General features: G+C 38.8%; 1 pseudogene; it reads left to right on the plus strand.

The window, feature by feature from the left end:
* Positions 1–1,210: 1,210 nt before the first annotated feature.
* On the plus strand, positions 1,211–85,537 carry LOC129041528 (protein C-mannosyl-transferase DPY19L1-like; annotated as a pseudogene).
* The last annotated feature ends 17,174 nt before the right edge of the window (positions 85,538–102,711 follow it).

Raw genomic sequence — 102,711 nt, forward strand, 5'->3', positions numbered from 1 at the left:
ACTTCCCAGTTGTAATCCATGCGGTTGTAAGACTTTGTGCAAAGAATGCGGGGGTGGAGAGAGAACTGGGATCTACTTGGGTTTCTAAACTTTCCCGGGTTTAATTTACTCGTGCATTCTGCTATGTAAAAGAAAACATATTTTCGACTAAAATCTCCTATTTTATCAACGCAAAGTGTTCCTGCTTTCTATTAAGCAACAAGGTTACAGCAAGTGTAACAAACTGAATGTACTTATTGATCATCTTTCCTGCTCCAGCCAATCCATCCTATCACCTTCAGCCTGGCTCCTACCCTGGTCTTCAGTTTACACTTGTGCCTCGTCCCTTATCAGCTCCCCACGAGATTCCTGGCTGCTATTTTAATACTCTGTTACTATTTTAAATCGCGTCGCACCCGTTCTTCTTGTCGGTGAGTGAGGGGCTGCGCTCCAAATTGCGCGACCACACAGTGGGGAGTAAACGGAGACGGTGACTTGATTGCCATCCGCGCGCTTCACAGCGGCGGGGCCGACCAGGCGCCCAGGGCGCACGCACAGCGCTCCTAAGTGGCCGCTCCGGGCGCCTTCTCCCTGCCCCGCCGCGTCTCGCCCGCGCGGTCTCCACGCGCAGCCTTCATAGGCTCCGAAACTTGGATCAGCGCCCCGATCCTCGAGAGGGCTCTTCCTTCGGCCCCATGACTCCCACAGTGGAAGGGCCGCCGCCTCCGGAAGGCTGTCCGCGCCCGCGTCCTTGCCCCGGCCGAGCCCCACGCGGGCCACGAAAGGGTGTGGGTCGCCAGGCGGCAGGGGGTCCGGCCCTGCCCGCGACAGAAGTCCGCGCGTGTGCGCTAGCCGGCCTTGAGCGCGCGTCCGGCGCAGAAGGGCGGCGGGGGCGGGGCTGCGGCCGCTCGCAGGGTGTCCCCGCCCCCGCCCCCGCCCCCGCCCCCGCCCCCGCCCCCGGCGTTCCGCGGTCGCCGTGACAACCGGAGTGGCGGCAACGGCGGCGAGCTAGCGAGTCCCGCGCCTCCTCCCGGCGGTACTGCCGGGCCCGCAGCAGCCGCCCGGCCTCCGCAGTCTCCCCGCCTCCCGGCCCGCGGGGAGGGACGGGCCCGCCCTCCGCCCGCCCCCCGCCCTCCCGCTGGAGAGTGAGCACCGCCCAGCCGCCCAGCCTGTCCGCGGTTCTCCGGCTGCCGTTCGAGCGCGCGCAGCGAACCGGCGCGACTATGCCTAGATGGTCCTGCAGGCGCGGGAACAAGCACCAGGAGGCGGCTGCCAAGCCGCCCCTGCAGCCCCGCGCCTCGCAGTCGCTGCTGAGGGTGCGCCGGACGTCGGCACCGGGGAGCCCCGGCCCGAGCGCGCGACCCCGTCCCCAGGGCGCAAGGGCGCAGCGGGCAGGAAGAGGCCCCGCGCTGAGCCCGGGGGCGCCTGGCCGCCCGGCTGCGCTGGACGCGGCCGTACCGGGACCACGCACCTGTTAGGTGAGCAGCCCGAGCGCCGGCGCCGCCGGGACGCGGAACTTTGAGGCGCGGGCCCCCTCCCCTCCCCTTCCTTCCCCTCTCCTCCCGCTTCGGTCGCGCCAAGCCCTGCCGGCCGGACCAGCCAGTTTGCAGCCCTCTCCGACTTTTTCTCTGGGACGTTCTTACCTTCTCTTCCCCACAACTTCCCGGCTCACCTCTCCTCGCACTCTTCCCACCTGCGCTCCGCCTGAGCTTTAAAAGAATGGCCCGGGGCTCAACAGCTGCCCGGCCTGGCCGCGGGCGGCAGATCTGCGCTAACGAGACTTGGGCGCTGCTGATTGGTACGACCGGCTGCTTTCCCGTTATCTCGGCCTCTGACCGCCAGGATGGTTTGCTTTGGCTTGGAAAGGATTCCGTGGAGCTCAAAGCAAACGCACGTTCCATGTGCCAGAGAGTTGCTTAAACTTATAAATTTTAGCGTGCTTTTTTTCTTCTTGGCCGCAAACGCCGCCGGTGGCACTTTGTGATTCCCCTCCGCACGTCACTTTCTAGGTTGTGTTGTGTTTGGGGCGCCCGAGCGTTAATCCTCCCTGCTGTCCTGGGAGCCTTTGGTGAGGAGGGCTCTCCTCCCCTCTCTCTGCTATGCACCAAGTGGATGATGTGTAATGATGTCCTGAAAAAAATAAAGTTGAAGCATTCATATGTTTCGGACTGACTTCAGGTTTCCTTTGTTTCCTGATTGACATTTCGATAAAGCAAGTTATAGCAGTTTGGATAACAGGCCTAATTTTTCTAAGTCAACTAGTGAAATGCTGTAACATTGCTTTTTCTGTATGCCTCAGTGGGCATTTGGCTACTGAACTGTTTATTTACTGTTGATTTATCCCTTAGTATATTTTCAAATTCCCTTGGTGACCCAAAGTTCCCTTAGCCAGGAGTTGGGGTCCAGTATAAGTCGAGGAATAGGACACAGCAACTTGGCTTCCCCTGAGATCACAGCCACCACTAAAAGCCACTCAGTCATAAAAAGCCAGACATCTCTGTGAGTATGTTTTAATGGGCTCAAGAAGGTTGTTTTTAGGGTACTTTTTTCCCCCATTGCAGATTCAAGCCTAGAAAAACTAGTTGTTGTTTTTTTTTCCCGGCACATTCCCACCCCCGCCCCCGCCTTTTTTTTTTTTTTTCTCGGTAGCTAGCTTGAAAAGCTGGCTAGTGTGCAGGTTAGAAAAGCTCACCTTGGGGAGGCAGCACAATACAGTGGATGAGGCAGAGCCTTCAGATCTAGTACACAGCGGTTCAGTTTGGTTTAAGTTTCAGGTTCCTTCGTGAGTCTTTCCTTCTCTGCTAGTGGGGGGTTATCACATGGCGAATTTACTCCACAGAGATCCGCAGGGATCTGCTAAGGATCATAACTAAAAGTGGTGGGTGATACATGGGAAGATACTTTGTGTTTAGAGCACTTGACACATTGTAGTTGTTGTAATAAAAGCAAATGTGTGATGCTGATTTGAGATCTGATCACAGAATGGAATTGCATTTTTATTGAATGACTAATATAAACATTAACCACTTTGTAGTAAAACAGAATGGCATTGCTTCTTCAGGGATGTTACAATAACAAATCTTAGAGTAATGATATTTATTGCTATTTTCTGCATATTTTCTTTTTTGATTGCATTTCGTTTGAATCTTCTTTGGAAGGATGCATGACTTATATTTGGATGGCTTATCTTTGGATTTAGTGATGCCCATACCTAAATACAGTTTCGTATTAATGTAACAGTATAGCACGTTGCTTGACTTGCCCCTTTGAGCATTGAAAGGAGGTACAGTGAATGTGGTAGACCGTATTCTTGGGTGTACCCTGGACCATGGCCGTCAGATGTATGGAAGTTGGATGAACAGACCCAGGTCTAGAGACTTTCTGTCCTTGTTAACCCTCTGCATGAGGCCCCAGGGCACCTTGAGAGATGATTCTGCTGAATGATTGGACCTGGGTTGCTTCTTTCTCTGGCTCTGTACCGTCATAGATTGATGTCAGACCTATTTCTTCCCCACGATTATGCCCTGCCACAGCATCAAAAAACCACTCAGATCCTGCAGAGAGGAGCAGAGTTTAGACATTTTTGAAAGCTGCCTTATTTCCTGTTTTCTTCCCCCCTCCCAGAATGAGTGAGAGTTGAGCTGACATTATACAGTATTTCAGTATGGGACTTTAAAATAGCTGTTTGGTTTTCCACATTGCATTGCATATTCTTTCGTTCATCAGGAGTTCATTTGTAACAGATCAAAAAAAGAAGAATTATAACAGCTAAATATTAAGCTAGACAGAAATGGATTCATTTCTATTTAGAAAGTAATTTTGTAACTTGAAGCTCCGTGATAGAAACACACATTTTTAAGAGTTAGAAACTGAGTGGGACTTTCCTCCATAGGTTCTAATCACTGATGAGGAACTCACTGCCTTCCAACATGGTCTTTCCACCGTTGGGCAGGGTTAAGCATGGTTGAAAAGTCTCTTTTCATAAATATGTGTTTTTCTTATTTTGGGGCATTATTTGCTACTTATTTAGTGGTAACATTTGTAAAGAGGGGTTCATGACATGTTTGTATTTAGAAGTTTCAACCTGAGAGCTTCCTCATGCAGAGGTGGCTGTGACATAATAAGAACCTTGACAATGTTTCCCAAACTTTTTTGACCACAGCCCACATTATAAACAATACATTTTATATTAAACCTGTTCACAGCTCCAAACTGCAACTCAGTACATATATGCATAAGTCTGTATGTCTGTTGATCTATTTATGTATGCCAGTGCTCCGTCAGGAAACAATGGAGTATTGTCAGAAGTGTGGGCAGGTTTAAAGAACCTACAAAGGATATTGAATCACCACCCAAGGATTGTCACCAACAGGAAGGTGCTACCACCTCTGGGTCTGAAGGGAAAGGGGAGCTTTATCAGAGGCTGCACTCAGTGAGAGCTGTGTTGTGGGAGCGAGGTCACTCCAGAAGAGTGACCTCAAGCACTTTCCCTGCACCCTCTGGTCTCCCTCTAGTGTGTCTTACTGGCTGAAGCTACTAGAAACCCTTGGGTAAGGGGCACAGCTGAAACACTCTGTAGGGTTAGCGTCTTGGGGCTGAGAATAAGGTAGAGAAGGGAGAGGAATGGATTTGAAGAGATAAATAGAGAATAACCAGCACTTATATGCATATATTTAAAACAAAAGTTTCATGTCACAATATATTTATTTTTTAAATCTGGAGCTGTATCTTTTTTTCTTTTTAATTATACTTAAAGTTCTAGGGTACATGTGCACAACATGCAGGTTTGTTACATATGTATACATGAGCCATGTTGGTGTGCTGCACCCATTAACTCGTCATTTACATTAGGTGTATCTCCTAATGCTATCCCTCCCCCCTCCCCCCACCCCACAACAGGCCCCGGTGTGTGATGTTCCCCTTCCTGTGTCCAAGTGTTCTCATTGTTCAATTTCCACCTATGATTGACAACATGCAGTGTTTGGTTTTCTGTCCTTGTGATAGTTTGCTGAGAATGATGGTTTCCAGCTTCATCCATGTCCCTACAAAGGACATGAACTCATCCTTTTTTATGGCGGCATAGTATTCCATGGTGTATATGTGCCACATTTTCTTAATTCAGTCTATCATTGATGGACATTTGGGTTGGTTCCAAGTCTTTGCTATTGTGAATAGTGCTGCAATAAACATACGTGTGCATGTGTCTTTATAGCAGCATGTTTTATAATCCTTTGGGTATATACCCAGTAATGGGATGGCTAGGTCAAATGGTATTTCTAGTTCTAGATCCTTGAGGAATTGCCCCACTGTCTTCCACAATGGTTGAACTAGTTTACAGTCCCACCAACAGTGTAAAAGTGTTCCTATTTCTCCACTCTCCAGCACCTGTTGTTTCCTGACTTTTTAATGATTGCCATTCTAACTGGTGTGAGATGGTATCTCATTGTGATTTTGATTTGCATTTCTCTGATGGCCAGTGATGATGAGCATTTTTTCATACATGTCACGATATTTAACCCTATAATGTGCAGTAATTCTGATATTCTGTTCTTTTTAAAAAAATATTATTTATAAACCATTAAATTGATTTCATGATCCAGTGTTGTGACCCACAGTTTGAAAACACAGGAACTATTTTCAGGTTCTGTAACCTGTTTTAAGTTAGTTAGGTGCCTGAGCAAAGTGTTTAGTTTTCTGAGCCTAAGTTTGTACACATGTAAAAGGAAAGACCTGGACCAGAACAGGGCTTCTCAGTCTTAGCTGTGTACTAAAGTCACTTGGAAACTTTAACACAGTTTCGTATCCAAGCCAACATGAAACCAATTAAATCTGAATCTGGGATGGGGAGGGTAGTGGCGGCAGCGGTGGTGGTGGTGGTGAAGGGAAGTATCAGTAGTTTTTAAAATTTAATTTCCTGCCTCTTTTTAATAGTAGGCGTCTAGCATCACTGAGCTGATGTTCCTACATGGCAACAATCTGCGAGAACTATGTAAATCTCCCCACCCCCCATGAGGACATGACACATGTCGGTTTGCCACAGCTTCTCCTAATCTCTACAGTTTCCCCAAAACTGGGGCTGTCATTTGCCATTTATTATCTGATTAGGCTGTTATTTTAATTAAGAGTTAAGAGTGGTGCATTTTTTATATCTGTGTCCTTTATGAAAAGAGAAAACAAAAGGGTAGCTGGAGAAGGCTCTGTGTTTCAAGGGAAGATGGCAAAGTTGCTTTTCTTTGTGGTAGTAAAAGATATACCCATTAGACATGCAAACAGAGCATGCCTGTGGTGAAAGACTAACATGAGATACGATTTACAAAACAATAAAAAAAGAACCTGAGTGTGGAAAAAGTGGATGATAAAAACTACCTTTCCCCCGCTTTGCATCGGTCCTGTTTGACTCATTCCCATTACCCACCTGGTTCCTGTGGTCAATGGCAAGGGTACCTCTGCTATAACCTGGTTCTTTATTGACAAGGCTTTGCAACCTCAGCATTGTGGCATTTTAGGTGGGATAATTTTTTTTGTTGTGGGGGCTGTCCTGTGCACTGCAGGATTTTAGCAGCATCCTTGGCCTCCACTTACTAGACGCCACTAGTACCTCCCCAGTAGTGACAACGAAAATGTCTCCAGATATTGGCCATTGTACCCTGGGAGGCAAAATTGCCTCATTTAGGACCACAGCTTTTATTCTCCACAGCTTACGAGAGCCTTGAAGTCCATATGATAGGAAACGCTTGTGACTTCTTAGAGGCAGAAATGATCAGAAACTGGGTGGAGGCAGAGAGTTGAATCTAGCTGTTCGGGACTAGATAGGGGGAGCAATGTGGTGTGGCGGAAGCAGCATAGCCATTTCAACACTGGCCTGCATTTGAATCCTGTTTCTGCATTCAGGCTGTTCTACACTCCCTTAATATGTCTCACCCTTAGTTGGCTTGTCTTTAAAATGGGGATAATAAATGCTTTGTCTGATTATGGTAAAGAATAAATGAGATAATACCTGTAAAATAGCACAGTAAGTTCATTCATAGTCAATCATACCATATCATTGAGTGTCTACTAAGCCAGATGCTAGTTGGTTGGGCTAAAATGTAGAATGAGACTCTGTCACCCCTACCTTCATGGAACTTACATTCTAGAAGGGGGGATGGTAAATAAATGAAAATAATTGCACATTGTGAGTTAGTGCACTGCAGGAAAGAAACAAGCTGAGATAGAAAAAAAAAAAAAAAGGAAATACCCACTTTAAGTAGGGTGAGGAAAGTCCTCTGGGGAGGTAGCCTTAAAGCTGAGACCGATAGAAAGAAAAGATGTCAGCTGAACAGAAGAAGAGACAGTATTGTGAATAGCATGCGCTAAAGGTAGGACAGAGCTTAGCATGTTGAAAGACGAGAGGGTGGAGGTACATCAAAGTGAGATGGGCATGGGCCAGATCTTGAAAAGGAGCTTGGGTTTTATTCTCAGTGCAACAGGAAGCCATTGAGGAATGCTGAACAGGAGGAGAGTGACATGATTAAATTTTTACTTTGAGAAATCTGCTCTTGGGAAAATGGGTGGTTGCACTACAAGGACAAAAGCAGAGAAACCCATGAGGAGGCTGTTCAGGCACCTAGCAAGAGGACCCATCAAGAGGGTTGCTGGCCTGGATGAAGGCAGTGGCTGTGGAGATGGAGAGTAATTGGTCAATTTGAGTTGTATTTTGGAGGTGAAAATGATAAGACTTATGAATTGGGCTTGGATTGAGGGAAAGGAAAGAGTTATGAATACTTTGTACATTTTTGGCTTCTCTAATTGGGTAAATTATGCTGGCATTCACCAAGATAGTGAAGACTGAAGACTAGAGGTATGGATGAGGGAATGGGTTTGAAGGAAAAGGTCAAGAATTTCATCTTGGACATGTTACTTTTGGGACATTTGTGAGATGTCCAAGTAGAAATGCCAATCAGTGGTGGGGTATGAGAGAAAAGGTCTGAGTAGAGACATGTTACAGGGAGTCATCAACAAATAGGTAGTTTTCACATTAATGGAAATTGAATTCGTATTCCCATTGAACTTCTGTTTCCATGCTTATGGGAACAATAGCATCTTATACTGATATGGGGCTTACTCTTTGCCAGGCTTTGTTCGAAGTGCTTTAGATGAACTCATTTAACTGTTTACTCAGTCCTCACCATGACACTATGATTACTGTGCTTGTTTTACCACGTGGGGGGAATCTGAGGCACAAAGATATTAAGTAACTTGTCCAAGGTCACCCCTAGAATGTAGAAGGGCCAGGATTTGACCCAGGCAATGTGTTTCCTAAGTTCATGTTTTGTTTTTTTTTTTTTAAGGAACAAAATCTTTTTTATTTTATTTTATTATTTTTATACTTTAAGTTTTAGGGTACATGTGCACAATGTGCAGGTTAGTTACATATGTATACACGCGCCATGCTGGTGTGCTGCACCCATTAACTCGTCATTTAGCATTAGGTATATCTCCTAATGCTATCCCTCCCCCCTCCCCCCACCCCACAACAGTCCCCAGAGTGTGATGTTCCCCTTCCTGTGTCCATGTGTTCTCATTGTTCAATTCCCACCTATGAGTGAGAATATGCGGTGTTTGGTTTTTTGTTCTTGCGATAGTTTACTGAGAATAATGATTTCCAATTTCATCCATGTCCCTACAAAGGACATAAACTCATCATTTTTTATGGCTGCATAGTATTCCATGGTGTATATGTGCCACATTTTCTTAATCCAGTCTATCATTGTTGGACATTTGGGTTGGTTCCAAGCCTTTGCTATTGTGAATAGTGCCGCAATAAACATACGTGTGCATGTGTCTTTATAGCAGCATGATTTATAGTCCTTTGGGTATATACCCAGTAATGGGATGGCTGGGTCAAATGGTATTTCTAGTTCTAGATCCCTGAGGAATCACCACACTGACTTCCACAAGGGTTGAACTAGTTTACAGTCCCACCAACAGTGTAAAAGTGTTCCTATTTCTCCACATCCTCTCCAGCACCTGTTGTTTCCTGACTTTTTAATGATTGCCATTCTAGCTGGTGTGAGATGGTATCTCATTGTGGTTTTGATTTGCATTTCTCTGATGGCCAGTGATGGTGAGCATTTTTTCATGTGTTTTTTGGCTGCATAAATGTCTTCTTTTGAGAAGTGTCTGTTCATGTCCTTCACCCACTTTTTGATGGGGTTGTTTGTTTTTTTCTTGTAAATTTGTTTGAGTTCATTGTAGATTCTGGATATTAGCCCTTTGTCAGATGAGTAGGTTGTGAAAATTTTCTCCCATTTTGTAGGTTGCCTGTTCACTCTGATGGTAGTTTCCTTTGCTGTGCAGAAGCTCTTTAGTTTAATGAGATCCTATTTGTCAATTTTGGCTTTTGTTGCCATTGCTTTTGGTGTTTTAGACATGAAGCCCTTGCCCATGCCTATGTCCTGAATGGTAATGCCTAGGTTTCCTTCTAGGGTTTTTATGGTTTTAGGTCTAACGTTTAAGTCTTTAATCCATGTTGAATTGATTTTTGTATAAGGTGTGAGGAAGGGATCCAGTTTCAGCTTTCTACATATGGCTAGCCAGTTTACCCAACACCATTTATTAAATAGGGAATCCTTTCCCCATTGCTTGTTTTTGTCAGGTTTGTCAAAGATCAGATAGTTGTAGATATGCAGCATTATTTCTGAGGGCTCTGTTCTGTTCCATTGATCTATATCTCTGTTTTGGTACCAGTACCATGCTGTTTCGGTTACTGTAGCCTTGTAGTATAGTTTGAAGTCAGGTAGTGTGATGCCTCCAGCTTTGTTCTTTTGGCTTAGGATTGACTTGGCGATGCGGGCTCTTTTTTGGTTCCATATGAACTTTAAAGTAGTTTTTTCCAATTCTGTGAAGAAAGTCATTGGTAGCTTGATGAGGATGGCATTGAATCTATAAATTACCTTGGACAGTATGGCCATTTTCATGATATTGATTCTTCCTGCCCATGAGCATGGAATGTTCTTCCATTTGTTTGTATCCTCTTTTATGTCATTGAGCAGTGGTTTGTAGTTCTCCTTGAAGAGGTCCATCACGTCCTTTGTAAGTTGGATTCCTAGGTATTTTATTCTGTTTGAAGCAATTGTGAATGGGAATTCACTCATGATTTGGCTGTTTGTCTGTTATTGGTGTATAAGAATGCTTGTGATTTTTGTACATTGATTTTGTATCCTGAGACTTTGCTGAAGTTGCTTATCAGCTTAAGGAGATTTGGGGCTGAGACAGTGGGGTTTTCTAGATATATAATGATGTCATCTGCAAACAGGGACAATTTGACTTCCTCTTTTCCTGTTTGAATTCCCTTTATTTCCTTCTCCTGCCTAATTGCCCTGGCCAGAACTTCCAACACTATGTTGAATAGGAGTGGTGAGAGAGGGCATCCCTGTCTTGTGCCAGTTTTCAAAGGAAATGCTTCTAGTTTTTGCCCATTCAGTATGATATTGGCTGTGGGTTTGTCATAGATAGCTCTTATTATTTTGAGATACGTCCCATCAATGCCTAATTTATTGAGAGTTTTTAGCATGAAGGGTTGTTGAATTTTGTCAAAGGCCTTTTCTGCATCTATTGAGATAATCATGTGGTTTTTGTCTTTGGTTCTGTTTATATGCTGGATTACATTTATTGATTTGCGTATATTGAACCAGCCTTGCATCCCAGGGATGAAGCCCACTTGATCATGGTGGATAAGCTTTTTGATGTGCTTCTGGATTCGGTTTGCCAGTATTTTATTGAGGATTTTTGCATCAATGTTCATCAAGGATATTGGTCTAAAATTCTCTTTTTGGTTGTGTCTCTGCCCGGCTTTGGTATCAGGATGATGCTGACCTCATAAAATGAGTTAGGGAGGATTCCCTCTTTTTCTATTGATTGGAATAGTTTCAGAAGGAATGGTACCAGTTCCTCCTTGTATCTCTGGTAGAATTCGGCTGTGAATCCATCTGGTTCTGGACTCTTTTTGGTTGGTAAGCTATTGATTATTGCCACAATTTCAGATCCTGTTATTGGTCTATTCAGAGATTCAACTTCTTCCTGGTTTAGTCTTGGGAGGGTGTATGTGTTGAGGGATTTATCCATTTCTTCTAGATTTTCTAGTTTATTTGCGTAGAGGTGTTTGTAGTATCCTCTGATGGTAGTTTGTATTTCTGTGAGATCGGTGGTGATATCCCCTTTATCATTTTTTATTGCATCTATTTGATTCTTCTCTCTTTTCTTCTTTATTAGTCTTGCTAGCGGTCTATCAATTTTGTTGATCCTTTCAAAAAACCAGCTCCTAGATTCATTAATTTTTTGAAGGGTTTTTTGTGTCTCTATTTCCTTCAGTTCTGCTCTGATTTTAGTTATTTCTTGCCTTCTGCTAGCTTTTGAATGTATTTGCTCTTGCTTTTCTAGTTCTTTTAATTGTGATGTTAGAGTGTCACTTTTGGATCTTTCCTTCATTCTCTTGTGGGCATTTAGTGCTATAAATTTCCCTCCTTTGAATGTGTCCCAGAGATTCTGGTATGTTGTGTCTTTGTTCTCGTTGGTTTCAAAGAACATCTTTATTTCTGCCTTCATTTCGTTATGTACCCAGTAGTCATTCAGGAGCAGGTTGTTCAGTTTCCATGTAGTTGAGCGGTTTTGAGTGAGTTTCTTAATCCTGAGTTCTAGTTTGATTGCACTGTGGTCTGAGAGACAGTTTATTATAATTTCTGTTGTTTTACATTTGCTAAGGAGAGCTTTACTTCCAAGTATGTGGTCAATTTTGGAATAGGTGTGGTGTGGTGCTGAAAAAAATGTATATTCTGTTGATTAGGGGTGGAGAGTTCTGTAGATGTCTATTAGGTCTGCTTGGTGCAGAGCTGAGTTCAATTCCTGGGTATCCTTGTTAACTTTCTGTCTCATTGATCTGTCTAATGTTGACAGTGGGGTGTTAAAGTCTCCCATTATTATTGTGTGGGAGTCTAAGTCTCTTTGTAGGTCTCTCAGGACTTGCTTTATGAATCTGGGTGCTCCTGTATTGGGTGCACGTATATTTAGGGTAGTTAGCTCTTCTTGTTGAATTGATCCCTTTACCATTATGTAATGGCCTTCTTTGTCTCTTTTGATCTTTGTTGATTTAAAGTCTGTTTTATCCGAGACTAGGATTGCAACTCCTGCCTTTTTCTGTTTCCATTTGCTTGGTAGATCTACCTCCATCCTTTTCTTTTGAGCCTATGTGTGTCTCTGCACGTGAGATGGGTTTCCTGAATACAGCACACTGATGGGTCTTGACTCTTTATCCAGTTTGCCAGTCTGTGTCTTTTAATTGGAGCATTTAGTCCATTTACAGTTAAAGTTAATATTGTTATGTGTGAATTTGATCCTGTCATTATGATGTTAGCTGGTTATTTTGCTCGTTAGTTGATGCAGTTTCTTCCTAGCCTCGATGGTCTTTACAATTTGGCATGATTTTGCAGCGGCTGGTACCGGTTGTTCCTTTCCATGTTTAGCGCTTCCTTCAGGAGCTCTTTTAGGGCAGGCCTGGTGGTGACAAAATCTCTCAGCATTTGCTTGTCTGTAAAGTATTTTATTTCTCCTTCACTTATGAAGCTTAGTTTGGCTGGATATGAAATTCTGGGTTGAAAATTCTTTTCTTTAAGAATGTTGAATATTGGCCCCCACTCTCTTCTGGCTTGTAGAATTTCTGCCGAGAGATCTGCTGTTAGTCTGATGGGCTTCCCCTTTGTGGGTAACCCGACCTTTCTCTCTGGCTGCCCTTAACATTTTTTCCTTCATTTCAACTTTGGTGAATCTGACAATTACATGTCTTGGAGTTGCTCTTCTCAAGGAGTATCTTTGTGGCGTTCTCTGTATTTCCTGAATCTGAATGTTGGCTTGCCTTGCTAGATTGGGGAAGTTCTGTTGGATAATATCCTGCAGAATGTTTTCCAACTTGGTTCCATTCTCCCCGTCACTTTCAGGTACACCAATCAGACGTAGATTTGGTCTTTCCACATAGTCCCATATTTCTTGGAGGCTTTGTTCTTTTCTTTTTTTTCTTTTTTCTCTAAACTTCCCTTCTGGCTTCATTTCATTCATTTCGTCTTCCATCACTGATACCCTTTCTTCCAGTTGATCGCATCAGCTCCTGAGGCTTCTGCATTCTTCACGAAGTTCTCGAGCCTTGGCTTTCAGCTCCATCAGCTCCTTTAAGCACTTCTCTGTATTGGTTATTCTAGTTATACATTCGTCTAAATTTATTTCAAAGTTTTCAACTTCTTTGCCTTTGGTTTGAATTTCCTCCTGTAGCTCGGAGTAATTTGATCGTCTGAAGCCTTCCTCTCTCAACTCGTCAAAGTCATTCTCCGTCCAGCTTTGTTCCGTTGCTGGTGAGGAGCTGCGTTCCTTTGGAGGAGGAGAGACACTCTGCTTTTTAGTTTCCAGTTTTTCTGCTCTGTTTTTTCCCCATGTTTGTGGTTTTATCTACTTTTGGTCTTTGATGATGGTGATGATGGTGATGATGGTGTGGATGTCCTTTCTGTTTGTTAGTTTTCCTTCTAACAGACAGGACCCTCAGCTGCAGGTCTGTTGGAGTACCCGGCAGTGTGAGGTGTCAGTCTGCCCCTGCTGGGGGGTGCCTCCCAGTTAGGCTGCTCGGGGGTCAGGGTTCAGGGACCCGCTTGAGGAGGCAGTCTGCCCGTTCTCAGATCTCCAGCTGCGTGCTGGGAGAAACACTGCTCTCTTCAAAGCTGTCAGACAGGGACATTTAAGTCTGCAGAGGTTACTGCTGTCTTTTTGTTTGTCTGTGCCCTGCCCCCAGAGGTGGAGCCTACAGAGGCAGGCAGGCCTCCTTGAGCTGTGGTGGGCTCCATCCAGTTCGAGCTTCCTGGCTGCTTTGTTTACCTAAGCAAGCCTGGGCAATGGCGGGCGCCCCTCCCCCAGCCTCGCTGCCGCCTTGCAGTTTGATCTCAGAGTGCTGTGCTAGGAATCAGCGAGACTCTGTGGGCGCAGGACCCTCCGAGCCATGTGCGGGATATAATCTCCTGGTGCGCCTTGTTTTAAGCCTGTCGGAAAAGCGCAGTATTCGGGTGGGAGTGACCCGATTTTCCAGGTGCCGTCTGTCACCCCTTTCTTTGACTAGGAAAAGGAACTCCCTGACCCCTTGCGCTTCCCGAGTGAGGCAATGTCTCGCCCTTCTTCAGCTCGCCCACGGTGCGCGCACCCACTGACCTGCGCCCACTGTCTGGCTCTCCCTAGTGAGATGAACCTGGTACCTCAGATGGAAATGCAGAAATCACCCATCTTCTGTGTTGCTCACGCTGGGAGCTGTAGACCGGAGCTGTTCCTATTCGGACATCTTGGCTCCACAACCCCGGTTCATGCTTTTAACTAGTATGCTATATTTCATCTCCTCTACGGGTACAGTACAGCAAAATAAATGAAACCCTAGAGTCCAATTCTCAGAAACCCTAACATTTTGTGCTCAATGTTAGTTTTCTTGTTTCTGCCTTCTCCTGGAAAAAGAGGGAAAAGAGGGTCATACTTAGAGATACAGGAACAAGAAGTAGAAAGAACATATTAGGGGTGGCATAGGGGCTAAGAAAAGCTAAGGAAGCATGAGGCACAGGGACACAGGCCATCTTGGTGTGCTTGCTTTCAAACAGACACATAGACCCAACTGAGCACCAGCTGTGAGAGTGTATTTATGTTAATTCATAGAGGTCATGCCAATGGGAATTTGGGATTTTAAAGAATTTCTTTAATGTTTACCGGCATTTTTTTTCTTTCTAAAATAGACTTCTGGCTAACTCTAAAGAATGTTTATAATCACCTAAACATTTTATTATTAAAAGATACAGTTAGAAGTTTTCTGAATACATGATGCTCATTAGCATCCAAAGAACAAATTTAATGAGTTTGGTTTATAGAAATATAAGCATGTTATCTATTTGTGATTGATTTTTGGCCAATAATATGGCATCAATACTGAAAGCACATACAATTTTATTTATGTACCTATGGGTATTTGGATGTTGCTAATATTTGAACAGTGGCTGTTTTGCATTGTAAATACTTACCCTATTAGGCTGTATTAATTTCTCTTAATGAGTGTATTAGGTATATTAATGTTTCTTAAAGTTCATGCTAATGAGGCACAGTTGTTCTTTAGTATCCCCAAGGGATTGGTTCAGGGACCTCCCTCTGATATTAAAATCTGCAGATGCTCAAGTGCCTAGTATAAAGTGGCATAGTATTTGCCTATAACCTACACGCATACTCCTGGATACTTTCAATCATCTGTAGATTACTTAGAATACCTAATAGAATGTAAATGTTATGTATATATTTGTTATACTGTATTGTTTAGGGAATAATACCTGTATGTGTTCAGTACAGATGGATTTTTTTCCCCCTACTATTTTCAATCTGAGGTTGGTTGAATCCACAGATGTGGAACTGACAGATATGGAGGACTGACTAAATCTACATTGTCATAGAGACTGTAAACCTGTGTACATACTTCCAAATGGAGTAGCTTTAGGCTTTATTATTCATATGTTTAATCCTAAATTCCTGTTTTGCTAGTTCTTCTGCTGTCAGTTTGTACTTTAGTCAAACCATTGGGACATTACTCTTCCAGGGGAAGAGGCTGCTAGTTTTATGTAGTCACTGTTAGAACCGTTTAGTTATAATGGTTACTAGTCATCAAAGCTAGTAAAAATTATGTCTATATCTAGGTCCAGATGTTGTTTAATCTCATAAAGGGCAGTCTCATTTCATAGGGAAGATCAGTTGTCCATGGAGGACCTTTCATAATTCAATCAAGAATCATTGAATATAAATACATTTAAAAAGCAGAATAATTTATTTTCAGAATACATAAATCTACAACTATCATAGCATGTTTTTGTGCTTTAATACTGCTTTCTATTTTCTCAGCATTCTCACTATTATTTTTTTCCTGAGGGCCCTTAAATGAATAGCTGTTTCTGTTTTTCTGGCATCTTTCTCCATATTTGTGGCTGATTGTCAGGTGTGTTTTTCACCACAGTCACTATCACATAAAGAGTGTTTGGATGGCATTTTGTAACTTTACCTTTATTAAAATAGCAATTGTTAACATAATAGCATAGCTGTCACCAAGACCACTTACAGAAGTTCTAGTGTGGTTTATTGTACTGATCATGAACGCGTGTGATTTTATCTACTAGTTTACAGTAGCACTAATTGTAAACACAGTTTATAAGTCACTTGACCAGTTACTTTTGAAAACTTGCTATCTAGACAAATTATTAGTTTAGGGAGATTGTTGTAATTGAGAAGAGTGAGACTTTATTCATATTTTTAATACTAAAATTTGCCCAAAGTGCTACTACTCTGCCCTGCATTTTCCTGTTTCCTAGTAGTAATTACTACTTTTTATAATATAGCTTTTCAGTGCTGGAGTTGTCAACAGTAGAATCTTTTTCTGCAGGTTTTCATATTAACCATAAAGTTCTTATGTAATTGTTTTTCACTAAGTTTAAAAAGTTGTTGTTTTTTGAAAATGAGACCTTATTTCTCACTCTTTTCTCATCTTTCATATCCATGGGAATGTTATAAAAATGTAGAACTTAAAGGTTAGCTCTTGGAATTTTCTTGGTGAGAAAACTAAAGTAGGGCCAGGTGAATGGCCCAATGTAATTATTGAGTTCAGCAGGTGAAGTTTGGGATTGAAATTGAGGTCTCTTGGCTTTGTTAATTACATCTGTGTAAAATTGTAGGTTTCAGATCTAAAGTCTAAGGCATCTGTCAAAGGCACATTAGTGGGAAGTTGACCTCATGTGTCCCAAGACCCTGGAGCTCTTTTGACAAGAGCACTGCTTTACTGGCTTCTGGTTATTTGGGGGAATCACTCTTTTGTATCTTTATGGTCAACCTGTAAGTCTTTTTTTTTTTTTTTAATGTAATTATTTTTGAAAACTAATCTGAATTTTTTTATTGGTTGGTTGGTTTGGCAATGATGTAACAACACAGTAAAATAGTAAAAACTGTCACAGTTTTCTTAGTCACTTAAATTAAAAGATAAGCAAGATTTGTGATACCCAAGAGAAGCTTGCAATTTGAGGGGAATGCATATCTTACCATTGGAATGGGTTATCAGTTAATGAACTTGTTAAATCTCTCACTGAATATCATGGGCCTGGATGTGTGTGTGGTTCTCTTTTTACTCCAGTGGAGAGATGCAGCTTCTACTTAAACTTTTTCCATTAGGTTTACTAAAGTTTTACAGCTTCTGTATGCATGCTCAGAAGCAGATCATATTATCTTGGTTATGTATCTTATCTAGCTATTTGTTCTTAAAACAATAAAATGTATTTTTTTCAATAAGGAGAAAGTTACTTTATGAAAATTACTAAGGTAGATTACTGTTTGATTTTGAAATGTTTGTGTCAGAGTCATTTGAATCAGAGCAACTCCATTTCGAATGGAGGCTGGGTAAAATAAGGCTGGGACCTACCAGGCTGCATTACCAGAAGGTTAGGCATCCAAGTCACAGGATAAGATGGGAGGTCAGCAAAAGGTACAGGTCACAAAGACCCTGCTGATAAAACAGCATGCGGTAAAGAAGCCAGCCAAAACCCACCAAAACCAAGATGGCGATGAAAGTGACCTCTGTCATCCTCACTGCTCATTATACACTAACTGTAATACATTAGCATGCTAAAAGACACTCCCACCAGCGCCATGACAGTTTACAAATGCCATGGCAATGTCAGGAAGTTAGGATATATGGTCTAAAAAGGGGAGGAACCCTCAGTTCCAGGAATTGTCCATCCTTTTTCTAGAAAACTCATGAATAATCCACCCCTCGTTTAGCATATAATCAAAAAATAACTATAAGTATCCTTAGTACAGCAGCCCAAACTGCTGTTCAGCCTAGGGAGTAGCCATTCTTTATTCCTTTACTGAATGAACTTGCTTTGGACTCGCCCCGAATTCTTTCTTGCACAAGATCTAAGAACCCTGTCTTGGAGTCTGGATCAGGACCCTTTTCTGGTAACATTTGTATTCATACTATGTGAGGATAAGACTTTTATGGTAAGTTAGAATTTATTGTCTTCAAAACACTTATGTTGAGTGGTTGTTGTATTAAGTATTGCCTACTTTAATATCTGTACATATATATATATTTAAAATATGTGAATGTTTACTTAGTGTATTTCTCTGTTTAGAAGCCTAATTATATTCCACTTTGGGATGGTGATATATACTTTCCATGCTCTCCTGTTTTCATATACTGTATTCACTTTAAAATAAACCATTTTGTCCTTGATGCTCTTGTGATTTCTAAGGCATTTCCTCCTGTGTGCCAGTGCATCCTCTTCGTTGAATGTGCTTAACATCTTCGAGCCTGAGCTTGGAGTGAGAGAAACCCAGCTCTCCTCCAGGCCTTGCTGTATCCCAGTCATGTGCCCCTGAGCCTCATGGGAAAATATGACCCATATCTGCCTCAAAGGCACCCCTGGATCATTTTTGCTTAATAAGTGAAAGGGCTCTCTAAACTGCAACTGACAAACAGATGTTAGACATTTTCATTGTGATTAAGTTTTCTAATTTTTTCTTAACTGTTGAAAAAGCAGTTTTGCTTAATGCAAAATACATGGAGGAGATCTGATTAACTAAAGTTGTCCTTAAAACCATCATCACGTAGACCACTGATTTCTAGATCTTACTGGGAGCAGTAGTTTCTTCAAATCATGACTGAATTTTATTTTTATTTATTTATTGAGACAGAGTTTTGCCCTTGTTGCCTAGGCTGGAGTGCAATGGTGCGATTTTGGCTCACTGCAACCTCCGCCTCCCAAATTCAGGTGATTCTCCTGCCTCACCGTCCCAAGTGGCTGGGATTACAGACATGTGCCACCATGCTCGACTAATTTTTTTTTTTTTTTTTTTTTAGTAGAGATGGGGTTTCGCCATGTTGGCCAGGATGGTTTGGAACCCCTGACCTCAGGTGATCCACCTGCCTCGGCCTCCCAAAGTGCTGGGATTACAGGTGTGAGCCACCAAGCCCGGCCTTCATGACTGAATTTTAAAAGCAATCTTGCTTCTCGCTTTGAAACTCAATATCTGTATTAATAGAGTGCATTCCTTCTTTTCCTAGTCAAAATAGATTTCTTTCCCTATTCAAAACAGAAACAAATTAAAAGTGCCAAACCTACCAAGGCTTTGTAGTTCGAGTAGCAGGAAAATCAAAATGAAAACAGAAAATTGTCAGAAAATAGCTGTGCAGTCACCTTGGAGGGTGCAAAGTCCAGTGTGTTAGTGATAATAGCTGTAGGTAGCTACTCAAGATTGTCTAGTGCTAGGGATGGAGACGACCAAAGAGAAACCCCTCCTTTTTTTTTTTTCAGACGGATTTTTGCTCTTGTTGCCCAGGCTGGAGTGCAATGGCGCAATCTCGGCTCACTGCAACCTCCGCCTCCTGGATTCAAGCGATTCTCCTGCCCCAGCCTCCCGAGTATTGAGTAGCTGGGATTACAGGCGCCTGCCACCATGCCCAGCTAATTTTTTGTGCGTTTTTAGTAGAGACGGGGTTTCGTCATGTTGGCCAGGCTGTCTCGAACTCCCACTTCTTTTTTCCTCCTCCTCCTTCTTTTTCTCTTTCCTTCTTTTTTTTTTTTTTTTTTTTTTTTTTTTTTTGAGAAACAGAGTCTCACTATGTTGCCCAGGCTAGAGAGCAGTGGCTGTTAACAGTCACAGTCATAGCACACTGCTGCAGCCTTGAATTCCTGGGCTCAAGAGATGCTGCTGCCTCTGCTTCCCCAGTAATGGATACTACAGGCATGTGCCACTGTACCTGGCTTGGGTTTCATTTCTAAGAGTATTTTCATAGTTTGATTCCTTAGTTAAGAGTTATTTAATCAGAAGCCTGCCATCAGCTGTATCTTGTGAGATAAGAAAATTGAATGGTGTCTTCCAGGTTCATCTTAGTATGTTCTTTCTGCTTGGACAGATAGCAAGGTATTCATTCTCATATGAGACTGATTTTATTTCCAGCTTGTTTTCTCTCTCTTACCTTTTCTTCTTTTTTTCTCCTTTACTCGTTTCATTTTAAATTTGTTTAAAAACACGGGTAAGATTGGTCATAAAATTTCAGGTATTGCAGCAGTATATCAGAAGTGGTAGTTCCCTTTTTTCTCCCACCCCCAATCCTGTACCCCTCAGCCACCATATTTCTTTATTCTAAGTTATCCTTACCTGTTGATTCCATTCCTCTCTCAGTTCTATTAGCGAGAGTTTCCATCTAATGGTTTCTATTAGAGGATACTAGGCCCTCATATATTTTGTTGAATGAGTGAGTGAATGAAAATGGTGGCTGTATGCTTAATTCCCTTATGAGCTAGTTAATCACAATTTTAAACGTAGCCCTGGGGCTTTTCTTGAAGAGCCAGTATTCTTTTTTACAGATTTCAGTATTTGACATACTTATCTTTGAAATGGCTTTTCTATAAGATGAACATGTTTATGTTAAAATTCTAATTTAAATTTCTTTTTTCTTACAGCTTTTGCAGCAGCGTTGGCACTGGTAAGATTTTTTTTTCCTTTGGTATTTTATGCAGATGTTTATAATTTACTAAAGCTATTTCCCATACATTTAAAGGAATAATTTCAGCATGATTAGTATGAATATATATTACATGTAACACAATAGTCTGTAAAGCTAGTTTAATTGATAAATCAGGGTCAGAATAATATAATTGTTTAATAAAAGAGAGATTCATTATTAAAGAGGCTATATTTGAGACTCCACTCAACATTAATATGTTCATGGTGAAAGATTAATTTTTTTAATCTTCTAGATAGAAATATGAATTTCATTAGATGTTTCTAAAATGGTAACCCAACAACATTTACAGTTTAATCTATACTTTTATTGTACTTCACTTAAAATATTCTGGTTCATTTTAATTTTAAAATCTAATTTGATTTTTTATAGAGGGAAATTTTAATATAAATGCAATGCATACTGAGCGGAAAACAAATATAGATACTATTGTATTTGAGTTTTATTACAAAATTATCTGCAAGTTAGTTGATACTTTTATTTTTGCTTTTAGCTTACCTTAAAAAATAATACTTACAGTGTAAGTTTTAACACTGTTGCTTTGTTTTGTTTTTCCAGGAGCCATATAACACACCTCTTTGAAAATGACCATCATTTTTCTAACCTCTCAACATTGGAAAGGGAGATGGCTTTTTGCACTGAAATGGTTAGTTTTTATTTGGCATTTCATCATAGTACTTTAGGAATTTAAAAACATTTAAGATTTTTTATTATGGAAAATTTCAAGATGTTCCAAAGTAGAAAGAGTAGATGCTCCAGTTTCTACAGCTGACAGCTACAGCCAGTTTTCCTTCATCTACACCCCCACTCACTATGTCTTTTTATTTTTTAATTTTTATTTGTTAATGTTTTTTTTGAGACGGAGTCTCACTCTGTCACCCAGGCTGGAGTGCAGTCGTGCCATCTCAGCTCACTGCAAGCTGCACCTCCCAGGTTCACGCCATTCTCCCGCCTCAGCTACATTTTCAGCTACATTCTCCTGAGTAGCTGGCACTACAGGTGCCTGCCACCGCACCCGGTTAATTTTGTTTTTGTATTTTTAGTAGAGACAGGGTTTCATCATGTTAGCCAGGATGGTCTCGATCTCCTGACCTTGTGATCTGCCCGCCTCAGCCTCCCAAAGTGCTGGGATTACAGGCGTGAGCCACCGTGCCCGGCCAACTATCTCTTTTTAAAGGGAATCCCAGACATTATATCATTTCATGCTTCCATACTTTCATAAGTGTCTCTAAAGATAAGACTTTAACCATGACACAAAACCATGGCACAAGACATACTGGAAAACATTTAACAATATCCTTAATATCATCAAATAGAAATCAGTATTTAAATGTCCTGTTTGGCACCTTTAAAAGAAAAAAAAAACAGTTGATGTGTTTGAATAGGATCCAAACAGTGCCTACACATTGCATTTAGTTGAAGTGTATCTTAAGTCTTTTAATATGTGAAGTGCTTATCTGTTTTTGTTTTGTTTTCCTGCCATTTGTTTGTGGAGAAATCCAGGTGATTTGTCTATAGAATTACCCACAATAATCCACATTCTTCAATTATGTTCCTGTATCCCAAGTTTCCTGAACATTTATGGATCAGAAGATTTGATTTCTTTTCTGGCAGGAATACTTCCTAGGTGGTGCTGTATATTTCTCTTGTATCAGGCCAAGAGGCACATCATATCTGGTTGTCTCACTTTCTGTGTTGTTAAGATTGATCACCGGCTTTAGGTATTGTGATGCTGATTCCTCCTATAGCCTAGCCATCAGCCTAGGTTAGTTATTTCATTATCCTTCTCAAACTGTGATACCTAGTCTATCATTTTTTTCCCTGCACTTATTAGCTGTAATTCTTCTATTAAGAACTTTCACACAATACCTTTTGATTTCTCTCTGAGGTATACTTCATAGAGGAAAGACAGGAAAATGCTTTATTCTTTCTTTTTATTTACCAGTTTTCAGAAAAATGAGTAGCTTCCCTAGCATCTTCGAGTAGTGATCAATGGAGTACCTTCTTTTGGAGTATCATTATGACATGATGGATTTTAACATATTTTGTAAACTTTCCTGTCTTTAGCTGTTAAAGCCCTTGCAGCTCTCCCTGTTTGCCCTTGATGTGACCTCACTAGTATCCATAGCTTCCTTACTTTCAGGTACTACAAGACATTTTCTTCTCAGATCTGGCATCAGCCAGTTTTCCCATGAGCCACCATTCCTGTCAGTGGCAGATGCTCATTGCTACTAGATTGGCCATTGTATTTTGGCCTTTTTACTGAACAGAATTAGGCTACAAAAATTTTTTTAAAGAGAAAATAAATCATGAATTTATATTAATTTTTAAAATGGAAACAAGATTAGATTTTTTTTACTTATTTGATATTAATCTTTTAGTTTGAGAATCTTGGTTTCAAATTATTGATTTGTTAGGAATAAAAGTACCAAAGGTATAATTAAAAATGTGATTACTGAAAAGAGTTTAAGATTTTCTTGCAGTTTGGTTCTTCACAGGGCAACCCCCAGAATTGGGGCTGAGCCCGGGAGGCCATGTGGGTTCTTGGATTTTGGGCAGGAAGGAATTCAAGAATGCTCCAACATAGTAAAATGAAAATAAGTTTACCTTAAGAAAGTAAAGGGATGAAAGGGTGGCTACTCCACAGGCAGAGCAGCTGTGAGGGCTGCTGGTTGATTGTTTTTAAGGTTATTTCTTCATCATATGCTAAACAAGAGGTGGATTATTCATGAGTTTTCTGGGAACAGGGAGGGGAATTCCTGGAACTGAGGGTTTCTCCCTGTTTCAAACCATATAGGGTAACTTCCAGAGGTTGCTATGGCATATATAAACTGTCATGCTGCTGATGGGAGTTTCCTTTAGTATGCTAATATATTATAATGAGCAATAAGGATGACCAGAGGTCACTTTAGTTGCCATCTTGGTTTTGGCGGGTTTTGGCCGGCTTCTTTACCGCATGCTGTATTATCAGCAGGGTCTTTGTGACCTGTAACTTGTGAAACTAGTCCTGCCAGATTCCTGGGCTCCATTTTAACCTTAGGATATAGTCCACTAGGGATATACAGTAAAATTACAATATCTTAATGTTATTTGAAATCTTCTCCCAAGTTGATAAATAGTTCATTCCTTTCTTTCATTTTTATTTTGATATTTAGGGATTTTAAAATTTTTGATATGTTTCCAAAAGCAAACCTACAAAAGAAGGAAGATATAGTGTCCTAGGGCTGTCATAAAGAAGTACAACAAGCTAGGTGGCTTAAAACAGCAGAAATGTATTCTCTCACATTTCCAGAGACTAGCAGTGGGACGTTAAGGTGTTGATGGGCATCTTGTCTCTGAAGGCTGGAGGGGAGAGTCCTTCCTTGCCTCCTCTCAGCCTCTGGTGGTTGCTGGCCATCCTTGGAATTCCTTGGCATGCTGATGCCTCACCCCAGTCTCTGACCCATCTTCACACGGCCTTTTCCCCTGTGTGCCTGTAGATTTGAGGCCAAATATTCCTCTTTATTTAGATTTACCAGTTGTGTTGGGTTTAGAGTCCACCTTAATCCAATATGACCTTATCTTGATCATGTCTGCAAGAATCCTATTTCCAAATAAGGCCAATCCATAGGGTCTGGTGGACATGAAATTTTAGGGGACACTATCCAAATCAGTTCACAAGGAAACATAATTTTAAAAATAGTGATATCAGAGCTAATACATCAGAGTATCAAGACCATTTTTTTCTTTTTCAATAAATTTCTGGGTAGGCGTATCACTTTTGTATTTGTGAGTCTTAAACCCGGTTTAAACTTTGGCAGCTACTGGTACTGGCTACCAGGGCAGCTCCAGGCAAAACTGAAGATGCAAATATAAGACGTAGATTTATCTTGTGTTTCTCTGTCTTCCCTCATACTGCCACTTAGACTCCCTATTAGGCTTCTAGTGTTTTCTTGTTTTTTTTTTTTTTTTTTTTTGTCTCATGTAATTTTCCACCCTTGCTATCTTTCCAAAGTAGTGTGCCAAGCTAAAAAACTATCTCTTCTCTTCAAAATAGGACCACTCCCCACCCTCATCCCCAGTCCCACAGGGTTCTTACCTTATGCTGACTTGATAGAAGGGAAAATAATCTGTAAAATTAGGTGGCACCCAAGTGAAATTCATATGTAATAATACATCAGTGAGTAGCCTTCTCAACACATTTGCATTTTTGCATGTAAATCCAGAGGAAAAATGATTGATGGTGTCATTTTGGGGATTAAAATAAGCAGTTAGAGGAGCATTTTTGGCTTAAGATTTCTTGGTTAATGATAAATTTTAATTCCATAAGAAACCACTCACTCTATTCATAAGATAGCATTTTCTAGCAGTTATATTAGTGTGGGTAGTAGGATTTTCTAAGTTGAAGTATGCTGAGTCATATTATTTTTTAAATGCTGAAACTATTGTTGAAGCTATTTTGCATTTAGTTATTTCAATTAAGACAAGTTTATGTGAAAATATGTAGTTTTTTCGCAACTTTAGGATTTATCAATGGTCAGAAACCTGTGAAATTCATTGTATTAATAGCTATTAATTGCTTAATTGCTTTGTTTTTCAAAAACAGTGTATTTACTTAGAAGAGGCATCATAATTATGTACCTTTTGTTATTTTAACTGAGCATATCCTTATTTCAGGGACTGTATTATTTCTATTTCAAGACTATTGTGGAAGCACCCTCATTTTTGAATGGAGTATGGATGATCATGAATGATAAACTGACTGAATACCCCCTTGTTATTAATACATTAAAAAGGTTCAATCTTTAGCCTGAGGTAAGGTACTTTTTTCAATTGTGATTTTTCACTTTCATAAAACTTTTTTGTATTAAATGCTGATTCTAAATCTAAGATGTAATTCAATATATTAAATTGTATTTAATTTTTTAAAAGAAAATATGTATCTTGGGGAGGAATATGTAAAAAAGATCATTACTGATTTTGAGGAGGGGGAACTGTTGTTGTGATTGCATTGTTTAAAAAATACAAAAATTAGATTTGGTGAGCTTACAGGGATTATACTAAGGGAGCTCTGTTACTTTTACAGGTCATTTGTTAAATGTTTTCTTCCTTATCCTCATTTAATTGAGTGCACTTTCTTGAGTGGGGGTGGAGGGAAGGTGAGCCCAATCCAGCAAGTGGAGATGACATTTGGCCTTTCCTTTATCCTCCTTGCAAAACTATAAATTTGTTGATGTGGAACTCTTTAGTTCAAAAGAATATATACTTTAATGATTTTGTCAGAAGGCCTTCCAGATAGATATTCAACTATCCACCAGCAGTGTTTTTGAAACTATTTATTTACCTGCATCTTTGTTAATTGGATAGACAAAGAAATTGAAGTCACATGATGTATTTCATTCATTGATTATATATATATATTTCAGTGTTCTTTATATATGTATATATAACACACATACATATACATATAATGCATTTTTACTTTTAAAATTAATTGCCAATTCATGCCTTTTATCTGTATTTATATTAAAATTTTATAAGAGCTTATCTATTATATACTGGATACTAATATAATGCTATATAATAAAACATTTTCCCCAGTTGTTTGCTCTTTAGCTTTGTGTATGATGTCTATGTATTTTTTTATACAGAAATATATCTATGAATCTTTTTGTCTTTTATACATACATGTAAAAAACTTCATTTTTATAATTATGATTTTTTTTTTAAATTTACATTTTTAATTTATCTGGAATTGGTTTTGATGCGTAGTGTGGGGTAGGAATCTAACCTTGAATTTTTCTTTGAAAATGGTATTGTGTGTAACCTAACACTGATGAGGTGTCCATCCTCTCTCCACTGATTTGAAGTAAGCTTTCTTCTTTATGTGCAAAATTATTATACATACATGCTTTCATGTGTTTCTGGATTTTGTGCTCAGTATTGCCTTAGGTTGAGGTCATGGGAAGTGGACTTTGAGATGGAGATTTGCATGCAGGAAGTAGTTGAGGGAGTGTCCTTAGGGCCAACACCTGAAGGGGGATGAATGAAGCAGAATGAGGCAGGAGGAAGAGGAGAGCTTTGATGCAGTCACTGTGAAGGCCTCATCCAGTCCCTGGGCAGCTCTGGATCTGGGATGGCCTTGCAGAGTTGTCCTGCCTTGACATAAGGGCCCCTAGTATCTTTCCCTGTTGACTAGTCTGTCATTGGATGCAGATTGCCCTTGGGTAGGGGGTGTCACTTTGAGTGAATTTACTTTCTTCCCAGGGAGGGACACAGCTTTGAGCTCTCAGGCACCAGTCTTCCAACCAGCTGGAGGAATGAGCGCCTCAGCCCAGAAGAGGGAATCTAGGGTGGCTTACCACCACCTGTACTACGGCTACATTGATCTGTCTAGCCATTCTTGTGCCAGTATCACACTATTTTAATTATTAAAGGTGATAAGACTTAATATCTGTTAAAACATTCCCTTTAATTTTCTTGTTAGTTTTCTAGATAACATTTTAGGCACTTGGAATTTTGATTAGAATTATTTTATGTTTATGAATTAATTTGAGGGAGAATTCATATCTTAAATAATTTGGTCTATTCCAGTAGACCCAGTATCTTTTACTTGAGCAAATCCTCTCTTGTGTTTCTTAGTAGAGTTGTATAGTTTTTGAAAAACATAAACTTAGCACTTTTTTTGGCACATATTTTGTCCTTATCCATGGATGAACAATTGAAAACTGACAAGTGAAGAATCTGCCTAGAAGATTCTGAGCCTCGTTTTACTACATTTAAAGGGAGCCAAGTGGATGGTATAGAAAGGGAAAATATGGCAATTGTCACAATATCTCAAAAGTATTCTAGTAATGAAAATTGTTTAGCATATTTTCTTAAGATGCCACTATATTTTTAAAAAATAGGTAATTTTGGCCAGCTGGTACCGAATTTATACCAAAATAATGGACTTGATTGGTATTCAAACCAAGATATGTTGGATGGTTACCAGAGGAGAAGGACTCAGTCCTACTGAAAGCTGTGAAGGTAAGTTTCTTTCTGTAATATTGTCCAGTTATCTGTTGTAATGTAATAAACTTATCCAGCATAATAAACTTACACTGTAAACTTAGTGGTGTAAGCAACACCCATTTTATTATGCATATGGATTCTGCAAGTCCAGAATTTGCGCAGGCTTTAGCAGGGCTGGTTTATCTCCATGATTTCAGGGACCTCTGCTACTAAGATTCAAATGTCTGGGAAGGCTGGAATTAACTGAGAGGCTGCATTGCTCACATTTTGGCTCCTGGGCATGGAGGACTGTGAGGCTGAACTCAACTGCAGCTGTCAGCTGGGACACCTACATGTGGCCTTTCGGGGTGACTTGGGCTTTTTGAAAGCAAAGTACCTCAGAGTAGTAGTAAGGCTTTTCCTATGGCAGCTGAAGGCTCCAAGCTGGACACTGTATGACCTCTTATGACCTAGCCTCAGAAGTCACATAGTGTTGCTTCTGCCGTACTCTGTTGAAAGAGTCACAAGCCCAGTGAAACTCAAAAATGGGGGCTGTAGACCGCATACCTCCAGAGGAGGTGTACCCGTGAATTTGCAGCCCTGTTTTAAAACCATCATTGCTAATTACCCTGATCTCATCTATGTTCTGCAGTAGTGTTGGGTTTTCATGTGGGAACCAAGGCAACTATTTAATATATCTGGCAACCATTTTCAAAATGAACACAATTTAATATAAATTGCTAGACACATAAGGTAATTTGGGTTAATGTGATTAGAACATATGTTTTGTTTATTTTTAAAGGATTGGGAGATCCTGCTTGCTTTTATGTTGCTGTAATTTTTATTTTCAATGGACTAATGGCATTATTCTTCATATATGGCACATATTTAAAGTAAGAATATTTCAGTATGTGTTTATAAGATATACTAAAGTAAAATAGTTGATTAGTTAATAGTTAATCATTGATTAATTTATAGTTCAGTTTTATGAAAATATCCTAAAATATCTTATTATCATAAAATCATTCATTATTTGCATGATTTCACCACTGCCATGGCCCATCACACTTAAGATAGTTTTAGAGATGTAAATAGAATTGGGAATACTTGATAAATTTAATTACTATTTTTTTTGAGACAGGTTCTCACTCTGTCACCCAGGCTGGAGTGCAGTAGTGTGATCTCTGCTCACTGCAACCTCTGCCTCCTGGGTTCAGGCGATCCTCCTGCTTCAGCCTCCTGAGTAGCTGGGACTATAGGTGCATGCCACCAAACTCAGCTAATTTTTTGTATTTTTTGTAGAGACAGGGTTTTGCTATGTTGCCCAGACTAGTCTCAACTTCCTGGGCTTGAGTGATCTGCCCATCTCAGCCTCCCAAAGTACTGGGATTACAGGCATGAGCCACAGTGCCTGGCATAAATTTTAAATATTCATAGACATTTGAACATAAAAAATATATATTCCATATATTGTTATGGAATATCTAATATATTGTTATGGAACAATATAATCCATTTGCTGTATGTATGTGTGTATGTGTGTGTGCTGAGATGTGTGAAGTCTTACTTCTTACTGTAGTTTTGTTGTAAAAAAAAAAAAGTCTGTAGACTACTGCTTAAGGTAGCATGAGGGAGCAGCTTTTACCTTAGAGCATTTGGGTCTTTCCAGATGGCTGTCTCTGGTTCTTCTTCCAATGTCAATGGCTGTAGATTGCTTCAGCTCCATCCAGTGTATATTGTTTACATAAAATATAAGGGAAAAGACCACTCATTATCAAATGATATTAATAGCTCTTTACTAATGTTAAAATAGAAGTATCTTCTATGCAATATTTAGAAGTGTCTTCTATGCAATATTTAATATCTGACCTGATTTACTTTATAGTTGAGCAGCATTCCTAAAACTAAAAGACTAATTTTTAAGGCTTTTTATGTTTACTTTTCTTCTTTCTTATTTGTTTTGCCAATTTACTATACTGTATATATGTTTGAAGTATTTTGCCTTGAGATTATCTTTAGAATTTTCTTCCTTGCTGCTTATTGATTCTTTGTAGTACAGAATTATGAGAATTGTATATGATTTTCAATTCGGGATAATGAGTTTGAATTTGCTATTATTGCATTATCTCCTTTCCTTTGGAAATGTGGCATTTTCAGTTTAGTACCTCAAGGATCTGTTGAGTTTCTAGCCCACTGTTTGAGTATCTAGCAGTTACTTGATAAGCATTTATCAAATGAGGAAGCTATAAGAAGATTGATGTAAAATATATTTGCATATAGATTTAAGACACTTTGAAGTTAATGTTTCTGACTTAGGTCTAAGAAAATTCTTTTGTTTAATTGGGGAGACTAAAATAAAAATGCATGATTAAAAGATGATGTGAAATATTTTGTTTTTGAAACAAGATGCAGGGAAATAAGTTAAAAATACCAAAAGAATATGGTAATGAGAAAAGGAGGCCGACTTGAGGGAAAGTGGGCCTGTGTGCTTGCATCGTAATGAGCCAGAGGGAGAGAAACTTGGTGGTGTCTGTTCATTTTGCTGAGTACTGCCCGTCTGTCTATGGGTAGCTTTATTACATTTGGGAGATTAGATTTTAAATAAGAGAAGTTAAAATATGAAACATGGCATTATTGCTAAGCTGCTAATCTGCACTTATGCTACCTTTTTTTAAAAAAAATACGGGGTCCTGCTATATTGTTGCCCAGACTGGAGTCCAGTGACTATTCACAGATGTGGTCACAGTGCACTACAGCCTCAAACCACTGGCTTCAAGCAGTCCTCCTGCCTCAGCCTCCCAAGTAGCTGGAACTACAAGTGTGTGCCACCATGCCTGGCTACTTTTTTAATTGAAAGAAGAATTTGTAAACATCTGTTAAAGAAAGCATTCATATTTTCTTGTAATGCTTGTTATAACTGTTTTTTCAAAGGCAGAAGGCACAACATCTATTGAAGAGAATAGAAGGTTCTGGTTTCGGTTGAGGGGTTTTTGGTGGTTTTGGCCCTGACCTGATCTTTCTCAGTGTTTAACCCCTGTGGTGCCTGGTAGGCAGTTTTTTGTATTCAGTTGTTCAGTCAACACAAACAATTCATACCAAGTAGTTTCTTAAGACTGTTTGGGCTCTGAGAGCATGGGAGCGCGGCAGGGTGTGTGTGAATGGAAGATAGAAAGGAAGGAAAATTAAAGTGCTTAGAACTCCAGAGGCAGGAGAAATTTGTTCTGCATGGAGGGGCTACTTTAGTGTGACCTTGTAGAATCAGAGGTATTTGGATAGGTAGAAATAAACCATGAGGATAAAGGCATACCAGGGAGAGGCAAAGACCAAAATCTAGTATGTGGAAAGTAGGTAATAAGCAGATCAGTTTCGCTGGGATGCATGTTCTTCAGGGAGTGTTGTGGGGGATTCAGATTGGAACAGTGGTTGTGCTGGATGATCAAAGGCCTTGATAACTGACTGGGTTGAAACCTATTCCAAAGCAAGTGAAATAAATACAAAAATTGACCAGTATAAGAGCAGGATTCAAGCTGAAGTCTGATCTCATGGAACACTTGACTTTCCCCAGTCCTCAAAGTCAAGCAGTGACTACTTCAGCACAGTGTTTGTCAAATTGTGGGGCATCACTTATTAGAGAGTTTTAAAATTGATTCAGTGGGTTGAGCCCATTTCATTTAAATGAGAAAAAAATACTACAAAGTAAATAATATCATCTACCACACTAGTAAGGATAGATACTACTTAGAGAAACTTCCATTTGCTGTGCGTGTGTATATATACGTGTATATACACGTGTGTATATATATACGTGTATATATACGTGTGTATATATATACACACACATACATGCACACACACACACACGTATGTGTGCTGAGTTGTGTAAAGTCTTCTTACTGTAGTTTTGGTGTAAAAAAGTCTGTAGACTACTGCTTAAGGTGGCATGAGGGAGCAGCTTTTACCTTAGAGCATTTGGGTCTTTCCAGATGGCTGTCTCTGGTTCTTCCAATGTCAGTGGCTGTAGCTTGTTTCACTCCGCCCACTTGACTGCTTTGTGCTTTAGCTGGCCCCTTCTGTGTTACCCAACTCTTGGACCCCATGGTGGTCTGCACTAGCAGCACATGTTTTCATTTTTCCAGCTTTCCTTTTGCTGTTTGTGTTTTTCTTAACCTGGAACCATCTTTTTAGCTCTATTCAAAGGCATCCTAAACTGAAGGTTCTTCCCACAATTGATCCTGATGTATATTATTTTGCATACAGTCTCTTATCACTTCTTTTCTGTCAGTGTTTTTCATTGCATTTTTGTATGTTTTTTGACCTGAAGTACATTTAGAGGTTTCAAATTACTAGTTAGTTCTTAATGTTTCCTTCCTTGATGGTTAGTCACCCTTGTAATTTTATGAGAGGGATAAAGCTGCAGACTTCTTAAAATATGGGTTAAAAATAAAGAGGAGGATATCTAAAGTTGTTTTTAGGATTAAAAAAATAAATTGTATTATATACTGAGAAATAAAAGTTGAGATTTGTCTAGCAGATTAGAAATTTGCAGGCAGATTGACTGTGACGTTTTAAGTTCAGAAGTATATTTGTTTTGAAACAATATACATACAAGTTTTTAGAAGCCAGGAAGCCAGTCCATTTCACTAGAAATGGAAGAAGGGAAAATAGAAAACAGCCAAATGGTGAATGGAGCCAGGCTGCCAAGCTCTAACTTGAGGAGATGAAGTGAGATCTGTTTTGCAAACACAGCCTACTCATGGTATAATTCTTTTTCAGTATTTTAGTATTTTTAAAAAATACTCATTGTTAATTATTTTTTGAAGCTGTATTGATTTATACTTACCGTTATTTATTTCATAAGATACCCTGATATTTCTTAGCCACAGACTAACAGTTTCTGAAGGCCAGTTTCTTAAGACCCAGTGTGTGGAAATCTCTGTTCTTCAAGTAAAAAGAAGCATTGGTTGTTGGGCAGTTAGAACTTTCCCCATAGTTTCTTCTGGAGGAAATTAATGTATGCTTAAGGTTCTCTTATTGATAAATATAAAAAACTTTTGGTGTTGGACTCTAAGGCAGATATCAAGCGGGTGATACTAAAACTTTTATTCTTTGCACTTTAGTGTGATTTTAGTATTATTTTGGAGTTCGAAGTTAGCTAGGTTATGGTGCATTGTTGAGGAAGAATAGATTGGATAGTATATTAAGCTGTTAAATAATGTATATGTTTAACAGTTCTCTGGAAAAATACATATGTATATAAAGTTTATTATAAATTTTACTGCTACGTAAGGATGAGTGCAAACAATAACAGGGTTTCTAAGCAGGAGTTTTTTCTTTCTCTTTTGAAAAGGGTGCCAGAAATACTCTGACTAGCTGAAATAAAAGAGGGAGTACAATGCTGGGATACAGAGGCCTGGTGGAATCAGAGAATCATAAAAAAAAAAGCCTTTGTTTAAGGCTCATTCCTTTGTAGGTGTTAGATTTATCCCTACTGGCTGCCAGTTCTTCTTTGCCTGTCGCTGTCCTTCAGGCTTGCTTTCCTGGTTCCTTCCCATCTGCCTCAGAATGTGTTCATCCCTTACCTCCCCTCTCACATGACAAAATTAAAACAAAATTTTTTTTTTTTTTGAGACGAAGTCTCGCTCTGTTGCCCAGGCTGGAGTGCAATGGTGCTATCACAGCTTACTGCATTTTTCGCCTCCCGGATTCAAACGATTCTCTTGTCTCAGCCTCCTGAGTATCTGGGATTACAGATGCACACCACCACACCCAGCTAATTTTTGTATCTTTTTTTTTTTTTTTTAGTAGAGGCAGGGTTTTACCATTTTGGTCAGGCTCGTCTCAAACTCCTGACCTTAGGTGATCCACCGACCTCGGCCTCGCAAAACGTTGGGATTACAGGCGTGAGCCACCGTGCCCGGCCAACAAAACTTTTTAATTGGACTTCCCTTGGGTCCCCTTGCTATCCCCATCTAGTCTCCCACCCCTTCCTCCTCTCCCCAGCAGCGAGGCCCTGGTCCCATTCGCCTCTCCCACTGCTCTGCTTGTGCAGTTGCTTACTTAGCAGCCCTGCCTTTGATTGCTTGATTTGTTTTGAATCCTAGGATGGTGAAATGATGCATGAAACCACCCAGGGTTTTCACAGACCAGGGCTGTGGCTGGCCAAAGAGGACTCTGGTGCTTTTGAACTTCATTTTCTTTGTAGCGTTCTCCCCTGATTAATGCTGCCTCTGTCTTCAGAGTTCCTACTACTCTCCTTAAAACTGGAGCTGAAGGATAGACAAAAATTCCTTTGCCTAAGATAAGAGAAATATGGTAGAATTATAAAAGTACTTAAGTTGATTTTTAGATCTCATGTTAGAATCTTTGAGTTCTTTCCCATTCAGTATCTTATCCGAGGTTGCCCCCAAAATACCCCATTAGGTTTTTAGACTCTTCAGCCTTTGATTCCATCTAGATCAAGCGCCGTCTGAGGAGGTCTTCTGGAGAAAACAGTGGGCAGTGAGTGTGGCTGATGAGTCATCCTGGGGCAGACAGAACAGTGCCCCTGCGGAGTGTCTCATTATTGACTGACAGCTGCCCAGTCACTGCTGCCTACTTGGACTTTTGTTTATTGTATCCCATGCAATACTTTTACTGGAACTTTACTTTTAAATTATCCCTTCAGTTTATGTTGAGGATCTTGTCAGAAACAGCTGTGTGAAATTCCTTACTTTATTTTATGCATTGTTATCATATGAGTGTATTATCTGTGACCCAGCAAATAAATAACTAGTAAAAAAATACTTTTTTATGTGTAAAATGTTACGACTATGGAATTGTGTAAAATCTTTATGTAAATTTTTAAAGATTAGTAAAATGAATACTTACATACCCATGACACAGATTAAAAAAATAAATAAATAATCAGAGCTTTCATACCCTTAAAATTCCTTCTTAATGCATTCTCTTTCCTTCCCTCAACCCTCAGAGGAAATGGCATCCTAACTTTTGGACCAGTGTTTTCCTTGTTTTTCTGTATGATTATGCCACTCGTGTATATATTAAATATGGTGTGTTTAGTTTTGAAAAACTGAGTATCAGGCACAAACCTAGCTGCTTAAGGAGAGGACACTATTGCCCTTGTTAGATGAAAGTTCCCAGAAGAAGAGAATTTCTGAGTCATGGTCTTTAGGTTCCCTGAGGGAACTTTCTGAGGCTGTCAGGAGGCAGCTGAGCTAGGGGAGGGAGCTGAGCTGCCAGGTATTGGAGTGGCTGGTTAAAGTGACAAGCCAAAAGTGAGAGTTAAGCCTTTAATCATTTACTGTAACGGTATAAGTGAGATGTGAGGATCAGGATGTCTCACCCCCGTCAAAAGGGATCAAAAGGCTCCTGCAGTTTATGGTTCTTGAGGTGGTGGGGCAAAGGAGAAGGGCTAGGAGCCAAAGAGTGCAGAGTCTGAGTCAGAGTGGGGAGCAGCCTCTTCAGGGAGCCCCTCTCCGCCAGCAGAGAATGGGACCAGGAAATAAAGGTGCCTGGGCTAGGAAGGCAAACATAAGAAGAGCTTTATCACCCAGAAGTGGCTGAGTCATTGACTGCAACTCCCCTGAGAGACTACAGTACACTGGCTCTGCACCAAGCCTGGTGTGTGAAGGGCTTCTTTTCCCTGTGAGACCTGCCAGGCAAAGCCTTGCATCTGGCCAGGCCTGAGAAATCCCATATAGGTTTTCAACCAGGAGCCTGACTCCTCAGGACATCAGTAGACAAGGTCATGAGCTAGTCCTGGGATAAATGTCGGACTCAGTCGGTAGGGACATCTGGCAGAGATGTAGTGGCCAGGTACTGAATATCCAGCAGAAATATCATGAGGGGAAGAGCTGTTCCCTCTTTCTAAATTCACCACTGTTTTTACCCTGGCTCTCGGGAGCATATCAAAGCAGAACAACTTCTGTGAGTGACATAAGTGTCTTTAACTGATGCCAGCAGTAAAGTATGTGGAGCCAAGATAAAATACAGACAAGAATCTGGTCCAGGCTCATCCAGGCTCACACAAATAAAATGTGGAGATTTGGGGCATGAGTCAGTACTTGGTTCTGGACTGGCCACCTTCCATGGTTTGTGTACATCTGTCCTCTTGGCATCCCATTGGGATTTCCTTGACTGCTGTCCCCTGTTGGATCTCCTGTGCCCTTTTCCTGTTTGTTCCTCTTTCTTGGTTTATTTTCTCACTTTGGTAGACCTCATCTAGTAAGTAGGTCTTGAGAGTAGATAGCTGGGAGGTAAACATTTATGAAACTTTGCATATTTGAAAATGTCTTTATTGGCTTTCATATTTGGTTCACTGTTTGGCGAGTATTGAACTCTAGACTTGAAAACATTGTTGGTTGCTTCAGATGGTGCTATTCAGATGTTCCTAAGTTATTCGGATTTCTAAACCTTTGTATGTGACCTTTGCTTCCCCTTCCTCTCTCTGGAAGACTGTAGAATATCTTCTTTGTCTCTATGGTTCTGAAATTTCAGAGCAATACCATCTCAGTGTAGATCTGCTTTCCTGTGTTCTCTTAGACACTTGATGGGTTGTTTCAATCTTGTAGCTCATGCCTTTGATTTCTGAGAATTTTCTTGAATTATTTCTATATTTATTTCATTCCCTTTGTTTTCTGATTCAGAACTTTTATTGTTTGGATGTTCATAGTTCCCAGTCCTCTAATTTCATTTTATTTTCTTTCTTTTTTTCCCCATTTTTAAGCTCTTTGGCTTTGTTCTACATTCTAGAACATTTTATCAGCCTTATTTTTTCCAACTGTTCTACTGAGTTTTTATTTTTCATTATCATGCTTTTAATTTCCAAAAAGTTTTGTTTGTTCTATAAACATTCCTTTTTTAAAAATAGTATTTTATTTTTGTTTCATGGGTTCAATACGTTTTCTCTCTAAGGGTATTAATGATGTTTTTACCCTCCCAGAATAATCTTGGCATCTTCTAGCTTGTGTTTTTTGTTTGTTTGTTTGTTTTTTTTTTGAGCTGGAGTCTCGCTCTGTTACCAGGCTGGAGTGCAATCGCATGATCTCGGCTCACTGCAACCTTCACCTCCTGGGTTCAAGCAATTTTCTCTTGCCTTAGCCTCCCAAGTAGCTGGGACTACAGGCACGCGCCACCATGCGCAGCCAATTTTTGTATTTTTTTGTTGAGATGGGGTTTCACCATGTTGGCCAGGATTGTCTCAATCTCTTGACCTGGTGATCCGCTCACCTCAGCCTCCCAAAGTGCTGGGATTACAGGTGTGAGCCACGTGCTTTTTAGTTTCCCAGCCTCAGCTGCTTCTGCCTGTGGCCAGAGTCCAGGAGACATATCTGATTCTTCACCTCAGTGCAGAAGTGACACCCAGTGCCAGTGACTCCTCCTCCCCCTCACCCCCGGTCAGATGCAGACACTTATGCGTGAGGGCTGAGCACACACTCACTAAGGCAGGGTCAGTGTTCTCTTTTCCTTACTTCATCCCCTCTCTGGCGATGAGGTTGCTTTTTGAAGAGAACTTAAATGATCTTTTTCATGAACTTCTCTACATTTAATGGGGGCTGCCCAGAGTCCCTGTGGCCGCTCTGATCTGTTTCTGATCTTCTCCCCTACTTTTGAATATTTGCCCTTATCTCTACCCAGTTCTCCATTGTTTCTGAGCTTTTGTGAGAAAAGCCTGGATGTCGTTTTGTAGACATAAGTAGTCAGCAGAAAATCCCTTTTCTTCCACATAAGGAACGGGCTCGTCAGAGGACAGTACCTTCATCTTCCGATTTTCTGTTCTCTGTTATCTTCTTTGGTCATTGGAGGTTCAGAGTGGTTTCTTTGATACCTGAGAGATTTTTTTTAAAGCTGCTTTATTTCTAGATATGTTCCAGAAGCCCTGAGGGCCTGGATGATTAGTCTGTATGTCAAAGCGCTTTTTAATTTTGCTTGATGTCCCACTTTACATCTGGAGTGAATAGTCATCATTAATACAGTTAATCTTCCTACCTTCTCTTCCCGTGATCCAACCAAGTTGCCTGTGAAGTATTCTTAGGCTCTGTAGCAGAATGGAATAGCGTTTTGTATTAATTTTCCACTCTTCCACTGCCCTCCACCTGTTTTAAGGAAAAGAAAAGTTGAATTTCTTAAATTTTATGCCAGTTTTGCTTCCATTGTTTTACATGATATTTTCTTATTCTTTATTTTCAAAAAATCAAGCATTTACTGCTTATACAGGCTGGATTTTTGGCTAAAAACACGTCTTAAATAGGCTGTGAATTCTACCATCTCAAACTTTTCCAGCTACATTTTTTTTTTAATGTACTGTTAACTTGGTCTGCTAACACATCTTTAATCAAACCCATTTGGTCTAACAGTTGTGTATGAATATTTAAAAGATAAGTATTTTTATTTAGTATGCATAAATTGATTAAAGTTATTGGTTGGCAATATTGGCATCTTTTCTCCAAAACCTTCCCCTTTTTATGCCTTCACTCTCTCAGCAAATGACACTTCTGTCTACTGTAATGCCCAGTCTGACCTCTAAGAGATAGCCATGACTTTCCTCTTTCCTCTGTAATCCAAGGAGTCACAAAATCCTGTTATTACTATCCTGCTTCAGAATATCTCTGGCGTCCTTCCACTTCTCTGCCAGCCCATCCCCCTGGGATGACTCTGCATCAGCTCATGTGGCTCTGCTCCCCACCAGTCTTGCTCCCAGGCTGCTCTGCACACTGTTGTCAGTGTGGTCTTATCATCTGAGGAACTGTGATGAGGACAGTGCAGCTGGAGAGCAGAGTGTGGGTAGGAGGAAGAATAGTGAAAGGAGTCCCCGAGGTGTATGCAGGGGCCAGATCCTGCAAAGCATTTCGGATATGTTTTGGTGTTTGGATTTGACCTTGTGGGCAGGGATGCCATTGAAGGGCTGTGTGGATGGAGTGGGATTGGGTCCATTCATTGTTAAAGACAGCATACTCTGCAGTGTAGAGGGAGCAGGCTTTGGGTGGGGGGTGTCGGAGGCTGTAGCAGCCCAGGGGAAGAGGATGGGAGCCTGAGCTGGTATGACGATGGTGGGATGGAGGGAAGTGGACAGACTCTGGGTTACTAGGAGGGAGGCTCCAGGGGGAGCATTTGTTCAGAGGAGAGTGATATTTCCAGGCAGGAGAAGGAGGAAGCATCTGGGAGGAGGCTGCAGTTGTTGGATAGGTAGTTGTTCACCATGGAATGAAGGGCCTGGAGCACACAGTGGAGAGGTCTGCATAGGAGTTGAGGAGTGTGGTGGTTGGGTCAGAGCAGAGGCTCACCTGAACACATGGTCCTGCCTGGTATTGGGGCCAGTACCAAGAGCAACAATGACATGAGGTGTGGTATGTTTGGCTGCAAGCTTTCAAAAAAGGAATGCCAGCAGTCTTTTGATTGAATAGTTCTGTTTTCAGATACCCTTTCACTCTCTTTCATGGACAAGGCTTGGTGCTAGGCACCATGGGTGAATCGAGGAGTTCACAATCTAATAAGTAAATAACTTCTGTTAGAACTGGCAGATAGAGAGTTAAATTAATGGTGTTAATCACTTGCTTGAAACAGACTGGAAAGGACCAAGCTGAGAACTTTTCTCACCCTTCCCAATTCTTATCCTCATTCCTCATCTTTCTTTCCCCATCTCTTTACTTAGTAACCAGTGAATCCCCCCCACCCCCCACCGCCACCGTGAGTATAGGGGAAGGTTCTCAGCTCTGCACCAGGCCTGCTTGGCATTTCTTCATTGGGCTAGGAAGGTGCTCAAGCCTTCAATCTCCAATTTAAGATTGGGAATTATCTTAATTTGGTTATTTCCAAATTTTTCTCCATTTTCTCTTTCTTAAGCATTTATACAACAATAAGAAAACTTAACTCGTAAGAGTTATTTAATATAGTTTTGAATGAACTCTGATTACTTTTTTCTCTTCAAAAGTTTAACTTTGGATGGTTCATCATTTTTGTAAATAGAGATAAAAATCTCAATGATTGATGAAACCTATCAAAACTTGGTAATTGATTTAAATCTATACAACTGTAGTAGGTAGGAAAGAAGAGAATTATAGAATTCTTAAATTTTAGAACTGGAAAGTATTTTTAGGTCCTTTTTAGCTTTATTTTTTATTATCCTCTCATTTTATGTCTAAGAAAAATCAAGGTTTAGGTGAATGAGATGTATGAGTAAATGTGGTAAATGTTTAGCAAGCTTAGAATGTTTTAAAATTTGCACAATAGGAGCTTTCATATTTTCTGACAGTTGGTGGTAATATTGCAGAAGAGTTTTTTTTTTTTTTTTTTAACCACTAGGGAATGCTAAAATATCAACTGATCAACTATAATGGGAAAAATTTTTTTAAAAATTTTAGGTATTCTGATTACTGCATCTTTTCTGTTTAGCAAAATAATGGGACTTACTTAGTAGCCTCTATGCATTGGGAGAGGGTGGACATCGAGAACACTAGTTTAGATTTGTTTCAAGTCATACCATTTCACAGTGATTCTAACTCAGAACATTCCTTGTAGATAAACAAATTTTATTCTCCTCCTCTAGCTTTGCAGTTCTCAAAAGTATACTAGAAAAAATCTTCCTCTTTTGTTAGTTAAGCCAAGCTGAGCCCATATTCATGGAAGATGTTGGACCATAACCTGTATTTTAGTAATTTGGTGAAAAAGGAATGTTGTTACAGTGGCTCTGCCCTCAGGAAATTGTCCAACCTCAGAGCCTCCCAGGTTGTATGGCAACTGAGTGAGGGTATGCGACTTCTTAGGCAAACCTCATCCTGAGATTTGGTCAGGGAATTGGATTTGTGAGTCTTTTGTTCTTTCTCTACCTTTACTCTGCCATTTAGAAAATTAAAGTTATTAAATTTCCATTTGTATTCCTCGTTGTTCCAGAGAATTTTTAAAAGGAAATTTTACATTAAATTCCCCAAGTATCATTTTTTAAAAAACTCATCTTTCTTGTGTTTTAGGTTGTTTTAGCTTCTAATCAGAGAACGAAGTGCCTTTGCAACTAGATGTCCCAGTGACATAAGAAAATGATGTGTAATCTCTGTATAGTCACAATATTGAGCTTGTTGATTATCTCCTTCAGATCCCTAATATGTTTCCTTTAGCTTACTTGACCTGTCAGATTATGAAAGAATTAAAATTGTCCACTGTGATCAGATTTTATCATGTTCTCTTTGTATTTCTAGAAGTTTTAACTTGGTACTTGACTCTTAACATTGGTTGTCCAAAAAAAATTTATTATTTTTTGAGACAGTTTCACTCTGTCACCCAGGCTGGAGTGCCATGGCGCAATCTCAGCTTATTGTAGCCTCTGCCTTCCTGGTTCAAACGATTCTTGACTCTCAGCCTCCTGAGTAGCTGGGACTACAGTCATGCGCCACCACACGGCTAATTTTTTTCTTTTGTAGAGACAGTGTTTCATCATGTTGGGCAGGCTGGTCTCGAACTCCTGGCCTCAGGTGATCCACCCGACTTGGCCTCCCAAAGTGCTGAGATTACAGGCACGAGCCACTGTGGCTGGCCCCCAAAATTTTTATTTAAAGGAATACAATTAGAATTGAGTAAATGGAAAGAGATATACTGTGCAACTGAATGGCCATCATATAAATGACAGCCTTTCCCAACCCAAATTATATACAAATTTAATGTCATTCTGATCAGAAGCCTGACAATTTTTTCTTGGGTTGGGGAGCAGGGTTGGGACTCTGGTTCAGATGTTATATGTAAGAATAAGTTGGTAAGAATTACCTAAAAAATCTTAAAAATAAGAGTAGTTGGGGGTGGGGAGCTTTTTAAAATCATGTGTTAAAATTACCATAATGCTACAGTAATAAAAATAGTGTGATACAAAGAAATACAGAATTAAGTCAGTTGAATAAAATAGAACAGAGTCTAGCATTGTAAGGAATTAATATAAGATAAAGGCTGAATTTCATTTCACTGGTAAAAGGGATGTTTATGTGATAAATGATTTTAATATAATTGGGTATTTCAAAGAGAACAAAATTAGGGTGAAAGAGCTAAGTGGAAAATGCAGTTAATAATATTAGAAGAAATTTTAGGAGACTATAGTTTTGAGGTGTGGAAGACTGACAGAGACAAGACAGGAAGTGCAGAAGAAATAAAGGAAAATATCAGCATATTTAAATACATAAAAGTTTAAAAATTCTTTCTGACAGAATACACCACAAATTATATCAAAATACTTTGTCACACATATGTGTTAACTTAAAATAATCAAAAGGATCAGAATCTAAATAGTGTTTATTCAAGCACAAAGTGTGAGGGTAGACCACTCAGGAACACCAACTCCAAAGGAATGAAGTCAGCCTTTGGAAGGGGAAATTTAGGTTTCATTTATATAGGCAGAGACACAGACATTTTTAGCAGGAATACAACATTATTCATACGGATTGGCACATAGTCACAGCAGTTTGATTGGTTATAGGTGGTATTTCTTTTGGGGAAGGGTACATTTAAGTTTTTTTTTTTTTTAAACAGAGGGTATAATAATGATGGGTTTTCTATAGTCTGATCTAAGCAGAGTAAAACAACACAGGGAACGTTAATCTTTAACAGGGGTTATTAACTACGAAGGCAGGGTCACATCTGTAGTTTCAGCTACTCTGGAGGCTGAGGCAGGAGGATTGCTGGATCCCATGAGTTCGAGGCTGCAGTGAGCCATGATTGTGCCACTCTACCCTAGCTTGGGTGACAGAGTGAGACCCAGTCTCTGGAAAAAAAAAAAAAAGGCAGGAAGTTTTTGTGCCTGATATTGTTTAATTCTCTAGTCATTGTACTGAACAAGAAAAATAAGAAAACAAGTTAATCTATAATCTGAGAACAGAAGTTGCAACCATATGTGACTCAGATCACAGTCACATCTCTCTCAAGGCTTAAAGGGGTTGTTTTTTTGGACAGCTTTTAAATGTTATTTTCACATTTGACAGTCAAAGGTTTGATAACCTTAATTTTTAAGTAGGGAAATAGTCTAATAGAAAAATAGACAAGAATATGAATAAGCAGTTCATGGAAGAGAAAATACATGTTGTCAAAACAAAACACTAAAATGATCCTGCATACAAGTAGGCAGTGAGAAAAGGGTTTTCACCTGTCTAGGGACAAAATTTGAAAAACACATGAGGTGCTGCACGAGGGGTGGAGAAACAACCTCCTGCATACTCTGTGACAAGGGTGTGGACTGCTGCAGTGCTTCTGGACACAGCTCACATCCTTTGACTCATGTGTCTCACAGTTAGGTCCCTCCTGCCGAAACAAACGCGCCAGCGTTTACATGTACGAGGATGTTTACTTTAACCATTTTTTATTATAGCAAGAAATTGAAAAATATTTATATGCCCAGTAATATGGAATGGGCTAAATAAATATATTTGTACTATACAGTATTTGCCATCTATAAAAAGAATCCCTTTAAGTTTACATATATTGATTAGGAATAATCTTTATGCTAGAATAATTAGGAACAAATTTCAGAGAGATGTTAATATGATCACATAGAAAATATATGTTTGTGTGGTTAGAGAGAGAGATTTGGAAGAATAGACACATACTAAAATATTCTTAGGTGAATAGGATTGGGAGAGGGTAGCAAGAGAAAATCACATTTTTTCCCTATAAACTATATTTTTTGTCTTGTTAGAGTAAGTTCAAAACACTAAAATATATTTATTTGTTTTTTAAACCACTAACTCTGTCTTAACCTTTCTAATGTCTAATCACTTGTGATGAAGCCTGGGCCTAGCCTGTGTGCTTCTCTTTTGAAGAAGATGTGGTACACCTTTCAGGAGAGAACCCTGGCGTCCACTTCCTGGCCTGTACTGCTTTCTGAGCTCCTCTATCTGATGCTCTCGTTTCAGTGATCCATCACTTCAGACACTTTCTGGCCAATGTCCTCAGTTTCTTTGCCCCTTTATATTTCATTTGTGCTTTCTAGGCTGATAATCGGTAGGCAAAAATCATACAATCTTATGATTAGTGACCCTATAGATTTGTGTTCTGCAGCCTCAGTTGTTCCCCTAAGATATCCCAGCAGCACTGTGTTTTCCCCAGTTACCGCTCTCCTGAAATGTGAGTGGTGTTTCAGACATTTCTGTCTTTCCTCAAGCGTTTAATGCTGCCATCGTTTCTCTCTAGCAGCAAGTGGCTGTGTCTTCTGCTCTGTGGGGAACATGGAAACTCCACAAAGTACTTGCCACTAATGTGCAGTCTTCCTCCTCTTTTGCCAAGGCAAACAGGCCACCTGTGCTGGGGTCCCAGCCCTACCTGTCTTCTTCTGGATACTCCTTATGTGGATTATCCCTGCTGGCCATTGCATCTGTTCCTCTTTTCCATACATCACAAGAGTAAATACAAGGCCTTTGATGCCTATACCATCTGGTTCTTTGTTTCCTCTCTGACCTTTCTGTGGTATACTTATAGATAGAGAAATAGAAGGAAGGTAGATAGAGAAAAAGAAGGAAGGATATTTGGGTAGAATAATAAGAAAGCAGCATGAGCTAAAATGAGTAAGAAGACCTCAAGAGTAAAGACGCAGAATGTGATGAAATAAACCTAAACATAGCCTTATGTCCCCTACCCAGACCTGGGGACAGTAGGGAACATATTTCACTCTTATCTGAGCAAATGAAGGTTAATTGTTAGAACTACTAGATTGCACCATTGTAATTTCTTATCTAGAGTTATAAGCCTGATTGTCATACTTTGATATTTGTGTTCTATTCCAGTTTTTGAAAACAAATGAAACATAAAACTTTATAAACTGGTATTCCTCAAGTGTATTCTGCAGAAAAGTAGCTTGGGGATGGGATTTGGGAAATGTGAAATTAAATATTTAATGTGTGGAAGTGCCTTGTGAATTTCTAGGAGCAGGTAGGCAGTGTGGGGTTTTCCATCCTCATGACCATGGATCCCTTTCCTTGCACGTCTTTCTCACCCTTTTTCCTAATGTATGTCATCTGTCCCAAGGAAAGCAGTTTGAGAAATGTTGAAGGACATAAATAAATATGAGGTACTAAAGAAAATAAAAAGTAAAAACCAGGTTGCATGATGTACAGCAGTGTGACTAGTAAGAATTTTTTATTCCCTTTCAGTTTATGTGCTTTTCTGAATCTATACATATTGAAGATAGCAAATGATTTTTTAAAAATGAAAAAAGATTATTTTGACTAATGATACTTTGGAGGAAATAAACTATTTTATAAATAAGCATAGGAGAGTTCTAGTGTGACTAAAATCTTTTATAATACCAGAGGTTATGATGTTATGCATTTTAACGTTTTTCTCAGGATTGACCTGGATTTTTGTTATTTATGTTTTCTTCTTTTCCAGTGGCAGCCGATTAGGAGGCCTGGTTACAGTGTTGTGCTTCTTTTTCAATCATGGAGAGGTAGGTAATCAAAAACTATTCTCAGAATTACTCCTGGAAATGCAGTTTTCTTCTTTAAATTTAATCTATAATGGCATACTTTAAATGTTTGGTCTTATTATTTTGATTCAAAATTTAAACACTAGCATTCATTTAAGTTAACTTTTCATGGCCATTATACTTCTTATGTGATATAAGGCTTAGTAATTTGATGAAATAGTGGGTCTGTATCAACTGTATCAATTCTTTTTTTTTTTTTTGAGGCGGTGTCTCTTTTTGTTACCCAGTCTGGAGTGCAGTGGTAGATCATAGCTCACTGCAGCCTCAAACTCCTGGGGTCAGGTGATCCTCCTGCCTCAGAATCAGCTTCCAGAGTAGCTGGGACTACAGGCATTCATCACCACACTCAGCTAATTTTTTAAATGTTTTATAGACATGGAATCTTTCTATGTTGCCCAGGCTGGTCTCGAATTCCTGGCCTCAAGCAATCCTCCTGCCCTGGTCTCCCAAAGTGTTGGGATTACAGGTGTAAGCCACCTTGCCTGCCCTCAAGTATCAATTGTTTGTATAATTTTAAAACTGTGAAAGCTCATATTTTAGTTATAATAGAAGTAGGCAGTAATTGATATAGCTTTCTCTTGTAAGGATAACTTTTTGTTGCAGGAGCTGCACAATGTATTCTTATTTTAATGTATTAACATTTGATATTCTTTTAAGTACTTTTTGCAAAATATTTGAGTGTTCAAGGGCTTTCTAAAGAGAACAGTATTGTAAAAAATGTAGACTCTGGATCCAGGTTACCTGGGTTCAAATCCTGACTGCTATTTAGTGGCTCTGTGATCTGAGCAAGTCATTTAATCTCTCTTTGCCTTAGTTTCCTCTTTGTAAATGGGCATAATGATGTTACCCACCTCATAGGATTATTGCAGAGACTAAGTGAATTCATATGTGTAAATGCCTAGAACAGTGTTTGGCACATGGTAGCTGCTATGTAATTGTTAGCTTGTATTATTACTGTTATTGACTAATTAACTTGGTTTAAATTCTAATATAAATTCAGAGTTTCAATGTTTCTAGATTAATCATAGTTGTAAATGAATTTCTAATACACCTTGTCTAGATTTCTTTCATGATAAATTTTGTATGAGGGAGAAAAGAATAAAGGTCAGCTTGCTTTGTGTGAAGTGACTTTGTCCTTCCATGCATTTTATACACTCAGTGCCTGCTGTATTTGAGTATGCACGTGTTTTAACATGTGCCATAACAGTAATCATCTCCAAACATAATGCAGAGTCAATGCTGGACTTCTTTTTAGTCAACGAGTTACTAATGGATACTTAGCTAATATGTTCTTAGTATTTAGAATCACAGAAATGTAAAGCTAGAGTATTTGACAACTGGTTGCAACATGACATCAGTTAATTGGTATAGTATGTGTTTCAAAAAAAAAAAAAAGATTTGGCTTTTCCTGACTATGGATCCTGCACATTGTGATAGTGTGGACCATGAAGCACTTTGAACCACAGATTCTGTTAGAACGACCTAAGAAATGGGGAAATAACCATTTAATAATGGAAGAAGGAAGCATTGTGTGTTAACAATAAGGTGTCAGGGGAAAGAGGTTATTCAAAATTTTGGAACCTAGACTACCAGGAAGACCACTATTTGTAAAGCACAAAGGTCTGTCTTGCTACCCTCAGTGTATACTGTGGTTTTTAATTCTTGGTCTTAAGTTTTCTTATAATTTTGATACTCACGTGGCATGAACATCATTCCTTACAAAGTTTTCTTAAATTTTAACGATGGAATTCAGACTATTCAGTTGGCTTTTCAGGCTGATGAATTGTCTTTTTGATACTTTTCAGCTACTTGGTGTAGCTGAAAAGCATGCTTAGACATTACTTTTTTAGGAAAAGGTAAACCAAATATCATTAGAATTAGAATTTCAGTTTTGCTGAAATAGTCAAGTAGATAATTTTACTTACATGTAAAATTACATGTGAAAATACAGGTAATGGCATTAAAATTGAGAGCATAAACTGCAATTTTGGGTAAAATATTGGTGAGAACTCAACATATTTTGGTTTTAGTTAATGAGATTTTCAGACCCTATTTTTTTCAGATTTTTAAGTGTATACTTTTTCTGTGGACAGAAATATTCACTCTGGTAGTACATATTTATGTATTTAGTGAGCTTTTGTAGAGCATTGCTCACTGGAAATGCTAGTGGGTTACTAATTGTACCTTACTTTCTTAGGAGAGTTACTTTGATCACATGAGTGATTGGTTTATGTTGCAAAGAATAGTTCTGAATTGTTACTTGCATTTAAGTTCTATTTCCATTATTTAGTTTGCTCTGCACTAGATGCTAAGATAGCATAGGTTTACTTTTTTAAAATTTTCTTTTTCCTCATATGGTTTTACAAGGGGAAAATTTTGCCTGAACAAAATAGTTATAAAATGTGTAGCATGAATAGCTTAATCGATTATTAAATAAATTATTTAAAACACTTTTAAAACCTTCAAATCTGAAACTTGTGAAATGCAATAAAAGGGTTTATAATAATGATCAGTAATATTGAGGTTATACATTCTATAATAAAAACTATGCAGATGTTTTCATTGATCAAGCTTCTTTAGTAAATTTCATTCTGTCACAACTGAGAATTTTTGCAAAGACGAAAGCTAGCAATTTTGTTTTGCCTTTAAAATGTTTTCTTTTACAAGATGCACACAACATGTGTTGATGGTGCAGGGTTTTGGCATGCTGATAGAAAAGCATATGAATGTGTATTAAAAAAAACCTGAATACAGTATTTTTCTCCAATTTTTTGATTGTTAGAAATTCTTTTTTTGTGAAATAAGATTGTTTAGCTTTTTCATGATAAGATTAAAAAAAAAAACTATTACCAAGCATGATTGATTCTGTTTTATGTAAAACATAATCGCATATATAAAGATGTGCACATATGAAGAGGAAATTCCTTACTTGGTATTTTTTAGAAATAAATACTTTTTAAAAAAGTAATTCAAAGTAAATGAAAGGATTGCCTTGGGATTCATATCTAATTAACCCATTTTTATGACCCACAACATATTTCTGACCCATATTTCTTAACTATTTTTGCATTGAACTGAGATTAAACAATAAACATACATGTTCCTAATTACTTATTGACATAGTTATGCCATTTATATAAGATTTGGAAAGAATTCTTAGAACACTTTGAAAACAATCTCATTCTTCTAATATTCTTATGTGGTAGGTACGTAGTAAATATCCCAATATCATAAAAATGGAAGCACTAAAACATTAAGTAATTGGCTCAAGGTTACCCAGCAGGGAGATGATTTTATTTATTTGTATTTTTAAAAAATTATTTATTTTAACTTACAAATAATAATTGTAGATATTAATGGGCTACAATGTGATGTTTTGATTTATGTATACATTGTAGAAGGAGTCAATCAAGCAAATTAACATATCTGTTCCTTCACCAACTTAGCATTTTTTGTGGTGAGAATGCTAAAAATCTATTCTTTTAGCAATTTTGAAATATGCAGTACATTATTATTAACTGTAGTCACCAAGCGGAGCAATAGATGATTAAAACTTATTCCTCCTGCCCAACTGAAACTTTATATCCTTGGATCATCTCCCCATTACCCATCTCTCCCCTGAGCCTCTGGTAACTACCTTTCTGTTTCTGTTTCTATGAGAATGACTCTTGGATTCCACATGTAATTGAGATCATACAGTATTTGCCTTCCTGTGCTTCGCTTATTTCACTTAGCGTAGTATCTTTCAGTTCCATTCATAGTGTATCAAATGACATAATTTCCTTCTTTTTTTAAGGCTGTGTCATATTCCGTTGTGTATGTATAGCACATTTTCCTTATTAATCTCTTTATGGACACTTAGGGTTGCTTCCGTATCTTGGCTATTGTGAATAATGCTGAAATGAACATGGGAGTGCAGATATCTCTGATGTACTGATTTCAGTTCCTTTGTGTATATACTCTGAAGTGGGATTGCCAGTTCTATTTATAGTGTTTTTGTGGAAACTTACATGGCTTTCTAGAATGACTGTATGAATTTACATTCCCACCAACAGTGTGCAAGAGTTCCCTTTTCTCCAACACTTATCATTTGTCTATTTTGGTAATAGCCATTATAACATGTGTACATTGATATCTCATTGTGGTTTTAATTTGAATTTCCCCTATGATTTGAGAAGCTGAGCATTTTTTTTCATATATCTGTTGGCCATTTGTATCTTTCCTTTTGAGAAATGACTTCAGATTCTTTGCCCATTTTAAAAATTGAGTTGTTTTGTTGCTATTGAGTTATTTGAGTACCTTATATATTTTGAATATTGGCCCCTTATCAGAGGTATGGTTTGCAGATATTTTCTCCCAATCCTCGGGTTGACTCTACACTCTGTTAATTATTTCCTTTGTTGTGCAGAAGCATTTTAGTTTGATGCAATCCTATGTGGCTATTTTTGCTTTCCTTGCCTGTGCTTTTGCAGTCTTATCCAAGAAATCATTGCCCAGATCAATATTGTGGATCTTTTTGCAGAGAGAGGATTACAAGTTTCCTGATTCTCCCATTAATCTCTCCAAACACGAAACTCTTAGGTAAGGGAGTAGCATTTCAAAGAAGACATCACTGTAATTTATCTTTTACAAATGAAAGGTGCAGAGACCTTTTCTTACCAATTTGTGGACCTCTTCATTTTTCTTTCATTCTTTCTTCCTTTCTTTCCAGTGTTGGTAAGGTTTTGGCCTGCTGTACACCAGGTACTTTTTGATGCTTGAGATGTATAAGTAAAACAAAGACTCCTATCCTTGTGGACAATCATGTGAATGTGGGATTATCTTCTGCCTTAAAGCAGGAGAATAACTGGCTTATTTGGGCAGTAGCAAGGAGGAGCAGAGAGTGATAGCAGATAAGGTCAGACAGTTAATAATTGGAGGTAGGATAGAGTGGGAGCAGATTTCTGTAGGTCATTATAGGGTCTATTTGGAGTGGATGGAATGCCACTAGAGGATGATGACTAGTAGAGTGACATGATTTAAATTATGTTTTACATGAATTTGGGAAACAGTGTAAGTACAAGATGTATCGTTTTATGAAGGCTATTCACTGGTATGTCTATGGATTTGTGAAATTATATTAAACTTACAGTAACTTCAAAAGTTCAATAAAAATAGAGTGTGTTAATCTTAGCAGCATATCTGCTGATGTAAATTTGAAAAGCAGTCTACAATAGAAAAGTAGCCTACAACATCTTTTATGACCTTGCCCAGCTGGATTTCTGATTTTGTCTCACATCACACTTCAGGCTTTTTTTTATTGTTTTGCTTCAGCCCTATTGGCCCTTCTTTCTCCAGTTCCTGGAAAGGACTATTCCTTTTCCTTCCTCAGGGCCTTTGCACATGCTGTTTCCTATGCTTTGTATATGCCTCTGTGCCCCTCATCTTGACCTGTGCCTAATTAACTCCTAGTCATCCTTCACAACTGGGCATTTCAGTTTGCATCTCAATGGTGTTCTTAATTTCTTCCTGCAGATCTGGATTTCCATCTGACATAATTTCTCTTTAGTTTTAAGAATTTTATTTAGCATTGTGATAAAGATCTCCCAATAAGTCCCTTAGTTTTTGTCTGTCTAAAAATGTTATTTTGCCTTCATTTTTGAAGTATATGTTTGCTGCATAAGAATTATAGGTTGATAGCTTTACCTTTCAGCACTTTAAAGATGCCATTCCATTATCTTCTGGCTTCTACTGTTTTATAAGAAGTCAGCTATAATTTTTGTTGTTGTTCCTCTGAATGTAATGTGTCTTTTCTCTGTTGTTTGAGGATTTTCATTATATATTTGTTTTTTATTGGTTGATGGTGGTGAACCTAGACGTGCTTTGTTCATTGAACGCTTTTGTTTTGTGGGTTAGTTTTTATTTTTAATCAGTTTTGGAAAATTTCTAGCCAAGATCTTCTTTTTAAATACTTTATTTTCCCCATTCTTTCTCTCTTCTTCTTTGGGGATTCTAATTACATGTATGTTCAACTTTTTAAAAATACTATCACAGATTTTTGACACTTTTTTTTCCCCCATTTTTTTTCTCTCTATTCCTCCCTTTGGGTATTTTCTCTTGCCATGTCTAGGAGTTGACGGATGCTTTATTCTGATGCATGCAGTCTGCTATTATCACTGTCTGGTAAATTCCCTGCCTCCCTCTCTGCCTTCCTCCCTTCTTGCCTTCCTTTCTTCCCTCCTTCCCTCCTTCCCTCTCTCTTTCCCTTTCTTCCTTCGTTCCTTCTTAGAATTTCCATTTTTTTCCTAGAGCCTACATTTTTCTGTTGAAATTTCCTATCTCTTCATTCATCTCACTAATATTTTTCTATACATTTTAAAATCTAATTATAGTTATTTTAAAGTCTGTCTTCTAATGCCAACACCTACATTATCTGGGAATTTAACTCCATTGACTGTTTTTTTCTCTGTATTGTGGATCATGTTTTCCTGCTACTTTGCATGTCTCGTAGCTTTTTATTTTATGCAAGACAATTTCTGTTAAAGAATGATAAAGGTTGAACTAGATAATCATTTTTGCCTCAGTTTCCCTAGAAAGGGAACATCTTCTTTTATGTCAAGCACCTAGGAAGAGAGACTGAGAATTTGGATCCCACATGAAGCCCTGCCAAGCAGGGCAGTAGTATAGCTTTAATTTGTTTTAGTTTACTTCCAGTTTCAAATGAACTACAGTGATCTCTTTTTTCTTTGTCTGAGTCTCCAGCTTTCCAGATGCTCAACTTGGGATGATTCCTTTGATTTTACCACTCTTTAAACTGGGAAGGGGTTAGTTTTCAGCTTTTTAGTTAATTTTAATCCATCTCCAGATTCAGCCGTGGCAAGGCCCTGGATCCTAAGCGCTGTGTGAGATTGTGATCTTACAGAGTTCTGACTTTCCCCCCCTCCTCTTCATCTGCCAGATTCATGTGTGTGTATGTTTATGTGTGTCCCAGGTTGGGGGAGGGGTGGCTGTCACAAAAAATATTCATTTTTGTGTTTGTAGCTTTTTCAGATTCTTGTTTCTATGGTTAGAAGTTGTTTGGTTCCAGCAAAGACTCTCTGCCTGTGGCAGATCCTTACCTAAATTATGCAGTTGTTCCCAGGTGTGACAGTAGAGCCAACAACTGTTTTATATCTTCACTTGGGCTATGTCTAGTTCCACTGTAAATCTTGTACTAAAAAGGCAGTACAAGAAAAGTGCATTTTTCGCTACTGTTTTTTCTCCAGCTTTTTATTTTGAACAAATTGAAACTTACAGAAATGCTCTAGATTCACTTTCATTTACCAGTTTTAATATTTTGACACATTTGCTGTCTCTCTTATACAAACACTGACACAGACATTTTTCTAATCCGTTTGAAAATGAGCTACAGATATGATGAGATCTCACCCCTAAATACTTCAGTATATATTGCCTAAAAGCAAGACATTCTCCTACATAATCACAATACTGTTATCATACTTGAGAAATTTCACACTAATAATTATATAATAATATATTAATATAGCCCATATTCTTATTTACATAGTTTAGTCCTATAAATTCTTTGATGCTTTTATTTTGAATCCAGAATCTGATTAAGGGTCATACATTGCATTTAGTTGTCATTTCATTTAGAAAAGTTTATCTCAGTCTCTTTTTTTTTTCACGGCATTAACATTTTTGAGGGGTCTGAACTAATAATTTTGTAGAGGTCTGACATTTTGGACTTGCCTGATCGTTTCTTCATTAATAGATTTGGATTAGACCATTTTATTTTATTTTGAGGTAGGGTCTCACTCTGTTGCCCAGGCTGGAGTGCAGTGGCACAATTTTGGCTCACTGTAGCCTCTCGCTCCCTGGTTCAAGCGATTCTTGTGCCTCAGCCTCCCAAGTAGCTGGGATTACAGGCATGTGCCACCACGCCCAGCTAATTTTTATACCTTCATTAGAGACAGGGTTTTGCCATGTTGGCCAGGCTGGTCTTGAACTCCTGGCCTCAAGTAATCTGCCTGCCTCGGCCTCCCAAAGTGTTGGGATTACAGGCGTGAGTCGTTATGTCCAGCCAGATTGGACATTTTAATGAAGAATATGGCACATACGATGTTGTGTCCTTTTCTTTGCATTACATCTGGAGGCACATAAAACCAATTTGTCCCATAATCGAATTTACTAAGTTAAATCACACGGTTAAGGTGGTGGTGTCATATTTCTCTATTATAAAAATGCCCTTTTTCCTTTTAATAAGTGAAATGTGGGATGATACTTTGAGACACCAATACCCTCTTCATCTATAACATTTACCAACTGATTATGCATCCACTGATGATACTTGCCTGAATTAGTTATTACATTAGCCATTGCAAATGGTAATTTTCTAATTCTGCCATTTCATCTACATTTAATGGTGTTCTGTAAAGACAAATCCCCTGTCCCGCCATTTTCTTTTACTATATATGCATAGGTTTTTTTTATTTATTCAATGTTTTATAATCCATTGCAAATCTTTTTGATGTTCTCATTGTCACACAGTTGGCTGGTAGTAGTCTCCCCACATTTTAATTATATATAATTTTCATACATTAAGATTTGCATATTTTAACTGTTCAGTGGATCTTTACATATGTATACAGTCTTGTATCCAGGAACTAGATCAATGTATAGACTATTTCCAGCCCCCAAGCAGGCTTACCTCTGTTCCTGTCCAATCTGTATCCTTCTCCATCCTTCAAAACAGGTAGCCACTCTTCTATCTCTATCACTATTGATTAGTTTTGCCTATTTGGGGGTTTCATATAGTGGAATCATATTTTCTTATGTCCGATGTCTTTCTCTCAACGTATGTCTGTGATATATATCCACATTGTTTTCCAAAGTGCTTGTACCAGTTTTCACTCCCATTGGCAATGTATGAGAATTCCCAGTTTCTTCTATCAGTACATCCTTGTCAGTGCTTGGCATTGGCAGTCCTCTTAATTATAGTCATTCTGATGAGTGAAATGGTACCTTATTATGGGTTTAGTTTGCATTTTCCTGATGAGTAATGATATTGAGTACCTTTTAATATGGCTTATCTGATTTAGATATTCTCTTTTCTTTAAACCTATCTGAGTCTTCACCCATTAACAAATATTTGGGTTATTTTATTCATATATGGGAACTCTTTGTCAATTCCATGGAGTTGTTTGTAGAATATATGTTCTGCAAGTACCTTCTCACCACTTATGACCTGCCTTTTCATCTTTTTGGATTTTGTGATTTTTATCTTTGTGTACACAGATCTTTTTGAGGTTTTTTGATGAAGTTCTTAATTTTCATGAAGTTCCATTTATCAGTCTCTTATGTTTAACCTTTTTTGTGTCTGATTAAAAAGTCTTTGCCTACTGTAGGTCATAAAGATTTTCTCGTATTTTCTTTTAGAAGCTTGAAGAAAATATAGGGGAAAATCTTGGTGTAGCTTTCACATTTTGGTTTATAATCTGTCTAGAATCTTGTATACAGTATGAAATAAGTTCCAGATTCCTTCCTCCCCTACCCCACCCCAAATAGGATGTCCAATTAACCTAGTACCATTTGTTAAAAAGAAAATTTTTTCCCCGCTGAATTGTAGTGGGCATTGTGTCATAAATAAAGTGACTATATATTTTTGGATTTATTTCTACACTCTCCATTATGTTCTATTTGTCCGTTTATCTTCAAGCCAGTATCACACTGCCTTAAATATTGTAGTTTATAAGTTCGATATCTGATAATGAAGATCTCTAACCTTGTTTTTCGTCAATATTGCCATAGCTGTTCCAGGTCCTTTGTGTTTCCATATAAATTTTAGAATCAGCTTGTCACTACTCCCCCCTCTTTCAACAGATACACAACCTGCTGGTTGTGTATTGGATCTCTAGATTAATTTAGAATGGACATTCCTGAATATACTAAATCTTCCAATCCATAAACATAGATTTATATTTGTCTCCTTTAATTTCTCTTAGCAGTGTTTTATGTTTTGCATGTATTTTATTAATCTCTAGATATTTTATGATTTTGGCACTGTTTTCTGCCCTTTTGATATATTTCATTGTGTTCAGACAAACACAAAAAGGTTCCAGAAACAAATTATTCTGTAATACACACAAAATAGTTTCAGAGTTACTACACTAATGTCATTACCAATAACAGTTCTATCAAGTGTGGTTTGGTATTTCTCTAGTTATTTTTCTCCTAAGAGTGTATTCTGCTAAGGAGGTATAGTCAGAGTATAAAAGTTAAACAATTCAGAAGCAACCTGAATTGTTTTTATTTCTCCATGTTGTATTATCATTTTGATAGTGCAATTTGAATCATTTGTTTCTGTTTATATTTATATTGTCTTTGTATCTTGGCTATTGCTTTCATTTTGTAGTCAGAATTTTGGTTATGTTGATAACCTTGAGCAATGTAGTTTATAACTACATTATAAAGGTGGTAGAGTTGATACTGATAACATCTTGCCAGATATATTTTCTGTTTTAGATGAATAAGCAATGGTCAAGTTCGAGTCATTGCAACAATGGATGGAAACATGGAGGTGTACTCATCGCGTTTTCAACAAAGTTGACTGCTTTCACAGAGGTTTTTTGTAAATTTAGGATAGGATATACTGATATCTTAGATTTTCAGAGACAAAAAGAGCAATGTTTTCTGTCATACAACCAGCTGAAATTCTTTATAAAGATAGTAAAGTTTAAAATAGCATTTACATATCACTGACACATTAAACCCTCTGTGAGCCAAAATTGTATTATAAGTTCAGATTGAAATATGTACCTGGTTAATTGAGCAGCTTATCAGTACAGGCTGTGCATCTGTAATCTGAAAATCTGAAGTTTGAAATACTTGAAAAGTCCAAAACTTTTTGAATGCCAACATGACTCTCAAAGGAAATTCTCATTGGAGCATTTCAGATTTTGGTTTTTTGGATTAGAGATGCTCAGTTAGTAAGTAAAATGCAAATATTCCAAAATTTGAAAAACTCTGAAATCTAAAACACTTCTGGTCCCAGCATTTTGGATGAGAAATACTCAACCTGTGTATGGTGCAAAAATAGACCAAAACTGCAGGAAAGCAACCAGGCTTACCTGTTACCAAGATACAGTGCCCTGAGATGCACAAAGCTTACTCCAAAATAAGGGTCTTCCTAAATAATGGGACTGCCCAAAGTAGCATCAAACAGGAGATATTCAAGCCATGTCTCTTAAACCTAGCATTTTTATGGTTACTATGTGGATAGCAGGATTCTTAACACCTATAACATTCTCTGAAGAGAGGTAGCATAACCTTCATGGTGCCAGCGGTCTTTTAAGGAAGCACTCATAAATATAGTGTTTAAAGCATTATTATAGTTAATATTAAGCAATATGAAGCAACAGTGTAATCAATATAGAAAAGCAGCAGTCAGAGATGGGTAATTTGTTTTAAACCTAAACATTATAGTAACAAGTTAGGATTGATCCAGCAAATAGCAACTCTAGTAAAAACTCTTGGAATAAATCTATGATCTGTTTGATACTAATATTAACCACAATTTATAACTCACTAGTCAGTTGTTCTTCTATTTATTTTGAAGTTATGAAGATAAATCAATTAGATCATGCTGTATTTCCAATATTATAAGTTAATAGTTTGAAAATAGAGATTGGAAAATTAAACTATTTTTGAGATTCCTTAGTTATTAATTCTTGAGTGAATGATTAAAAATTATTACGCAGAAAAGAAAAGCCTCTTGTTAATATCTACACAGGATTATGTTGCAATATAATCAGTGTTATGAAATGTGTGCTAAAAATTATATACTAGATGTTAGCAGTTTGCAACATGAGATTTTTATTGAATTTATTTTCACAATAAATGGATTTCTTGTACTTAGAGACAACATACATTTGTATAACCCTTTTTTGAAGCAGTTCACATGTATATTTCCTTTAATTCTCAAATTTCAAAATAGTATCTTTTAAAAGCATTGGCATTTTAAACTGTCACACTATTTTTATTTTACATTTAAAATTAGAGATAAAGAAAAAATATTTATTTGTTGAAACGTAAGGCATGACTAAACCAAATCTCTTCACTGTTTTCAAATTATATGGGATGATCTGGAATGGCAATTATGTTTGTTCCAGATCTAGTAAAACACATTGTGTTATTGGAGAAACAATAGAAAGCACTTTCATGGACATTTGAATTCATGTACTCAGAATTTTGGAGGGAGAAGACCTTGCCCTTCATTACAGTCCTGTAATTGGGTTTTCTTGTCCCTACTTTCAGAGGATGTAATTCAGTTTTGGTGAACTGAGTGATTTCAGCTATTAAATGCAACGAATTTCAGAGAAATGATAACGTCATCGAATGTGGGTAACAAATGTGGGGGAACCGTCTGTATGAAGAAAATTCTCAAATTGTACATTGCATAGTTTGAATACTTGCTTGTTTGAATACTTGTTTTTGTACAGAGACTGATGACTTTACAAGTTTTGATCATACAGGTATACTTCAGAGATATTGTAAAGTGAATATTGTAATAAATCAAGTCATACAAATTTTTTGGTTTTCCAGTGCATATAAAAGTTATGTTTACACTGTGCTATAGTCTATTAAGTGTGAAATAGCATTATGTCTAAAAAACAACGTACATACCTTAATTTAAAAATAAGTTGCTAATCCCAGCATTTTGGGAGGCTGAGGCAGGCGGGTCACCTGAGGTCAGGAGTTTGAGACCAGCCTGGTCAACATGGTGAAATCCTTTCTCTATTAAAAATACAAAAAAAAATTAGCCAGGTGTGGTGGTGGGTGCCTATAGTCCCAGCTACTCGGGAGGCTGAGGCAGGAGAATCGTTTGAACCCAGGAGGCATAGGCTGCAGTGAGCTGAAATTGCACAGCTGCACTCCAGCCTGGGCGGCAGAATGAAACTCAGTCTCAAAACAAACAAACAAACAAACAAACTGCAAGTGATCATCTGAACCTTCAGCAAGTTGTTCAGATGGAGGGTCTTGCCTTGATGTTGACAACTGCTGACAGAGGGGTTGCTGAAGATTGGGATAGCTGTGGCAATTTCTTGAGGTAACGATGAAATTTGCTGCATTGATTGATTTTTTCTTTTACGAAAGATTCCCCTGTAGCATGTGATGCTGTTTGATAACATTTTACCCACAGTAGAGCTTTCAAAATTGGAGTCAGTCCTCTCAAACCCTGCCACTGCTTTAGCAACTAAGTTTATGTCATATTCTAAATCCTTTGTTGTGATTTCAACAATGTTTACAGTATCTTTACCAGTAGTAGATCCCATTTCAAGAAACCACTCCCTTTGCTCATTTAAGAAGCAACTCCTTATCCTTTAAGTTTTATCATGAGATTACAGCAATTCAGTCACATCTTCGGGCTCCATTTCTAGTTATCTTGCCATTTCCATCACATCTGCAGTTACTTCCTCCACTGAAGTCTTTAGCCCATCTAAGTCTCCCATGAGGGTTGAAATAAACTTCTTCCAAAGTCCTATTAATGATGATATTTTGACCTCCTGTCATGAATCAGAATGATTTTAATGGTATCTGAAATAGTTAATCCATTCCAGAAGATATAAATTTCATTTGCCCAGACTCATCAGAGGAATCACTATGGCAGCTAGAGCCTTATGAAACATATCTCTTAAATAATAAGACCTGAAAGTTGAAATGACTCCTTGCTTCATGGGCTGCAGAATAGATGCTGTGTTAGCAGGCATGAAGGCAACATTAATCGCCTCATCCGTCTCCACCTGAGCACTTGTGTAACCAAGTGCACTGTCAATGAGCAATAATATTTTGAAATGAATCTTTTTTTCTGAGCAGTAGGTCTCAAGAATGGGCTTAAAATATCCAGTCAATCACGCTACAATAGATGTGCTCTTACCTAGGCTTTGTTGCTCCATTTGTAGATCATGTGCAGAGTAGATTTAGTGTAATTCTTAAGGGTCCTAGGATTTTTAGGATGGTCAATGAATATTGGCTTCAAGTTAGTCACTGGTTGCATTAGGTCCTAACAAGAGAGTCTTCCTGTCCTTTGATGTTTTGAAGCCAGCCATTGACTTCTCTCTAACTAGGAAAGTCCTAGATGACATCTTTTTCCAATAGAAGGCTTTTTCATCTGCACTGAAAATCTGTTGTTTAGTGCAGCCACCTACCTCAGTAATGTTAGCTAGATCTTCTGAATAACTTGCAACTTCTACATCAGCATTGCTGTTTTACCTTGTACTTTTATCTTACGGAGATGGCTTATTTCCTTAAACCTCATGAACCAACCTTTGCTAGTTCAAACTTTTCTGCAACTTCCTCACCTCTCTCAGCCTTCGTAGAATTGAAGAGAGTTAGGATCTTGTTCTGGATTAGGCTTTGACTTAAGGAAATGTGGCTGGTTTGATCTTCCGTCCAGAACATTAAAACTGTCTGCATATCAGCAATAAGGTTGTTTCACTTTTAATTTCCTTCAATAATTTTTGTTTTTCATTCCGGACTGTTAGGCATAAGAGGCCTAGCTTTCGGCCTCTCTCAGCTTTTGACGTGCCTTCTTCACCAAGTTTAATCATTTCTAGCCTTTGACTTAAAGTGAGAGATGAACAACTCTTTCTATTAATTGAACACTTAGAGGCCCTTGTAAGCTTATTAATTTTCCTAATTTTAATATTGTTGTGTCTCAGGGAATTTGTAGGCCTGATGGGAGGGAGAGAGATGGGAGAGTGGCTGATCGGTGGAGCAGTTAGAACACACACATTTATCCATTAAGTTTGCCATCTTATTGGGCATGATTCAAGGCACCTAAAGCAATTACAATAGTAATATCAGAGATTACTGATCACAGATCACCATAGCAGATATAGTAATAATGAAAAAGGTTGAAATAGGCCATGCACAGTAGCTCACGCCTGTAATCCCAGCACTTTGGGAGGCTGAGGCGGGCAGATCACGAGATCAGGAGATTGAGACCATCCTGGCTAACACAGTGAAACCCTGTCTCTACTAAAAAAAAATACAAAAAAAAAAAAAAATTAGCTGGGCATGGTGGCAGGCACCTGTAGTCCCAGCTACTCAGGAGGCTGAGGCAGGAGAATGGCGTGAACCCGGGAGGCAGAGCTTGCAGTGAGCCGAGATCGTGCCACTGCACTCCAGCCTGGGTGACAGAGCAGGACTCTGTCTCAAAAAGAAAAAAAAAAAGAAAAGGTTGAAATATTATGAAAATTACCAAAACGTGACACAGAGACATGAAATGACCACATGCTGTTGGAAAAATGGCACTGATAGACTTGCTTGATGCAGGGTTTCCACAAACCTTCAGTTTGTGACAGACATTATCTGCGAAGCATAGTAAAAGGCAAGGAAATGTGGTTTGTCCATGTGTCTTACTGTCAATCCTACTGAACTCTCCAGTTAATCTAATAAACTAACAGCTTTTAAAAATTGCATTCTGGTAACAACAGTGTACATTACCAACAGACATTCAGTAATATTCAGTAACAACAGTATACATTATCAACAGATCTTTTCAGCATTCCTTTGTGTGAGTAGTTCATTCATAAATAGATATGTATGTCAGTTTCATAGAGGATGGTGGGCTCGGTAGAAAAGAGGAGTAAATTGACTCAGTCTTTCTATAGCAGTACTAGAAATATTCAGTAGTCTGAGGTACAGCTAAAATATAGGAAACACTTATTTCTGACATGGTCTTTGTCATTCTGTGGAGTCTTTCAGGTACCCCTGCTTGCATTGAAAGACATAATTTATTTTAGTGTGACTTAATAATATCAGATTGCTTGCATTTAATTCTATGCGGTTTTCTGTCGATGGAAGGATGAACTTACTAATGTATTTAGTATATATACAGAAAAATGACGTTATTACAGCTGCGATAGTACATTGCTTAATTATGTCCAAAGTGAGCTTTTCAGAAAGGTTTATACTTAACAATTTTAAGACTTTTGTTACTTAATTTGATTCCACCGCCTACTTTTAAATATTTTGCAACCCAGGGTAGCTTAGGCAAAGAAGTAAAACCAAAAATGGAATATTCCTTTGTAGCAGCACTGTGAATGAAAATACTAAATTTGATGACTACAAAGAATTCTCAAGTACTGGTTATGGATAGTTTTGCTGAAATTCATGGGAAAGAAGACAGACAATAGATAAATAATCAACTCAAAATATTCTGAAATTTGACAGAAAGATTTTTTGCTGGTACTTTCCTCCCTTTCCTTTTAAGATGTAATTGCATCTTTTTTGGTATTTTCTTGTTGACAATTCATAATATTAATGCTTTACATGACCTTAAGCCACATGTGTCTCTGTCAGTAATATTTCTCTGTGAGTAATATTTCTCACATGTACTTTATTTATGGGGTAAAGTACAGTAGTTTGTTTTACAACGCACCATTTAAATTATTTGTTAAAAATAATTTTATTTTATTTATAAATAGCAATTTTTACTTGGAATGTCTTAGTAAATTTAGCAAGTATACTATACTACGATTTTTTTTTTCAGCGTATCCGTGTAATGTGGACACCACCTCTCTACGAAAGCTTCTCCTGTTTCTTGTTCTTCAAATGTTGCTTGTGACTGATATTTTCAGGTAACTTTGACTTAACCTTATTTCTTTTTGCATTAAATAATTTAAACTATAATTTCTTAAGCTTCCATAATAAAGTCAACATAATAAAATAATTAACCAATATGATGCCATTATTAGTAAAAATATTTTAAGAATGTAACTTAAAAATAGTACCAAAAACATTTCCTCCATCAGCCTTCTGTTCCTCCTCCTTTTTCTTGGTGGTCCACAGTGACTGCTTGAGAAGGAACAAATTGCTTTCACTTCTCCTGTCATTTCCACTTTCTCAAGTCTTCTTCTGTTACCACTATAACCTCCTGAAAATGAGCAGAAAGAAGGTAAAGGCTGGTCATGCTATACTGTATCCTGTAAGATAGAATCCTTTGGGGCAAAGTGTAATTCACAGAATTCACACTTCTCTCCCTTTCTGCTGACAAATATTGAATATAGCTGCCTTGCTCCAGAGGGTAAAAATGAAACAAAATGGGGGCTATGGAAAAATGGAATAAAGCATGATAAAAATCTGAAGATGACTCAGACTGATAACTCTCTTCAGTGATCCTCCGAATTTGGAAGAACTTTGATGAAGTCTGTTATGCCAAACCCTTTGGGCAATCTATTTCCCTCTGATTGTTACAGCAAGTATAGAATCATCACAAGGCTTTTAGTCTCCTATGTAGTAGTGTCTTTACACAGACCTTTCATAGAACATGAGATGGGTGATGTTTTTGCATTAGCTTTTTAAAGTCTGTGTAGCTCCAGCTTTATTGCTGTCCCCTAAACTCTTTTATAGGATTTAAAGCTTCTTTAGCACCTTCAAATAAGGTGAACCTCTATGAATTCGTAACCTTTAGCTCTGCCCTGTTGGTTCTGAGGCACCTTGAGCAACGGTCCCTTCTCAAACATCTCTGTAAGAAGTGTTGTGCTGTAAGAGTATTTGATTCGCCACTATAGATGCTGTTTTTCCACATTCACATTCTTGACCGTGGCTTTTTTCTCCAGTATAGTGCAGACAGCAGACTGCCCATCAGTCTCTAGTTCCTTCCTGCTTTTCTGCCTCTGCTCCTGTCTTAAATCCAGTGAAGGCAAACCTTTGATTCTTCTTTCACTCACTGATCTGATCTGTCCCTAAGTGGGCATGGGGATGCTGCTCCGGGGACTGAGCGCTGCTTCCTTTAGTCCATCTGTACCATAGAAGGTAGTGTTAGTTTCCTTTTGCTGTGTACCAGTCATCACAAACTGGTATCTACTATCTTGAAGTTTTCTAGCTCCTTAGTTTTAAAATCAGGGTATTGGAGGTGCTACACTCTTCCTGAAGGCACAGAGTGGGAGGAGAGATAATCAATTTTCTTGCCTTTTCTAGCTTCTAGAGGCTGCCTGCATTTCTTGGGAGGCTGTCTGCATTTCTTGGGAGACCGCCTGCATTTCTTGGCTTGTGGCTCCTTCATCTTCAAAACTAGCAATGCTGGATTGGGTCCTTCTTTGTCAGTTCACTCCAACCTTCTCTTCAGCCTCTCTTCCACTTTTATGTATCCTGTGGTGGTACATAAAAGTGACATGACATGTTCACAGGTTCCAGGGATTAGGACACATATTTTTGGAGGCCATTATTCTGCCTACCAGGATGGGGCCTCTCCAGTTGCTGTTTCCTGCCTTCAAGGGCTGTCTTCTATTGGGTCCTTCTCTGTTTTTGGCTCCAGGTGCTTCTGTGACAAGCTTTTTATGTCTTCTTTAGCCTCTTATCATTGTCATTTTCAGCCTTACCCACCTCTTCATACCTGTCTTTACTTTTTGCTGAAAAGTTTGAGAGAACTTTCCTCTCTTTAGAGCCTTCTTCATTTTCTCTGTTTATATTCTAGTTGACATTTCCTTTCTGATATTCCTGGCCATCTGAAGCTGAATCAGCTGCTGCTTTCACCACTCCTGGTTCAGATCCATCCCGTCTTGATCTTCCTCGCCATCTTCATCGGCAGCTTATCACTTCTGATTGCGACGGCTTTCCTGGTTATGCCCCTTAGTTGTCATAGCTCCCTGCTTGCCTGCTGCGGCTATGACTGGTTGCTTGGAAGTGTGGGCTTTCATTTTGCTTTCTTGGACACTGCAGTCTGTTTTGGAGGGAAGACCTGCTAAACTTCCTTTCTTGAAGTTTTGGCAGACATCTTGTCTTTTTTCTGAAGGATAGTAACCTTCTCTCTATAGGCCATCTTCATCTTCTGATATTTCATCCTCATTACTGACATTGTCTCCTTAGGAAGAGCAGCCATTTCCTTTAGTTCTTGGTTTCTACCTATAGTTGACATATTGTGACATTAGAGGGAGGTGGTGGGTGGAGATGGCTTGGTGGAGCCAAGAAGAAGCTGAGCAGTGTTGATGCAGGCTGCAGTGCTGAGGATACTGGTATAAAACCAGAAAAGAGACTATTCCTTAATGCTAGGAATCATTTATAAATAAGGTTAGTGGTATATTTTAACAAACTGGTTTTGTCCAGTTTTGAATTTTAAGCATTTTTAGAAATTCAGTTTATATAGTCACCTAATACTAGCACAGCTTAGCTTTTTCTTGATTGTTCTTAGCTTTTTTAAATTATTCTTGGCAATATTTATGTTTCCATTTCTGTTTTCTTGGGTCAGAGCTATTTTGATCACCAATGGATTTTCTTTGTTTTCTGTTCATTCCTGTTTCCCCATAGTGCATTCTTTACCCAACTGCCAGATTGGTATTAAATTCTGCTCACAAATCTTAATATCTCTTGTTACCCATAAAATGAAAATCATATTTAGTATTCAAAAGCAGTAGAGAAGTGCTTTATTTTAGACAGCGGCTTTCAAACTTTTGGACTATGATCTATAAGAAGTAAGAAATATGTTTTACACTGTGGCTTAGTATACACATACATGTATGCATACAACTGAAACAAAAGTTTCACAGAATAGAACCCCTCGTAAGTAGGATATAGTCATATGTATTCTGTTTCACTCTGCTGATCTCCATTTTTAAATGCTGAATTTTATTCCATAAGTTGATTTTATAACTCATTAAAAGGTTATCTGGAGTTTAAAAGTACTTTTGTTGGATTAAAATAGCAGAGAGGGATGTCCTTTGGAGAAGGGATACTTGGGGAAGTGAAGAAAGGCGTTTCATAATGGTGCTCTATGCTCCAGGTAGGTTTATCTAACCAGGATGTCTTTACTGTATCCGAGCTGCATACACTTCATCACCTCAGTATATTAACATGCACACTCCATTTCTGTGAAGATGGACATGTGTGGGGGCTTTGCGTTGGCTCGCAGATTTAGAGGATAAAATCATCTTACCCCCCTAAAAATCTCCTAAATTACACATCAGTACCAAAATGAGATCTCTAAAGATTGCTTCGGAGTGGCCCCCATATCTTTTCCTCCACTTAACTTTTCTGTGTTCTCCTACCTGTGCCAGACCCAACTTTTTATCTCACATGCTTATAAAATCTCTCTCAGCTGCTTAGCTCTTATTCTGCATTCTTGCAGTAGTTGTCTGCATAATACTTAGCACTTAGAATATGCTGCTATCATCTTTTCATAGGCATCTTCTGCCTTTCTAACTAATGAATCTGTTGAATCAGTATTTTTAAATATTCAGTCATGGATTCACCAAAATATAATTTGAAAAAAATGTTCATGAATATACTGACCCAGCCACCCTCCTTCTCTCTGTGTTATTGCTAGCAATAATGGGTATTTACCTTTCAAAGAAAATTGTTGTAATTGAGTATCAGGAGGTATAATTTCTAACCCATTGGTTCATTTTATGTTTAGGTTGTATTATAACCAGATCATATACATTTAGAGATTCTAATTTGCAGCAGTTTGGAGCCATGCTAGACTATTTCGTGTTTAAACTTACTAATACTTATTTTATCTTTTCAAGGGCTACAAAACTTTATAGAGGAAGTTTGATTGCACTCTGCATTTCCAATGTATTTTTCATGCTTCCTTGCCAGTTTGCTCAATTTGTACTTCTTACTCAGGTGAGGTGATTATATTTTCAGCTGTTTTAAGCTTAGCATGTTTGACTATGAACTTATTTGCATAAAATTATAACTGAGATGTTCTATGATTCTAAGTCCTAAAACATTTTCTAGGAAAAATGTTTTTCTAAAGCATTTTCTAGGAAAAATGTTTTTCTAAAACAGGAACAGGAAAAATGTTTTTCTAAAACATTTTTTAGAAATGTTGAACAAAAGAAAGTTCAGGGTAGAGAAATATGTAGGATTATTTATAAATGATTGTTAATTATTTACTTCCTAACATAATGCATTTATTGAGCTCAAATTTGTAAGAATGCTTATCTTTGTTATTCAGTATTGTTAATGTGCTTAAAAGAGGACTAGTGCTGTAACTTTAAGTATTTCTCTTAAGTTAACAATAGTATTTCTCTTAACGTAAAATGTTTCTTTTATGAATAGTTGTGTACATTCTTGCACGTAGAATAAAGACACATAGGATTACAGGATAAATAGCTAACCAGTTCATCTTTTATAAAATTCTCTCTACCAGTCTGGAAATTTATCTATTGCCTTTCCATGTACTCTTGCCCACTATAAATGGAGGTAGTTTGTTGAGAGATGGAGTAAGTTACATACTCATTTTTTTTCCCTGCCTACTATTTTTTTTATTGTACTGGTATATTTATATAAAGCAGTTGAAGAGTTGCTTTTTTTTTTTTTTTTTTTTTCTCTGAGACGGAGTCTTGCTCTGTTACCCAGGCTTGAGTGCAGTGGCGCAGTCTCGGCTCACTGCAACCCCCACCTCTTGGGTTCAAGCGATTCTCCTGCCTCAGCCTCCCAAGTAGCTGGGACTACAGGCGAGTGCCACCACGCCCGGCTAATTATTTGTATTTTTAGTAGAGACGGGGTTTCACCTTGTTAGCTAGGATGGTCTCGATCTCCTGACCTCGTGATCCGCCTGCTTCAGCCTCCCAAAGTGCTGGGATTACAGGCGTGAGCCACCGCGCCTGGCTGCTTTTTAATATTTTTTAGAACGTCTTGCTTGAGAAACGAAGTTAGACTTGGATTTGAGTCCTAATTCTATTCAGTAGCCTGTTAACTTGGATAAAATAGTTAACTTTTCTTAGTTTAGGTTTTCTCATTTCTGAAATAGAGATAATAAAAGAACCTACTTTATTGGGTTGCGGATAGGACCAGATGAAGTAATGTATATGGTTCTTAATACAGTACCTGGTACTTAGTAGGTCACAGTAATGTTAGTTGGTTTTATCATTATTTTTTAAAATAGGCTCTATTTGTACTTACTTTTTACTTTGATCTCGTCTTGTAGACTCCTTTGTCTAACTTAGTTTGATGACATTTTCAATCAGTTTGTGGTTTAAAATTGTCTCTGAGTTTCTCTCTTTAAAATTCTACCCTGTAAATGTACTGTGTGTTGCTTAGCCCTTGGGGTGAAAAGGGAGCATTCTCATTGCTTCCTGATAGTGGAGACTGCCTGCTTCTTTGTGGAGGTGAGAGTCAGGGGAGGTATTTTGCCTCCCTGTGGGGCTTATGTTGAATAACAACACACACTTCCCCACAGTTGTTATGTCATATCAGGCACCCTAAGAAGTGCAGTGTTCTCCATGGGTAACTCTGAATAAAGGGAAACTTTGTTGTTTTTCTCACTAATGAAAAAATTTGTTGTAGATCGATTTAGAGATAAAAAACTTGATGAATGAAACTTAAGTTATATGTTCAAGTATTCAGCTATTTTGCAATCTGTTTATGCTATGCTTTTGTAGTAGGACAGGAAGAATTTAATTTGAATTGCTTTCTCTATGAGGAAGGGTGTAGAGGCATTGTCTGACATATTACCTCTATGTAAGAGATACTGTATCATTATTTAATCTATTCATCTAAATAATTCCAGTACTCTTAGAATTATTGATATATAACATACAATTTTCTTCCAAATGGAAAAGAAAGTTAAAAATACCTTTGCATCGAAAGTACTCTTAATCTGAAATTGATAAATTTGATTATAACTAACTCTTGAATATTTGTATTAATGAAAGAACGCTAATGGAGATACTTGTAAAGAGTGACTAGCAAGCAGAAATTAATGTATTTTTATGCACACATGCATTGCTTAATTATTTTTCAGTTTAATGTACCTCCCCCAATTATGTATTAGTTGTCATAATTACATTTTCATCTTTTTTGATTGGACAAGGCACTTTTTAATTGTACGTGTTGACAGTAGGGTTGACCTGAAATTAAAATGAGTATTGTTTTGGACAATCAACAAAGTAGACAATTCACATGATTGAGAGAGCTGTGTGTCAGGGAGAAAAATCAACCAATATTTTCTATACTAATATATTGACTATATTTAATAATAAATTGGCAGATAAAAGGAAAACAAAAGAACTCACTCTGTGTGTAGATATAAATCAGTTGAAACAACAATAAATATATTCTTCATTCTTGTAGCTATTCATTTTATCTTTTTTACTTCTAATTTCTTTTTAAATTTCAGGTTGCATCATTATTTGCAGTGTATGTTGTCGGGTACATTGATATATGTAAATTATGGAAGATCATTTATATACACATGGTAATAATTTTTTTATTGTTCTTTTCCATTTCGTTTGCCCTTAAACTCCTGATTAATATTTGATTTGTTCATGGTTGAAACTAGTTGTAACAATTTCATAACTAAAACAAATGTTGTTCAAACATTGTGATATAATCAACAGACCTCGTTTTGATAGACCACTCACAAAAATTTAATTTGGGTCATATTATCTGATTGAAGTTGTTCCCAACTTATGCATTATCAGTAAAAGAAATAATTTATGAAACGGAAACATGGGACTGATATATTATCCAGGAGCTGTCTGTTAAAATGAAGTAGAAGGGCCCGACATGGTGGCTTATGCCTGTAATCCCAACACTTTTGAGAGGCCAAGGTGGGGTTCACTTGAGGCCAGAAGTTTGAAACCAGCCTGGACAACAGAGCCAGACCTCATCTCTACAAAAATAAAATAAAATTAGCCTAGCATGGTAACGCATGCCTGTAGTACTAGCTATTTAGGAAGCTGATGTGGGAGGAATGCATTAGCCCGGGAGGTTGAGACTGCAGTGAGCTATGATCACACCACTGCACTCCAGCCTGGGCAACGTAGCAAGACCATGTCTCTACAAAAAAGAAAAAAAGTTCATTTACTGAGTGTCAACTATCCAGGCATGTGGAATACACCAGCATTCATATTACTGCATTCTAACAGAGTTGGGGAAGGAGGGAAGACAGAAGATAAATAATAAACATAGTAAATGGGTAAATTTTGTAGGGTGTTAGAAGGTGATAAGGATTTTAGGCCAGGCATGGTGGCCTGGGGAGGCTGAGGCAAGAGGACATTTGAGCCCAGGAGTTTAAGACCAGCCTGGGTGAGACCCCATCTCTATAAAAAAATACAAAAAAAAAGATTTTAGAAGAAAGAAAAGGTAAGGGTAAGGCAGATCAGGAGCACCAAGATCAGGGGGTAGGAGATGGAAAAATCAAATGAGGTGGTCAGGGCAGGTCTTCTTGAAAAGGGGGAGTAGAACAAAGATTGGAAGAAGGAGAAGGAGTTAGCCAAGTAGATATCAAAGAAACTGATCCCTAGGTTGGTGGAACAGCTAGAAGAAAGACCCTAAAGCCAATTGGTTGATGTTCTTGAATGGTTATCCTTTAAAAACAAACATTTGTCTTCTCTCTCATTAGTTTTTATATTGATGTTTTCTTTTCCTGATAACTTTACAGCTGTCATAATATCCCATTTTCATTTTCTTAATAATTTATACATATAAAAGAACATTTATAATGTGCAAGGAAGTTATAAACACAGTCATAAAATAAACAACCAGGAGCTACTCTACAAATGGAAAATAGAACCTTATCATTACTTTTAAGTCCTGTATGCCCTGAGCTCATCCCCTCACTGCTCCTAGAGGTAACCACTATTCTGACTTTTTGAATCATAATCTATTTGCTTTTCTTTATAACTTTACCATATGTGGATTACTAAATAGTATACATTTTTATTATTAAATGTTCACATTCTTTGTAAGGATTATACAAATGGCATTTTATAAGTACTATTTTTTCACTCAGATTTCTGCTACTTATAGGTAACTAGGAATTCAAATATTTTCACTGCTTTATATTTTTCATCATATAAATAAAGCATAATTCATTTATTCATTTTCTTGTTGAAGGACATTTAGGTTCTCTCCTCTCCCCCCAACTTCTTATTTTAGTTATAAATAATGCTGTACATTCTTCACATATCTCCTAGGGCACCTATGTTGAGAGTTTTTCTAGGGTGTTTACCTAGTAGTAAACTTGTTGGGTGGTAAATTATGTACATGTTCAACTTTGTAAATACCAAATTGTTTTTCTAAAATGATTGGACTACTTCCAACAGCAATATATAGCAGCTTATGTTATTCTGCATCCTTTTTTATTTTATCAATCTGGTTCGTGTAAAATGGTATCTTGTAACCATAATTTGCATTTTCTCTGATTCATAATGAAGCTGAGCATCTTTTGGTTTGTTTATACGCCCTTCATGTTTCCACTGTTGTAAATTCCTATTCAAATCTTTTACCAGTTTGTCTTGTGTCCAAAAGAAAACGACATCTATTTTAGTCAGTGCAGTGTAATCCATTATTTTTGTTATTTATGTTGATGCTCAAATTGTTCCACACTTGTCCAACTATTCAAGCTGACTTCTCTTTCCTTTTAAGATATCCTCATCATTTTTTGAGCACTTTTAAAAAGAAATTAATAAGTGTAAGTTTCATGAAATGCTTTCCTACATCTGTTTACATGATTCTGTGTATTTCCCCCTCTTTAATCTGTTACTATAATGAATTAACATTAATTAATTTTCTAGCATTAAATAAACTTGCTTTTCTGGGCTAAACACAATTTTTGCATGTCGCTGGATTCAGTTTGCTGTCATTTTGATAGGATTTTTACATCCTTGTTCATGAATGTGTTAGACAGTAATTATGTATTTTTTTAGACGTGGCTTATTTTTTCCCAAACTATTTAAAATGGTTTTTTATTTTATAGTATAAATCAGATTAAATATTAAGCCTTCAGAGTTGGCTGGTCACATAGGTAACTATGGCTGAGGGCCTTGACTCAAAGTTATAGTTATAAAATTATAAAATTACACAGCATAGTTTGTAGTAAAACCTACCTTGGGTAAATGATACATACTTTATTATATGACTTACTATTTTCTTATTTTATTTTACTTTTTAGAGTTTAAAATATTTATTTATTTATTTATTTTTTATTATACTTTAAGTTTTAGGGTACATGTGCACAATGTGCAGGTTAGTTACATATGTATACATGTGCCATGCTGGTGTGCTGCACCCATTAACTCGTCATTTAGCATAGGGTATATCTCCTAAAGCTATCCCTCTCCCCTCCCCTCACCCTACAACAGTCCCCAGAGTGTGATGTTCCCCTTCCTGTGTCCATGTGTTCTCATTGTTCAGTTCCTACCTATGAGTGAGAATATGCGGTGTTTGGTTTTTTGTTCTTGCAATAGTTTACTGAGAATGATGATTTCCAATTTCATCCATGTCCCTACAAAGGACATGAACTCATCATTTCTTATGGCTGCATAGTATTCCATGGTGTATATGTGCCACGTTTTCTTAATCCAGTCTATCATTGTTGGACATTTGGGTCGGTTCCAAGTCTTTGCTATTGTGAATAGTGCCGCAATAAACATACGTGTGCATGTGTCTTTATAGCAGCATGATTTATAGTCCTTTGGGTATATACCCAGTAATGGGATGGCTGGGTCAAATGGTATTTCTAGTTCTAGATCCCTGAGGAATCGCCACACTGACTTCCACATTGGTTGAACTAGTTTACAGTCCCACCAACAGTGTAAAAGTGTTCCTATTTCTCCACATCCTCTCCAGCACCTGTTGTTTCCTGACTTTTTAATGATAGCCATTCTAACTGGTGTGAGATGGTATCTCATTGTGGTTTTGATTTGCATTTCTCTGATGGCCAGTGATGGTGAGCATTTTTTCATGTGTTTTTTGGCTGCATAAATGTCTTCTTTTGAGAAGTGTCTGTTCATGTCCTTCACCCACTTTTTGATGGGGTTGTTTGTTTTTTTCTTGTAAATTTGTTTGAGTTCATTGTAGATTCTGGATATTAGCCCTTTGTCAGATGAGTAGGTTGTGAAAATTTTCTCCCATTTTGTAGGTTGCCTGTTGACTCTGATGGTAGTTTCTTTTGCTGTGCAGAAGCTCTTTAGTTTAATTAGATCCCATTTGTCAATTTTGGCTTTTGTTGCCATTGCTTTTGGTGTTTTAGACATGAAGTCCTTGCCCATGCCTGTGTCCTGAATGGTAATGCCTAGGTTTTCTTCTAGGGTTTTTATGGTTTTCGGTCTAACGTTTAAGTCTTTAATCCATCTTGAATTAATTTTTGTATAAGGTGTAAGGAAGGGATCCAGTTTCAGCTTTCTACATATGGCTAGCCAGTTTACCCAGCACCATTTATTAAATAGGGAATCCTTTCCACATTGCTTGTTTTTGTCAGGTTTGTCAAAGATCAGATAGTTGTAGATATGCAGCATTATTTCTGAGGGCTCTGTTCTGTTCCATTGATCTATATCTCTGTTTTGGTACCAGTACCATGCTGTTTTGGTTACTGTAGCCTTGTAGTATAGTTTGAAGTCAGGTAGCATGATGCCTCCAGCTTTGTTCTTTTGGCTTAGGATTGACTTGGCGATGCGGGTTCTTTTTTGGTTCCATATGAACTTTAAAGTAGTTTTTTCCAATTCTGTGAAGAAAGTAGTTGGTAGCTTGATGGGGATGGCATTGAATCTATAAATTACCTTGGGCAGTATGGCCATTTTCACGATATTGATTCTTCCTACCCATGAGCATGGAATGTTCTTCCATTTGTTTGTATCCTCTTTGATTTCATTGAGCAGTGGTTTGTAGTTCTCCTTGAAGAGGTCCTTCACATCCCTTATAAGCTGGATTCCTAGGAATTTTATTCTCTTTGAAGCAATTGTAAGTGGGAATTCACTCATGATTTGGCTCTCTGTTTGTCTGTTATTGGTGTATAAGAATGCTTGTGATTTTTGTACATTGATTTTGTATCCTGAGACTTTGCTGAAGTTGCTTATCAGCTTAAGGAGATTTTGGGCTGAGACAATGGGGTTTTCTAGATATACAATGATGTCATCTGCAAACAGGGACAATTTGACTTCCTCTTTTCCTATTTGAATACCCTTGATTTCCTTCTCCTGCCTAATTGCCCTGGCCAGAACTTCCAACACTATGTTGAATAGAAGTGGTGAGAGAGGGCATCCCTGTCTTGTGCCAGTTTTCAAAGGGAATGCTTCCAGTTTTTGCCCATTCAGTATGATATTGGCTGTGGGTTTGTCATAGATAGCTCTTATTATTTTGAGATATGTCCCATCAATACCTAATTTATTGAGAGTTTTTAGCATGAAAGGTTGTTGAATTTTGTCAAAGGCCTTTTCTGCATCTATTGAGATAATCATGTGGTTTTTGTCTTTGGTTCTGTTTATATGCTGGATTACATTTATTGATTTGCGTATATTGAACCAGCCTTGCATCCCAGGGATGAAGCCCACTTGATCATGGTGGATAAGCTTTTTGATGTGCTTCTGGATTCGGTTTGCCAGTATTTTATTGAGGATTTTTGCATCAATGTTCATCAAGGATATTGGTCTAAAATTCTCTTTTTTGGTTGTGTCTCTGCCCGGCTTTGGTATCAGGATGATGCAGGCCTCGTAAAATGAGTTAGAGAGGATTCCCTCTTTTTCTATTGATTGGAATAGTTTCAGAAGGAATGGTACCAGTTACTCCTCATATCTCTGGTAGAATTCGGCTGTGAATCTGTCTCGTCCTGGACTCTTTTTGGTTGGTAAGCTATTGATTATTGCCACAATTTCAGAGCCTGTTATTGGTCTATTCAGAGATTCAACTTCTTCCTGGTTTAGTCTTGGGAGGGTGTATGTGTCGAGAAATTTATTTCTGCATTTCCATCTGTGGTACCGGGTTCATCTCACTAGGGTGTGCCAGACAGTGGGCGCAGGACAGTGGGTGCAGCACACCGTGCACGAGCCGAAGCAGGGCGAGGCATTGCCTCACTTAGGAAGCGCAAGGGGTCAGGGAGTTCCCTTTCCTAGTCAAAGAAAGGGGTGACAGATGGCGCCTGGAAAATCGGGTCACTCCCACCCCAGTACTGCGCTTTTCCGACAGGCTTAAAAAATGGCGCACCAGGAGATTATATCCCGCACCTGGCTCAGAGGGTCCTACGCCCACGGAGTCTCACTGATTGTTAGCACAGCAGTCTGAGATCAAACCGCAAGGCAGCAGCGAGACTCGGGGAGGGGTGCCCGCCATTGCCTAGGCTTGCTTAGGTAAACAAAGCAGCCGGGAAGCTTGAACTGGGTGGAGCCCACCACAGCTCAAGGAGGCCTGCTTGCCTCTGTAGGCTCCACTTCTGGGGGCAGGGTAGAGACAAACAAAAAGACAGCAGTAACCTCTGCAGATTTAAATGTCCCTGTCTGACAGCTTTGAAGAGAGCAGTGGTTCTCCCAGCACGCAGCTTGAGATCTGAAAAGGGGCAGACTGCCTCCTCAAGTGGGTCCCTGACCGCTGACCCCCGAGCAGCCTAACTGGGAGGCACCCCCCAGTTGGGGCAGACTGACACCTCACATGGCCCGGTATTCCTCTGAGACAAAACTTCCAGAGGAACGATCAGACAGCAGCGTTCGCGGTTCACAAAAATCCGCTGTTCTGCAGCCACCGCTGCTGGTACCCAGGCAAACAGGGTCTGGAGTGGACCTCTAGCAAACTCCAACAGACCTGCAGCTGAGGGTCCTGTCTGTTAGAAGGAAAACTAACAAACAGAAAGGACATCCACACCAAAAACCCATCTGTACATCACCATCATCAAAGACCAAAAGTAGATAAAACCACAAAGATGGGGGAAAAAACAGAGCAGAAAAACTGGAAACTCTAAAAAGCAGAGCGCCTCTCCTCCTCCAAAGGAACGCAGCTCCTCACCAGCAACAGACCAAACTGGATGGAGAATGACTTTGACGAGTTGAGAGAAGAAGGCTTCAGATGATCAAACTACTCCGAGCTACAGGAGGAAATTCAAACCAAAGGCAAAGAAGTTGAAAACTTTGAAAAAAAATTTAGGCGAATGTATAACTAGAATAACCAATACAGAGAAGTGCTTCAAGGAGCTGATGGAGCTGAAAACCAAGGCTCGAGAAGTACGTGAAGAATGCAGAAGCCTCAGGAGCCGATGCGATCAGCTGGAAGAAAGGGTATCAGTGATGGAAGATGAAATGAATGAAATGAAGCCAGAAGGGAAGTTTAGAGAAAAAAGAATAAAAAGAAACAAAGCCTCCAAGAAATATGGGACTATGTGAAAAGACCAAATCTACGTCTGATTGGTGTACCTGAAAGTGACGGGGAGAATGGAACCAAGTTGGAAAACACTCTGCAGGATATTATCCAGGAGAACTTCCCCAATCTAGCAAGGCAGGCCAGCATTCAGATTCAGGAAATACAGAGAACGCCACAAAGATACTCCTCGAGAAGAGCAACTCCAAGACACATAATTGTAAGATTCACCAAAGTTGAAATGAAGGAAAAAATGTTAAGGGCGGCCAGAGAGAAAGGTCGGGTTACCCACAAAGGGAAGCCCATCAGACTAACAGCGGGTCTCTCGGCAGAAACTCTACAAGCCAGAAGAGAGTGGGGACCAATATTCAACATTCTTAAAGAAAAGAATTTTCAACCCAGAATTTCATATCCAGCCAAACTAAGCTTCATAAGTGAAGGAGAAATAAAATACTTTACAGACAAGCAAATGCTGAGAGATTTTGTCACCACCAGGCCTGACCTAAAAGAGCTCTTGAAGGAAGCGCTAAACATGGAAAGGAACAACCGGTACCAGCCGCTGCAAAATCATGCCAAATTGTAAAGACCATCGAGGCTAGGAAGAAACTGCATCAAGTAACAAGCAAAATAACCAGCTAACATCATAATGACAGGATCAAATTCACACATAACAATATTAACTTTAAATGTAAATGGACTAAATGCTCCAATTAAAAGACACAGACTGGCAAATTGGGTAAAGAGTCAAGACCCATCAGTGTGCTGTATTCAGGAAACCCATCTCACGTGCAGAGACACACATAGGCTCAAAATAAAAGGATGGAGGAAGATCTGCCAAGCAAATGGAAAACAGGAAAAGGCAGGGGTTGCAATCCTAGTCTCTGATAAAAGAGACTTTAAACCAACAAAGATCAAAAGAGACAAAGAAGGCCATTACATAATGGTAAAGGGATCAATTCAACATGACTTACTATTTTCTATCTTCTTCCATTATCGTTTTATAAATTCCTAAATTCTTATAAAAAAATAGATAAAATTATTTCCAAAAAATTATTTTTCCATTATTTATTGTGGTAAAATACATGTAACTTAAAATTTACCACCTTAAGCATTTTTAATTATACAATTCAGTGATATTAAGTACATTCACATTGTTTTACAACCATCACCACCATCTATTTCCAGAACATTTTTCGTCTTGCAAAACTGATACTCTATACCCATTAAAGTCCTTATTCTTCCACCTTCCCAGCTCCTGGAAACCACCATTCTACTTTCTGTCTTTGTGATTTTGACTACTTTATGTATGTTATGTGAGTGAAATCATACAGTATTTGTCTTTTTGTAACTGGCCTATTTCAATTAGCCTACTGTCTCCAAGTTTCTTCTATGTTGAAGCATGTCAGAATTTCCTTCCTTTTAAAGGTAAATAATAGTCCATTGTGTGTACACACACACACGATTTTGCTTATCCATTGGATCTGTCCATGGATACTTGGATTCCATTGTGTGTACACACACACACACACACACACACACACTAGATTTTGCTTATCCATTCAGCCTGTCCATGGATACTTGGATTCCATTGTGTGTACACACACACACACACACACACACACACACGATTTTGCTTATCTATTCAGTCTGTCCACGGATACTTGGGTTACTTCAGTGTTTCAGCTATGGTAAATAATGCTGCTATGAACAAATATTTATTGAGATCTTGTTTTCAGTTATTTTGAGTATGTACCCAGAAGTGGAATTGCTGGATTGATCATATGGTAAATCTGTTTTTTAAGGAACTGCCAAACTTTTCCATAGTAGCGGTATATTTTACCTTCCTATAAACAGTGCACAAGGTTCTGTTTTCTCCATGTAATCACCAACATTTATTTTCTGCTCTTGTGATGGTAGCCATCCTAATAGGTATAAGGTGATATATCACTGCAGTTTTTGTTTCTTAATTAAAAATCTTTATTTTTCAGAGAAGTTTTAGGTTTATAGCAAATTTTTTTTTTTTTTGAGACGGATCTCGCTCTGTCACCCAGGCTGGAGTGCAGTGGCACGATCTCGGTTCACTGCAACCTCTGCCTCCTGGGTTCAAGTGATTCTCCTGCCTCAGCCTTCCAAGTAGCTGGGATTAGAGGCACGTGCCACCACACTCAGCTAATTTTTGTATTTTTAATAGAGATGGGGTTTCACCATGTTGGCCAGGCTGGTCTCGAACTCCTGACCTCATGTGATCTGCCCACCTCGGCCTCCCAAAGTGCTGAGATTACAGGCATGAGCCTCCACACCCAGCCAGGTTTATAGCAAAATTAAGCAGAAAGTACAGAGTTCCCATATACCCCCGCTCCCAACCATGCACAACGTACCCCTCTATTGACATCCCGCACCAGAGTGGTACATTTGTTACAATTGATAAACCTACATCACACATCAGAATCACCCAAAGTCTGTAGTTTACGTTAGGCCTCACTTTTCTATGGGTGGTTGTTGTGTTTTGTTTTGTTTTTTGAGACAGGGTCTTGCTCTGTTGCCCAGGCTGGAGTTCAGTGGTGCAAACATGGCTCACCACAGCCTTGATCTCCTGGGCTCAAGGGATCCTTCTGCCTTGGCCTCCCAAAGTGCTAGGATTGCAGATGTGAGCCACCACAATTGGCCTGGATTTTGACAAATGTATAATGACATGTGTCAACCATGTAGTATCTTGTAGAACAGTTTCACAGCCATAAAGTTCCTCTGTGCTCCACCTATTCATCCCTCCTTCTCCCAACCCATGGCAACCACTGATCTTATTACTGTTTCCATAGTTTTGCCTTTTGTATAGTGTCATGTGTTTGGAACCGTACAGTATGTAGCCTTTTCATATTGGCTTCTTTCACTTAGTAAAAAGCAAATAAGTTTCCTCCAAGTCTTTTCATGGCTTGATAGCTCATTTCGATCTTGATTATTATTAACATTTTATTAACATTATATGGATGTACCACTGTTTATTTATTCCCCTATTGAAGAACTTGTTGGTTAACTCCAAGTTTGGGCAATTATGAATAAAGCTGCCGTAAACATCTTTATGCAGGTTTTTACATGGATGTTTCAGTTCATTTGAGTAAATACCAAGGAAAGTGATATTTGGATGGTATGGTGAGAGTATGCTTAGTTTTTAGGAAATTGCCAAACTGTCTTCCAAAGTGGCCATACCATTTTGCATTACCACCAGCAATAAATGAGAGTTCCTGCTGCTTCACATCCTTGTCAGCATTTGGTGATGTCATGGTGGATTTTGGCCAGTTTAATAGATGTGTAATGGTATCTCATTGTTTTAATTTGGTTGAACATCTTTTAATATGCTTTTCTTTTGCCATCTGTGTATCTTTTTTGGTGAAGTGTCTATTAAGATCTTTTGCTTATTTTTCCTTGGGTTGTTCATTTTCTTATTGTCGAGTTTTAAGAATTCTTTGTATATTTTTGATAACAGTCCCTTATCAGATGTGTCTTTTGCAGATTCCTTCTCTCAATCATTGTCCTGTCTTTCACAGAGCAGAAGTTTTTGATTTTAATGAAGTTCAGCTTATCAATCATTTCTTTCATAAATTGTACCTTTTTGTTTAAGAAGTCATCACCATACCTAAGGTCATCTAGGTTTCCTCCAATGTTATCTTCTAGGAGCTTTATAGTTTTGCAGTGTGCTTTTGGATCTGTTGTCTGTTTTGAGTTAATTTTCATGAAGGGTGTAAAGTCTATGTCTAGATTTATTTTTTTGTATGTGGATCTCTAGTTGTTCCAGCACCATTTGTTGAAAGGACTATTTTTGCTCCACTGTATTGCCTTTGCTCCTTTGTCAAATATCAGTTGACTATATATGTGAGTCTATTTCTGGGCTCTATATTTTGTTCCCTTGATCTGTTCATGTCTTCTTTCACAAATACCACACTGTCTTGATTACAGTAGCTTTATAGTAAGTCTTGAAGTGGGGTAGTGTCAGTTCTCTGACTTTGCTCTTCTTCAGTATTGAGTTGGCTCTATACTGGGTTGTTTATATCTCCATATAGACTTCAGAATCACTTTATTGACAATTTCCTAGGCTCATGATTGGGATTGTGCTGAATCTATAGATCAAGTTGGGAAGAACTGGCATCTTGACAATATGGAATCTTCCTGTACATGGAATAACTTCATGTATTTATAAAGTTCTTTGATTACTTTCATTGAAGTTTTGTAGTTTTGCGCAGATAGATTTTTTACATAGTTAAATTTGTATCTAAGTGCCTTATTCTGGGAATTCAGGAATGTGTTGATATTAGAAATTCTATTAATATGATTTATCACATTGAGAAGTTTAAAAAAATCCATAATAGGCTGGGCACGGTGGCTCACGCCTGTAATCCCAGCACTTTGGGAGGCCCAGGCAGGCGGATCACGAGGTCAGGAGATCGAGACCATCCTGGCTAACACAGTGAAACCCTGTCTCTACTAGAAGTACAAAAAATTAGCTGGGTGTGGTGGTGGGCACCTGTAGTCCCAGCTACTTGGGAGGCTGAGGCAGGAGAATGGTGTGAACCCAGGAGGCGGAGCTTGCGGTGAGCCAAGATTGTGCCACTGCACTCCAGCCTGGGTGACAGAGCGAGCCTCTGTCTCAAAAAAAAAAAAAAAAATCCATAATATAATAATACCTTTGATACTGTAAAGGTATTTGATAAAAGTCAACATCTATTTTTGGTATTTAAGACCATAATCAAGTAAAAATAGATGGATATTTCATTGAAATTTAAGATACCCACACCTCAAAACAAAAACTAGTATCACATAAAATGATGAAGCAATAGAACAATTTCCTATTTCCCTTAATGCCAGAAGCATGATAAATATGCCTACTGCCTCACTTATTACTTAACATTGTTGCAGAAATATCAGCTAATACAGTTGACTAAAAAATAATTCAAAGGAAGATGTAAAAATATCATTGTAGTTGATATCGTTTTGAATACTTGAGAAATCCAAATAAACTGCTACTAGAAACAATGAAATATTCATTGATGCATATTTAATATAATTTTTCTATATACAAACAATCAGAAAATATGAAGATTCTTGATACAACAGCAGGAAAAATAATATGCTTTAGAATAAACTTAAGAAAATATGCAGGATCTATAGAAAGAAAACCGTACTTGCTAATGCATGTAAAAGAAGATTTAAAGAAATGGAAGGAACATGTATTGCTTTGGGATATAAAGATTCAATGTTGAACAGATATAACTATAAATAACATACGTTACTGAATAAAGTAATTTTAATAAAAATTTTAGTTTTTGAAACTTAAGCTGATTCTGAAATTCACATTGAAATTGATATATATGGATCAAAAATAAAACTTCTAGAAGAAAATATGGATTATTTTATTTTTAGTGCCTTTTTAAATGATAGATAAATCCAAAGACCTAAAGGAAATGAAAGATACATTTGCTAACATAAATATTTAGAAAATAACCATAATGCAAAAAATACCACAAAGGTCAAAAATGAACTGAGAAAAATATTTACAATATGTTTACTTGATAAGGAGCTATGTTCTTTTTGTGTGTGTATATATATATATACTTTAAGTTCTGGGATACATGTGCAGCAAGTGGAGGTTTGTTACATAGGTATACACGTGCCATGGTGGTTTGCTGCACCCATCAACCTGTCATCTACATTAGGTATTTCTCCTAATGCTATCCCTCCCCTAGCCCCCCACCCCCAACAGGCCCCAATATGTGATGTTCCCCTCCCTGTGTCCATGTGTTCTCATTGTTCAACTGACACTTATGAGTGAGGACAAGCGGTGTTTGGTTTTCTGTTCCTGTGTTAGTTTGCTGACAATGATGGTTTCCAGCTTCATCCATGTCCCTGCAAAGGACTTGAACTCATCCTCTTTTCATAGCTGCATAGTATTCCATGGTGTATATGTGCCACATTTTCTTTATCCAGTCTATCATTGATGGGCATTTGGGTTTGTTCTAAGTCTTTGCTATTGTGAATAGTGCTGCAATAAACATATGTGTGCATGTATGTTTATAGTAGAGTGATTTATAATCCTTTGTGTATATACCCAGCAATGAGATTGCTGGGTCAAATGCTGTTACTGGTTCTAGATCCTTGAGGGAATCCTTACACTATCTTCCACAATAGTTGAACTAATTTACACTCTCACCAACAGTGTAAAAGTGTTCCTATTTCTCCACATCCTCTCCAGCATCTGTTGTTTCCTGACTTTTTAATGATCACCATTCTAACTGGTGTGAGATGGTATCTCATTGTGGTTTTGATTTGCATTTCTCTAATGACCAGTGATAATGAGCTTTTTTTTTCATATGTTTGTTGGCCGCATAAATGTCTTCTTTTGAGAAGTGTCTGTTCATATCCTTTGCCCACTTTTTGATGGAGTTGTTTGTTTTTTTCTTGTAAATTTGTTTAAGTCCCTTGTAGATTCTGGATATTGGGGCTATGTTCTGTAATATATGAAGAGAGCTATTAAGGAAAATAATGAAAGCCCAATAGACAAATGGGCGGTGGGAATAAGCAGTTCACACATACACACAAGACAACATAACCAGCAAATAGAATAAAAGGTGCTGTGTCTCATCTACTGTTAAAAGAATGGAAAAGTGAAACAATGAGGTAACATTTTTTCCCCACTGGATTGGCAGATATTTAAAAGAATAATACAGTGTTGCCAGAATATATATCCATAGGAACTTTCCTGCTCAGTTGGTGGGAAGGTAAAGTGGCACAGTTTTTGTAGGCCAATTTGTCAATATTTGTATTGAATTTAAAAATGTGTATATCCTTGATCCATCAGTTTCACTTCTAGTAATTTATTCATAAATGTACTGACATGTACATAAGGTACACACATAAGGATGTCTATCATAGCAGTGTTTTTATTAGGAAGATCCAAACAAAACAAAATAGAAGTGGAAAGCTCTCAAGTGTTTCGCAGTATTCGGAGGACTAGTTAAATAAATTAGGGTACATCTATGGAATAGAATACTTTTTCCACTTCTTAAGCAGAATGTATTAGATTGGCTTGCATGCATATGGAAAGCTCTCTGAAACATATTACGAATAAAAGCAAGAAATAGTATGGCTTGTGGGGCAAGTGTCCGTTTGTGGTTTAACAAAATACATAAACTAGAATTTATACATGTTGTCTAGAAGGATGCACAGAAAACTGTTGATGATGATTATCTCTGGGAGCTTGAAGTGTGGGATGGAGAATGGGCTGTTTTAATCTTATAGTCCCTTTTGAATAGTTTGAATTCTGTTTATTATGGGCATGTACAATTTTCACAATAAAAAACAAAGGTTTTTTGTTTTATGTGCATTACTTACATTTTTTTCTTGGATTTTTTTCCAGATTTCTCTTGCACTTTGTTTTGTTGTGATGTTTGGGAACTCAATGTTATTATGCTTCTTCTTCGGTAATTATTTGGGTAAGTATTCCTTACTTATATGGCTGTTTTTGAAACTAATGGTTTAACAATTTCTTCTTCACTGGCTTAGGATTCATGAGGGTTTTCTGTAGGAACCATCTTGAGTGTCTTACTGAATATTCTAGATGTGACAGTGTTTAAGTACTCACTTTTAAAACAGGAAAAAAAACAATGAAAAATTAGTATCATTTCAGAAAGATTTCTATGCTTTCTTCTCCCTTCCTCCTTTCCATTTTTATCCTACTCCTGCTCCACTTTTTGAACCCCTTTCCTCGAACTGCAATCTTGTAACAGCCTCCCCTCTTCATTCCACTGTGGTCAGAAGATCAGGGCCTTGGTTACTTAGGGGTTTTATTTTTTTTTTTTGGTTTGTTTTGTTTTTTGCCCCTTGTCTACTTGTATAGACTTATTCAGAAGGTTTAAGTAAGGTGATGATTCAATTTTATATTGTTAAATCACTACCAAGAACAGCTTTAGATTATGGAGAGATTATTTTACAGAATTAGAACAAATAGATGGAAGGTCATCTAATTCTTTCTGCTACATTTGGCGGGATGACTTTGTTTTTTTTATTTTGTTTTGTTGTGTTTTTTTTTTTTTTTTAAGACGGAGTTTTGCTCTCATTGCCTACACTGGAGTGCAATGGCGCAATCTCGGCTCACTCTGCCTCCCAGGTTCAAGCGATTCTCCCGTCTCAGCCTTCCGAGTAGATGGGATTACAAGCATATGCCACCATGCGTGGCTAATTTTGTATTATTAGTAGAGACAGGGTTTCTCCATGTTGGTCAGGCTGGTCTCGAACTCCCGACCTCAGGTGATCTGCCTACCTCGGCCTCCCAAAGTGCTGGGATTACAGGTGTGAGCCACTGCGCCCGGCTGGCAGGATGACTTTGTAAGTCTAAAAGTCTTCTGAAATTTAAAGACTGCCTTTTTTTTTTGGTGGGTTTCCATTAAAATGTTTTGCAAACTTGTTATTCCTTATGTTTAAAGTGCATGTGCTTTAGTTTCCTGATGACTTTAAAAGCATATTGCATTGTCTTAATTGGAATGTATTCTACTTCTTGAGTAATTAAGTTACTCAGATCATTTAGGGTTTCTTAATTTCTAGAAGCCATTACATTTGAAACCTCCATTTTCATTTATTTTACAAATAATATTTATTTAAAAATCCATTTCTCAAAAATATGCCTCTTTTGAGACTCTTTTGAGTCTGGGCCACCATCCTTTTCAGGTTGTGCCTTGAGTATACTTAGCTACAGAAATTAGCAATTAGCATGATGCTATATTTTCAGCAGCAACAACAAGAAAAATCATAACTTTGGGATTAATAAGTATAGTTCTTCAGTTGTGTGTCAAAGTGACAAAGTACTCAGTTGTATATTTTACATATGTACTTTGTCATGTACTGCTATCACCTAGGATAAAGTACATGAATCTTGGTACTATGGACAGGGAAACCATTGAATCAAATATTACATATAAATAAAATCTAATTTAAGTACATTTTGTAGGAAATTTCTCTTCAGTTCTATATGTCAGGTATGCTGCCAGATGCTTCACACTGAGGTGCATCTTAGATGTGAATTAAGCATATTTATGTATATCCCATATATTTTGGTGTATAAAAATAAATGATAACAGGGAATACAGCATGTTTGTGCATATTTAACTATAAATACACATTTACATATATTTATAATTAATCACTTTGAAACCCGAATTGTATCACATTTTGTATTCTCAGGTATTCAGAAACTTCCAAAAAGATTTAATTTGGTTTCAAGTATTTATGTTGTGATCTCTAATCATATTTTTGCCATGTTTGAAGTAGTTTTAGCTCCCCAAGGGTAATACAGTTTGGGAGCGTTACTACCTGAAAATACTTAAGATTTGACAAGAGAAGTATTCAGTTGATCCATTAACATTTCATTTGTTGTTTACCCTAAGAGTCAGTAATTTTTAGCTAAAGGAAAATCTTATGGCTGTATGACTACTGTCCAAAATTCTGAAAATGTTATATACCTCGTGGCTCAGAGATAAATCAGATATGTCAAATCAGTCATAGACATTTACATATGGTGATTCCTTTTTCAACTTTAAAAAGTCACGCTTTCACCTAATTTACTTTGGATAATAGGGCTATACCTTGAAGTCACTGACTATAGAAATGAGCATGTGGATGGTATGTGGAAAGTTGACTGTGTGCTAAATTTTAGATACTTGAGTATCTTATTATTTAGAAGAATTTTTTGGTACTTGAATTTATGTTTATAAGTATTAACTGTGTATACTATGTTATTTCTCTCTACTCAGGGTATTCTGGCAATGAAACCACATTTCCTGATAATAAATGTATCTGAACTTAGTTTATGGGTAAGAATCAATCTATTTTAATGTTTATGTTTTTTCTTCTCTAAAATATATCATTGGTTTTATGTTTTACTTTTAAGAAAATGATCTGTGTAATTCAGGGGATCCAACAGTTTTATAGTATATTAGGGCTCAATTTTAATGTACCAAATTGCCCTTTTTATGAAACAAGTTAAAGTTAATCCTGGGTATGCAGTTAAAAAATTCCAGTTTTATTTATTACTCATGTTTCATCTGAGAAACAGTGCATGTATAAGAAACTTTTAAAGGGAATTTAACTGCAGTGGTTGTGTAAATCTTCTATAAAATATATTAATTTTGATAAGATTGTATGACTATATTTTTATTTTTAGTTACTGTCCCTTGATTTTGAGCAACATGCTTGATTTTAAAATGAGATGCATTTTCTAGCATTTCCTCTTGTAGATAGTAATATGTTTTTCATGTATGATTAAAGCATTTATTTTTTTCTTCCTAGCCTATGTCTATGGAATATGAAGCATCAAAGTTATTTTTGTTTTCTTTTTTTAGGTTATTCAAGGATGTTTTTGGTTATTTGGAACTGTCATACTTAAATACTTGACACCTCAAATTTTTGGTATTGCAGATGACATAAGTGCATTTTTTGCTTAAACTTGAAAGACTTGAAAAGAATCGAGTAGGCTAAGAATAAATTGAGTTATTCAAGTATCACTATTAAATGAAATTCTAGGATGAAGTCTGTTCACCTATTATTTTATGTATTTAATATAATAGAAAGTAAATGTAATTGTATATAGATTTTTGTTCTCCAAAATTAGTTTCTTAAAACAATCTCTTATTTTACTGGTCCTTCTATATCACTAAAATTTTAAAATTTTAAAACAGGAAAACTCTAGAGATTAAAGATCGAATTTTAAGGTCTATACAGTCATTTTTCTCTAGCTTCTTTGTAACTGGTAAAGACACCATCTTCAGAGCCTTAACTGGAGGTCGTATTATAGTCTCATTCTTTTTTCTCCCCAGTTTTCAAGTCATTACTTGTAAAAGGCTTTTATAAGCCTTTATAGATAATTTAATCCAAGTTAGTCTTATTTAAAGAAGATTTTTGTTTGTTTTTGGTATTAGAGTAGAAGGGAAGATAAAATGGAGAAGTCTGTCTTATAATTTTAAGGATTCTCCTTGTCCATAATTGCTTTGCCTATTTTATTTTGGTGTTTTAATCAGCACATCCTAAGTCAGGAGGCTATCAAAGATTTAATTTAAAAAAGCAGCACAAGAACCAACATGGAAAAAATAAACTACTTTTTTTCCTATAATTTATTTTTATTGGTGATTTTCTTCTTTCTGTACTAGATTAATGCTATGGTTTTGAAACTGGGTTATGTGAAGTCCTAGGACTTCCCAGGACTCTTCCCTGAGGGCTGTCTACTCCCGCATCTCCTAGCCTCTCTTTTACCCAGGGCAGTTTAACCTTAATTTCTTTCATATAGGTTTTCATAAGAACAAGGGCTGTTTTTGCTTAAAAGATTGAAAACACATGGACCATTAAATGGGTGGTCTACAATCTGTGGAAAGATTTTTAAAACTTTAAAACTATAGTTGAAAATGTATTCATTCATTCATTCAGTACCTCCTGTGTGTCTGACAGTGGAAAGTATCCTAGAGATACAAAACTGAGTAAGGTATGGTCTAGCGGAAAATTCGGAAAATAGGAACAATTCCTAGCAGTTATAATACAGTGTAATAAAGGCTATGATAAAAAATGAAGTACAGAGTGCTGCAGGAATACACAGGAGGAGCATCAGGAAAGGATCCTGGAAGTCAGTTGTGAGGATGAGAGCAGAAAGGTGGGTGAGTCAGCCAGTATGCAGAGCATGAGCAGGAAGACAAGTGAAATAACCCTAGTCCTGCATTTATGGAATCTGTTTTCCTCACTGGGGGAACATGAACCAGTTAAGGTATTAATTCAAGTTAAAGTAATTGTTGTCATTTTCTGTCATAGCCTAAAATTATGCCAGGGCCAAAAAAACATGCTATAAACTATGTTATTTGCAAATTGGAAATAACTTAGTTGTAACTTTAGTATTTTTAGAAATACGTAACGTTGATCAAGGGCATTGGCTCATAAATTCTTAATTTTGACATTGGTTAAAGGAAGAGAGTGGCAAGGCTACCCAGCCTTTCATTTCCTACTGAGTTCTCTACTTTTACTGATAGTGCCTCTGAGCATAGGTTTTTAGCTGTCCGCCCCAAATCAGGTCAGCCTGCTCTAGTAGTAAAGGTTCTTTTTATACTAGTCATACTCCATCCCGCCCCCTTCAAAAGAACTATTTCACTAACAGTATGGGGGAGATGGGGGTGGTGCCGAGGTGGATGGGAGCAAACTAGGTAAAAATGCCACAGACTCCCACTGTTTTTACCCAGAGTTTCTCAGTTTTTTATGAATGAATGCTTCCCACGTTGTTGTTTCCTTTTGGTTAATTTCTAGAACCCGATGTGAGTGTTTTTTGAAATAATTTTGTCCAACTTTAAAGTTGTTTTGGAGAATGGGAGATACCAGTTTCTTAACTCGGCCGTATTTGGAAGTCGACACATTTTTTGATATATGAGTGTTGATCTAGCTTGTATCCTGGGATAAACCTCACCTGCTCAAATGTAGTATTTCTTTTCTATATTGCTGTATTTGATTGGCTATTATTTTTAAGGATTTTCATCTATTATTCATGAGGAATATTTGTTGTAGTTTTCTTTTCTTGTAATGATTTTGTCTGGTTTTGGTTTCAGGGTAATGTCATCTCCTAAAATTATTTGGAAGTGTTCTGTCTCCTGTTTTCAGAGAGATTTTTGTGTAGAATTGGTATTATCTCTTCTTTAAGTGTTTGGTAGAATTTGGCAGTGAAGTCCTCACGGCCTGGAGCTTTCTTTGTGGGTAGGTTTTTTACTACAAATTCAATTTCATTAGAAAGCTCTCCAGTTCATCTGGAGTGAACTTTGGTAGTTTATGTCCTTAGAGGAATTTTGCCCATTTTATATATGTCGTCAAATGGATAATGCTTTTTGAATTTAGTCAGTTAAAATTCTTACTGGAATTTTTGTGTATATGCATATTTGGGAAGTGATCTTTTTGTTCTTTGGTTGACTTCTCCTTATTTGGATTTGGAATTAATATTGGTCTCCTATTAAGAGCTGTTGTGTCTGTTTGTTTGTTTTTGGTGTTCTTTTTTTTTTAAATTTTTCCTACTTTCTGGCAACTTGGGAAAGATTTTTTTTTTAAGTTTGATAATTCATCCATGTTAACCATCTCTGTGTAGGGCTTTTTGGGAGGGAAAATACTTGATTTCTATTTCAGATATTTGAATGCTTTTTGTTCAAGTTTTCTATTTCTTTTTGTGCCAGTTTTGATGTTTCATGATTTTCCAGAAATGTATCCATTTTACCTAGGTTTTACAATTTATTAGCAAATTGTGTAGCCTACTCTTCTTATTTTAATTATGTTGAGTCCATAGTTATTTCTCCCTTTTTCATTTTGCTTTTTTTTTGCATCTTTTATTTCCTTCATTAGACTTGCTGTAGAGGTCTGTTGTTTTAATATTTTTAAAGTTATACCTTTTTTTAGTCCTCTTTAGTTTTGTTGTGTTTCTCTTTGTCACCAATTCCGGTCCTTATTCTTACTTCTTTTTGTTTCCTCTCTTCTGATGCCCAAGGGAAATGCTTAGTTCTGTTGTTTTCACCTCTCATTTTCTGATCAATGCTTTTAAAGCTAAAATTTTCTTATAAGTATGTAGTACTTCTTTATGTATCTTATAAATTGTCTATTTGTGATTTTTTTAAAGGTTAAGTTTTATGATATTTAATTTCTAATCAAAATAATTTTTAAAGCAATTTCTAGTTATTTTCTGGGCGACAGAGCGAGACTCTGTCTCAAAAAAAAAAAAAAGTTAATGCTTAATTTTCCCCTTGAATCAAGTGGGCAAATAGAATGAATATGGTGGAAGTGACAGTGTATGATTTCCAAGAGTAGGTCACAGGAGACACTGCTTTCTCCTTGCTTTCTCTCTGAGATCTCTTTCTCTAGGAGAAGCCAGCTGTCATGTCATGATGACAGTCAAGTAGCCCTATGGAAAGTTCCATGTGATAAGAACTGAGGCCTTCTCAGTTCTAGCACTAACTTGCCAGGCATGTGAATGAATCATCTTGGAAGCAGATTCTCCAGCCCTGGGCAAGCCTTCAGATGACTGCAGCTTCTGGCTGGCACTTAAATGCAACCTCATTAGAGACCCTGAGCCAGAACCACCCAGCCAAGCCACTGCCAAATTCCTGACCCATAGGAACTGTCTGAGTTCATAAGTATCTGTTGTTTTAGGCTACTAAGATTTGGCTTAATAGCAGTGGGTAACTAATTACAGATGCTGAATCTAGGGAAAATTTTGATGATAAGCAGGATATTTCTTGATCTCAAAGTGTTGCCCCACAGACTGTTAATTATCTCTAAGAAGGAAAAAAACAGTAATTGTACAGGGATGAAATCAGGCAACAACCTTAACTGGTGATCAGTATTGACACTGGCCATCATATGCCTCCAGATGTGATACCCTGAAAAGGACACAATATCACCTAGTCAGGATACTGACTGGAGTCACATCTTGTCAAGATGTGCACATCTTGAATCTAATCATAAGGAAACAGCAGACAACCTCCACACAAGGAACATCTTAAAAGAAGAAAGAGGAATTTATTTTTCCAAAAAGTCTGTGTCATAAAGGACAAAGGTTCTGGAAATTTTCTTTTTTTTCTTTTTTTGTTTTTTGAGACAGAGTCTCACTCTGTCGCCCAGGCTGGAGTGCAGTGGTGTGATCTCAGCTCACTGCAACCTCCGCCTCCTGGGTTCAGGCCATTCTCCTCCCTCAGCCTCCTGAGTAGCTGGAACTACAGGCGCCCGCCACCATACCTGGCTAATTTTTTTGTGTTTTTAGTAGAGATGGGGTTTCACCATGTTAGCCAGGATGGTCTTGATCTCCTGACCTCGTTATCCGCCTGTCTTGGCCTCCCAAAGTGCTGGGATTACAGGCATGAGCCACCATGCCAGGTCGAAATTTTCTTAATTAAAAGAGACTGACAGGCTGGGTACAGTGGCTCATGCCTGTAATTCCAGCACTTTTGGAGGCCGAGGCGGGTGGATCACCTGAAGTCAGGAGTTCAAGACCAGCCTGGCCAACATGGAGAAACCCTGTCTCTACAAAAAATACAAAAATTAGCCGGGCATGGTGGCACGCGCCTGTAATCCCAGCTACTTGGGAGGCTGAGGCAGGAGAATCGCTTGACCTGGGAGGTGGAGGTTGCAGTGAGCCAAGATCACGCCACTGCACTCCAGCCTGGGCAACAGAGTGAGACTCTGTGTCAAAAATAAAATAAATAAAATAAAATAAAATAAAATAAAAAGAAAAAAATAATAAAATCTGACAATTGAATGCAATACCTGACCTAAAACTGGATCCTGTAGTGGAGGGAAAAGAAATGCTATAAAGAACATTATTGGGGTTGGCACAGTGGCTCCCATCTGTGATCCCAGCACTTTGAGAGGCCAAGGTGGATGGATTGCTTGAGTCCAAGAGTTCAAGACCAGCCTGGGCAACATGGCAAAACCCCATCTCTATAGAAAAAAAAAAATTTTTTTTTGGGGTCAATTCACAAAATTGGAATACAAGTGGTAGAGAAAATAAAATGATTGAATTGGTTTACATTTACTGAATTTGATAACTGTACCATGGTACATACGAGAATGTCCTTTTCTTGGGAAATACACATTAAGTATTTAGGAGTAAATGATGATGATGTGGCCGGGTGCTGTGGCTCACGCCTGTAATCCCAGCACTTTGGGAGGCCGAGGCGGGTGGATCACGAGGTCAGGAGATCGAGACCATCCTGGCTGACATGGTGAAACCCCGTCTCTACTAAAAAATACAAAAAATTAGCCGGGTGTGGTGGCGGGCGCCTGTAGTCCCAGCTACTCAGGAGGCTGAGGCAGGAGAATGGCGTGAACCCAGGAGGCGGAGCTTGCAGTGAGCCGAGATCGCGCCACTGCACTCCAGCCTGGGTGACAGAGCGAGACTCCGTCTCAAAAAAAAAAAAAAAAAGATGATGATGTTTATAATGTAGCCTCAAATAGTTCAGAAAAAAAGTGTGTGTGAGTGTGTGTTTGTGCAGGGGGAGATAGCGTGTACAAATAAGCAGTACAAATGTTAACAACAGGTGAATCTGGATAAATGGTAATGGGTATTCTTTTTATTATTTCCATCTTTGCAACTTATTTGTAAATTTGAAATTATTTCCAAATAAAAAGTTTAAAAAAAAACAGCAAAAAAAGTTATATGAGACGGAAGAAAATGAGTGTGGGTAAATATGAAACAAGATCAGCCATACCTTGATAATTATTGACACTGAGTGGTTTACTGTAGTATAAAAAGAAGTTTATTATGCTCTTTGACTACTATTGAATATATTTGAAATTTTTCATAATAGAAGAAGGTAAACAATAATGAGGGCATCTGAACTTGAAGATCGCTAAGTGTATTTCCCAGCTCTAAAGCTCTATGGCCGTTTGAGTGTGATGAATTATGTATGTTAGGTATGATCCTTTTTTTTTTTTGAGACAAGGTCTTGCTATGTTGCCCAAGCTGGCTTTGAACTCCTGACCTCAAGCAACCCTCCTGCCTTGGAGGCCTTTTGAATAGCTGGGACTACAGGCTTACACCACTGTGCCCAGCTTGACCTAAATTTGAGTTCTACTTTGGCTCAAGTTTTTCCTCCAAAAATTGGGAAAACTGTCTACTAAGAGTAACTAAATATCTATTATGCATTTAAAGTTGTTAGCACATTTCTTGGTACATAGTATAGTAATTGTTCAATATATGTTAGCAATAACTTATTATTGGATGAGTGAATGAAACAAAAAGATTAATTTTCACTGATGGTTAGAAGATGGAGCATTATCGGTAAGGAATTTGACCTGCATAACTACTCTCATTATTGTCATGAGGTGTTACAAGAGGTTCACAGAGGGGGGTATGGAAAGAACAACCTCTTTATAATTTTTTAGGTGGACTCCTATGTATTGAGAAATATATATTTCTTTCTTTTTTTTTTTTGAGACAGAGTCTCGCTCTGTTGCCTAGGCTGGAGTGCAGTGGTGCAATCTTGGCTCACTGCAAGCTCCGCCTTCCGGGTTCACACCATTCTCCTGCCTCAGCCTCCTGAGTAGCTGGGACTACAGGCACCCGCCACCACACCTGGCTAATTTTTTTGTGTTTTTAGTAGAGACGTGGTTTCACCATGTTAGCCAGGATGGTCTCGATCTCTTGACCTCGTGATGCGCCCGCCTGGGCCTCCCAAAGTGCTGGGATTACAGGCGTGAGCCACCACGCCTGGCCTATATTTCTCTTTTTTAAGCAGAATGTAACAGAGTCATTTATTTACCAGAAATTAACACGTACAGAGAATAACATATAATATCCCAGGAAAAGTAGAAGACATTTCTCTGTTTTAAGCAGAATGCAACAGAGTCATTTTTTTTTTTTTACTAGAAATTAACACATGTAGAGAATAACATATAATATCCCCAGGAAAAGTAGAAGACATAAAATTAGAACCTTTCCCATCATTAAACAAAGGCTCTGTGGAATCAAACCTGAATTTTTTAAGAAAAAATTGTGGTAGGCCGGGCACAGTGGCTGGTGCCTGTAATCTTAGCACTTTGGGAGGCTGAGATGGGAGGATCATTTGAACCCAGGAGTTCAAGACCAGCCTGGGCAACATAGTGACACCTCATCTCTCCAAAAAAAAAAAAAAGAGGCAGGGAGGTGCTGGCCTGTGGTCCCATCTCATCTACTGGGGAGGCTGGGGCAGGAGGACGGCTTGAGCCCAAAGGTCAAGGCTGCAGTGAGCCATGATCACACTGCTGCACTTCAGCCTAGGCAACAGAGTGAGACCTTGTCTCAAAAAAGAAAAAATTGTGGTAAAATACACATAACATAAAATTTACGGTCTTAACCATTTTAAAGCGTACGATTTGTTGATATTAGTACCTCCACAGTGTTGTGTAACCATCACCACGATCCATTTTCAGAACTTTTTTATCTTCCCAGATGGAAATTCTGTACCCATTAAACACTAACTTCCCATTCTGGCTCCCTCTACCTCCTGGTAACCAGCATTCTACTTTCTGTCTCTGAGAATTTGACTACTCTGGTTGCCACATAGGAGTGGAATTGAGGTAGGAGGCGGGACTTGACTCCAGAGACAGGGCTCATGCTCCAGACCAGATTGAAGACTAGCTGAAACAGGGAAGAGGCGAAAGCACCTTTCCATAAGACAGACCCATTGTCAGCTTACCATTGCCATGAAAACACCTGGAAGTTACCACCCATTTCCACGGCATGAGCCAATGACCCAGAAGTTAATCTATTTCTAGAAATTTCTGCATAATCTGCCCCTTAATTTGCGTATAATTAAAAGTGGGTATGAATATGACTGCAGACCTGCCTCTGAGCTGTTACTCTGGGCACACAGCCTATGGGGAAGCCCTGCCCCACAAGGAGCAGTGCCTCTGCTACTGCTGCTGTGCACTGCCACTTCAATAAAAGTTGCTGACACCGCCAGCTCACCCTTGAATTCTCTCCTGGGCAAAGCCAAGAACCTTAGTCCTGGGGCAAGCCCCAATTTTGGGGCTCACCTGCTCTACATCAGAATCAGATATAATAGTGTTTGTCTTTTTGTGACTTGCTTATTTCATGAAATACGTCTTCAAGCTTCATTGATTTTGTAGCATGGGTCAGAATTTCCCTCTCATGGATACACCACATCGTGTTTATCCATTCGTTTGTCAATGGCTGCTTAGGTTATTTCCATCCTTTGGCTTCTGTGGAAAATGCTTTTATGAACATGGGTGTACAGATCTCTCTTCAAGCCCCTGCTTTCAATTTCAAGCCTGGATTTTTACATATGTTGGAGAAAGAAAGTTATGTTTTAAGTTCCTCTGCCCATCTAGCATTCAGGGGTTTTTTGTTTGTTTGTTTGTTTGTTGAGACAGTCTCGCTGTGTCACCCAGGCTGGAGTGCAGTGGCATGATTTCGGCTCACTGCAACCTCCGCCTCCCGGATTCAAACAATTTTTCTGCCTCAGCCTCCCGAGTACCTGGGACTACAGGCGCACACCACTACAGCCAGCTAATTTTTATATTTTTAGTAGAGACGGGGTTTCGCCATGTTGGCCAGGCTAGTCTCGAACTCTTGACCTCAGGTGATCCGCCCGTCTAGGCCTCCCAAAGTGCTGGGATTACAGGCATGAGCCACCACACCCAGCCTGATTTTGTTTTTATTTGATGTTTTAATTGGCTTTTAAGGGGATAGTGATTATGCTTTTCTTGGTAAAACACCAACATGAATAGTCTTGACCTGTTTGTAATAGCCAAGCTTCAGTTTAGTTTCCAATGTGTTCCTTCATGTGCGGTACTCCTCACATGACTGTTTGTAAGTAATTTCTGCTGGAGGGAGGTGATAATAGAAACCTTGTTTTTGGTTTTGGATGTTGGGTGAACACAGAGAAAACACGTTGAGGTTGGTCAAGTTCATGAGAAAGGGCACATGAACCCACATTCTCTTCAGTAAGAAAGTCCTCTTCTTTGAGGGCTGAGACCTGTTATTTTCTCAAGTGAGCCCAGCTTTGCTCGTGCTCACATCTGATTTTCCCCATGCACTCCAGCACGATAGCGCTTCTTGTCTCTTTGTCAAAGGGTTATATAATTATGCAGATCAACGTTGTGGGTCTTTTTCCCCTTGGACAGATGAGAGCTGTTTATTCTGGATCAGACTTAATTTGGTCAGATGAATTCTCTTGGGTATGAAGAGTTTTTCTTACCCTTGGCCTACTTTTTGTGGTCCTGAATATCTTTTTACAGTTTCAACAAGTACTCTGTAAAACAGAAATAGTTGAAAGCACTGCTTTCTTTTGCGTTCTTAGTTCCTGTGCTGTTTAATGATCTCAGTATGTCAGTTACATTGCCTTCTTTGAAAGCCGTAACAACAGAGCCCTGCATTGCAAAGGAATGCTTTGTTATTCTCACCATATTCATCGAGTGCCCACTACATGCCAGGCTCCTCATAGCTTGTTACAAAACCAGATGGTTACCCCAGCGCATTCAGGAAGGTGATGGAGATATATTCAGGGCCCAGTGGGGGAAAAAAAAGGCACTGGTCTAGCTGAGATGGCCCAGGAAGCTCCGCGCTGCTTTTATCCACACACAGCATCTTCTCTACCTTTTATTGCACTTGGATTCTAAGCTCCCGCCCTCCCAAAGAGTAACAACTTAAAAGCAGAAGAAAATCACTGTAGTAAATCACCCTAATAAATCAACTAATTTCCCGTGTTCTCACAGTTCTTGTGGAAGAAATGGAGAAAAAATACAGGAAGAAGAGAGAAGAAATGAAGACAGAAGCAAGTTCGACTCCTATTCTCCCGGGTGCCTCGTCCCTTTGTCTGATTTTGTATTCTGCATTTTCCTCTTTTCCACCTTCCCCCAGCGTTCACAATGATTAGTTTGTTTTTAATTTTTATTGATTGATTGATTGATTGATTGATTGAGACTGTTTCGCTCTTGCTGCCCAGGCTGGGGTGCAATACCACAATCTTGGCTCACTGCAACCTCCACCTCCCGGTTCAAGCGATTCTCCTGCCTCAGCCTCCCAAATAGCTGGGATTACAGGCATGCGCCACCACACCCAGTTAATTTTTTGTATCTAGTAGAGATGGAGTTTCACCATGTTGGTCAGGCTGGTCTCGAACTCCTGACCTTAGGTGATCCACCTGACTCGGCCTCCCAAAGTGCTGGGATTACAGGCATGAGCCACCACACCCGGCCAGCCACCACATCGGCCTTTTTTTTTTTGAATAGAGATTGAGTCTCAGGCTGGTCTCAAACTCCTGGGCTCCAGTGATTCACCTGCCATGGCCCCCCAGAGTGCTGAGATTACAGGTGTGAGCGAGATAGTCTCACTCTGTCACCCAGGCTGGAGTGCAGTGATGAGATCTGGGCTCACTGCAACCTCCACCTCCCAGGTTCAAGCGATTCTCCTGCCTCAGCCTCCTGAGTAGCTGGGATTACAGGTGGCTGCAACCACGCCTGGCTAATTTTTGTATTTTTAGTAGAGACGGGGTTTCACCATGTTGGCCAGGCTGGTCTCAAACTCCTGACCTCAGGTAGATCCACCCACCTCGGCCTCCCAAAGTTCTGGAATTACAGGTGTGAGCCCCTGCACCCAGCCTCACAATGCTTGTTTTATTAGTTGTCCAACATCACACTGAGTATCACACTTAAGTTACACATGCTTCAGTGTGTAACTCAGTTCTCTGTTGGTGGTTCCCAGTTTTCACTATTATGTAAAATGCTGTGACAGAGAACTTCATGCTTATAACTTTTCTTTTTCCTTTTGGATTATTTCTTTAATATAAGAATGGAATGCTGGTCAGGCTTAGGATGGGAGTAATCCATTTTAAATGAATTATGATCTCCTTATTAAGCTACAGGGGCATAAAAACATTCACTCCTGCTGTATTGACCATGCTTCTCAAAAGCACACCTCGTTTAAAGCAATGAAGCAAGTGTTAGCTTAATATTCAGATACACTCAAAAAAGAACTCGGTTGAAGCAGGAGAGCCAGCTACAGTGCTGGAAACCCTGAGTCACAAAGCCCTCAATGAGGGAGCCTGGACTGCCACGTGCTGGGGGAGCGCCCCCTTGCTGCCGTACTCCTCATTTTATCAGGGCAGGACTTCGTTTGAGCAAAGAGTCTCCCATCTAAAGAAATATTTGGAAACCAGGAGTCCATTTCCTTTATTTTATTCAGGACATAGTCTCAGCAAGGTCTCTTTTTAAACACAGCCAAGATCCACAACAACCCAGTACTGCATTCTGCCTTCAGGTTTTGGGGTGCTCTGGACACAGAATTCCTCTCCTAGTAAATGAGGGGAACGGAAGGAGTGAGGGCCTGGGAGGCCAAGAGAGGAGGTTCACCTGGGAGGAGTCAAGCCTGTTTCTCCTCATTTCTTCTCTCCCTCGTTCCTAGCTTCTTCCACCTGTCTGTGAGGACAGATCTTTCTAAAACAGCACATCTTGAGGCTGGGCATGGTGGCTCATGCCTGTAATCCCAGCACTTTGGGAGGCCAAGGTGAGTGGATCACCTGAGGTCAGGAGTTCGAGACCAGCCTGACAAACATGGTGAAACCCCATCTCTACTAAAAATACAAAAAAAAAAAAAAAAATCGGCCAGGCGTGGTGTCGCGTGCCTATAATCCCAGCTACTTGGGAGGCTGAGGCACAAGAATCACTTGAGCCCGGGAGGTGGAGGTTGCAGTGAGCAGAGATTGCCCCACTGTACTCCAGCCTGGGCGACAGAGCAAGGCTCTGTCTCAAAAATAAATAAATAAATAAACAAAACAGCACATCTCCTATATGGCTCTCCTGGTGACAGCCCTTCACTGCCTCCACTGCTCACCAGGCACCTACAGGGTCCTGGCCACACGGCTTCTCCTCACCTCCACCAGCCCCTCACACCTCCCCCTGCAGGAAGCCTCCTGGCACAGGGACTTCATCCTCTGTTCCTTCCTCTCTGTTGTCCCTCTACCTGGAGCTCCCATCCTGGTCTCACTCGACTTTGCCCTTCACGAGAATCTTTCGCAAGAATCCCAAGGGCATCCTTCCCACGCCCATGGCCATGGTGCTCCTAAGGCTTCTGGAAGGTAGGGCCCTGTCTGCTTTCCTCGGTTTCTCCAGCAGCCTGGGGCCAGGAGAAGGGCAGCACTACGAGAAAGAAGGGGAATGGGAAAGAGCCATTTGCTTCCTTAGAGATGGCGGGAAGCTGTTTGAATTACATTGGTTAGCCATCACCGGAGGAGGCAGGTTTGTGAGTTCTTCCCCAAAGAGAGCTTTCTTTTTTCTTTTTCAACTTTTATTTTCAGTTCAGGGGGTACATGTGCAGCTTTGTAACATGGGTAAAGTGCGTGTCACTGGGGTTTGATGTACAAATGGTTTTGTTACCGGGGTAGTGAGCATACTACCTGCTATGAAGTTTGTTGATGCTCACTCTCCTCCCAGCCTCCACCCTCAAGTAGGCCCGGTGTCTGTTATTCCCCTCTGTGTCCATGTGGACTTCATTTATAAAGTGAGATAAATAAGAACGTGTGGTGGCCAGGGTGGTGGCTCACGCCTGTAGTCCCAGCACTTTGGGAGGCCGAGGCAGGCGGATCACGAGGTCAGGAGTTCGAGACCAGCCAGACCAACATGGTGAAACCCTGTCTCTACTAAAACAAAAATTAGCTGGGTGTGGTGGCACATGCCTGTAATCCCAGCTACTCAGGAGGCTGAGGCAGGAGAATCACTTGAACCTGGGAGGCGGAGGTTGCAGTGAGCCCAGATCTCATCACTGTACTCCAGCCTGGGTGACAGAGTGAGACTCTGTCTCAAAAAAAAAAAAGAACATGTGGTATTTGGTTTTCTGTTCCTGTGTTAATTTGCTTAGGATAATGGCCTCTAGCTCTGTCCATGTTGCTGCAAAGGACATGATTTCATTCTTTTCTATGGCTATGTAGTATTCCATGGTGTATATGGACCACATTTTCTTTATCCAGTCTACCATTGATGGGCATCTAGGTTGATTCCATGTCTTTGCTGTTGTGAACAGTGCTGCAGTGAACATATATGTGCATGTGTGTTTTTGGTAGAATGATTTATATTCCTTTGGGTATATACCCAGTAATGGGATTGCTAAATTGAATGGTAGTTTTTTTTTAAGTTATTTTAGAAATCTCCAAACTGCTTTCCACAGTGGCCAAACTAGTTTACATTCCCACCAACAGTGTATAAGCATTCTCTTTTCTCTACAACCTCACTAACATCGGTTATTTTCTGACTTTTTAGGATTAGCCATCCTGACTGGTATGAGATGTTATCTCATTGTTTTTTTGATTTGAATTTCTCTAATGACTAGTGATATAGAGCATTTGTTCATATGCTTGTTGGCCACATGTGTGTCGTCTTTTGAGAAGTGTCTGTTCATGTCTTTTGCCGATTTTTTTTTTTCCTTGAGATAGAGTATTGCTCTGTCACCCAGGCTGGAGTGCAGTAGCATGATCTCAGCTCACTGCAACCTCTGCCTCTTGGGTTCAAGTGATTTTTCCTGTCTCAGCCTCCCAAGTAGCTGAGATTACAGGCGCCCGTCACCACGCCTGGCTAATTTTTGTATTTTTAGTAGAGATAGGGTTTCGTCATGTTGGCCAGCCTGGTCTCGAACTTCTGACCTCCAGTGATCCACCCGCCCAAAGTGCTAGGATCCAAATATATCTCTTTCTTTTCTTTTGTTTTTTTTGGACAGAGTCTCACTGTGTAGCCCAGGCTGGAGTGCAATGGTGCGATCTTGGCTCACTGCAACCTGTGCCTCCTGGGTTCAAACGATTCTCCTGACTCAGCCTCCCGAGTAGCTGGGACTACAGGCGCGTGCTACCACACCCGGCTAATTTTTTGTATTTTTAGTAGAGACGGGGTTTCACCGTGTGAGCCAGGATGGTCTTGATCTCCTGACCTTGTGATCCGCCCACCTTGGCCTCCCAAAGTGTTGGGATTGCAGGCGTGAGCCACTGCACCCGGCCCCAAATATATCTCTTATACCACAATGATAATAATAGTAATAGCTTACACATACCTGGCACTTCACAAAGAGTGTCTACATGCCTGTGTATCTGATAACTGCTAAAAAAGAAGGAATTAACATTTGTTGAGCAGAAATGATTGAATACATGCAGCAAAGCCAGCCCCTCATTTTCCTCAAACAGCACTTTTAATTTATATAGTGATAGGAAGTTTTTAGGGAGATGAAGCAAAAACTCAAAGTCAGGAGTCCTGGGTTTGACCTTATTTCCTTATTTATAAAACTGGGACGTGACCTATTCTTGCCTTTTCCATAATGAGATATGCTATTCTGGCCAGCACAGATGATATGAGTGTGTAGAAACTCTCCCCCTGTTATAAAATTATAAATTATTGAATTATAAAGCAACAACAAAGACAGAATGGCTTTAATGCAGAGATAGTCAAATTGACCAAAGGAATAGGAGGAAATATCTTGAAAAGGACCCAGGCTGCTTGTGGTGGCTCATGCCTGTAATCTCAGCACTTTGGGAGGCCAAGGCAGGAGGATCACTTGAGCCCAGCAGGAGGAGACCAGCCTGGGCAGTGTGGCAAAACCTTGTCTCTACAAAAACTCAGAAAACTTAGCTGGGCATGGTGGGACATGCCTGTAGTCCCAGCTAATCAGGAGGCTGAGGTGGGAGGATCACTTGAGCCCAGGAGGTTGAGGCTACAGTGAGTCATGATCACGCCACGCTACTCCAGCCTGAATGTCAGAGTGAGACCTTGTCTCAAAGAAGAAAAAGACTCACACGTATATCTTTTCATCCAAAGATATTGTAAAGAAAGCAAAAGGCCAACCCGCAAACTGGAAGAAGATATCTGCATCCACATAACTGACAATGGACTAGTGCTGTGGTTTGAAAGTCCTCTGCAAAACACTTGGGGAAATTATTTATTTTTGTTTTATTATTATTATTGTTATTATTATTATTATTATTATTAGAGTCAGAGTCTTGCTGTGTTGCCCAGGCTGGAGTGCAGTGGTACAATCAAAGCTCACTAAAACCTTGAACTTCTGGGTTCAAGTGATCCTCCTGGCTCAGCCTCCTGAGTAGCTGGGACCAAAGCCATGTGCCACCATGCCTGGCTAATTTTTTATTTTTTGTAGAGATGGAGTCTCACTATGTCACCCAGGCTAGTCTTGAACTCCTGGCCTCAAGCAGTCCTCCTGCCTTATTCTCCCAAAATGCTGGGATTGCAGGCATGAGCCACCACACCTGGCCTTCACATTGAAATTTAATTGCATTGTGTATAAAGAGGTGGAACCTTTAAGTGGCAATTAGTTAATGAGTGATCTGTCCTCATAAATGTATTAATGACATTACTGGGGGAGTGGGTTAGTTATTATGGGAGTGGGTTTGTGATAAAAGGGTGAAGTTCAGCTCCCATCTGTTCTTGTTCTTGTACCTTCCACCATGGGATGAGACAGCATGAAGGCCCTCATGTGCCAGATCCTGTGCCATGCTTTTGGACTTCACAGCGTCCAGAACTATAAGCCCAAAAAACTTCAGTGTTTATACATTAGTCAATCTGTGGTATTGTTATAGCATCAGAAAACAAACTAAGACAACTAGTATTGAGAATATAGAAAGATTTCCTACAAATAAGAAAAAGAGTACTCTATAATATGATGAATAAAAAACTTGAGCAAACATTTCAGAGATGAGATATGAACAACCAATAAACATTTGAAAAGGTGCTCAAATTTCTTAGAAATTAGGAAATACAAAATAAGTCCACAACACTTTTATACTCATTTGTATTGTGGGAAGTCAGGGACCCCAAACTGCGGGACTGGCTGAAGCCATGGCAGAAGAACATAAATTGTGAAGATTTAATGGACATTTATTAGTTCCCCAAATTAATACTTTTATAATTTCTTATGCCTGTCTTTACTGCAGTCTCTGAACATAAATTGTGAAGATTTAATGGACATTTATCACTTCCCCAATCAATATTCTTGTGATTTCCTATGCCTGTCTTTAATATCTTAATCCCGTCATCTTTGTAAGCTGAGGATGTATGTCGCCTCAGGACCCAGTGATGATTGTGTTAACTGCAGAAATTGTTTGTATAGCATGTGTATTCGAACAATATGAAATCTGGGCACCTTAAGAACAGGATAACAGTGATTTTCAGGGAAAAAGGGAGATAACCTTAAAGTCTGGCTGCCTGTGGGCCGGGCGGGACAGAGCCATATTTCTCATTACCAAAAACGGGTAAGAGAAATATCGCTGAATTCTTTCCCCAGTAAGGAATATTAATAACTAACAGCCCTGGGAAAAGAATGCATTCCCAGGGCGGGGCCTCTAAAATGGCCGCCCTGGGAGTGTCTGCCTTATGCAGATGTAGATAGGGATGAAATGGGCCCTAGTCTCCTGCAGCGCCCCCAGGCTTGCTAGGATTAGGAAATTCCAGCCTGGCAAATTCTAGTCAGACCGGTTCTCTGTTCTTGAACCTTGACAATGTGTGCACAGCAGGACATGGAGGTTCATTAGTGATTCTAGTTTCGCCCTGACCTTTTGCCTTGTGATCTTTTGTCACCCTTGAAGCATGTGATATCTGTGACCCACACCCTATTCGTGCACTCCCTCCCCTTTGAAAATTCCTAATAAAAACTTGCTGGTTTTACGGCTCAGGGGGCATCACAGAACCTGCCGACATGTGATGTCTACCCCAGACACCCAGCTTTAACATTTCTCTCTTTTGTACTCTTTCTCATTATTTCTCAGACTGGCCGACACTTAGGGAAAATAGAAAAGAACCCATGTGAAATATCGGGGGCTGAATTTCCCCCGATACTTGAACAGCAAAAATTTAAGTCTATCATGTGTTGGTGAGGTCAAAGAGCATATCTTGCGAGTGGGAATGTCATTGATACTACCACTTGGGAAACCATTTGGAATTACCTTGTATGATACATTGAAGATGGCCACATTTTCTGATACTGTTGCCATTGCGAGTTTGAGTCCCTTCTCTTTAAATCTGGGCTGGTCTTAGTGACTTCTTGGCCAATAGAATACAGCAGAAGTATCCGGGTGCAGTGGCTCATGCTTGTAATCCCAGCACTTTGGGAGGCTGAGGCGGGCGG

The sequence above is a fragment of the Pongo pygmaeus genome, chromosome 6, assembly GCF_028885625.2.
Source record: "Pongo pygmaeus isolate AG05252 chromosome 6, NHGRI_mPonPyg2-v2.0_pri, whole genome shotgun sequence".
Classification (NCBI taxonomy): Eukaryota; Metazoa; Chordata; class Mammalia; order Primates; family Hominidae; genus Pongo; species Pongo pygmaeus.